This window comes from Sciurus carolinensis, chromosome 2 (genome assembly GCF_902686445.1).
Source record: "Sciurus carolinensis chromosome 2, mSciCar1.2, whole genome shotgun sequence".
In the NCBI taxonomy this organism is placed as follows: Eukaryota; Metazoa; Chordata; class Mammalia; order Rodentia; family Sciuridae; genus Sciurus; species Sciurus carolinensis.
In genome coordinates, this window is record NC_062214.1 from 10,842,417 (window position 1) to 10,985,680 (window position 143,264).

Here is a 143,264-nt window from a genome sequence, read left to right on the forward strand (position 1 = left end):
CCCAAGTAATAACAAATTAGAAAAAAATTACACTGCCCCACAGGGACCCTGTCCTCGCTGGTTAGTAGGCAACTGTAGTTGCTCTGTCACGGTAGGTGGGAAGAGGCTCACAGTAGGGTACAGGCCCAGCGCCACTTGCAATCGTGGCCACTGACCAGGAAAAAACTGCCGTATTCAACCTGGAAATGTGACACGAAAGAATGAACCAAGTCCATAAGCCTTTTGGTCAATCAGAGACTCTGCTCCTATGCATTAGGCTGGCAGCTCTTAGCCTTATAACTACTATTCATGAAGTACGTCCAACTTCAAGCTTCTTGGACTGCAATGAACCACATTCCCAGCACACAGCTTTCGTTCACTGCTCATCAGAGGATGTGACGTGCCCTGCAGACGGCAGGTCTTTTAGGAAGAGACAACAGGGTGCACCACAACCTCTCCAAGTTGAAAGGCAGGGTTTTAAAATTGCAATTTGGATGTTGAAATAAGTGTCATAAAGAAACCATTTGTGACAGTAAAATAATGCTCAATTTAATCTAAGTTAGGAAGTAAAAGATAAAAGAACTAGAAGCCACCAGAGCCCCCACACTTTCTTCCTTTAAATCATTTGAGGACTCCTGTTCATGCTTCAGGACAAGATTGTACACAAGCTCCCAAAGAGAAAGGTAAATGTGACCCAATCATCTGAAAACACTTTGTTAGCTTGAAAACTGGAACCAAAAAGCTATGGCCCTCCCACCTCTCTTAACTGACCCTCTTCCCCATTACGGAAAAATGCTGTTCAACTTCCTAACCTAGAAACACCTCCACTATAAATATATGGTCATACCTTATCCTAAAAAGGCACCATGCAGGCATTAAGACTGAACCAGTTAATTCTAAGGGTTTGCAGGAGTGTAGCAAAATATCACTAATAAAACTTCCAGCATCAAATCATGCAAAACCCAGAATGTTCACCCCAAGAGGGTTCCTGAAATGTTTCCCAGGGTGCAAACTGCAGCTTCTGGCAGGCACCGCCCAGACCCGCTGACGGGCAGCTCCACAGAGGAGTTTCAGCCCTAGTCACTGCACTGTTGACCGGGCTCCTACACCGCCCAGGCAAGGAAAGGGGAGGCTTGTTTCATTGTGCTATTTGTGACCAAAAGAGGTCCTGGCTGGCTCAGGGGATCTGAGAGATGAATGCTGGATGGGAGGAACGAGTGTGAAACAAGAACACGTGGAGGTGAAGAAGCTGGATTTTCTTCCAGAAGAGGCAGCAGAAGTTCCACGAAGTAACTGACTGAGGACCAATGAGATCAGACCAGGTGATAAAACAAGGTTAACAGTGGGGAGAGAGCTTTGGTGAGAGCCCAAAGGAAAAGAGGGCTCTGACCTGGGGACCCGTTCCCCCTGTCAGAAGTGACCCTGTCCCAGTGCCATGGCTCATTTCCAGGTCTGTTGTACGGCTAAGGTGTAGGAGTCAAAGGTTTCACACTTAACATGTCATGGAAGCTCTAGAACACAAGACAGGCAGCAAGGCCTCTGCTCACTGATCGATGATGGAGCGCTGCAACACCTGATTCATCATGTCCTCCTCGTCAACATCGTAATCCTGTGGGCGAGAAACACAAAACTCAGCTCACAGTTCACAGCTGCCAAGACTTTCAGTAAGAGAAAGCCTAGCAAGAGGGCTAGTGAGGGCTGCCAGGGACCCCAGCCCATCATCTGCACTAAATGGACAAATTACTTCATCTCTCAGTCTATGCTGCCTCATCATTAAAGGCAAATGACAACGCCTTCTCCACGGGAGACTGTGAAGCCCAGACAGCACACGCAGCCTGCCATAGACTACACTCGACACATCCGGTTGAGCTCATGGATCCAGAAGGCAGAGACGTGCATAGACACACTCAGCTGAAGAGTCATTAGTAAGCACTGACTTCAGTGCCCAGAAAGAACAGGGGTTTTTGAAGGCTATAAGGTACAGCAGAAGTGTAGTAAAAACTCTTCTTCAATGAGGTAAAATTAGCTCCTTGGGCATTTTTAGAAACTATATCCATCTTTATAGGATTAATGAAAAGGACAGTTATGCTAAAGTCTGAGTTTTAGATATTGTCAGACAGAATCTTTTTTTTTTTTTTTTTATACTAGGAATTGAACCCAGGGTCACTTTACCACTGAGCTACATTCCTAGACCTTTTTAATTTTTAGTTTTGATACAGGGTCTGACTAAGCTGCTGAGGTTGGCCTCAAACTTGAAATCTTCCTGCCTCAGACTTCCCAGCAGCTGGGATTACAGGCATGTACCACCACACCCCATGTCCATCCTGTGTCCCACACCTACCCTGCCCAATCCCACTCCACACTAGGGATTGATCCCTGCGTGCTCTACCAGTTAGCTGGCTTTTTTAAAATTTAGAGACAGGGTCTCACTAAATTGCTGGTATTGTTTACATGTGGTGTCCCCCAAAAGGTCACATGTGAGACAATGCAAGGAGAAATGATTGCATAATAGTTTTAACCTAAATAGTGAATTAATCTCTAATGGGATTAACTGAGTGGTAACTGGAGGCAGGTGGGATGTGGCTGGAAGTGGTTCATTGGGGGCAGGACTATGAGGTATGTATTTTGCATCTGGAGAGTGGAGACGCTCTCTGCTTTCTCATCACCATGTGAGCTGGTTCCCTCTGCCACACTCTCTTGCCATGATGTTCTGCCTCACCTTGAGCCCTGAGGAATGGAGCCGGCCTTCTATGGACTGAAGCAATGAGCCCTCAAATAAATTTTTCCTCTCCATACAATTGTACTGTTTGGGTCCTTTTAGTCACAGCAGCAAAAAAGCTGACTAAAACAACTGCCAAGGCTGCCCTTTAACTTGTGATCCTCCTGCCTCAGTCTCTGCATTGCTGGGATTATAGGTGTGCACTCCCACACCTGGCAAGAATACTTCTCTTTTTTGCAGTGCTGGGGACTGGATATAGGGCCTCGCACATGCTAGTTAAACACTACACTGAGCCACATCCCCAGCCCTGAGAATCAGGGTTTTTTTTGACAGCATAGAAGAGAATTTTTGTCAGATCCTGAAATACAGCTATTAAGAGTAAACACCATTTCCGCCAGGCATGATGGCACACACCTGAAATCTCAGTGACTCAGGAGTCTGAGGCAACAGGATCAGAAGTTATAGGGCAGCGTTGGCAATTTAGTGAGGCCTTTAGTAAGGGACCCCTGGGTTCAATCCCCAAAAACACAGACAAAGAGTAAATAATACTCTAAAATCCTAACTTGACACTGCAGTGTTGGAGAGCAAATCACAGGCCCAGTGCATGCTGGGCAAGTGATCCATCACTGAGCCACAGCCCCAGTCCTGTGCCTGCATTCCCACATGACAATAATCAGCTACACTTGATGGCAGCATAACATGAGTCATGCCCTGTCAGCTTACAAATACTTAAGAGGACTATTTCTATTATCTGCCTGGTCCTCATGGGCATTTGAGCCTGAGGCTCCCAAACTAAGCTGTGTAACAAGCAGAAATTTTAAAAACAAAAAGAAAGCAGGCAGGTCAAGCATGATGGTGAACGCCTGTAATCCCAGCAGTTAAGAGGCTGAGCCAGGAGGATCTCAAGTTCAAAGTCAGCCTCAGTAACCTAGCAAGGCCCTAAACAACTTAGAGAAAACATCCCTCAAAAAATAAAAAGGACTAGGGATGTGGCTCAGGGGCAGAAAGTCCTGTTCCCCAGAAAAAAGTGGGGCAAAACTGGGAGACAGGGGCAGGAGCAAGCTTCACTGGATCTCTGTTCCAGTAACTGTCAAGACCATCTTAACAGCACTCTGCTCACCTGACTGCCCATGAGAAGACATTGCATGGCTATCATGTAAGGGACTGGGAGCCCACTGCATCAGAGACAAAGCTGAATGACAAGGTCCCCCTCTTCCTCTTTTCAGAAAAATCAAGAAGTTCTGTTATTCCCCTAAGAGAAGAATAAGACTTACCACAAAAGTGTCGTAGGAAAACTGGTGCCGGCGCTGGATGTGTTCTATGAAGTTGGCGCTGCGGTAGTTGGGGTCTCCCCAGGGCATTGAGGCACATATTGGACAAACCTTTCAACAAAGAAGCAAGATCTCAGGCATCTGACTTCTGAACTGACTCCAGCCCTCTGTGGCCTGCCTGGCTGTCTTTCCTCCAAGATGGTTTTCATGACACTCTAGTGCAGAACCTAGTTCTCCTTCCTGTGCAAACCAGAATTCTAGAAAACACTTCAAGTCTTCTACTTAAGTCAAATGACATGTGGGTGTGGGTTTCATCCTTTCTGAAATGCTACTGTAGTTAAAGAGGAGGGCCAGTCCTGTGGGGGTTTCGAATATGGTCTTTCAACTCAGCACAAGCTTATCCAAAAAATCCAAGAACAACCAAGTAAATAATCAGATGAATTATCTCCCAGAGAAGTATAGCACAGCCTTCTATGCATGTTGACAAAGTAAACGATCAGATGACCGGGATTGCACCAAAGAGGTCTGTGGAGAGGCAGAGACAAAGTAGGGTGCTCAGAAGAAAGGTAGAGCAGAGAAGCTAGGGGGCAGCAGCATCACAGGATGGAGAATCAGGCAAAGAGGATGGCATTATGCTTCAGCTTAGTGATGGAACCCTAGCAACTGCAAGGAACACAGTGACAGATGGGACTGGCAAGAGACGAATCTTGGGGAACAGAAGATGAATGGAACAGGCAGCTGTAGTCATGGAGCCAGAACACAGGCCTGGAGACTGAAGAGGAGATGGCTCCCAAAGGGAAGGGCTGAGAGTTTGAGAGTAAAAGCAGCTATAGAGGGAGAGAAGCTAGGACAGAGGCCAGGAGCTGAAGGAAAAGGCCTCAACAGAGACAGAACCACCAGAGGAACTTCAGGATGCCGAAGGGGGAAGGAAGAGGCGAGAGGGGAAGAAACTTAGGCTATGGTACCAGAAAACACTGAGTTGTTCAGCAAGAGCTATCAAAATTATGAGTGAAGCTAACTATCGCCCAAATTAACTCACCTCCAAGACTATATCTTATAAGCATGCAAAAACAGGGCTGGGCATATAGCTCAGCAGTAGAGCATTTGCCTAGCATGTTCAATGACCCGGATTCTATCCCTACAAAAAACAACCAACCAACAAAAAAAACAAATACATAGGCAAGCACAAAAAACAAACACACAAAGATGTTCAAATTTATGACCGTAATTGACTTTTTTTTTTTGGTACTGGAAATTGAATCCAGAGATACTCTACCACTGAGTTATATCCCCAGCCCTTTTTATCTGGTTAAGTCTTAACCCAGTCTGGCCTTGAACTTTCGGATCCTGTTGCCTCAGCCTCCTAAATCATCGGGATTATAGGCATGTACTACTGGACCAGCTTAGAACACATTGCTTCGCTCATCTAATATAGCCAAAGAGGATATACCAGATTATCATTTTGGATTCATAAGCAAAATAACAGATGTAATGACCAATCCAGACTGACACCTGCTCACCAAAACTTTAGTAATCATCTATGTAAAAAATACAAATATTAGAAAAATGGTTATCAGTCAAATGACTATTTTTGGGTGAGAATAAATTATTTGTGATTGTCTGATGTCCTAAAAAGCTGGTTGGTCACCATGGTATGGTGTACTTACAAATCTGAATATAGAATAAAGTGCAAAACCATAAAGAAAGTGGCACACACCTAGAATCCCTAGTGGCTCGGAAGGCTGAGGCAGGAAGATCGAGATTTCAAAGCCAGCCTCAGCAACTTAGTAGGCCTTTGAGCAACTCAGTGAGATCCTGTCTCTAAATAAAATACAAAAAAAAAAGGGGGGGGGGGCAGGCTGTGGGTGTAATACAGTGGTTAAGTGCCCCTGGGTTCAATTCCTGGCACCACAAAGAAAAAAGAACAAAGACTGAGGAGCCAGGTATGGTGGTGCACGCCTGTAATTCCAGCTACTCAGGAGACTGAGGCAGGAGGATTCCAAGTTTGAGGTCAGCTTGGGCAACTGAGTGAGAGCCTATCTCAGAATAAAATAGAATACAAAGGGCTGGAGAGCAGTTCAGTGGTAGAGGGCCTCTGGGTTCAATCCCCAGTTTCACATACCTACGGACATAAAATAAAACAAATAAAAGACAGACTGAGGCCAGCGGATGCTGTGGGGGAACAGACTTTGGGGGAGGGTTGGAGAAAAGTTCTCCCTTTGTCAAGGTGGTGGGGATTTAACCCAGGGCCTCATACACGCTAGGAAGTACTCTACCACTGAGCTACACTCCCAGCTCTGGAGAGAGATTTATATTCCACTTTTCATACAATAAACTGACTACCTACAAAGAAACAAATTTTTTTTAAATTTCAGAGATGATGGAAAACAAGAACATCAACAAGTCTACCTGGGACACAAAGAATATGATGTTAGCAGGATGATGGGGGTAGAAGCCAGACTATGCAGAGGACAGAGGAGAGAGAATAGAAGAGAGAGCTGCACTGAAAAGCCACAAGTTGGAAGGCAAAGAAACTTAATGCTCTTAGAGAAAGTAAACTGCATCAAATATTCTTCTCATCAATAGGACAGGAAAGATCTGGGCATGTTTGAGGGGAAAAACACAAGAGCAGATAGAGGAGGTAAGAGAAGGGAATATGTAGTAACAGGTAATGTATCAGGCCCTCGTCTTGGTCCTTTGCCTCGACTAGGGAATGCAGGTAAACAAGAGTAGGATGGGCAGGTGCAGTAGTGCCCTCCTGTAATGCTGGTTCAGCAACTTAGGAGGCTGAGCCAGGAGGACTGCAAGTTCAAAGTTAGCCTCAGCAACTTAAGGAGGCCCTGTCTCAAAATAAAAACTAAAAAGGGTTGGGGATGTGGCTCAGTGATTAAGCACCCAGGTTCAAGGGTATAGGGGAAAAAAAGAGAAGAGTGAGATGTAGAAAGGAGCCTTTCCTCTACCCAAGATGGAGGGATATGGGCCAAGGAACAAATGCTGCAAACACATGTGCTCCTGGGGACCAGGCAAGAAAGGCAAATGAGCGAAGCAGATCCTGCATTAGCCCGACCCCTTTTAGAGGGGACACAACTCCTGAAAACTCTCAAGGCTGGGGTTGTGGCTCAGTGGTAGAGTGCGTACCTGGCACGTGTGAGGCACTGGGTTCCATCCCAGCACCACATAAAAATAAAATCCCCAAGCTATTCAAAGCCACATATGACTGTCATCAGAACTTCTCATTTTTCAAATTTAGAGTAACAAGACTGGAGAAAGCTTCTCATTTTCTTTTTCTTGAGAAACCTGATAGACTCCAAGGATCCAAGTTAACATTCCAACAAATGGACCCAAAGATATCACATGACACTTAAGGTGGCACCCAGAAAGCACAACACTTCCAAACCATCCCTGTCTCCTCTCGAGGGAGAGGAGAAATCATGATGAAGCACACAAATGTTAAAATTTAAACATGGATTTCATAGATTACATTGTATCCATGTTTAATTTTCTAAATGTGGTAACTGTACACAAAAAAATGTGATTTTTTTTTAAAGAAAATGTTCTTATTCTTGGGATATATGCTGAAGTATTGAAGGGTCACAGGGTCATGGTATCTGTAACGTAAGCCCAAATGATTCAGTAAAAAAAATGTATAAACAGAATACAAAAAAAGGTAACTTCAAATCTAGGTGAAGGGTACATAGAAGCTTACTAATCCTGTAATTCTCTTGAAAGTCTAACCCCCACCAATTTAAAAAAAAAAAAAAAAAAAAAAAAAAAAAACATGACTCTTACCACAGACTTGGTGTCCGTGCTGTGGGATAATTTGCAGTGCTCCACAAGGCCTTCCTGATCAAAGTTCTTCTCAGGACAGTAAGGACAAGGAAAGGTGTAGCGATTTGGGACATTCCTGGAAGATGAAAGGCAGGAGAAAAGAAAAACTCTCTCTGTAAATACCTTTCCACACAACTTCAGCCAAAAAGGAGCGAAGTTCGATGAACTTGTGTGACAAGGATTCCGATTATCACTTCTGAATCACATGTTTTGAAAACAGCAGTAGCACAGCTAACCCAGAAGCGGACATTGGCATGCCCCCACCAAAACAACAATGAAAAACCCTAGTGCATAAAGTACCCAACACTTTGTAGCAGAAAATGAACTCCAGCTAAGGGGGTGACTGAGTCAGTACCTTGGCTGAAGGGATGCATCCTTAGTGGTGGCCTTCACACCTTCCATGATGTAGTTCTGGTATTTCGAACAGGTAGCCACGTGGGCTCGGATCTTAGACAGGAAGAACTTGAATAGGAAGAATCAGAATCAACATTAGTGAGCACCTTGTACCAGGCAAATATGGTCCCAAAGCAAGGGCAAGATGAAAACTGGACCTACATTATCCTGGCAAACAATCTCACTACATTCCTGACGATACCAAGGGGGCAGAACAGTGACCACGGAACCATTAACATCAAGGCTGATGTTCCACTCTACGAAATCATGACATCTGCTTCTACTCTAAAAGAACTCTTCTAGAGGTTTGCTTTACACATGATACACAAAGAGCTTATAGACGGGCTCCAAATACAGTAATGTTTAAAAAAAGTTTTCTGGGACTGGGGAGATAGCTCAGTCGGTAGAGTGCTTGCCTTGCAAGCGCAAGGCCCTAGGTTCAATCCCCAGCACCCCCCCCCCCAAAAAAAAAAAAAAAAAAAAAAGAGTTTTCTACACTCAGTCTAGGCTATAAGATGGAAGAGGCAAAAAATCCAAAGAGTGCTTCATCACAGGTTTTGTGTGTGTGTGTGTGAGAGAGAGAGAGAGAGAGAGAAAGGAATTGAGAGAGAGAGAGAGAGAGAGAGAGAGAGAGAAAGGAATTGAACCCGGGGGCTCTCTGCCACTGAGTTTCAGAATTCTTTTTGAAAAATTTTCTGTTGTTGTAGATGGACAGCATGCCTTTATTTTGTCTGTTTATTTTTATGTGGTGCTAAGAATCGAACCCAGTGGCTGGCACAAGCTAGGCAAGTTCTCTGCCACTGTGCTACAGCCCCAGCCCCCAGAATTACATTCTTGTGTTTATTTTTTATGTGGTGATGGGGCCTGAACCCAGGCCCTCATGCACTAGGCAAGTGCTTCACCACTGAGCTCCAGCCTCCCAGAATTACATTCTTAATTAAAAATTAAGAGTTCTTTATTTTGAGACAAGTCTCATTAAGTTGCCCAGGCTGACCGTGAACCTACAATCCTGTCTCCACTTCCCAAGTGGCTGGGATTACTGGTGTGCACCACGGTACCTGGCTTTCCTGGGGCTGTTTTTGGCTTTCTCTTGCAATGCTGGGAATCCAGCCCAGGGCCTGTGCACGTGCATGCCAGGTTAAGTGCTCTGATACTGAGCTACATGCCCAACCCTGTTTGCCCTTTTTTTTTCTTTTGGCGGTGGGGTGGTGGTGGTGGTGGAGGTGGTGGGCACTGGGGATTAAACCCAGAGGTGCTTTACCACTGAGAACATCCCCAGTTCTTTTTGTTTGAGACAGGCCTTGCTAAATTATTGGGGCTAGAGGAACTTGTGATCCTCCTGCTTCAGTCTCCTGAGCTGCTGAGATTACAGGTGTGAGCCACTGTACCCAGCTTGTGTCTTGCTTTTTTGAAAGAAGGTCTTGCTCTGTTGCCCAGGCAGGCCTTGAACTCCTGGACTGGAGCAATCAATCCTGTCTCTGCCTCCCAAGTAGGCATGACTATAGGTACATGCTACCACGCCTGGCCAGGTATTGCCTCCTGAGCTGCTGGGAATACAGGCATGCACCACTGTGCCTGAATGGCCAGGTGTTCTTAAAGAAAGAAAAAATGTAAGGAATAAAGAAAGGGGAGGTAAGGGAACAAAATATTTTTGGAGGTATGCCCATGGTATAGTAGCTAATCTCTTGTTCTTTTTTTGGTACCAGGAATTAAACCCAGGACTGCTTAATTAATCAATGAGCCACACCCCCAGTCCTTTCTCTATTATTATTTTTTTTAAATTTTGATACAGGGTCTCACTAAGTCCTTATGGCTTCATAATTTTGCTGAGGCTGGCCTCTAACTTGTGATCCTCCTGCCTCAGCCTCCTGAGTCGCTGGGATTACAGGTGTACACCACTGCATCCAGCTCTTATTCTCTTTTTGAGACTGGGTCTCACTCCATTGGTCAGGAAGTCTCAAACTCCAGTCATCTCTATTCAACCTCCCAAGGAGAAATTATGCAATTACTGATCTTTAAAATGCAGAAAATCAAAAGCATTCAGCAGGAGAAAAAAAATACCTTGTATGCATGAAGAAAGATGAAGGTAATAAGAAATTTTATTTCAGTGTCTCTAAATTTCTAAATTCAACTGCCAAGGTTTGGTTATCTTAATTCCAGCTTACTATGATAAGTCTGTCTTACCTCCAGCTCAAGAATTTGTTGACTTTAAGCTTACCAACCAAGGAACTTCCAATTAAAAGGGATGGGAACTAGTCCTAGAGAGCAATGTAATAGCCCTGCTATGTACCTCTAATACTAACTCACTCTAAGAGGAAGGAGATACCATATGTCCATACCATGACCACCTATATACTCCAGTGTTAAAAATAATGAAACTGACAAGCAAGACCGCCCAATAAATAAGTGAAACAGAACTTTCAAAAGTGAAAAATATATAGTATGATCCCAGTTTATAAAAATCCTACACCTGTTATTTACAAACATTTTTATCTGTATTTGTCAAAGGGTAGAAATGTCAAGTAGACTTCTAATAAAACTGTAATGATTTTAAAATCAATAAAGCTATGCACATCTCTTGGAAAATAACAGTAATTCTCCTTTCCAGTAGCAGTATGACAGATGTAAAAACATATTTGACTATAATATGATTATACAAGGAGCAGGGATGCATTTCAAGTGTTAGATACTGCTATTATAATCATGATTTCACACTGACCTCTATATCATGACCTTTGCATCATGATTCTTCCCTGTCAAGTGCTAAAAAGTTGAACCATTAAATTCCTATCTCTAATGATATAGATTATGAAGTCTCCCTTCAAACTCATTACAGTAGATAACTTCTTTGAGTCATCTGACTTCATGGGGCTGGTGCCGGGGATTGAACTGAGGGGCAATTGACCACTGAGCCTCTTCCCCAGCCCTATTTTGTATTTTATTTAGAGACAGGGTCTCACTGAGCTGCTTAGCACCTTGGTTTTGCTAAGGCTGGTTTTCAACTCACGATCCTCCTGCCTCAGCCTCCAGAACTGCTGGGATTATAGACTGGAGCCACCGCACCGGGCCCCAGATATTTTATAGTTTATTTTTTTTGGTACTGGGGATTAAAGCTAGGGTGCTTTACCACTGAGCTATATAGCTCAGTATTTTTTTTTTTTTTGAAACAGGGTCTTGCTAAATTGCTGAGGCTGGTCTTGAACTTCCCAGCCTCCTGCCTCAGCCTCCCAAGTCACTGGGAGTCACTCCCAAGTCGTCTGTGCAACCTTACCCAGCTTCATTTTATATTTTAAACAATCATGAAATATGCTATTATATTCTAACTTAAAATATGTATATTTGGAAAACAGATCTCATAGGAAAAAATGGTTTAGTTATTTCTGACTTTCAAAGCTAAAATATATACTATATCCAACCAACTCATGAAAAAAGAAACAAAAACCAGTAAGGTTACAAAAATGAAAACAGCACAGCCGTCACCACAGATAACTGGCATGCACACGTGCTGTTAGTCACCTAGTCATGCTCTAACTCAGAAAAGCCGAGGCAACAGCTCTACGCTTTACCCCATCTCGTCACAGGATAATGACTCTTCCACGTTACTTCCACATACATTCTTACGGCAGCCATGGCAAGAAGTCTCTGTGCTCTCAATCTGCCGCTCGAGCTCCACAGCTCGGACGCCAGGTGCCAGAGCGCTGCGACACACCCCACAGACAGGTTTCTTCGGCTTCAGACATTCCTGCAGGCATGCAGAGCAAAAGCTAGAACAAGACACACAGAGAAGCTCCGTCATGCATCGTGGAGACAAGACAACAAACGTGGATAAACTTTTAAAAGGACATCAATGAATCATGGATTAAAAACAACTTGTCCCCTATTCCCAATTAAAATACTAAGACCTTCTAGGACAGAAAAACTGTGTTTGAGGGTAGCAGGAGACTATGAAGAACACACAGGTCCAGTAACAGAAATAAACACAAAGTACCGTGACACAGGTAGAAGGTTTAAGGTTGAGGCTTCAAACCTTAGCCCCTGCCACTGAGGGACCTTGGGAGGGATTTCCAGAAATGTTAATTTTCTCCTCTGTGAAATGAACATGGTAGTGCCTGCCTCTAGGATTGTTTGGGAGGATGGAATATGTACAGCAGACCCTCAGTATAGTGTCAAGCACAAAAGAAATGTATAGTAAATGGTAACTGCTATCATCAGACGTAAAAGTAAAGCACTCTGGGAACACAAAGCCAAGAACAACTAGTTGTGACCTAAGAACAGGGCTGAGAAGATTTCAGAGGTAGCCTCCATGATCAGCTTTAAGAGTTCTGCTGGCAGAGGGGGAGAAGACTATTCCAGGCCCTTAGGTTTAAAATTTATGATGCACTTGAGAAGAAAAGTTTAACAGACTTCCTCAGGAGCAGTAGAGAGCCAGAGGTTTAAAGCAAAAAGACCAAATGCAAGTTACAGAAAAATAACTTTGGTGCATCACAGACTACAGGGCTTTGTTTGGCTTTTTAAGATGACAAGAAACAAAGTACAAAGCTAATAAATGACTACAGGCAATGGACTGTGGAGTCCTGACAAAATAGAATGAATTCAGGATATGATTTAGAGGACTTAAACTGAATTTGAAAAAGTCAAAAATATCAGTTTCTATCCTAAAACTTAGGTAAGTGGTGATGCTGAAATATGATATACAGAAAGAATGGATAAGGCATGAAAATACCCTGGGCTCCTTAACCAATCTAACAGATTTTCAACTTTTTCTTTGAGATGGGGGGGTGGGTCTATGTTGCCGAGGTTGGTCTCAACTTTGTGGGCTTAAGTGATCCTCCTACCTCAACCTCCTAAACAGCTGGGACTATAGGCACGTACCACCAAGCTAGGCTCCAGTTTGATTTTAAGGCAGGATTAACAAATTCTGTCAGAACTCAGGATATATAATCTAAGGCAACCTTCTGCACACCTGATGTGTTTTTACTGTCTCTAAGAATTTCCTCATCCATTCTGGGTGTGGTAGTGGACACCTATAATCCCAGCAGCTTGGGAGGCTAAGGCTGAAGGATCTTGAGTTCAAGGCCAGCCTCAGCAACTTAGTGAGATCCTAAGCAAATTAGCAAGACTCTGTCTCAAAGTAAAATACTAAAAAAGGGCTGGTGATGTGGTTAAGTGTCCCTGGGTTCAATACCCGGTACCAAAAAATAAAAAAAATTTCCTCACCTTCAACATTAAGGTAGACTGTCAATGCTGCCAGGCTAGTATAAAGTAATCTGGTAAAAGTGAGGGGGCCTACTCAATCGCTTGAGGGCAGAATGAAAATGAGACAAAGTCTTTGTCTTCATGATGCTATATTCTACAGCAGAGGAAAAACACCTGTCAATTTCACATAGTGATTAAGTATATGAAATAAATAAAACAAGGCAAAGAGATCAGCTGGGGCAACCACAGGAAGTTCCTTTGAGGAGGTGACATTTGAACTAAAACCTGATTATGAAGAAAGACACACAGATCTGAGATGATACCAAACACAAAGGCTGTCTAAAGGGCAAAAAGAGAGGTCTTTCAGGCTGTGATGCAGCAGACTATAGAGAGAAGACAATGACGAGGTAGAAGAGGAAGCATGGCTCCAGGGTCATCACTGCACTGCCACTTCAAGGAATATCACAAGAATGACCAGGAAAGCCCAGGGGGTCAGAGCATAGTGAGATCAACCCAGCACACTGATGAAAGCAAGTTTACCCTTAGCAATGTGGTACAGCTTATCTATCAAATGCTCACAAGTCCCTTTATGCCTCAGTTATACCCAAACAAGCCTGGGTTTTTTCTTTTGTGTGTGTGTGTGTATAGGGGGTGGTATCAGGGCTTGAACCCAAGGATGCCTGTTTAACCACTGAGCCACATCCCCAGCCCTTTTTGAGACAGGGTCTTACTAAGTTCTTTAGTGCCTTGCTAAGTTGCTGAGACTGGTCTGGAACTTGCAATCAGCCTTCTGAGTCACTGTGTTACAGTCATGCATCACCATGCTTGGCCAAGCCTGCTTTTAAACTATCTTGGGTTGGCTTTCAGTTTCTATTTCCTACTAATGAGACTTGATCTATTTCAGCCTTCCAGATGCTCTGCTCTATCACAGTAGAAATCCCTTTTCTTGGGAACCTAGGTTCTAGCCCTTCTTCAGTTGAATTCCATTTGACTGAGGTGTACGTAATCATTTAGGTCTTTCTTTTTTCCCTCTCAGTACTGGGATTGAACCCAGGGGTGCTCTGCCACTGAGCTATATCCCCAGTCCTTAATGTCTCACTAAGTTGCTGAGGCTGATATTGAACTTGCAATCCTACCTCAGCCTCCTGAGTTGCTGGGATTACTGGTGTGCATCACTGCAACTGGTAGTCCTTCAAGTCTTAAAGTTTTCAAAAAATCCAATGTCCCAGCCACAGCTGCCATGATGCCCAAGTTTCCAAGCACAAAAGTTAAAAATCAACTAAGCAGAGCAGAGAGCAGTTGGCTGGAGTTAAGGGACACCTTTGCTACCCTCACCAAAGTACATCTATCTCTTCAATCAGCACTGAACTGCTGAACACAGGAAGCTGGTACAAAGAGCTAAGAAAAAGAGACAAGGTTTGGATCCCAGTATTGTTTCTTGCCCTCTTACCTAGGAAAGGTTCAGGTGACCCAAGGAAACCTCAAAACGTGTTGTTTTCAGTTCATAGTTGGTTACTATGCTGGGTCATCTTTTTACAAATGTTAGTACCCATCCACGTGGGCTTAACCCTGCAATACACTTGCACTGTACAGCGAAATCTGCACAATGGTTTGAACATTAGTACTTATGATCAATGCACTTGGCTGTAAACTGAGGGCAGGATCACATTCCTACTCTACCTCTCGGATTCTGGCACAGAGAGGGCACACAGATATTTCAGTCAGTTGACTGCATGATTCGAATATAGATGATCAGAACGTTGCTGGGCACGGGGATACTGTTTGGGGCAAAAAAGAAAGGGAGCTCCAGGAGAGAGCTGAAGGAGGTAATTTAAGCTTGGGAAGGACCTGGGGCCGTGGTGGGAAGGTGTCAATGAGGCGGGTTAACAGAACAGCAGACAGCAATCGCCCCGCCTGGAAAGAGCCTGGCGTGCCTGAAGCAACAAAAAGCCTGGGTGACGAGGACGCTCTTGCCAGGTGCCAACAGCGATCTCCTGGCTGGCAAAACAGGAGCCCTGCGATGCAAGTCTGAGTTTATCCACCCGGAGGACGGTTCCCAGGCTCCCGCTGCCGGCCCCGCGGCAGCGCTGTAGGAAGCCCCCCAACCAGCGCCTGGTGTCCGCTCGGAGTGACGGGTCCCCAAGGCAATGCCAAGGCGGGCCCGTGACCGGCGCCGGTGGCGGCCACGGAACGTGCCAACTCTGAGGAGCGAGAGGCAGGTTTCTGCCACTTCTCGCTCAGGCGTGCGAGTGCTGGGCAAGGGCTCGGCCGCGCGGCACACCGTCCCAAGCTCCGCGCCCCGCACCGCTCGGCTGCACCGCACGCTGCAGGCGGGAGCCGGCCTGCTCCCGAGGACGCGGGCCCACAGCCCGCCGCGGGGAGGACTCTCTCTGCCCCCGGCCGGCTCAGCGCTCCTCGCGTCCGCCCCGGGCTCCCGGCGCGCCCCGGACCGCCCGGACCCCAGCGCGGCGCCGCCGAGGACGCCGCGGCCGAGGGCCCCCGGGCAGCCGCTCGGCCGCGCGCTGGGCCGTCGGGCCGCGCCTCCCCCCGGCCGGGCGCTCCCCAGCCAGGCCCGGCTCGCCGCTTACACGTGTCCGCAGGGCACCTTCACCGGCTTCTCGTACACCTCCAGGCACACGGGACACGTGAAGCGGCCCAGGGGGTCGGCCTCGGCCGCGGGCCCCGCCAGCTGCGTAACGCCCTCACGGGCTGCTGTTGCGCCGCCATCTTGCCGCCGCCGAGCGAGCGCCGCGCCGCGCCGGCCGCGAGGGAGGAGCCGGGGGGCGGGGCCGAGCGGCGTCGGCGCGTGCGCGGGGCGGGGCGGCGCGGGGCGGGGCCTCCCGGCCGCCGCCGCCGCGAGCGATCGGGTTCCGCCCACATCCTTCAGCTAGAGGGGGCGTGAGTTCCTGCCCATCAGAGATCCAGGCGAAAATGCCGCCCAACCCACAGGTGCGTCAGACCCTGGTGAGAGCCTTAGAAGAGGAGCCAGCTACACCATGCCCACACTCCTCGCCCTCAGCAACAGGGAGACAATCAATATGTATTGTTTAAACTGCTAAGTTTGGGAGTGGTTTGTTATGCAGCCATGGATTACTAGTACAACCTTATTCTTGAGCAGTTTGCCCTGATTCCTGAGAATCTTGTGCCAGTAGTTCCCATTAGGAAGGGAGACTGGTGACCTGGAGTCAGAACTCTGGCCCGCAGAGATTTGCTTGTCATCCTTTCTCTTCTTGTGTTGTCTAAACTCTTCTACCAGTGTGATGCATTACTTTTATTTTATTTTATTGAACCATGGATTGCCCCAAGGGGCGCTTAACCACTGAGCTACATCCCCAGCCCTTTTTATATTTTATTTGAGACAGGGTCTCACTAAGTTACCTAGGGTGTCCCAAAGTTGCTGAAGCTGACTTTGAACTTGTGATCCTAAATCATGTAACCCTCAGCTCTCAGAGTCCTAGCTCAGCCTCAGGCAGCATGTAAAGTTTATCACTATACTTATCTAAATTAGATAGACTTTATCGCATTATGTCTTACTACATTTCTAAACCTGTGGGCAGATAATATCATCATGATTTCAGCAGATGTTTTAAGACTGCCAAACTGGTAGGAGAGAACCAGTAGAAATTCCTACCTTCGCCAGGAGGGGGCAATCGAGTGTTTCACACGCGCCTGGCCTCCCTTATTAACAATTCTTCAAATGTTTTCTGCTCCTGCCCTTTATGACTTACAGTACTTACCCTGGGTGTAAATGAAAAAAGACAAGAGTCTCGGCTTGCAAAGAGCTTTAAACAGGGATACACTGGCGTATAACCATACATTCAACCAATAACTTCTAGGTGCCAAGCATCCTGCTAGGTGTTGAAGGTTGGGCAGCAAATGATTTGACACAAACCAGAGAGACACTGAGGGGTGAGAGAAAATCGTATTTCATAAGTTATTCCACCAGCTCATTCACATAATTTTAGTTCTATTACACCAAAGATAGCCCCATAATAGGTAAAGACAATCTAGTAATTGTTGATCTAGTAAGATGACAAGGACCCTGACCAAATAATGAATATTAGCAAAAAAAAAAAAAAAAAAAAAAAAGCAAAACAACCCTGATTGAAATAGAAACTTAAATCAACCATCAGCAAGAATAAATGGCAGCTGGAGGTGGTGGCACACACCTGCAACCCCCGCGACTCAGTGGCTGAGACACAATTTCAAAGCCAGCCTCAGGGGCTGGGGTTGTGGCTCAGTGGTCAAGCACTTGCCTAGCATGTGTGGGGCACTGGGTTCGATTCTCAGTATCACATAAAAATGAATAAAATAAAGGTATTGTGTCCATCTACAACTTAAGAAAAAAGCCAGCCTCAGCAACGGCCAAGTCCTAAGCAACTCAGTGAGACACTGTCTCTAAATAAAATACTAAATAGGGCTGGGGATGTGACTCAGTGGTTAAGTGCCCCTAGGTTCAATCCCCGGTACCAAAAAAAGAATGGCATCCCCCCAAAAAAGAATAAACAGCATAAACAGCACCCCATCTGTATATGGTGACTTGAGACATTGGCTAATGATAGAATGATGTCATAAGAATTAGCAAGACATTTAAAAACTAAACATTCAGTGGTTGTGGTGGTGCAACCTGTAATCCCAGCGGCTTGGGAAGCTGAGGCAGGAGGATAGCAAGTTCAAAGCCAGCCTCCAGCCTCCACTACTTAGGGAGACTCTGTCTCAAAATAAAAAATAAAGGACTGGGGATGTGGCTTAGTGGTTAAGTGCCCCTGGTTTCAAACCCTGGTACAAAAACCAACAAACAAAAAGCCCCCAAAGTAAACATCCATATGAATGGATTTCTAGGTCATTTGGTGTGTGTTGAATCTTATTAGAAAATGCCAGTCACACCGTTTACGCTTACATCCCACCACCACTAATGAGGAGTCAGTCACTCTGCATCCTCACTTCTGGCCATCCCATTTTTACTTCAACTGTCCCAGTGAGTGGCGGCACCCACAGGTGTCACCCTTCATAGTGAGCAAAGGCATGAGCTGTCCTTCGTCCCCACACTGCGAGAAGGAAAAAAGTCATCGTGACTGGTTTGTGTTAAATACTCCCCTCTTCATGTGTTAGCTCATTTAATCTCTCAATCATCCTTGAAGTTACCACTAATCCCTTTTTGTTTATTACTTTGGTGCTGGGGATTGAACCCAACGCCTCTAACATGCTAAACAAGTGATTTACCACTGAACTACACCTCCAGCCCCTTTTCAGTTTTGCTTTGAGACAGGATCTTACTAAACTGCCCAGGCTGGCCTAGAATTTGTGATCCTCCTGCCTCGGTCTCCCAAGTAGCTGGAATTACAAGCATGCATTGCTGCACCACTAATCTCATTTTTCTGATAGGGAAATTGAGGCTCAGAGAGGTTGGATAGCTTGTGCAAGGTCATACAAATGGAGAGTGACAGAGCTAGGGTCTGAACTCAAACCTTTGGCTCTTCTGTGCCTTCCTGCTTGCCCAGAGATAATGCTGCTATGCAATAAAGACAACCTGGGTGTGGCTTTCCCTTGCTCCTTTCCAGGGAGTGGGAGGACAAAGATGTTTGATTCCTGCAAACAGTCCTTGGAGAGACTGTGCAGGACACACCAAGAACTTATAACCTCTGGGTTACTGCTTTCAGTGCAATTAAGAATCATCCAGGGCTGGAGTTATGGCTCAGTGGTAGAGCACTCGCCTAGCATGCATGAGGCCCTGGGTTCTGTCCTCAGCACCATATAAAAACAAAATAAAGGTATTGTGTCCACCTACAAATAAAAAATCATCCAAGCAAGCTGGACGTGGTGTGCATGCCTGAAATCCTAGCTACTCAAAGCTGAGGCAAAAGATGGCAAGTTCAAGTCCAGCTTCAGTAATTTAGCAAGCACCCCTGGGTGGGTCCCGATAATAACAGCCCTCAAGTCTGCAGCATTACCTTTGGACTTCTGGGTGGTGCAAACACTTTAAAGTGATTGACAGTTGGTTTACATTTATGGAGAAAGCAAGCCGTTCTTACTACCTGATAGCACTGGCTTTCAGTTCAACACATACCTTCTTGGAGGTTACAAACCTCCACCAGGCCCTCTACCTATGAACCCCTAGCTTTAGGAGCCAGAGGATCCTCAGCCTCCAGCCAATTCATTTGCACGACAGCAGGCAGGCCACTCTGGGGTCACATTTGGGCAGACTTACTCCCTTCCTGGTACCAGTGAAGTTCTTCCCAGGCATTATCCCGTTCAATGTGCAAAATAACCTGAGGAGCCCTGCTTACAGGTGGAGAAACAGGTAGTCTGACTTGCGTGCATGCTCCATAATCATGAAGATGAGCTAACAATGCAAGGAAGCTCACAGAACTCAGTGAGAATCCCAGAGAGAAGTCAGTGTCAGGAACATTTCATCTGCTCAAGAGAATCAATAAGCAATGACTGAGTGAAGTGTCCCTGGGCTCTTTGCAGGGGTAGAAGGATAGGAGACTGACAGCGGTACCTAATGCCAACTGAGCATTTACCCAAGTGCTTGCATGGACATCGCCTGTGACCTGTGTTGTGATAGGTACTACTGTTATCTTCCCATCTCTTGGATGGACAAACTGGGGCACAGAGGGGCTTCTTCATTTTCTCAGTGAAGGATTAACTGACTGCTTACCCTGAGTCAGGGAGTATGTGAGACCTCAGCCTACTAATTTCCTGGACTAGAACTTACTACATACCCATCTTCTATGTTCACAAGTGGCTGATTTCAGTTTCCAGTTTGTTTTTGTTTTGATATTGGTTTTTTTTTTTTTTTTTTTTTTTTTTGTGCTGGGGCTTAAGCCTGGGAGCACTTAACCATTGAGCTCCATCTGTGACCCCACGTCCCCCCTTTTTTAAAAAAAATTTTGAGATAGGATCTTGCTAAGTTGCTGGGGCTTGGCGTGGATGTGGGGGAAAAGGCACACTTTTACATTGCTGGTGGAGTTGCAAATTGGTGTAGCCACTCTGGAAAGCAGTGTGGAGAACCCTCAGAAAACTTGGAATGGACCCACTTTTTTTTTTTTTTTTTTTTTCGTACTGGGGATCGAACTCAGGGCCTTGTGCTTGCAAGGTGAGCACTCTACCAGCCAAGCTATCTCCCCAGCCCTGGACCCACCTTTTGACCCAGCTATCCCACTCCTCGGTTTATACCCAAAGGACTTAAAGTCAGCATACTCCAGTGATGCAGCCACATCAATGTTCATAGCTGCTCAATTCACAATAGCTAGATTGTGGAACCAACCTAGATGCCCTTCAGTAGATGAATGGATAAAGAAACAGTGGTATATATACACAATGAAATATTATTCAGCCATAAAGAAGAATAATATTATGGCATTTGCAGATAAATGGATAGAACTGGAGAATATCATGCTAAGTGAAATAAGCCAATCCCAAAAAACCAAAGGCCGAATGTTTTCCCTGATCAGTGGATGATGATACATAATGGGGATGGGGTTGGGGCAGGAAAGGTGAGAGAAGAATAGAGGAACTTTAGATTATGTCGCAGGAAATGAGAGGGGTGAGGGGTCAGAGGTATGAAAGATGGTGGAATGAGACAGACATCATTACCTATGCACATGTATGATTACACGAATGGTATGAATTTACATCGTGCACAACCACAGAAACAAAAAGATGTGCCCCATTTGTGTACGATGAATCAAAATGCAGTCTGTAAAATTTTAAAAAAAAATTAAAGTTGCTGAGGCTGGCCTGGGACTTGCCATCCTCCTGCCTCAGCCTCCTGAGTTGCTGGGATGACAGGCGTGGGCCACTGCACCCAACGATGTTCAACTTCCGGTCCTTGCCTCTGATTGCTTGCTTCCTTCGGCCGGGAGGAAGCAGACCTGCTCACATGTTCAGGTCGCTGGGGGGGGCAGTGCACTTGCTGCCTCTCCTTGAGGCTGTTCTCACTTTGCCCTGTGAGAGTGGCCTCCCATGCTCGTCACGTTGAGCACCTCTAGTCTGAGTTACAGGTTTTTAATCCCCCCAAGTCCTATTTTACTAAAATCTCTTTCTGATGGGATTGTACACTCCTTGAGGACAGGGGCTGGTCTGTCCTGCTCACTGTTGTACCCTTTTAATCCAACATCTGATCTGGCACATTGTAGGCAGTCAGGGAAATTTTGATCAGAAAAATAGAGTTGAACCCTCCGCTAGTTGCTGGTAGTGTAGCTGTTGGGTAGTAGTGTCCAAACTGCACAAAGTTGATGTAGTCATGCAGTCCACTGACTTCTGGGGAAGAAGATACTAGTAAAAATCAAGTAAAAATGTATTTGTGCAGTGATTGGCCAACCCTCTGTGCCCGCATTGCCTTCCCCAGTTGACCTGAACCCTTGGGAACCATCTAGCGTTGGTCTTGTCCTTCCACGCATGGTAGGTTCCTCCTCATTCCACACATGTACTGGAGAGCTGTCTGCACCTTCCTTGCAGGGTCTCTGGGTCAGTATGGCAGCACTGTTCTGCTCTGCTATCGAGAAGCAGTTGGCCTGTTCTGTTTCCTCATCATAGACAGTGATGCCGCAGGTGGCTTTGTGCACTTGTGCTTTTCTCAGGCAGATGCCAAGAAATCTGCCAGGTTGTGGGGTAGCTCTTCTCCTTCACTCTTTGTTCCATACGCTTCTGTATTGTTGGGAGTCATGTGCTACTTTTGTGATTAAAAAGAAAACTAAAAAATAGAAAGAAGTAGGTAGGTTGTTCGCGTTGTTGGCTCTTAGGAAGTAGAGGTGCCTGATCATGGTCACATGACCGTTATGTAATCTGCTAATCATTATGTAATAAAATATGAAAAAGATGCTCCCATGATTTCCACACCTAGAGGCAGAGAAATCACAAACCCTGAGCAGCATTTAAAGGATGCAAAGTGTCACTCTGTTATTCTGTTTAGTTTTACATACTAGGCAAGTGCTTAACCACTGACATACAGTCCCACCCCTTTATTTTGAGACAGGATCTCCATAAGTTACCCTGGCTGGTCTTGAACTTGCAAACTTCCTGCTTCCACCTCTCGTGAAGCTAGCATTACAAGCCCGTGCCATTGCACACAGCAGAGACTTTGGGTCTTTTCTGATAGAAAATGTCACTGAGTCTCCATGACTGGGGTTTCCTATGGCTAAAGTCCTTCTTAGAAATCTGTTTCTCTCTTGGCTGTCATAGAACCACAGATCTGGAAGAGACTTATTTTTTAGTGGTCTCAGGTGAAAATGCAATCTTGTAACACTTGCCAAAAGGAGAGTTTTGAGCTGTCAAGGCAGACATAGCTCAGGTGGGATGGGTTTTCTCAGCTGTGTGATCACTTTGCCGCTGATTAAGAGAGGCACTTAAATCTGAGCTCATACGTACACAAAGACCTTCAGGGGTGCCTAGGCAGCAACAGGTACATAGAGTAATTGCCACTGTTTGAAGAACTGATTGCTGGTTCTCTAAAGGTTTCCTTCCCCAGTATCATGTTATGGACTCCTGAAGCCCCACTGGCTTTAGCTGGGGTCACTAAGGCTCAGAGGAAGAATTCCACAATCAAAAAACATCCGTTGGCACCAGCTGATCAGACGTGCGTGGAGCTCAAGGGAACTGGAGATGAATAGGGAACTTGGGGTCTGGTGGGGTGTCATATTAAATATATGTATATTCCACTGTGCTGGAAACTGAGATAAGAACATGAAAGACAGTATGGCGGGGACAGGAGAAAAAGGATCTTGGGAGAAATCAGAAAAGACTTCAGAAAGGAAGTGAGGACTGAGCCAGGACTGGAAGCCAAGAAGGCTGGGAAGGGAAGAGGTGAGGAAAGACAGCCACACCAAGGCAACAGCATATGGATGCACAGAAGCCAGCAAGAATGTGCTAGGTGCTGGGAGCTAAAAGTGTGTTGGAGGAAGAGAACCTGGCTTGGAATGGGCTGTGAGCCTCCAATAAATGTCCTGGGTAAGTCAGACAGAATGAACAGTTCAATCGCAAATAACTTTCAACAGGTCTTGAGCATGCCCTGGGCACTTTGCAAGCACTAGGGATTCAGCCGTGAAGCGACAGGCTGTACGGACTGATGGCAGCGTATACCATGCAAGTTCTGCAGGTGCCTGGTGCAAAGCCACAAAGCAAGGAGGCTTGCTCTTCCCCACGCCCGGCTTCCATGTTTGGGAAATCGAGGGCAAAGAGAACTCATTTCCTTTGATTTTACCAGATTAAAAATGCAAAAGATATTTAGATCTTTGCTATATGTCAATTACTGTCCTGAGTGGTTTCCATGTATTAACTCGATGACAATCTCATGAGGCAGGTACCATTTTTCCACTTTACAGGTGAGAACGACGGGGCTCAGAGAGTTTAAGCAACTCGCCCGAGACCACACGCTGGTACGCAGCAGAGCCAGAGCGGGACCGCGCTCCGACCCCCACCCAGCCGGTAAGGTCCGCAGCCCTCGAGGCTGCCTTCCGCTCTCGCGCGATTTTGGCATCCCACTCGCTCTCTTTGAGCCTCGGTATTTCCGTCTGTAAAATGTGGTCAAGGGATCCAGCCATCAGGCCCGAGCGCAGCCTCAGGATGGTTTTGACAAGGGGCGAGTCCAGAGGTGGAGGCCGACCGCGGCTCCCACCGGTCTCCATGACAACCCAGCCAGCCACCGTCTCGCGGCCGAGTGGCGAGCGTCACTTCCGGGTCATCTACTTCCGGGTCCTGGGACAAGCCGCGGCAACGGCCCCTTGGGTTCCCAGGCAGAGTTCCGCGGGCTCTGCGCTCGCTCCCGGACCTGCTGCCGCCGCCGCCGCCGCCCGTAGTCTCTGCCCGCCGCGGGCGGCGACCTCGTCCCGGCCCAGTGCGCAGCCGCGTTCTGGCCTCGCCGCGGGCCCGCCTCCGAGGGGCGTCCCTTCCGGGCCGAGTGTTTCCGGGTCGCCGCTGGCCCCGGGGTACTGGTGTAGGTTCCCGCAGCCGGCCGGAGCGGCGAGAGCCCAGCCGGCTCGGCCCCGGTGGCGGCCGCGCCCCGCTGCTTCCCTCGGCGGCGCTCAGGGGTGAGTGAGTGCGGCCGCAGGCCGAAACTGCCTCCGGGCTTCCCCGCGCCGAGGGACCGGCGGCCCGGGAGCGGGGTCCCCGCGCGGCCCGCCCGGCGCGCCCGCCCTCGCGGTCGCGGTTCCCCAGGGCTGCCGCGCAGGCTCCCGGGACCGGCCCAGGGTGCTCGGGCAGCTCAGGAGAAACACCCACTCCTCGGCGGCCGGGCAGGCGGGAGGACGCCCGACCCCACCGTGGGCAGGGGCCGCGCGGCGGTCGCCTGCTCAGGCTCTGGCGCGGACGTGGGTCTGCCCTGCGTGACCTTGCAAGTCGCTCTCAGCAGCCTCAGTTGTCCCGGGTTAAGTGGAAGGCGCCCGCTGGCCACAGAGAACTGAATGCCGGCGGAGCACGGCCTCGGGTACACGGCAGGCGTCGACAGGCGGTAGCCCCCGGTGCTCCGAGAATGAACCAGTGGGGGCTTGCACGGCACACGCAGAACCCTGGTTCCGTTCCCAGCACCAAAACAGCAGACCCGTGGGGAGGGCCTGGTTGTGAGACTGGGGTGTCGTTCAAACCGATGCGGCCTCAGAGGCGGTAGCAATTAACGAACCCCGTATAGCTGTCGCCAGCTTCCGTTCCCTGCAGGGAGGGCACATGGTTTGCTTCAGAGCCCCTTTGAGAGAGGTGGCCGTCAGGAGCTCTACTCAGTTTATTTCCAAAGGTCTGGAAGTGTCCATCCTCTGCGAATGTCTCTGGAGGCTACTAGGGGTGTGGGAACCTTCTGGCGTTTCGCAGCCAGGGGAGGATGCCTCGGATGTGTCTCAGGAGCCTCCTGCTTGGAATGAGTGCATGGAGGTGGGGTGGGCAGGGGAGGGGTGGCACCGCTTTCCCCTGCTCCTGTTGGAGGCCTAACCTGGACCAGGGGTGTGTGAACCTGTGAACTGGGGCAGTGCTGGGACCGAAAAAGCTCTGCCTGTGCAGGGGGGGCCCAGATGCTGCTCCGGGAGTGTTTCTGCTTGAATGGCCAGTTGATGTAAAGCCAAGCTAATTCTTTGCTACCTAGGACCATTTCGGTTCCACTCAATGGAACTTGGAACAGAGAGAGCTTTTCCTTTATGTTTAAAAGATTATCATTAGAAAACCCACCACCTCCCTGACTCTGCAGTGTCTGTCTCTTCGTTGACTTGCTTTACAAGGGTCCCCGATCCCGGTTGCAGGAGGTGTGTCCAGGGCTGTTGGCTCTGGGCACCCGCCTGCCTCTTGTGTTGGGATATCCACAGAGCCATTTTCCCCCGCCAGCCTGGCACAGCTTAGTGTTCAAATCCTTGGGTTGCTTAGAGAAATTAACAGCGCCTGTCACTGGGCTGTCTTGGTCTCCTGTAACCAGGCTGTTTTTGCAGGGAGCATGTTTTTTGTTGTTTTTGCAGAGTGCGGGGAATAAATTGCTGGCTCTGTGCTCAGAAAAGACACCAGCTATGACCATCCACAAGGCAGCCTGTATTCTCAGAAAATGTATTCAGCAAGGATGACGTAACTGCCTCACTGGCCGATCTCCGGCCAGCCTCTTTCCCTAGCCCTGGAGCTTACCTCATAGAGAGATTTGCGGCTCTCCCAGCCCCATTCTGTGTGGGAAGATGGAATTTTGCTACTATAGGAATTTTTAGAACCCGACTCTGCTCAGCCTGCTGCGGGGCGTTCTGCCTGAGCCAAGCCTTGCAGGGAGAGCTGTCCAGCAGTTGCAGCAGGGCCACTTGGCTAAGAGGCAGGCTTGTTTGACTTAGGATCAGTTCCCAGATCCACTTTTTCTGAACCTTATCACTTAGGCAAATGAGTTGGCCCTCTGTGCCTGTTTCTTCTTTAACGTCAGGATTGGCATGTGAATTCCATATATTATTCATGTACTTATTTATTTATTTTTGCAATGCTGGGGATTGAACCTAGGGCCTTACATGTGTTAGGCAAGTGCTCTCCCACTGAGCTACATTTCCAGCCCAATTTCACTGATTTTTGAGGAACAGTTAACGGGACCCTCACATTAATCCCTTGGAAGTGAGATGAGTGGGAGAGAGCCAGGCTTTTCAGGGTCTCCCAGCTGGAGTTCAGGTTGGGCGCTGACCCTTCTGTGCTCTGTTGGTTAGGGGGCTTGGTGGCTGAGCCTTGGTTTCCTCAGTCATCATGAGGATTAAATGGGAGAAGCAGTTAAAGTAGAAAGCCTGGTTAGTGCTTGGCACATAGTAGAACCTTGCTAATTGTTTCTTTCTCTCTTTCCTTTCCTTAATTATTATTATTATTACTTTTTTTTTTTTTTTTTTGTACCAGGGATTGAACCCAGGGGCATTTAACCACTGAGCCCCAGCCCCAACCCTTTTTTTGTGTTTTATTTAGGGGCAGGGTCTCGCTGAGTTGCTGGGGCTGGCTTTGAGCTGAGATCCTCCTGCCTCAGCCTCCTGAGCTGCTGGGATTACAGGCATGTGCCAGTGCGCCCAGCTTCTTAATTATCTTTCAGTATTCGCTTTTTTTCCCCTTTTCCCTCCCTAGCTAGGCTGGTTCAAGATCCTTTTAGATGGGTTTCCCGTCTGTGTTTTTAGAATTTTGAGCAACTTTTCCTTGTTTATTGTGTGGGTCCCTTTTCCTTGTTTATTGTTCATCAGCAACAAAGGAGGGTGGGATTACAGAGCAGCAGACACTGAACTGAAGCACTGAGCTCGAGGGTGGCTGACTTGGTGAAAAATCAGCTTCTGTGAGCTCAGGGCTGACTTGTTTGCAGCAAAGTCATAGCAACATTCAGGAGCGGGGCTTGATGTCCACTTTTTTTTTTTTTTTTTTTTTTTTAAACAGTGCTGGGGTGGAACCCAGAACCTCGTGCAAGGTAGGGAGGTGCCGTATCCCTGATCCATACCGCCAGCCCCTTGATGCCCTGTGTGTCACATCCTGCCATCTTTTGGAGCCCACTCTTTTGTATTGCTCTCAGGATTCTTGGGAGGTACCAAGGAGAAAGTGAAGGGGCGATGTCACACCTGAAGGGGTGTGTTAGTGCACACCCTTTCCTCGTTCATTTCTCCTGCTTTTATCAACACCCATTGTGCACAGGGTCTGTCAGGCATTGTGGCCAGTAGAGCAGACTCGGACCTTGGGGAGCTTACCGGGTGGTGGGGGAGGGAGGCGGAGAGACAAAGTAGTAAAGGAAGGAGCAGAGTTGATCACTTCAGACTGTCACGTGGCAGGGACTGGGAAGGTGGGAGTTCCTTGAGATGAGGCAGGGAGGCCTCAGGGTGACATTTGAACGGAGGCCTGATGGCGAGGTGAGCCTGCTGTGGAAACACAAGAACACACAACAAGAGCAGATGGGAGAGATCCTGAGATAGAAGTGAGCTTGCTCCTTTAGAGATCAGAGATCTGTGCGGCTGGAGCTGGAGAGAAGCAGAGGGTGGAGGGCGCAGCAGCGTGACCACGTGGCGCCTCCACAGTGGCCAGGAGCCGGAAGTTCACCTGCCTCCTGTGGGCCTCCCGTCCTTGTGGCACTGGGTTCCCTGGGCAGGGCAGTGGGTGGGAGAAGATGGCCTCTCCGAGTCCCACAGATTGCACCTCACCCTGCTATTAATACCCCCGGAGTCTCCCCAAAACTGAAGTCAGACAGTGGCTCGTTGGGATGAGGAGGACTTTACTGCCCCTTGGTAGCGGCCTGGCTCCTACACCTTCAGACTCGCTGAGGGCTCCACTGTGGGTCCAGTCCTGTCACTTGCAGCTCTCCCAGACTCTGCCTCTGCGTCCAGCCAGTGCTATTTACAAAGCACGTGCTCTTCCCCGGGGGCTGTGCAGTGGTTACCTTACTGAGCAAGATGGTCCCGATCCTGCACTCTTGGAACCTCCGGTCAAAAAGAAGAGTGTGCCCATGCACAGTCCCCACCCAGTTGGAGATGGTGCCCCCTCTGATCTTGCCTTCTGGGGAGAGCTGGCCTCCTGAGGGTGAAGGCCCTTCATAGGGCAGGCATAGCTGTGGAGCGCATGCGTGGAGCTGGCGCTCTGGGAAGAGCTTTCTGTGTTGGTCACGTAGATTCCTCGCACTAACTCGGGACTCGGGTGAGAAGGTGATCCAGAGGTTGGGTGATTCGTGGAAGTGACCTGGGAGCCCCAGGCTCCCGCCCAGGCAGCCTGGCTCTGACTCCATGTTTGTGACAAGACCAGTTTTGAACTCTGCTGGTCTGTATGTGTTTGTTAACCAGTGACTGCGCAGATACACGGCCGTGAGCGCTGCGTCCTGGCTCAGAGACCTAGTCACTCCCAGTAGGGAGCTGTAAACACTGGGTTTTTTGATGGTGTGGGGTAGCAGGCATCGAGCCAGGGGGCTTAACCACTGAGCCACATCCCCAGCCCTTTTTATTTTTTATTTTGAGACAGGATCTCCCGAAGTTCCTTAGGGCTTTGCTAAGTTGCCGAGGCTGGCCTGGAACTCGCAGTCCTCCTGCCTCAGCCTCCTGAGCAGCCAGGATCAGAGGCATGCAGCGCACAGGCTAAACGGGGCCTTACTGTGCTCTTTGAGGCCAGGGTCTGCCTGGGGCATCTGCAGCTCCGCCTCCTTCACTCCCTCTGGCCGCCTGCCTCCTGCCTTCTTCCTGCCTCAGGAAAGCAGGGTGTGGTGGGGAAGGGCCTGACCTCTGGAGCTACACTGCCTGGTTCTGATCCAAGCCCTGCCTTGGCGCCCTGGGTAAGCGTCTTGCTGTCTCACCTGGGACGCGGCAGCTCCTCGCCCTGAGTCTGTTGAGCAAGCAGTGCCTGCACCACCACTGCCGCCTGTCGCCCACCTCAGAGGCAGCCTCCTTGTCCTCCAGGTGGGCTGTCACTGCCTTGGGGGCTTTCCTGAACCCTGCACACCCCACAGGTCCAGGGGAGTGCCACCTCCACTTGCCCTGCGCTGCTGTTTCAGCAGTGTGCCTCACGTTGTCGCTTGAGCTCAGCAGAGTCACGGCCGTGTCTGGCCTCTTGTCACTGTCACCTTGCATCCTGTGTGGCACATGGTTGCAGATGTGCTGAATGAGCCAGCAGACAGGGGCCCAGAACTCGTGGTGCCCAGGGTGGCCCAGACCACTTGTCGTGGTTTTTCTTTTTGTTTTGGCACCAGGAATTGAACCCAGGGTTCAATTGAGTCACCTCCCCCACGCTTTTTATGGTTTCTTTTGAAACAGGCCTCGCTAAGTTGCCGAGGCTGACTTGGAACTGTGATCCTCCTGCCTCAGCCTCCTGAGCCGCTGGGATTAAAGGTGTGCGTCACTGTACCCGGCCACTCGTGGTGTTTTGCCTCGGTGGTCGGAAGGTGGCGCGTGAACACTTCAGGGAGTGACCTGCTCTTGTTCCGCCCCCTCCAGAGAACTCCCTGGTCCGGCCAGCAGCATGGCAGTGCTTTCAGTGACGCCCCTGCTTCCAGCCCAGCAGCCATGGCGGAGGTAAGGTAGCCCCCGGAGCAGATGGGGAAGCCCAGCTCGATGGATACGAAGTACAAGGATGACTTGTTTCGGAAGTACGTGCAGTTCCACGAGAGCAAAGTGGACGCCACCCCCAGCAAGCTGCGGCCTGGCGGCGACGAGCACCTGCGGGCGGCGGCCTCGACCCTGCTCAGCCTGCACAAGGTGGATCCCTTCTATCGATTCCGGCTGATCCAGTTCTATGAGGTGGTGGAGAGCTCCCTGCGCTCGCTCGGCGGCTCCAGCCTGCGGGCCTTGCACTGCGCCTTCAGCCTGCTGGAGACCGTGGCCGTCAACCTCTTCCTCTACCCGTGGAAGAAGGAGTTCCGAAGCATCAAGGTGAGGCAGGGCGGCTGGCTGCACGTCCCCCTCCTTGCCCTTTCCAGAGGGCCAGTGTCCCTTGGTCGCTGCCCCCACCCCTGCTCTCAGAGTCCCCTGGTTTCAAGCAGGCCGAGTGGCCCCGGTGGGTGGGCAGGAGGCCGGGAGCGCGCTCAGGCTGGCAGGCCTCGCCTGTGATCCCACCCCTTTCTTCACCCGTGGTTGTCCTGGCTTCCTCAGGGAACCCGAGCCCGTGTGCCCTGTCCCTCAGCTTCAGAGGCACCGAGGCGTTAATCAAGTCCTCGCGCAGCCGAGTGCCTCTGCCTCCGCAGCGGGACGCCACCCAGGCCCGCCTTCCCCCGTCCCTCGGCCCCGCTTCAGGCCTGACGGCCCTCGGCTTTGCTGCAGTCTGTCCTGTGCCTCGGAGCGGTGGTCCCACCCCGCTCCCCTTCCTCCTCCCCAGACCTACACAGGCCCTTTCGTTTACTACGTCAAGTCGACGCTGCTGGAAGAGGACATCCAAGCCATCCTGAGCTACCTGGGCTACGTGCCTGAGCTGGGCTCTGCATACAAGCTCAAGGAGCTCGTGGAGACCCTCCAGGTGAAGATGGTCTCCTTCGAGCTCTTTCTGGCCAAGGTCGAGTGTGAGCAGATGCTGGAGATCCACTCGCAGGTGAAGGATAAGGGCTACTCTGAGCTGGACGTGGTGAGTGAGCGCAAGAGCAGCACGGAGGACGTGCGCGGCTGTTCGGATGCGTTGCGGCGGCGGGCTGAGGGTAGGGAGCACCTGACCACGTCCATGGCCCGTGTGGCACTCCAGAAGTCCGCCAGTGAGCGGGCAGCCAAGGACTACTGCAAGCCTCGTGTGACCAAGCCGTCCAGGTCAGTGGACGCCTACGACAGCTACCGGGAGAGCAGGAAGCCACCCTCAAAGGCCTCGCTGAGCTTGCGGAGGGAGCCCGTGGTGGCAGACCTGGGCGACGGCTTGGAGGACGAGATCATCCGCCCGTCCCCCTCACTCCTGACCATGTCCAGCTCCCCCCATGGCAGCCCAGACGACCTTCCACCCACCTCCCCCAACAATGGCCTTGGCCTGCTGCGCAGCACGTACTTCTCCGCGCAGGATGACGTGGATCTGTACACGGACTCAGAACCCAGGGCCACGTACCGCAGGCAGGATGCTCTGCGCCCGGATGTGTGGCTGGTCAGGAACGATGCCCACCCCATCTACCACAAGCGCCCACCCCCCGCCAAAGAGTCTGCCCTCTCCAAGTGCCAAAACTGCGGCCTGTCCTGCAGCTCCTCCCTCTGCCAGCGCTGTGACAGCCTGCTTGTCTGTCCTTCGGCCCCCAAGTCCAGCGCCTTCCCCAGCAAGGCCTCTGCCCACGACAGCCTGGCCCACGGGGCACCTCTGCGGGAGAAGTACGCAGGCCAGACTCAGGGCCTTGACCGGCTGCCACCCCTCCACTCGAAGCCCAAGCCCTCCATCACGGCCACCTCCCGCTGTGGCTTCTGCAACCGCCCGGGTGCCACCAACACCTGCACCCAGTGTTCAAAAGTCTCCTGTGAGGCCTGCCTCAGCGCCTACCATTACGACCCCTGCTGCAAAAAGAACGAGCTGCACAAGTTCATGCCCAACAGCCAGCTGAGCTACAGGTCCTCGCAGCTCTCCCACCTCGTGCACAGGTAGGCTGTGCTGCTCCCCGCTACAAGGGCTACACCACTCACCTTCGGCTGCCTGGCGAGGAAGAATGGCCGCCGATCAGGAGCAGAGCTGCGCTTGGCCCCGTGGGTCGTGGGATCGGCCAGCCGCCCCCACCCGAGAGCTTACTTGGGACTCGTTCCAGCCGATGGCTGCTTGCATCTGCGAGGGAGAGGGTGGCGCTCCGTTCAGATTCACTGCTGCTGATCACTCCCTGTTTGGTTGGGTTCTGTTTTCATTTTTCCTTTCAAGAGGGTCCTGTTCTGGGACTGCCCCTCCCACTGCGAAGCCAACTGGGACTGGGAAAGGCCCTTTGGGTCGCCTCCAAGCGTCCACTGCAGCAGCGAGCTAGAGGCCTGTTGGCTTGTGAAATGAGCCCTCCTGCCACACTGGGCCTCTCCTGACGGCTCACCCCTTCGGCCATCCTGTGCCCCAGTACAAGGATCCCCAGCCAGACCCCTGCTGCCTGGCTTCCCTGCCTCTGCAGGGGTCCAGGGTGGACCAGGTCCAGTATTAGCAGATCGCCCTTTTGTTGCCACCGCAGCTCAGTCCGCCCGTGGTGTTTGTGAACTTCACCCCACACGTTGAAGTGCGTGCTTCCCACGGCGGGACTGGCTTCGCCCCTTTCTGTTGTTTGCACACATCCCTCTTACTGTACTGTAAATAGATATTTTTGAGATTTATTTTTAAATAAATATTCAACTTGCTATGTGTTTCAAAGTGGTTAAAAATTGATTATGTAGCTATTTATAAAAATGCCCTGGGTTATTTAGTCTTCCAAGGAGGCCTCGGCCCTTTCCTCTGTGTCCCCCACTCCCTGGGGTAGAGTGGAGAGTTGGGGCAAGGGAGGGACAGAGACAACATCGCTTTTTCTGGAGTTGGTGGAGGGCCCCTCTCTTCCCTGCAGTAAACGCTGTACACCTACCTCCAGCTGCACTTAGGGGGTGAGCACCGCCGAGGCCTGGCTGCAGACCGAGGGAGCGAGGATGATTCTGGACTCAGCCTTTGCAACCATGTCCCCGGTCCTTGGCCCTGCTGAGTGTGACCTCACACTCCAAAGTTCTCAAGTCGCATTTAGAAGGAGAATTGTTCGGGTTTCCCGCCACCCATCCACCTCGGTCCTCTTCACCAGTTTCCAGGACTCACCTGCAACGTTTGCGACCTTTTTGCACTAAAAGTGGGCAGGAGTTGGTGTGTGCCCACCAGACAGATGGCCCGCCAGCGCTCGGCTGAGCCTGCACACAGCCACACCCCAAGGCCCCTCAGCTCCGCCTGGGAATCACCGACCTCTGGATTTTCCATTTGAGGGTGCAGAGCAGGAGTGGAGCAAGAATTTGGAAATAGATCACTTCTTGTGAACTAATAATATGTTTCAGCCATAAGTGTCCGTGATGTACACACTTAAGGGATTTATGTGCAGTGGGATTTTCTGGGAGAAAGAGGTATTCAGCTCTTAGCAGGTTCAAATCTGGCTGAATCCTGAGGCCACTGTGAATTTGCCGACATTCTTCCAACTCTGTTGAGTGATTTTAAGGTTTTCCAAATCTTCTATGGCTCTTTTTTACATACACCTGGTAGATCACATGTAGATATACGATGTGTATATAAAGCTGAATTTCAACCACCTTTATTACCAAGACCAGCCTGTCTGGGGCATTCATCCTTGACGTTCTTCCTTTCCACATTCAGAACTGGCAATGCCTGGCCCACTCCTGAGAGCTCTAGTTTTCTAGTTTTCCGTTTCCAGATTGTTCCAGCATTATAGTAACCTTTAGCCAACTGTGATGCCACGTAATTTACAGTGGACAGAAGCAGGTGTGACCAAGTTGTCTTAGGAAGACAAAGTTCAGTGTCCCTAGCATCATGGACACTGTGCCTCAGACTGCAATAGGAATACCACAGCTGTGCTCCTTCGTGGTGTGTAACTTGCTGTATGAGGTTGCTGTGATTGAGACAGTTCAATATATGCTAATTTAAAAACGCAGATGTTTTACATTTGATTTCTACCAAGAGTTGAAATGTTGAGAGATGATTTTAAAAAATAATAATAAAGTGTCTTCCATTGTTAAATGAAGTGTTTGGAAATGGCTTTTTTGTCCTATGTGCACCCCTCTTGGAAGCGTGGGTTGCTTTGGTTTGGAAGCCATGTTTAGTTCTTATGACAGGACTCAAAATTTTGTGCTCCCTGAAGCTGACAAGTCATAGCCAGCACTGGAGCGAGGCACCTGTCTGCTGCGCGTCTCCATGCGTGATCTCGAGAAAGCCCAAGCCAGGCTGAGGGTGGATCTCAGTGTGTGAGGCCCTGAGTCACATCTCCAGACCTGGGGGGAAAAAACGAAGGAAAGCGACATAATCCCAATTAGGTACTGTGGGATCCCCCTCTTAGTGATGGGAAGGAGGAGCTCCAGTGCGCCCCGTTCCCAGGGCACACCTGCGGACTCCAAGACAAAGGGGTGTGGGAGGTGGCTGAGGCGCACGTCACACCGAAGGACATTGTTTAAAAATTCCATTTTTGATTTCCGCAAGGAGGAAGTCAGTGTAATGCTGCCTTTTTTTGTTTGTTTTTGCAGTAGTGGGGATTGAATTCGGGTTGTCCCCCCACTGAGCTGTGTCGTGTCCCCAGCCCCACTGCCTAGTCTTTAACAGAAGAAGACAGGTGTCAGGCACAGAGCCAGGCGTGGGGCTGAGGCAGGAGAATTGCACGTTTGAAGTCAGCCTCAGCAATTCAGGGAGGCCCTGAGCAACTCTGCGAGACCCTGTCTGATAGTAAAATACCAAGGGGCTGAGGATGGGGCTCGGTGGTTGAGCGCCCCTGGGTTCAGTCCCCGGTAGCAAAAAAAGAAAAAGAACGTATCATGCTCGCAGCGCTGTCAGGATCGTAGCCGGGTTTTCAGTTTCCCTCTTAGGGCACGCCATACCACTTTTCCATTTACAGCAATGATAAAATTTCTCTTAAAAATCAATTTGTGATAAAAGCAAAATATAAGGCAGCAGTCTATAAGGCAGGGCGAGCAGAGAGCAGCTGCATTGGCAATACTGGCTGTAAGTCCGGCAGGGCCTCTGCCCACTCTACCCACAGGACTGGATTGCCCAGGCAGTGGCTCGGCCTTCGGGAAGAGACAGGCTTCTCTGCTTCACGCGCTGGCTGACCGAGTGTCCAGGCCCAGGAGCTGGCATTGCCGTGAGCTGCAGCCCAGGAAATAGCCTTCCTGGGAGCAGCAGCTTCCTGGAGGCGAACACAGTTTGGGAGAGGAAAGGATGCAGACGCAGGCTGGGCTTCAGAGGGGTGGTGACTTCAGAGCAGGCTGCTTAATTTGTATATGTAAATGAAAATCATTTTAAACATCACCAGGCCCACCAGCTGCGTAGCACTGACTCTGCTGCCAGTTCTGAGCACCAGTCGGGGACCCCACACACCTGATTACCGGTCTTGGGATGAGAGCTGTGGCAGACGCTGCAGATGGCCCTGATCTCCCATCGCCCTCCTCCCCTGGCAATGGAAGCTCTGATTTTTAGACCTGTGGCCACCAGAATAAAGACTGTTTCCCAGCTTCTCCTGCAGCCAGGTGGTCATGTATCACGTCTGTCGCTTGAATGGAAAGTTGCCTTATATGTCTTCTAGGACATGCTCTTCAAAAAGGCAGCTTCAGGCAGGCATGGTGGCGCACGCCTGTAATCCAGCGATTGGGGAGGCTGAAGCAGGTGCAAGTTCAAGGCCAGCCTTAGCAACTAAGCAAGACCCTGTTTCAAATGAAAAATAAAAAGGGCTGGGGGTGTGGCTCAGTGGTCAAGTGCCCCTGGATCCCTCAGTACAAAGGGAGCTTGAACAGTGGCATGCGCATGTGGTCCCAGCTACTCGGAAGGCTGAGACTCGAGGATCGTTTGAAGGCAGAAGACCAAGACCAACCCGGGCAGCTGGACAACACATAAAAATAAAAAGAGAATGGGAGCCTGCTGCTCCTGCACTGGTCCCTCTTCAAGACTGCGTGGCCTGGTGGCTGGGTCTGGAGCAGCCCTGTGAGACTCAGGGAGAAGCCAGGGGAAGGAGGCCGCAGGGCAACAGCTGGAAGGGGCCAGTCGGTCCCTGATGCTTAGGGGTGGTCACGATGCCTGCCTGCACTGACTGCCTCCAGGTTCCCGATGAAAACCCCCGTCTTGCTTAAGCCACATTTTTTTCCATTTGCTTTTTTTCAGGGGTGGGGGGCGCGCTTAACCTCCGAGTCCATCCCCAGCCCTTTTAATTTTTTTTTATTTAGAGACAGGGTGTCACTACCTAGGGTCTCACTAAGTTGCCGAGGCTGGCTTTGAACTCGGAATCCTTCTGCCGTGGTCTCCAAGCTATGGGATTACAGGTGTCCACTGCACTCAGCTATTTGCCTTTATAAAAAAACAAAGCATATCACAAATTTATACTTAACACTTCAAATTAAAATTTAGGGTCACAGACTTTTTATCTAAGCTTATCTTTTTCCCACACTGAGAATCCTGGTTGTCAAGGGCACCAGGGAAGTCACTACTAATTTTGATTTTTGTCGCCATGACTAAAAGTAATCATTACTGCTAGGAGGGGCTCTGAGCCTCTTGCCTGTGACCCTGGGAGAGGGTCTTGGTCACCCACCCTGGAGAGCATGAGGAGCCCTGTAGATTCACACAGGGGCAGGTGCGGGGCAGACTCGCAGGACCAACTCCTGGCTGCCTGCCGCTCTTCGCGAAATGAATCTTCAGGGACCACTGAAGACAGTCGAAGCCACCATGGGTGTACCTGGGGCCAGCTGCCATTCATCTCCTCCTCTCACCAGAGCCTCTGTCCCAAGTGCAGCCACTCCCCTCTCTTCACACCCTCACTACACTGGCCACATCCTTGGGGACCTTGTTTTGCTTGTTGCTTTCCTTGGGTGTCTTGAGAATGAGGGAACAGTCTGAGATCCCCCCAGATACCTTTGTATTCTCTTGCCAGGTTGGGTCACAGGCCCACTCCTCACAAACCTCAGGCAAAAGGTGGGAATGACCAGGAACGGCTAGATCTGGGAGTGTGCCATTTCCGGGAAGGTCACGGCCTTCCACTACATGAATCAACGGTTCTCTTAGCCCAGGCGACGACGGGGCAGGGGAGGAAGGAGGCTGGGGGCCACGGGGGTGCACGTTAGGGATTGACGGTGTGCTGGCAGTACGTGTATTTGGTTTTCTTTTGAGATGTACATGTCAGCGCAGTGTCCTGACATCTCAGACACACACAGGGCACAACTTCCCACCAGTGGCTGTACACGGTGTGGTTTCCCTGGTCGGTGTTCATGTGTGAACACAGGAGCCGTGTCCCCTTCACGCCACTGTCTTTCCCGCTCCCCTCCCCCTCCCTCACTCCCCTTTGTCTCTTCCCTCCCCCTATCGTGTGTTAGCATCTGCATGTCAGAGAAAACTTTCCTCCTTACAAAGTCATGTTTTACTACCTCCACATCTAACATACACTGGGCACTTCTAGACGTCTAGACAGACTAGATGTTTCAAGCGAGGACTCAGTCTGTCCACTGTATAGACGACAATCTTGAAGAAGCTGTGCACACGTAACAATAGTTCTAATTTGAAAATGTCTTCAAGATATGAGCATCTGGCCTGCCCGACCCCGTGCGCTGTAATGCTCACGCTTTCAGGAGACGATTCTTCCTAGGAATTTGTTAATTAGGTTAACAAAACATTCAAAATTTGTTAACTAATTCTACTTTTTTGTCATACACTGGCAATCTCTTTAACATTTAGAAAACTCGATGGAGATTAGGCCTCATTTGTCCCTTATATACCCTACGTTCACAGCAAAGTAAAGCCAAGCCCATAGACATAGGAGCAAGGGTCAGCCTGGCCTCATGGTAAGCACCAGCCCACCGAGTGTCCTACTCAACGGGGCTTGGCTCTGCCCCCAAAACACCCCGTAAGAATCTTAACAAAAGAAATCTACAAAATGTGTTCTATTTTACCACTTCTACTTTTGACATATCAGGCACTTTAGGACATCTACAAAGTCTAGACATTTCCAAAAGGGTATTTAGCATTAACAAGGAGTAAAAGCCACACACGGCACACTGGTCATGAGGGGAAAGCGTCTGTTACGTAGCACCACCGGGCTCAGGGCCCCTTCTCCATGTCCTCTAACCCATGGGTATTTTTCAAAGCATGTATGCAAATTTCTACTCCAGAAATCCACATTTAGCTCCCCTGCGGAAGAGTAGGGATCCTCAGCTTCGTGCCAGCCCTCTCCTGGGCCCTGAGCGCTGAGGAACCGCTGCTCGCTTTCCCTGGGTGCCCCTGGGCCTGCTCGGGACCCCTCTCCTGCCCTCCACCCCCCACCCACTGCTCACAGAACTCCACTGCTGTAATCAGAACAGCCTGAGCAAACCGCCTTCCGCTCAGTCCCCAACACTGAGGCCCTGTCAGCTGCCACGTGTCACCACACTTGCAGATTTTACTGTAACAGAGGGCACTTCTCCGGACCCAGGTCTCTCCGGAAGTGGGCAGAGGGGAGTGGGCTGGGCCACCTGCATGAAGGCTAGTTCAGAAGGGATGATGGGGATGGAGCAGACAGACGCAGGTGGAGGGGAGCTGGACGGGCGGCTCTCCACCCAGAGCCCGGTCTGCATGTGTGTTATATAGGTTTCAACCTCAAAGGGTTTTTTGTGGGCAAGTTTCTTCAAAACAAGCAGGACAAGGTCGGAGTTGTGGGCGGCCCACTTTAATGATCAGCTCTGCGCTCATAATTCTTTACCCACCGCCCGCGGGCGTCTGCACTGGGTCAGGACCAACCGCCCCATGGTGGGCGCAGAGGCTCTTCTGAATGGGGCGTCACCATAGTGACTGGGTGGTCTCCACTGTGCCTCTGCACCAGGCATCCCAGCTCAGACGTGTGCTCCTGTGGCTAGACAGTTTGAGGATCACGATTCAAATCACGGCTCACGACACCCTCCCTGTGGCTGGCAGCACTCGGGTAGCCCCAGCCCAGGTGGTGACTGGGTGACTCTCCTCCCCTTGGTGGCTGTGGTGGGATGGGACCAGGTGTAGGCCTGGAAGACTGGAGGCCGTGCTTCTGCCCCCGGAGTGGGGATCCGGCTGGTCTCATATCCAGTGCTCAGGGAGCTTCAGCTGAGCTTCGTAGGCCCAGCCACAGCACTGGCCACAGCCTCCCAGGAGGGGGACAGGCAGCTCCTTGGCTCTGTGGGCTCAGCGGAAATGGTTCCTGTTTTACTGTCAGGCAATGGCCGCCAGAGCTGCCATCGCCGGTGGCTTGCCACCAGCTTGGGAGATGAGCTCCTGTACTGTGAGAAGCCTTGGGCTGCCCATCGGACTTGGGTTCCTCCCTGGGGTGGCGGCAGGAACCAGATCCAGGACCCTGTCTCGCTAGGCCCTGCTGCCAGCCACTGCTGTGCTCACCGCTAGCCCAGAGAAGCTGGGCAGGCGTGGGCCCCGGGCGAGCCCAGGAGTGCAGGCCAAGCATCTGCAAAGGCATGCGAACAGGACACAGAAGCCACCTCTGATTCAGCAGCACTTTTATTTCTAAATAAATATCCAGTGACATGACTTTCCCACCCGTTCCTGACTCCCTACAGCCTGGAGAGACGAGCAGGGGCCCATCGCAGCCAGCACCACCACCACCCCTGGAGCCAGGGCCCTCAGTCCCCGCCCCAAGCACAGCCTGGTCCCCCAATGCTCCCTTTTTGTTTTGTTCCTTCTATTTATTGTTTTTTTTTGTTTTTGTTTTTGTTTTTTTCTTTTTTCCCCTCCCTGGGGTCCTTAAAAAAAAAAAAAAAAAAAAAAAAAAAACTTTAAACAAACCTTAATTTTTAGAGAAAATGACAAAAAAAACAAAAAAACCCAACCAGGACTCCTATTGGCTGTGAGACTAGAGCTGGCCTTGTGGGAACTGCAGCTGGAGGGTACTGTAGCCTCTGGTGGAAGCTGGGACCTCCCAACTGTCCCTCCCTTGTCATGTGCAAGTGGCTTCTTTCCTTTGGCCCACAGGCCTGCGGGGCTCACAGCAGGCTCCTGCCTGCAGAGCGGGAGCCCATGCCCTGGGTGAGGGCCAAGGTGCCTTCTGCCTCTGGGACTGCGGGGAAACGGGACGGGGCAGGCGATATTGGAAAGTCCTTCCTTCCGAGGCCCATGAACATGCATTTGAGAAACGGCAGGGACAGGAAGGAGCTGGCTCCTTTTTCTCTGGGAGCCTGTACCTCTCTGCCTGGGCCCTGGAGGTGGGTCCTGGGAGGACAACTAACAACTGCCCGCAGTGTCGGGAACATCTCAGATTTGGCTTCTATGCTCCAGCCAGCAGGGGAAACTGTGGTCGCATTTTGGAGGGAATGGGAGGGGACCTATTCTGCATTTAAAAATCCTGATCTACAGCAGAGCTGTGAGACCCTCCAGCTGGAGTCGGGCAACTCCACCCTGGGCCGTGCCGCCCCCTGGCCTGCAAAGCCAAGGGGACCCTGGCGGCAGACCCCCGGCAGAGGGCTCTGCCAAACGTGTGGGTCCATGAGAATGGGGACCCAGGACTCAGGGGGCCAGGTCTTGCCGAGGGCCCCCCACTTGTTCACCTTGCCATACCACCACACAAAGGCATCTGTGGCACATCGGGACCTCTGGGCTGACCTGGGCTGCCACAATCTGGGCCAGCAGGGCCCCACCAACAGCCCCACAGTGAAAGGGGTGGTGGCTTGGGGTGGGGACAGGAGGGCTTCAGGTCCTGGGCTGAGTGGCTGGGCACCACCCATGACTGAGCCATCCCAGCCTGGCCCAGCCCACAGCTGATTCCACCTTGGGAACTCAGGAAATGCTAGTTAGGAAAGAAGCCTCTCCTTATAAAAAGACTTCACACCCCAAGTCGCAGGGTGTGGTTATTCCAAGGGGTCCCACAACCACAAGAGAGGTGGCAATGGAGGGGCTGCCAGGGTGCAGCTCTGATGCAGCACGTCTTGGTTCACTGGCTACAGGGCCAGTGTTCCCGGGGGCCCTCACCTCACTCTAAAATAATACCTTCCAAGTGCCACAGCTGCTCTGTCCCTGGGCTAGGCCTGAAGCAGGCAGGATGGTAGAGCAAAGCTGGATACTTCAACATCTTCTACAGGTACAGCCCCAAATGATACCCCACCTGAAGAACATACCCCAGCACCTTCTGCTTACTACAAAGGTGAAGCAAGTCACCTTCATCTCTTGGGGTTGCTCTCCCAGGTTGCTAAACCCTCACTCACCAAAAGGGGGCAGAGAAGGCTCACAGGAGACCCAGGCCCCGCTGGTGGCGCCCAGAAAAGGCCCCACCCCTCACCCCAGCGAAGTCTGGTGGCCCTTCCACCAACCACAGATGCTCCCCACAGTGACATTCTCAGGTCTCAGCAAAAAGTGGGAGGCATAATGTGGCTGGGGCACTGGAGCTGGTGACAACAGTCTGAATTGAGAAGACTCCATCTCGTCTCATTCCTTAATCTATGAATTTAAGATTAAAAAAAGAAAATCTTGGCAAATTATTGAGCCTGCAAAACAACCTACATCTCTGATATCAGCCCCTGAATTTCAGGGGAGAAAGGAATTAGTTCTGGGCTGGGCTAAAGGGACAACTGGTCTCAGATCCCTGCCCACTCTCAGGTAAGGAAAAAGGTCCCCTCCCTCTGTATCCTCTTCTTCAACAGAAAAGAAATGGTGGAGACCAGAATCATGCAAGGCAGTGGCATGGCCTGAACAGTGGGGTCACGGTGTGGGACCCTAGGAAGGAAAAGCCGGCTTTAGCTCTGTGGAGTACAAACTTCCTTTCCACGCGGAAGAGCAAAGCACCTGCTTCTTGCCCCACCACCCTGACTGTGGCAAGTTCTGGGGCAAGGTGAGAAGTGGGGCTGGGGCCTGGCAAGAGTCCTAGCGGGCCTGAGGTCAGTTCTTCTGACATCCAGTCACACTGCCTGAGGCACGAGATGTGGGAATGTACCTGCTACCAGCCCAAGACCTGGGCCCAGAGTGTCCCACTGAGAGCCAATGACATGCACGTGATGAACTGAATCGCCTGAGGGTTCTGCTCTCCAGACCACCTGTGGATGGGCGCAGTCCAGCAGTTACGAAAAGGGCAGGTGGGAAGCGGGTGTGGGTCAGGAACTCCATTTCACGTGGACGCAGCTGGCAGCTCCTTATCCCGAGGTGGCAGGGGAGCCAGGGCCATGGGACGGTGCCTACTGGGTGAACTGTGCATGGGTACCTCTGGGTGGGGCGCCCACCCAGCAAGGGAGACGGACAGAAACCAAGATGGTAGAGACTGGAAGGAAGAGAACAGAACCCCGAACTGGATGAATAAGAACCGTGGAGCAGCGGGACCCAGTGAGGGAGACGGGACAGCTGGGGCAGCAGCTACCAGGCTCCTGGACTTGGTAAAAGTGCAAGAACTGAAACAGAATTCAGACAGCCATGGCTGGCCACAGACACTTTTCCAGCTTCTCTCTCCAGGGGGCGCTCTGACCCCGCAGAAGAGGCCCAAGGCCCCACCCTGAGACCCCAGGGCTGCAGCTTTCAACCAGGCTGTAAGAAGGGCCCAGCGTCGAGGTGGGCACCAGTGTAAACATTCACAGTATGCCCAAGAGGGCAGCAGCTGCCTGCCCGGGGAGACAGGCTGTGAGGTGCCAATCAGAGGTAAAGAAAAAGGGTCACTCAATTGTTCTTTCTCAGGGAGCACAGCAAACACCAGAGGGAGCGAGGAGTTCGAGCCTTCTGGGCGCTACTCCCCGCCAGCCCCCTGGGTTGTGATGAGGCCCTGACACCCAGTCTCCAGGCACAGTGTTCCCCGCAGGCCACGCTCCGACTCCTTGTCCAGGCAGGCAGCTCTCTGCAGGAGGCAGGGGGTGGCAGAGGCAGAAGGGAGCAGTACCTGTGGGGAGACCATTCCACTCTGTGGGTGAGAAGCCACGCTGGGTCGAGGCCCTGCTCGGTGAGGAGTGGGGAGAGGAGTGTTTCTGAAGCCTGGAGGATTCTGGCTGCACCTCACTCCATGTCTCATGTCCTGCAGAGCTGCCAGGTGCAAGTACTTCCAGGGCCACACGGGGTGTCTGTGGGCAGCGAGGCCCATCCTGGGCGCCGTGCGGGTCAGAACAGCTCCTGCTCGTCGTCCTCGGAGCCCGACGGGCCCTGGCGCACCTCCTCATACCACTTGTTGGTGAGGCTCTTCATCTGGATGCGCCCGTGGTGAAGGTCCTGGGCAGCAGATGAGAGAGCCTGGTGAGGGGAGGAAGGGGGCACCCGAGGGCCCCAGGGGCCTGAGAATAGGATGCAGGGAGTAGATGTAAGGACAGAAAGGAGGCACCTCTGTCCCTCAGCAACTCAGTGAGACCTTGCCTCAAAATGAAAAACTAAAAAGGGCCAAAGATGGAGCGCAGTGGTACGCGCCGACTCCATTCCTACACCCACAGAACAAAACAAAACCCCCGAGTCTCTAGATGCATCCACGTGTTGGCTGTGCCACCTCGTGGGGCTGCTTTTCCTGCTTGGGCCTCAGTTTCCCTAGATGTCAAGTGAGATCAGGGCTGCCCACTGCAGGACGCTGGAGATGGAAGGCAGTGACCATGAGCTTGTGCTGCATGGGTGGTTCCACACATGGACGGCTGTCACGTCGGCCTGGGGAGCGAAAGGTGCTGGGTGGCTGGAAGAGCCACAGCCCCAGCCCAGGGCAGCAGCCACACCCAGGAGCCTCGCACTGCGGGCACAGCCTGAGGCCCTGGGGGCCGAAACCATCAGGCAGGAGTGATGAGTGGCGTGAACAGGACTTTGTCAAGTGAGCACCACACATGCAGCAGCTGCCGCTCCTCGCACACCCCGCCGCAGGAGCGGCTCCCACGACACCCTCCCCACGACTCTCGGCCATCCATCATGGTCCTGAGGGGAGGCAAGGGACCCCAGCACACGTGGCTGATCCACTTCCCACCTCTTGTGTCAGCCTCCGCGTGAAGAAGGGGTTCAGGTACTTGGCGTCCAGCCACATGAAGCCCTTAAGGTCCTGCCGCCGGATGTAGTGGGCTTCATACTCCTCCTCCGTGAGCTCCGACAAGTGCTCAGACTCGATGGTGTTGCCCTGGGCGACAAGGCAGCCAGATGCCTCAGCTGGCACCAAGTGAATGCCCCACACCACTACCTAGAGCCTCCGCCCCCGGTCACCAGTGTCCCCAACCCTAAGTACACCTTACAACCAGGCAGGGTGAATGTGGGTAGTGTCAGCCTCCTGGGAGTCCACGGGAGGCAGGGCAGTCTGTAAGAACACCCTGGATGCCAGGGACCCTCCTGGTACAGCTAAGTCAGAGGCTTTGGTTCCAGCGAGGGCAGGCCACTGCCAGGCAAGTCAGAGCGGGAGGGTGGGAGGAAGAGCCCCAGGGAGTGGTGGGGAGGGGCAGTCTGGGAGCGAGGACTCAGGTCTCAGGGCACTGTGCATCTGCCTGCGCCCCAGGCCCCCAGCAGCACTGGAATGCAGGAGTTTCGGCTCTGCCAGAGGAACCTGGACGCAGCCACGGGAAGGCGCCTGCCGGTCAGCCGCCTCTCCCCCAGCAGGCACGCAGGTATGTGCTCGGAGTGGGGAGGAGGAGGAAGCGCCCTTTGACAAATGTGCAGCAGGCTTCCCACGCCCCGGCCCTCGTCAGAATCACCTGGAGGGCTTGTTAAACCTAGAAACACTGGGCAGGAACTGCAGTTTCTGTCTCAGAAAGTCTGGGGTGAGGCCTGAGAATATGCGTATCTAACACATTCCCAGTGATGCTGCTGGGCTGGGGACCCCAATGTGAGGACCACCAGAGTAGAAAGTGGTGGTTAGGAGTGCAGACCGTGGAAGCTGTGGGACCTCAGCTGTGTGAGTGCGGCTCTCCTGTGCCTCAGCATTCTCATCTGCAAAATGGGAGCCAGGAGAGTGTCTGCTTCCTGCAGGTACTCAGGACAGCCCGAGACAGTCACGTGCCTGCACCTGAGAGGGCCCGGCAACAGAGTCCCCACTGAGGATCCCTCCTGGCCCTCCTACAGTCAGCTCTCAGGTGGCAGCAGCAGCATTCTTTCAGGCTCCCCCAGACCTCCAAGACCCTAGTGTGAGGCCCAGTAGCCTTGTGACAAGCCTGCCATCCATTCTGATACCCACACACACGTTTGGCGATCCATGAGAGAATGTGTAAAGAATGAACAAGAACTAGCTGGGGGATGGGGTGGGGCAGAAAGGCCTGGGAGCGTGAGAAAGGTCCTGCAGAGCCCTGTCCGGGTCCCGGAGCTTTCTTCCAGCAGCATGTCCCTGGCTGAGGCTCAGTGTGGAGGCCTGAGGCCCAGGGTCATCAGGCCTCACCTCCACCGTTGGACCGGCAGGTAAAGTTTTCTGAGTCTTTGATGACTGACTAAAGTTACCAATGGCCTCAAATAAGGGAACTAGAAAGAGATGCATTTCCTGAAATGCGAGGGTGGGTTGCAAGAGCCAGCACGGGAGGCCAGGACGGTGACCCACTGTCAGCAGGCCTGGCTCGGCACAAGGGCCTGAGTCTGAAGACTGGGCAGGGAGGCCTGTGCTGTGAACCCAGAGGGCAGCCTGGTGGCAGGAGGTGGCTTGAAGGAAGCGGAGGTGGGCAGGGAAACAAGCCTCCGCCAGACTGCAGCTGGGCCCTGGACCCCTCCAGCCCCAAGCCGGGCCCTCCCTGGCCTCAGGTCCCCAACAAGTCTTCAGCAGATGCCAGGAATAGCATGATTTTGAAACTTTCCAGCCCTGGGTCCTGAGCGGTGGCTCGGCTATGGTCTCAGAGGGAAGCAGCGAGCTGGCCCACGGCCTCTGTAGCCCCAGGCAACCTTGAGTCTGGATAGCCCGTCCCCGACAGAGTGCCCTGCTGCAGAACCCTAGTCCCTTCTCAGTGCGGCACTACAGCACATGCGCACTGTGGGATGCAGGCAGCTCAGCCGCCCGTCTAGCCGCCCTGCCTCTGGCAGTGGGTGGGGATCCCCGTCCCATCAGACCCGCCCCGCCCCGCCCCACCCTGCCTGGCGGCACTGACCATCTTCTCTGTCTTGCTGAGGTTGACGTCCTTCTTGCTCCTGCGGCGCGCCTTGGCGTCCTCGATGTCCATGAGGCGGATGAGGGGCATGGTGCTGCCGCCCAGCAGCAGGATGGTGAAAAGCACGATGACGATGGTGGTGGTGCCGATCAGCTGCCGCTTCTCCATGGGCTCCAGGTCCAGGTGCAGGCTCAGGGCGTAGGGGATGGCCCCCCGCAGGCCTAGGGGCGGCAGGGTGGTCAGGGGAGAGCGGCAGCAGCTTCCCGCCAGGGTGTGCAACCACAGCCAGTGGGAAATGGTTAGAGCTGCAGCGGGGGCAGGGAGGGCAGGCGGCAGAGGAGCAGGGCCTGGGTGTGCCCCTCCTCCCCTCCACAGCTGCACAGACACCTGGTGCGGGGACGGGCCAGGCCACCAGGCACAGGTGTATGTGCAGGGAAGCCGCCAGGCCTGCCTCATGACAGCCGCTGCAGGCCAAGCCCGCGCCCTGCGCCCCAGGCCTAGTGCCAGGTGCTTTGCACACATCATCATCCAGCCTTCACAGAAAACCCTGCATGGCCATCGCCACTGTGCTGCAGGACACTGAGGAGCCAGGCCGCAGCACAGGTGTCCCACCGGGGCCCACAGTGCCCAGGCACCCTCATATCTGAGGAGTTGTCTTGCAGTGCTGATGGGGCTCTGGCTGCCAGGGGTGGCGACAGGCTCCTGGGGCATGACAGAGCTGTGGACTGAGCTGAGACAGCCCTTTACTCTGTCAGAAGCTTCCCGACTGCCCTGGCGCCAGAGCCAGACACCAGGAGCCGGGCCCAGCCCTTGGGAGCTCCCAGAATGGCTGGGAGGAGACTAAACGGGGACTTGTGAGGTGCCGAGTGCCAGAGACAGGGAGGGCAGGGACAGCGACAGCCACAGGGCCGCTGCAGCGCTTGCATCTGGATGGCCAAGCTGCTGAGGCAGCCCGGGTCCAGCATGAGCACCACACCTGCACTGGGTGGTGCGGGGGGCATGTGCAGGGTGAATCGAGGACGAAGAGACCTGGTGTGTGTGACGTGCAGCACGTGCGCAGCCGGCCAGGGCTGCAAGCCTCGCCTGTGACTGAACCCACGGACAGAGAGGTGGGCGGGCAGGAAGCTGTCTCCGGGGGACCCCACGACAGCCAGGGAGGCGGTCAGCAAGAGGGCTGTTTAGAGGGTGCTGGATGAACGCGGAGGCCGAGGCCAGGACGGGTGAGCTCCCCGTCAGTGCGGGCCTCACTGCACGCCATCGGGCTGGGCTGTGTCCTGAGGTCTGTGCGGGAGAGCTGGGGTCGGGTGGGAGCCTGAGGAGACCCCACAGGGGAGGAGGGCAAGGAGTCTGCAGGCCTCAGGCAGGTGGGGAGGAAGAGGGAGCCCAAAGCCCATGAGTGGGCTAGGATGGGACGACTGGGCCTAGCAGGTCTGGCTGCAGGCGGTCTCCGGTGAGCAGGCCAAGACCAGTCCCAGTGGGCTGGACAGGAGATGGAGGAGTGGAGGAGTGAGTGAGGGTGGCTCACCCCAGGTGGCATGATGGAAGGAGGGTGGGACGGGGCTGAGTTGAAGGCGATGGTTTTCTGCCGGGAAAGAGAAGAGGTCTGGACACCGAAATGCCTACGGAGGAGCCAGCAGACAAGGGCAAACTCCTCAAAGACTTGGAGGAAGAGCCTGTGAGGAGCCAGCTGGCCTCACCCCAAAGACCCCCACTCCCCCAGGGGCTCTCTTCCTGCCCCTCTCCCAAGACTTTACAAAATATCTGATGCAGTTCTTGGGTTTTCTTGGAGATTTTCAAGACCTTGGATCAATTACTCCAGGGTTTTTCTTCATGGGCAAAAAGGAATAAAAAACCGAGTTTCTCTCGCTTTATGAGTACATGCATATATACACACACATCAAACATACACGTATTTTTGAAAAAAGAAATCTAAGACAAATTTACATTTGTGCTGTTGGAGAGAACACCATAAAGCATGTTGATATATTCAACCCTCATGGAAATGTTTCGATTATACTATTTAAACAAGAAAGCACAGAGAACTCTATGTATTACTCAAAAATATATTTAAAGATGCCTAAGGATCCGGTTCTTTAGGAGCCAAAGGTTTACGGAATCATTTCCATCCTTGAGAAAGTAGAGAAATATGATGGAACGGCAGTTGGAACATTGAAATGAAAGTGACAGAATTTTGTGACTGAAGGAAAAAACACCCAGTGTTAGCATGCAGGGCTGGGTGTGGCTGGTGGCAGATGGGCCTGGGCTCCAACCCCAGCCCTGGAAAGACAAGAATCGCAGGTGGTTCGTGAGAATTTTAACTTCCACCTCTTTTATTTTGAGCCATTATTACTTCAGCCTAGTCCTGGTTATCCCTGGGCTCCCTGGCCTGTCCGGGAGGCGGGTAGACAAAGGAAGGGCACATCCTGGCTTTGCCTCCTGTGGTCCCTGGATCCCAAGCATGTCCTCTGTCCTCCAGGACCCTGGGCTTCCTTATCTGCACTGCACAGCACTGTGGCTAGGGTGCCATCTGATAGGGGCCTGGCTTACAGTAGGTGCCCGTTAAAGGGCAGCTTGTATGAACTTTGGCTCACGAGGTTTTCCAGGTTCTAGTAGGTGACTTGAGGTTCTCCCCGCCTGTATGCACCATGATTACAAATGTCTGTCATTCACTTACTCAAGATTTGACTTACCACTAAACCACATGATGAACATCATCTTTGGGGTGATTTTATGATCACGGAAGAAGTTCAGGAGGTAGGAGAGAGGGAAGATGTTGACGGCTCTGCCGAACAGTACGAGCACCTGTTAGAGCAGAAAGCGAGTCTCAGACGAAAACGTCGGCTTCTTCAAGTGGACGCTTGCCCACGTCAGCGCAGACCCCATACACAGCGTCACCACCCAGCCAGCCCGTAGGCCAGGAAAGGTACAAATGGCGCAAGGCCAGGCCAGAGACGGTTTCTACACCTGGATGGGGCTGTGTGTGGTACCTTTCCCCTGGGATTACAGGCATGCGCCACTACACCTGATTTCAAAGTCGGAAGAGAGGGCCAATGGTGTCAACAGGGCTTTGGTAATGACAGCAGAGCAAATGTCAAGAGGCCTTGCAGAAACATCCAGAGAGTGACGTCAAGGCAACCTGACTCCGAAGGTGCCAGCCCGGGACAGGTCTGTGCTAATCTCCCCACTGGACAGGCTCTGGAGGGACAGTGCTCCTACTTCTCTCACAGGGACAAGGAGGGAAGGATGAGTGTTTCTGGGCAAGGAAACACTGCTCTTTGAGCAAAAGGAAAATGGAGTACATTCTACAAGGAGGCCATGTACACACGGCCTAGCCAGTTGCTACGGCTTTTGGTTCCTACCATCTCCAAAAGCATTTCAGTCTTATAAAATAGAGCTGAGTAGGCTGGGCTGGGTGTAGCCCAGTGGCCGCGTGCTTACTTAGCATGAACAAGGCCCAGATCCTTAGTACTGCAAAAATGACAAGATGAAAAACCAAACAAACAAAATATGGCTTTATGTAAAGCTTAAATCTTATCCAAGTGAATCTGTAGAACTATTAATTTATTTTCATTTTCATCTTGGTCCTCACCAAAACTAACTTGAAAGAATGATACACACATGCACATATTGTTTATGTTAACAAACATGAACTGAATGTGCCTTGGGTGGTGTGCCTTGGAGGGTCAAGGGAATTGACTGTTCCCAATTATCGAACGTTCCAGTGCCAGGAGGTGCTAAACATTTCACATGCATCATATCTGGCTATATTTACATCTTGTAGCAATCTTATGAAGTAGGTGATATTGTCTCCATTTTATAGACAAGGAAACCAGGGCATAGAGAGTTTAGGAACTGGTTGAAGCTGACCGGGTAGGAAGAGGTTTAAGTTGTAAACCTGGTGCAGACCCCAAAGTCCACAGTCTAGACCACTGAGCTGAGTCTGAATAAAACAGGGGCTCTGCTGGCCATGGGGCCAGTCTGTGTCCAGTGCCCGGGGAAACTGAGCCACTACCTGGGGCGTCCTCCTATTTTCCTCCCTACCCATGGCTGATACAGTCACCTCCCAGGTTCACCATGAAACCCAATCTCAGCTCCTACACTTGTGTTTCAGGTTTGACCAAAGGTGGCCCCCTTTATCCAGGGACAACAGTGACGACTATTGTACTTTCTATCAAAGGCTTTTGCTGCTTTTCTCTTGTCCTGAAACCTGAGTTTAGAGGACAGACAATGGAGAGACTGCAACGAGTTCTTGCCAATTGAAAAGTAGAAAAAAGAACCCAGATGGCAAGGAGGACATCTTTTCCCTTAGGGTTCCTTATCTTCTCAATGGCTGTCTCCCGTGTGCCAAACAGGTAGTCCTTACCAGTTTGCACATGACAGGTGACAGTGCTTTAAAAAGTCTGCTTCCTAACAAGCTGGGTTGTAAGTGGAATTGGCAATAAAAGTTAACAGAAAACAAATTATGATGTATCCAGCAGGAAGGTGTGGAATTAGTTGTGGGGCCTTGGGCTGAGGGATGAGCTCAATCTGAAGGAACAGAGACCAAAGGAGGAACACAGGCAAGGGATCTGGAGATGTCTGGCCAAATGCCCAAATGCCAGAGGTCACTGATGTCACTTGAATCAGATGCTTGAGGGAGCTGGACCTTTCTTTTAAATACTAAACATTTCCCCATCCCATTCCCTAAAAGGATTTGATTCTGCTGCAGATGATTACATTTCTCTTTTCCTTATTTATTAATTGTACTGGGGACTGAACCCAGGGATGCTTTACCACTGAGCTATACACCCAGCCCCTTTTATTTTCTATTTTGAGACAGGGTCTCACCAAGTTGCTGAGGCTGGCCCTGAACTTGTGCTCCTCCTGCTTCAGTCTCCTGAGTCACTAGGATCACAGGAATGTGCCACTGTGCCCAGCTTCTCTTTTCTTTTTTAAAGGTGTATTCTAGTTGTTTTACTGTCACCCCCCCAGCTCAATTATAACCCTGTTTCCACATCATAAGCAGCACCGGGTGATTCCTAGGAAATCACCCAGGGTCTGGTGAACTTTATTTTAACCAGTGCTAACGTCCTACTTTAAACAGGCATATTTGAAAAAACCAAATGGCAGTAAGAAGGTAGTACCTTCATTATAAATTATTTAGAAAAAGAATAAAGGAAAAAAAATTGTCCCCATGTTAATAACTTCTGTGAACATTTGTCAGTATTTTCTATTTTCTACACATAAAATTTATACATGTCATGACTGGTGACAGAATCAATTTTGAAATTTGCTTTTATCATCTAACATGAAATCATATAAATTTGTACTTCTTAGAGGAGACCATAAATTCAAGTGCACTGCAAATTAAAAACTATGTGAAAGTCCTTTTCCAGGGTTATTCAGTCACTTAATTTCCCCCCTTTCCCTCTTGCATGTGATTTTCAACAAAAGAGACTTTAAACAGAAGTGTGTCTATGTAGCTGTTGACTCTGAACAGTTAACAGTTACATAAATGAATCCAGAACATGTTACTGATCTACAAATAAGTATTTAAATAAAAAAACAAGGAAAATACTTACTATGCACCAGATGACAAAGGAAATTTCAAACTTGTGAGGGAAACTAAAAATGGACAGGCCAAGAAATGCAAACACACATGTTTCTGAAACAAACCAAAGAATGGATTATTCAGCCCCAACTATTTTCTTCCAATTTATCGCTACACTGTTAAGCAAACATGCACAAGTCATGAGCTAATAAGACACAGTCTTCGTTTTCTGGAAAACATTGCAACCAATATTTTGGTCAAACTGTATTTGGATTTTTTCTTTCCCATCACACTAGCAACACCACACGCTATATTCCAGAATCTCCCATGGTAATGAGCCAACTGTCAAATTCTTATTTAAATAAACACCATCCCACCCGGAAGATGATAAACCGAATCTGCCCCTTTGCCCAGCACTGTCATTAGCAAGAATCCTGACAGCGGCAAAGTGGCAAAAATTCAGAGCAAATGGCTGCAGGCAGCAGATGACAAGCGTGAAAGGGCCTTTGGTTAGCTACCCGCCAGTGCGACAAAGTCAAGGGAGAACTAGACATATTTAACGCTGCCGCCAGGGTTAGAATGCAGCCTGAGCCCAGCGGGACTTGCAGGAAGAGATCCGTTTCCAGCTCTTGGCTTTGCTCCACAAAGCAAACGAGCACCGACTTCCTGTGTAAGGCAGTCACTTGTGTATTTTAAGGAAAAGCACCTTATAAATTTCTGGGCGCCCTGCTTAAACTATGATGTTCTCCAGAACAGCCTAATAATTAGGGAGACATGGACCATATTTTAAAATAGCTGAACATCATAAAGCATTAAAACTGTTTAAAAACATTTCAGCAATGTTTCTTCTTCAAATGTGAATCTTTTTTTTTTCTTTCTGTGCACACTGAGGATTAAACCCAGGTCCTCACACAAGACAAGCCAAGTTCTCTACCACTGAGCTACACCCCAGCCAAATGTATCTCTCTCTCTTTTTTTTTTTTAATATACATATACTTTATTGATATATATAAAATTAGAAGTGCAGTCTTTAAAAAAGAAAACAAAGGATTTAGAATGTTGTCTAAAAGAAAAATATATTCGATATGTAATATATATGCCAATTACCGTCATTGTTTTACATTGTGTGTATATATGCATATATATGTATTGAAATAGCACACTGTACACCATAAATATGTACAATTATATATCAATTAAAATGTTTTAAATCAAATAAATAATAAAAATGCTGTTCCTCAAAAATAAGGAGAAGAAAAAAGAAAGTGAACTATGTAGTCACCAGGTTGCATAAGAAATCTTCTAACATCAAAAAAGAAATTATGGGTCTCTTCACATACCTGTATTGCATTTACTTGTTTACAATGCTAGAAAGAAATATCCTTACTTTTTGTAAACCTCAAGTGTACCCCTTGTGGTTGTAAACAGCTTTTACTTGAAAAGGAGTTTGGAGCCAGCTGTTGAGAAGGACTAACATGACCATACCTTTCTTCATGGACCAGGTGTACTGTCCATGCTCACCAAGAGTTCTCTGGTTTCTTTTTTCTTCTCACACTCATCCCACACAGACCACCTTTCTCTCCAGTGTTGACCTACACACTCACTGACCCTACCAGATGCTGCTGCCAGAGTCAATAGCTACTGTATGCTCCCCCAAGTTTCAGGAGTGAGTACACAAGACTTGGATCTGGGTATAATAGGGAGGCAGGACCAAAGAAAGTCTCAGAGCAAAAGGTCTTTACACTTGAGACTTGGTCTTTAGAAAACATATAGATTTTAGCATTAACTGGCTGCTTTCTAAAATGCTTCTTGAAAGTCCCATATTCTGATAAACCTATGATGCCTTTAAAAGATACATAAGCAATAGTTTTATTGCTTTTCTAAGAGAAGCCAGGTACAGTGGCCCATGTCTGTAATCCCAGCAACTTGGGAGGCTACGACAGGAGGCCTGATCCTCAGCAATGTAGTTAGAACCTGTCTAAAAAACAAAAACAAAAGCAAACAAACAAACAAAAAGAGCTAGGGATATAGCTCAGTGGTAAAGCACCCCTGGGTTCAATTCTTAGTATTGAAAAATTTTAAAAAAATTTTTTAAGTTCACCAGAAATTTAGAGTATTTGACTTGAAGTAAAGGGAGTTCCAAGAGTTCAAAGCTATATTAAAGAATTTCAAATTTATGCTAAGTGGGTGGAGCTCAGTGGTAAAGCACGTGCGTGCATGCATGAGGCCCTGGGTACCATCCCTGGCACCACACATAGAGACAGACAGAAGTTCAAAGTCAAACTCATTATGTCAGTGTTAGCTCTTTTTCATTCCAAATACTGTTATTTACTATGAGTTCTCCCAACAAAACCAATATGCTTGCACTGATGAATCATTCTGTAACTATGCTTCCTTCACCAGGAAAGAGACTTATAAGCCAGCATACTACAGAAGCTGTCTCAAAATGACCTCCATTCTACTATGTGTTAGAGTGCATGGCTGGTCCTGTGTGTGTGTGAGAGACAGAGAGAGAGAGAGAGAGAGGCTGAGGAACACCTTTGCTTGTCTCTGAATCTGCCTTTTAATTTGAGAACTGGATTCTTTAAATTAACAGACCATAGACTATAGGAGATTTCTTCATGTTGTCAGAAAGGATTTCATCCACACAGCAAGAATCCACCTGTTTTGTATATGTGTTAAGTGTAGAAAAAATTGGAGCTGTACTTCAGGCAAGGAGGACAGTCAGAGCTGATGAGGTGCATTGTTCTGTCTGACCCACAGGGAAGATTTGCCTTGTCACTTGTCTTTCCAGATCTCTGACTCATAATAGTGCTGAGTATTCATTAAATCAATAATCAATCCAAGCTCTTCATTTTGTTCTCAAAGTTGCTTAAAAAGATTCAGAGGAAAAAGGGTTCTTCTGGAGCAAGTTTTGCTTCAAAACTCTTTTGCAAAGGAACTTTGAAAGCAATGAATCAAGTCACAGTCATGCTGTCCAACTGGGAAATAGTCTTTCCCCCTTTCCGGGATGCGGTTTTCGGCCCTTCCTCTTTGCTGAGGGACATCCAGAAAAGTCGCATCCTGGGCCTGCCACTGCGGACGTAATGCTGCCCACCCAATGCCAAGCGGGTCAAGGCCGTCAGTCTAGCATCCTCGGTGCTGGAACAAGATGCTGGGTCGGGAGTGCGCCAGGCATCTACCCAAAGCCCCAAATGTATATCTTTTAAACTTTTTAAATTTTTTGGGGGGGCTACCGGGGATCGAACTCAGGGGCACTCGGTCACTGAGCCACATCCCCAGCTCTATGTTTTGTGTTTTATTTAGAGACAGGTTTTCACTGAGTTACTTAGTGCCTTGCTCTTGCTGAGGCTGGCTTTGAACTTGTGATCCTCCTGCCTCAGTCTCCTGAGCCACTGGGATTATAGGTGTGTGCCACTGCACCTGGCCCTTTTTAAGTTTTTTAAATTTGAGAAAGGGTCTCGCTAAGTTGCTGGGGCTGACCTCGAACTTGCAATCCGCCAAATTGGGCAATAATACTCATCATTATCATACTTGAAGTTTTTTCTTATCTATTAAATATTTTTGTGATCTTTTCAAATATGCACATTTAGAACACATTCATATTTACTTTGTTTTCCCCTGGCAGCCTTAATTATAGTACATGGACATATCATGGTTAACCCACCCTCTGCAGATGAATATTTAGACTATTTCTACTTGATATGACAAGCTACAACTAACATCCCTGCGCACAGGTTAAATTCCTGATATTGGAAATTGCCTGGCCCAAGGAGCCTGTGCCTTTTACATTTAGGCAGATACTGCAGATGACGCTCCAAGAGATGGCCCCTCCCACACTGACTTCCATTCACCCCGCAGAACTGAGTATCACCAATTTGCCAATTTGCTTAAAAGTTGCCAATCTGATAGGTACCAAATAGAATTTCCTGGATGTTTTGCTCTAGGTTCCTGTAACTTTGAAGATGAGGTCAGAATCTTTAGCCTTGGCTTTTAAAGAGGAACATTGTGGAATAAATACCCACTGGCCTTGGGATAAAGAGGCCTGGCTGCCAGCACCGATTCTTGACAGAAGGCCATCTGGCCTCTCCTCACCTGAGCCTCCTTGTCTCCACATGGCCAGCCCCCCTCCTGGAGCATGATGGGGAACTAGTGCTTCAGAATGAGCCAGGGGATACTGGTGATGACAGCTGGGCACAGTAATTCGGGGCTGGCTTAAAGGGACAGTGTGACTGGCTCTTTCATTCCAGGTATGAACCAGGGAGGAGATAAGGGAGAGGTCCGAGTGTGGGGGAACCAGAGCCCAAGCTGAAACTGCCCTTCAGGGTCTAGCCCAGCCCAGCATGGGATCCCCAACTGCGTCCCTCAGGATGGCCCTGTGGAGGAAGGGCTCCATGGACGAGCCTGGGAATGCTGGAACTATACCCCCTCAGAAACCCGAGATGCCCTTGTGCTCACAGCCTGCTACCCTCACCCCAGGATCTCTGGAACTTGTCTTTCGCCATGGAACTCTTGGCATCTAACCCTCTCCAATATCATTTCCGGGGAGTTTTTGGAAATGTCCCTTCCATACACTAGAAACACACATCACAAATATTCAGTGAGTGGGCCCCGCTGTGTGCTCAGGAGTGAGGCTTGCTTTATGGTGGTGCAGTCAGGGCAAGAGCACAGACGAGGGGCCCAGCACCTGGTGTGGAGGAGCCTGCTGTCCTGCTGCCAGGGGAACTGCCACTGACCCCCACCACAGGGCAGGAAGTCCACCACTGAGGGATGGGCCCATGCGCCCGCCACCAGGGAGGACTCACCGCACAAGAAGGCCACGGTCCGCAGGGTTTGCTGCATGAGGATCTGGGTGACCGGGGAGAGGTTATGGTGCGTGTAGTGTGACATCACGATGCCCGAGAACAGGATGGCCATGATGCCTGGAGAGGGTCAGAGAGGCAGAGACATGAGCAGCGGCACAGCTCTGCGATGGGGTGCCCGAGTCAGGCGGCACACTCCTACCAGCCCCAGAGCCTGGGGCATTAGGGCTTTCAGGAAAAAGGACAAGAAAATAATACGTGAGGCCTCGCCTCACGGGGCTGCCAGGAAACAAGGGCCCCTCGCTCTCCAGTACCAGCTTGGGCAGTGGCCTCCCTTCTCGAAGCCTCAGCTTGCTCAGCAGGTACTGGCACCAGCAGTGCCCACTCACGAGCTGCCAGCAGGGCAAGTGAACACGAACCACACACAGTGCCCCCAGTACCAGGCCTCACCAGGTGTGTGCCACCAATGCCATCCAGGGACGTGAGGGGGCAGGTGAAGCTCGGGGAGCAGAGAGCCTAAGGATAAGGAGAAGGGGCAGCTTGGGGTGGGCTTTCTAAATACTTCTCCTTAACTTTGAATTCTCCCGTAACCATCAAACATGGAGACGTGCTACTGAAAAAGGTAACACATCTCTTCTTCAAAGCCCTCCATGATCCATGGCCTGCCGTGCCTGCTCAGGTTCTGCGTGTCCATGTCTGTCCCCTGCCCTGCACCCTCCTCAGGCACTTGGCTCTGGCTATTCTCAGCTCATCCCCGTCCAGGTAGCAGGAAAGGGCTCTCCATGTCAAGTAAGGACGCCGGTGTTTCAAAAAAGCCATCAAACAAGATGCCAACATATACAAATTGCAAGTCAAATTTTGTAACAGAAGTTTTAACTCCTGCCATTTTGGAGAAGCAGGGTTTAACCAGCTAACTTTCCATTTATAAAAGGGTGAAGATACAGAATCACCTGGCAGACATTCCAGTTGCTAGGCTGACTGTATACACAATGCCCTAAAAAACCAGGCCAATGCTGTTCTTTGCATTGCGCAGGTGCTCGCTGGCTGGGAGCTTTGTCTCCTGACTCTCTAAGGAGACAGCAAATTTCTTTGCTCTTTCACTTCCCTCCAGGAAGAGCCTGGCGACACTTCCCACAAGGCCTGAGCAGCCGGGGAGGAAGCCCAAGGGGGCAGACTTCCTTGCCTGCCCTGTCAGAGCGGGAGTTCCCTGAGTCACTGCTCTCCTGGACAAAGAGCGAGCACGAGAGACACTCCCAGCTCTGCTCAGGTTCACCTGTTCCTCTCTGTAGGCTCCTGTTCCACCCTAGGAGAGCTGAGCCCTCCTGATCCTGCAGCAAGATGCAGGCGGTGAGGCCATCAGAAGATGTGCTGGGGGGTGCTCAGGACGAAGGCCAACCCCACACAAGCGCGAAGCCAGAAGGCAAGGTCATGCGGAGCAGTGGTGGAGGGGCATGGGGCCGGCCTCCACCCCCGCTGGAAGGCGGGGCGTGCAGCAGAGCGGCCCTCAGCCTGCCAGCCCAGTGCTCGCGGAGCTGGCTTCCAGCTCTCAAGGGCTCCTGGCACCAGCCTGCCTCCAGAGGGACCGTCACTTCACTGGCAAGGTCAGGCCTCTGTGGCTCTTACTTTGATGGAAAAAGTCAACCCAAGAGGAGCCCAAGCCGTGCTCAAGTCCCCACACGTTACCTCACACCCAGAGAGAAGCTGTCACGGCCACAAGAGTGGACATCAGATACCCATCCTAGAAAGCCAAGGCTGCAGGCAGCTGGAGTGACAACAGGATGTGGACCTTCTCTCTGGAACAAACACTGGGAGAATGTGCGAGTCCAACAGGATTCCTACCCCCAGGACCATCCTGCCCTAGTGTCCTTCTGGGGGACGGGCTGACCAAAGAAGCGTTTGGCTGGCCTGTTTCCTCAACACTCCTGGGGGTCAGACCAAAAATACAAAGAACAAGCTGGGCGGGGTGGCAAATGCCTCTAATTCCACCAACTCAGGAGGCCGAGGCCAAGAGGTTTGCAAGTTTGAGGCCAGTTTCAGCAATTTACTGAGACCCTAGGCAACTCAGCGAAACCCTATCTCAAAAAGTAAGAAGAGCTGGATTGAGCTGGGTTCAGTCCCCGGTGACGACAAAGAATAAGAATCAAGAATCAGCAGGGTGGGGGTGGACAGTGGGAGAGTGGCCACAGGTGAAAACAGTCTTTTTTTGGTACTGGGGATTGAATGCAGGGTTACTTAATTACTGAACACCACATCCCCAGCCCCCTTTTTTTTTTTAAAAAAAAATGTTTTACATTGAGACAGGATCTCGCTGAGTCCTTCGGGCCTCCCTAAGTTGCTGAGATTGGTTTCAAACTTGCAATCCTGCCTCAGCCCTCGAGGTGCTGAGATCACAGGCATGTGCCACCATGCCCAGCAGACGTGGCCTCTTCATCAAGGTCTCGCAGCGTGGAGCGTTGGTGGCCTGGTATGGGCCAGTCTTCTGCTGGTGTTTTGAGATGCCAGGAATCTGTTTCTCGTGGATATTTCCCAACTTTTAAAGCCAGCAACTGATTCCCAGGCTTAAGACTTTTCTGAATGGGCCAACAAATCCATGTGGGAAGGAGTCTGGAGGACGCTGCACCTGTGTGCCCGACCTACTGATGCTGGAACAGGCCGTCTGGACGGTCCATGGGTGAGAGCTTTTCACCCAGGGGTGGGGAACGTGCCACGTTCTGGGGCTACAGGAAGGAGTTCAGACCAGCAGTGCGCTCAAGAGTCCAAGGGACAGCTCAGTGTCTGCCCATGAGCCCTCCCTACGCCAAGAGGTCCCGCTACCACCCAGACCACTCCGTCTGCTGCAGCTGCCACCTGTACAGGCTGGAAAACCACCAGGGGAAGGATGACCGAGGCTCACGTCCATAAGTGAGGAAAAAGGCACGACCATTCAAAAAATGCCGTAAGGAAGGAACCCGGACATATTTACCTCTTTAAGAAGACAAATCAGCCAGGTGTAGCAGTGCACACCTGTAATCCCAGTGGCTTGGGAGGCTGAGGCAGGGGGGTCACAGGCTCAAAGCCAGCCTCAGCAACTCAGCCAGACCCTAAGCAACTTAGTGAGAGCCTGTCTCAAAGTGAAAAATAAAAAGGGCTGGAGATGCTGGACGTGTGGTACACACCTGTAATCCCAGCAGCTCAGGAGGCTAAGGCAGGAGGATCACGAGTTCAAAGCCAGCCTCAGCAAAAGCGAGGTGCTGAGCAACTCAGCGAGACCCTGTCTCTAAATAAAACACAAAATAGGGCTGGGGATGTGGCTCAGTGGTGGAGTGACCCTGCAAAAAAAAAAAAGGGGGTGGGGTATTGGGGATGTGGCTCAGCGTCATCCCTGAGTTCAAATCCCAGTACAAAAATAAATAAATAAATAAATAAATAAAAGGGCAAAATCATTTAAGAAAGTAAGTAGCAGGCAGGTTGGGTACAGCAGCTCACACCTGTAATCCCAGCGACTCAGGGGGATGAGGAAGACTGCAAGTTCAAAGGCAGCCTCAGCCAGGGCGCATGGGTTAAATCTCTAGTACCAAAACCAAAAACACATCGTGTCTTGGAGTTCTTTCCATGGTAGCACAAACAAATTAACACTTTTTAAGTGTCTGCATGGTATTCCATAGTGGGAATGTTCCCTCTCACGGAGGAGCTGGAGGCTCCATGCAGCCCCTCTCCCAAGACCCTGATGATCAACAGCCCAAAGGCAAAGAGCAGGCAGAGCCAGTGCCCTCACCCGAAGCTGACAGGCAGGTTCCTGGCCTGCGTCACTCTCTAGTAGCACATGCAGCCAGGTCCCTAAGGAACCAAGTCCCTATGAACAGAAAACACCACCACTAGAACAGAAGAAGATTAAAAAAAAAAAAAAAAAAAAAAATACAAACACTCCCATGTTTTAATCACAAATTCTAAATGGATGAATAAAATGTACCTTTCCCAACAGGGACTCAGTGCTAATGTCTGTGAGTGGGGGGTACAATTTAGAGAACCAGAGGTAAAAACAGGTAGGCTGGGGCCCAATGACTCACAGATAATATTTACCTAAGCACCAAAATTCAGTAAAGACGAGAAATGGAACCAGCTGGCAGACACCAGAATGCAACTATCCTAGTGGACTGGCTCAGATTGACAATGAACCCTGAGGCTCAGGGCGACTAGTGTGGCTCCAGGCAGCAGCTGAGGAGGGAAAAGGCAGTTTATCTATGTCATGAAAAACCTCAACCACCTGTACTCTCTGTGCCGGGTATTTAAAAGCCAGGATGGAGCCAGGCATGGTGGTGCCAGCAACTTGGAAGGCTAAGGCAGGAGGATGGCAAGTTCGAGGCCAGCCTCAGCACCTGAGCAAGGGGTCCTGAGCAACTTAGTGAGACACTGTCTCAAAATAAAAAAAATAAATAAAAATGGCTGGGAATGCAGAACATGGCTTGATCCCCAGTACCCACATACCCAAAAGCAGCCCACAAAAACCCGCCAAGAACTTCCACTCCCCAAGAGATCAATGCTATGTAAACTACAAAACCTGAAGCAAGGGACCAATACTGTTTTCTGGCAGTGGACGCAAGGCAGGGCAGGACTGACTCCTGGCAGAAGGGGAATAGGGCCGCTCTTCCCGAGGCCCCCTGCCGAGTGCTGCAGAGCCGGGAGGCCAGGAGGGCAACACCACGGAGTCCCGCAGGTTCTGGGAGCTGGAGCTGGGCTGGGGCAGCTGCACAGCACGGCTCTGAGATCTGCCCTCAGATCCCTAAGTCTTTGCCAGGTCCGGGTCTGTACGTGTAAATGAAATCCCACGAGGCTGGGGAAAGGACACTAAGAAGCCAGCCCAGCAATCCCAGGGCCTGGGAACTGTCTGTCCTCCCCTCTGGAGCACAGGAACTTCACAGCACGTGGGACAAGAGGCCGGGGACTGAGCAGGGCACTGATTTAGTCAGCACTGCTACTAGACTGGAACTGACCCAACAAAGGTTAAGTCAACCTCAGGCCAGGTGAGGTGTGGTGGCACACATGGGTAATTCCAGAGACGGGGAGGTTAAGGCAGAAGGATTCCAAGTTCAAAGTCAGCCTGGGCAACCCTATCTCAAAATAAAGCCAAAAGGATACTGGGGGTGAGCTCAGTACCAGACACAAAGAGAGAAAGAAAGTCCAGAACTGAATAAAGGAAGACAATAAAATCTGACACCTGACAATACAAGAGTTCATAATGACTGGTCTCCAATAAAAGATTAATAGCAGGCTGGGGTTATGGCTGGGTTGGTAGAGTGAGGCCCTAGGTTCCATCCCCAGCACTGCAAAACAAAACAAAACAAAAAACAAACAAACAAAAATTAATAGCAAGCAAAGAATAGGAAAACATGACCTAAAAACACAAATTAATTGACAGGATCTAGAACTGACAGATATTGAAGGAATTGGTAAACAAGCACATTAAAATAGCTATTATAATATATGCTTCATGTGTTCAAGAATACAGAGAAAAACAAGAGCAAGAAAAGAGAAACATGGAAAATTAAAAAATGACACAAAGAAGCCAGGTGTGGGGGTGCATGCCTGTAATCCTAGAGGCTCAGGAGGCTGAGGCAGGAGGATCGAGAGCTCAAAGGTAGCCTCAGCAAAAGCAAGGTGCTAAGCAACTCAGTGAGATCCTATCTCTAAATAAAATGCAGAATAGGGCTCTGGGGATGTGGCTCAGTGGTGAGTACCCCTGAGTTCAATCCCCAGTACCAAAAAAATAACAACAAAAAAAAAACCCACAAGAGAACTTCTGTAGATGAAACAACACAATAGTTAAAATGAGAAATACACTAATAGGATTAACAGATATCCACAGGGCAGAAAAAAGGATCAGTGAACTTGAAGACACACAGGTAGAAACTAACCAAAATAAAGCATATATCTATATCTATCTATCTATATATAAATATGTGTTTATACATGTATACATGTGTGTATATGTGTATATATATATATATATATATATATATATAAATATATATAAATACACATATCTGACTTAAAAAAAATGGAGAGCACACAGTGGGCCAGCAGCACACATGCTATCCTAACTGGAGTCCCAATAGGGGAGCAGAGAGGAAGAAGAAAAATATTTTGAAGAATGGGTAAGAAAATTACCAAACTCAATGAAGGCTATATACTCACATAAACCATAAACCTAAAAAGCTCCGTTGGGCTCCCAAACAGAATATTCAAGAACCACACCTAGGCACATCCAAATCCAATTGCTATGCCCCTACGGGGATGGACAAGCATTCTATAAATTAAAATAAGAGTTATAAAGTAACTGGACTCTCTCACATCCTGATGGGAATGCAACACGACACAGCACTTTGAAAAACACCTGGCATTCCTAATAAAGTAAAATACATATTTACCAGGTGACCCAGCAACCTCACTCCTGGGTATTTACCCAAGACAAATAAAAACATGTACACACGTTCACAGTCCAAAAGGTGGAAAACCCAAAGGTCCTTCAGTGGTGGGCAACTGGCGGGCTGCAGGCGACAGGAAGGCCTGAACTACCTGCCACTGTGCGCAAGCAGCCCCGCTAATGAACACATCTCCACGGGAGGAAACCAGATGCAGAAGGCAAACCCTGCCCCACCCTGTTCGTGGCGATTTGGAGAAGGTGATAGCTACAGAGGCTCGGTGGTCAGCGAGTGCCGGGGCATGGCCAGGAAGAGAGCACCGGCGAGCCTCGTCTTGACCACGGTGGCTCCGTGACTGCACACAGTTGTCAAAGTTCACGGAACAGTAACTTACAGTAGGTACATTTACTGCAGGTAAGTGACACCAGGACAAGGGTCAAGATAAAAGGAGAGGAGGGAAGCCTTCCTGGGAGGAGGTCACGCTAGCCTGCGGCAGGGCTCCTTCAGAACAGACCTCTCGGGGGCCTTTGGGTGGATCAAGGCAGAGGGCCCCTCAAGCTGCGCAGTTGCCCCCATGCAGGGGAGCAGGAGCCAGGCCCCCAGAACCAGCACAGCCTCCGTTTCCAGGCCAGCACCTTAAAACTCACAGACCGTGGACAGAGATGCGACCGCCGCCTGGGAGGAAGGCCTGCCTGGGTCAGGAGCTGGGGCTCAGGAGCAGGCCCCGGGACGAGCTCTCCTGCAGCCGGGAGTGGCCTCGAGAATCACCTCAGAGCCATCTCTGCGGCGGGGAACCTGGGTGCAGGGAGAGGGCCCCTGGACCTCAGGGCCACCCCTTACCCGTGCAGCTCTGCGCCTACCCCTGGGCCTGCGGGAGCATCTAGAAGGAACACAGCTGGGGCATGGCGCACACCTGCAGTCCCAGCTACCTGGGAGGCTGAGGCAGGTGGTGAATTCAAAGCCAGTCTGGGAAACACAGCGAGTCATCTCAGAAGACAAAACGGACACCGAGTACAGGTTCACCGTGTCCAGTAAACCCCACGTGGTATCACTGGAGCGCTCTGCTCGTGCCTCTGAGGAGCCCTTGGTACGTGGCTTCGTGATATAGCCTGTCCCGGGGGATTAGTTAGAGAAGCACCTGCTCCTGAATCAAGCCAACTACTAAGAATCACTCTTCTGCCAATTTCAGCTACGACCTTGGGCAGCATATTTTATTTCTCTCAACTTTGGGTTTCTCATCAGTAAATAGGGGTCCTCTTAGTGCCTCCTTCTCATGAGCCACCTGCCCCGGAGGGAGCCTCCTAAGGCTGGTGGTTAAGTGAGAGAAGGCGGGTAAGACTCGACATGGGGCTGGGGCCACGGCTCAGCGGTGGAGCACTTGCTGAGCATGTGTGGGCCAGTGGGTTCAATCCTCAGGACCACATAAAAATAAATAAACAAAATAAAGTTACTGTGTTCATGTACAATTTAAAATATTATTTAAATAATGACCCAACGTGGCTGTGCCCTGGAGATGGTCAGGCCTGAATCCCAGGCGCCAATCTTCAGGGCTTAAGCTCTTCTGAGTTCACTCTACCTCTTATGACGGAAAGTGACCCAAGTGAAAAACTTCCCACCAGAAGGACAATGAGCTGTTGCCAAATTTCTGGGCTCTCTGTCACTTACCTGAGAGTGAGATTCCTTCTGCGAGCCCATAAGGCAGATAGGCAAAAATGATCATCATGCCGAACTCCAAGGAAGGTGTCTTCCTCAAGTCAATATGCTTGAGCACGTGAATGGCAACTGTCAAGGAAAACCACCGTGGGGCTCTTGCTAGACGCAGAGAATATATGAAGTAAACAAGGGATACAAAAGATATTGAGCATCCCAGGGTTACAACTGAAAACCAATTGTCATGGAATTTTTTCTTTGCAAAGAGACTACTGTTATACAAAGGAAAACAAATAAAATACTAAGAAATATAAATTCCTACAATAAATGGGGGAAAATTCAGATCAACTTAAGTCAACTACTTAAAAAAAATGCTGACTTAAAAGGACTGGGGATGTGGTAACAGGACAAAATCCAGGCTGTAGACACAGAGAGGACAGGCCACAAAGCTAGGTCATCTACCACCTCCTGGGAGGACTTCAGATGAGACCATCAATGGGTACCTGCCACCCTGCTTTCCAGGGACTCAGGGCCCAGTTGAAGGACCATGTTTCCTGTCTCTGCACACCTCCATATCGCACCCATGAAAGGAGAGTCGGCATGTGCTCAAATGCTGCCCTCCAGGCCCAGAGCAAGCTCAGGGGACCCATCGCCACCTCAGTACAACACACATGCTCTCCTAGAGAAAAGCTCAGCATGGAGGTCTCTCTCCTTCCCCCGTCTGTTTATTGGGACAATATGAAAAGCTGTCAGCCGACTCAATAGAGCTTGAGGCTTCTGGACAGAGAAGCTGATGGGAAATTCAACAGAGTGGCAGGAAAACACTCCAGGCCAGAGTCTTGCGGCCATCTGTGGAACACTGCTCCTGGAAGAGGGCCAGGGGGCCACATCCGGCAGGCGGTTCAGTGCGTGCAGAGTGGCCTGGTGCCGCTCCTGTTGTAAACACGATAGGTTCCCACAGCAGTCAAGGTGGGCTGCCTTGATGGGCCGCTTTTCTTCTTGGGCTGGAAAAGCTCATGGGTTGGGAAGCAACAAAATCAGTGCAAATAACTTAGACGAAGCTCACTTCCAAAGGCCCTTTCCAATCACTTTAAGTTGGGTCAAGATTTTTTCAATTCCATATTTTCAAAGAAAACCAATTTCCAATACTCTGGATGTGCAAACTGAGACAGTTGAAAAGGAAGGTCATCTGAATGCAGTTATCCTGACAACTGAGAAAGCCCTCAGTCACACCTGATATCCAACTCTAATAGTGCACAAGTGTTTTTAAGCTTTGAAAGTGATATCCTACGTTTCATATGTTAAATTTTAAATCCTTGAGTTTAGAGTATTTCTCAAACCATAACTAAGCATGTCTTTCTTTAAGCCCCTTAGATTAAAACTGGCCCCTAAGGAGCAGGAGGAGCCAGTTACAGATGGAGGCCATTAGAGTAACCTCACGCTGGATCATATCAAAAGGATATTAATGCAGAAATTAAGCCAGTGAGAGTGCCGAGTGCTGCAGAGCCAAAGAACATTTTGAGGAAGTAGCCAAGGGCTTGTAAAAATGTTTGCCACCCACTGACATCTGACATATTTTTTCTTGTTAAACCTTCAGCTGTGCTAGGAAATGAAAGAAAACAGAAAGAAGTTAAAATGTTACATCAGGCACAATGGCACATACCTATAATCCCTATGATTCAGGAGGCTGAGACAGGAGGATCACACACTCTGAGGCCAGCCCCAGCAACTTAGCAAGATCTCATCTCAAAAAAGAAAAAAAAAAAAAAGGGCTAAAAGGCTGAGGATGTAGCTCAGAGGCACAGTGCCCCTAAGTTCAATCCCCAGTACTAAAAAAAAAAAAAGTTAAAGTATTACAGACAAAGTTCATAGAAATTTCAAAGTTGAAACTTATTTCCTGCTTATTTCCTTATTCCTTCATTACACTGTTCAGTCAGTCATCAGACATGTATCTGTTCCCTACTTTGCCTCAGGTCTCATTGGTTTCTGGGGACTGGGAGGAAAGAGCAGAGTCCCAGCCCCCTGGACTAGTCTAAGAAGGCAGAAACACAAGATGGAAAGCAATGACAACCGTGGGGACAGGGAAGGACTGCAGAAACAGCCTGGGATGTAACTCAGGCTGGAGGGGGAGTCAGGAAGCTCCTTGAGTGAACGTGAGCTGCGTTTAGATGCACAGAGAAGAGACCAGGAAGGACCCCCAGAGGTGGGGGTTGGGAGCCCCAGCCATGGAAGCACCCAGTGCTTGGATCGGTGTGGAGCGGGACGTGGCACAGGGTGGGGAGCAGTGGCAGGTGACAGGAGAGCAGCAGGCAGTGGTGTTTCACCCCGGAGGCTGGGAGCGTCCATGGGAAGGGTTTTCATACAAGACACCTGCAGTAACCTTGAAACTGAGGCCACGGATAGAATGCAGCCGCCCAGAGAAGCAATGTCGGAGGTGCAGGGCAGCAGGGAGGATGTAGGAGGCATTAAGGAAGAATTGAAAGAACTTTCCTTTTACTGTAACAGAACTAAAAAGACGTCAGAAGCCTAAAACTCAATTGTGGGTTTCCTCAAAGGGAGGACACCACGCGCACAAAGCCACCCATTGAACATCCTCCTCCGCCCTGTCCTGGACCACCTACCCCCCCCCCCGCCCCCCGCCAGGCACACCTCCTGAATTCCTAGCATCCTGGCCTTCCTGCAGACCAGCTGGGGCTGCTTCAGCGGCCTGAGCCATGCCTGGAAAAGGCACATCAGCTGCTCGAAATGCTTCCAGGAGGAAGCTCCGTCTTCCTGGCATGACCCAGCTCCCTCATCTACCTGCCCTCGTCTCCTCCCATTCAGGGTGGGCACCGTCCCTGGAACCCCCTGAAGGTCAACCTTCCATCTTCCCTGGCCCCAGCTAACTACCCCAGTGGACCTCCGCACCCAGGGTCAGTGCCACTCCCTCAGGACAGCCGCACTGACCCCTTTACACAGGCCAGCCCACGTGCTGGCCCTCGGGGTGCCTGCCTGCCTCACACCACGTGAAAACTGCAGTGTGTCATTTCCATGAAGACCAAGCTTCTGTCCACCTTGGTCACTGCCACCTGTTCCAGGCCTAAGGCACAGTCCAGCACATGAAAGACACTCAGTACACTTTTGCTGAATCAGTAAATAAAACCAAGAATCACTAGCAGTACCACACAGCTTCATCAGTCAGCATTATCTCCGCTAAAAGGGCACCTTGGTCAAGTAGCCCAGGAAGCCTTTTGTAGAGACTTGTGGCAAAGAATAACACAATAAAGGCTCTGAGGAGCCTCGTGAAAAAGAAATCTAGCTTTCTTTATTCCAGTTCTCAACTTTCCTTAATGTCCCATCTCCCCCACCTCCTGTCTTTCCCAAGAGATTAATAGCTCCTAAATGGGAGGCCAACAAGGGCTCTCACTGGAGAAGTGCTTTGGAAGGTCAAGATCATTTGCAGTTCCCCACATGGACCTGCGGATCACACACTTGCACCCCAGGACCGAAGCCCCACCCTGCTCCACTGCCTGCTGTGACACAGGTGTCTCTGGCTGTTTTCTTTTTATATAAAGGAGTTAAGACCCAAAGACTAACTAGGATTGAGAGCAGACCCAGAGCTGGCCAGTGGGTTCCAAACGCCAGAAAAATGAAAGCAGAATCTGGGCTCTTCCTGGCCCAGCAATTTTCTTTTCTTCTTTCTTTTTTCGGTATTAAGGACTGAATCCAGGGCTCGAGCATGCTAAGACAGTGCTCTACCACTTAATCACATCCCTGGCCCTTTTTAAAAATTTTATTATGAAACAGGGTCTTGCGAAATGCTGAGGCTACCTTCTGACTTTCAATCCTCCTGCCTCAGACTCCCATGGTGCTGGGATGGTAGGTGTGTGCCACTGTGCCCAGCTGGGTTTTAATTTTTATATATAAGGTGGAAGTCACCATGTCTGACCCCCTGTTCACTTCTCTATGAGAAGCTTCACTACTGTGCACCAAGTTCATCAAATTTAACTGGTCTCTGAGAGCAGCAGAGGGCCCTGGCCAGAGGCAGATGGCAGTCAGTCAGTCATTAGCACATCTGCAGTCAGTGCGGCTGATGCCTGAGCAGTGGCACCCCAGTGTTAGTGAGGAGAAGGTTGGGAACTAGATGCACGCAGGCCACAGATCCCACTGTGGAAACAGTCATCGCAGGCGATCTTGGCCTTGAAGGCCCTTCCACTAAGAAAGAATCTTTGTCTGTACACAATGACGTCATCATTTCTTATTTTTCAAAATATCTCCTAGTCTTTGGCCTTTCTGCAGCAAAGAGACCTGGAAAAGCTCATAAAGGTCTTGACAGATCTTTTCTCCTTAAATAAATAAGAGATGAGGCAATTCAGTTTAGCTTCTATTGTGTAAAAATAACTCATGATGTTAACTCCAAATCAGGCAAAATTCCTTATCACAAAATTTCAATGTTACCAGGATATGAGATAAAAGTAAAAACCAGAGAGCGAAGCAGCTTTCAGAATAGATCTTAGATAAGACACACACCGAACCAGGCACAGAGGCACATGCCTGTAACCCTAGAAGCCTGAGAGGATGAGGCCCTAGGCAGCTTAACAAGACCCTGTCTCAATAATAATAAAAAAAGGGCTGGGGATGTGGCTCAGTGGTTTAGCAACCCTGGGTTTAATCCCTGGTACCCTTGCACCACCAACGCAAAGAAGAAAAAACTACATGGCACCAGATCTGGTTTTTGTTTTTGTTTTGATACTGGGGATGGAACCCAGAACCTCACATATGCTAGGCAAGTGCTCTACCACTGAGCTATATCCCCCCTTTTCATTTTATTTTGAGACAGGGTCTCACTAAATGGCCCAGGCTCACCTTGACTTATGATCCTCCTGCCTTGACTTCCCAAGTAGCCAGAATTACAGGCATGTTCAGGGTACCCAGCTGCCATCAGATCTTTTTAAAGGTCTTATAGCATGCTATACAGTAATTTCCTAACAAAATTATCTAAATTTCTACCAAAAGAAATGGGGAAAAAAAAAAAAAAAAAAGTGTAGGAGCTGTCCAGATTCTTACAGCTGAGTGGCGTCAACAGGACTGAAGCTGGAGGTACAGCTCAGTGTAGAGCACTTAGCATGCGGGACAACCACCAGTTCCATCTCCAGCACCAAAGGGGGGAAATGGGCTCTTTCCACGACAGAACGACGTATTATTCCAACATATGAATTCTGACATTTTATGATTCATCTTTAACTTCTCAGATCCTGTCAACTAGGGCAGTAATACCAGGGAATGTTTGAAAACAATCGACAGTTCTCAAAGTAACTCTGCACAGCCACATCTGCAGTGTGGCACCCACAGGTATGAAAGCGAAGGCCCGTGTGAGAGCCGGGAAGCAGGAGCAGGGCTTCTAGCTGCTTCTGTTTCTTCGTCCCTCGGATGGAAGCCAGGGCCTCGGCAGGCAAGGTAAGCACTCTGCCTCTGAGCCTGCACCCAGCCCCATATCTGTTGCTTCCGTCTCCAACGATGCTTCCCTTAACTGATTGCTGCACCACTGCCTGGAGGACACACAAAACCAACAGGGGCCAGAACAGTGACACATACCTATGATCCCAGTTAGTCAGGTCAAGGCAGGAGGATAGGAAATTCAGCCTGGGCAATTTAGCAAGATCCTGTCTCAAAAAAAAAAAGTTTTTAAAAAGGGCTGGGGCTTTGGCTGACTGGTAGAGTGCTTGCCTAGTACATGTGAGGCCTTGGGTTCATTCCCCAGATCCACAGATATGGATCAATCAATCAGTCAATATATATATATATAAAATAAAAAATAAAAATAACTTTAGGAACTGTGGTATATATATACAATAGAATATTACTCAGCTATAAAGAATAATAAAATTATGGCATTTGCAGGCAAATGGATGAAATTAGAGAATATCATGTTAAGTGAGATAAGCCAATCTCAAAAATCCAAAAGGCGAATGATCTCACTGGTAAGCGGATGATGACACATAATGCGGGGTGGGAGGGGGGCAAGAATGGAGAAAGGAGGGACTGTATAGAGGGAAAAGAGGGGTGGGAGAGGTGGGAGGGAAGGAAAAAATAACAGAATGAATCAAACATCATTATCCTATGTAAATGTATGAATATGCAAATGTATGCTGTTACTCCATGTACAAACAGAAACAACATGTATCCCATTTGTTTACAATAAAAAAAATTAATTAAAAAAAATAAATAACTTTAGGGCTTTGGGACTCACTGCAAACCAAATGAATCAGAGACTCTGAGGATGGGACCTGAGAACATCACATTGAATAAGCACCTCAGTTACACTGAGAAGCTGAGCCCAGAAACTACCCACTAACAGCTGAGAAGAGGTGAACTCTCCTCTCCCAGTTGCTCTTGGCCCTGATATATTCCTGTGGCACAGCATGGTTTGTCAGCACACAAAGATGAAGAACCACAGCAGGTGAGCAACCACCCAGAGAACAAGCCACTGTAGAAGTAGCTGCACGGAAATGTCTGAAACTTTTTAATTTGGTAGTAGAGATTTGACTCTGAGGCACTTAACCACTGAGCCACATGCCCAGCCCTTTTTGTTTTTTATTTTGAGACAGGGTCTCGCTAAGTTGCTTAGGGCCTCACTAAATTGCTGAGGCTGGCCTTGAACTTTCAATCCTCCTGTCTCAGCCTCCCAAGCTGCTAGGATCACAGGCGTGCGCCATCATGCCCAGTGCATACTTTTTTTGATGCTTTTTTTTTTTTGTTGGACCCTGGGACTTTGGTCCTGTGACACCCCACACTTACTTGGTCAAGACAATGGAGACTGCATCGTTGAGAATACTTTCTCCGAACACCAGCATGTTGAGCACAGGGTCCACATGCAGCGCATTGAAAATAGCAATAGTGGCCACGGGGTCAACAGCAGATATTAGGGAGCCAAAGGCAAAACTGGAAGAAGAGAAAAGGAAGAGCAGTTCTGTAACACAATTCGCCTGGCCTGCAGAGCACAGCTTCACACAACGTAAGTACACGCTAGCTGAAGCACTGGCAGAAGGTGGTGTTTCCCCACTTATCTGCTGCCTGACCACAGGTGAGAGGAAAGACCCACTCCAGGAGTTGCTGGGAACGCCTGGTTTCCACGGCAGCACCGCAGCTTTCTTTGCCCAGTGCTGGCTGAAGATGTTGACGCTCATCGCGCACCAACCAGCGCTCAGTCCGCATGGCTGGAGCTCAGTGGTTCATGAGCTGCTAGGCCTGCTCTGCTCTGCTCCCTGCTACTAGGTGGTCACAGTGCCACCTGTGACCAACCCCAGTCTCCATTCAGACTGCAACATCTAAGAAAGGGCCAAGCTGGGCATGATGGCACCTGCCTGTAATCCCAGAGGCTCAGGAAGCTGAGGCAGGACTGCGCGTTCAAGGCCAGCCTCAGTAACTCCAGCAGGGCCTAAGCAACTTAGTGAGCTCCTGTCGCAACACAAAATATAAGGGCTGGGTCGTGGCTCAGCACGTGTGAGGCACGTGTGGGTTCAATCTGCAGCACCACATAAAAATAAATAAGTGAAATAAAGGTATTGTGTCCACCTACAACTAAAAATATTAAAAAAAAAAAAATATATATATATATATATATAAAAGGGCTGGGGATGTGGCTCAGTGGTTAAGTGCACCTGGGTTCAATCCCCAGGATCAAAGCGAAGTGTCAAAAGCCAGGGCAAGCCCGGGACGGGGCAGCTTTGGCAGCAGGCACCCAACCAGGCCCTTGGGGCTCACAGACAGTGCTGAAGATGCTGGAATTGCCTCCAGCGAAGCCACCAGGCGTCTCATGCTCCAGTCACTGAGGATCGTCACAACGGCAAGTTGCCTGTGGCACACAACATGGCCCAGGCACTGTCCCAGGCAACCTGCACACAGTACCTCAGCAATCCACCCAGCAGGCACCGAACGGTTACAGAGGCCTGAGGGCCGGCGGGCTGAAGGACCTCGTCCAGTCCGTCAGCTAACAAGGGGCAGGATCAGGATCTGAATGCAGACTCTGGCTCAGTCGGTGCTCTGCCCACCTGAGTGGATATGGCGACAGCCAGAGACTAAGCCAAATTTAGAAAATGGCAAATGTGACAGAGGAAGTAACTGGGGCGATATGAGAACGAGTGGCCTGGCAGAGAGGTGGGGAGCCGTCTGACTGAGGGGTCAGGAACGGCCCTCTGAAGAAGCTGGCCCGACGTGAGCAAGGACCTACAAGACAAGCAGCAGCGGCCAGGCCAAGATCTATGGGGACAGAAGTGACATCGAGTGCCCCAAGCCTGGCAGGCAAGAAGTAAAGGAAGGTGCATGCGTGGCAGGGGTGGGTGGCCAGGGCAGGAGACCTAGAAGCCTGTGAGGGAGGCAGGCCAGGTCCCCACGGGGTCTGGTGAGGGGTCACGATGACTTCTTGTGCCTCTTGTCTCCTCCTGGGTATACATGCTGGCTTTCTGTCCCTCCCCTGCTTCCTTGGTCACTTTCTTTCAGGCTTAGCAGGACAAAACAGGAAGCCTGAGGACTGGCCCTGCAGCACAGTCACAAGGCAGACTGTCACCAAGCTTGCAGCCTGGGGGAGGAAGGAGCGACACTCAGCCTGGGGCAGACAGTGCCTTCCATGGACTCTGCCACCACCAAGCAGCCCTGAGGAGGAATGCCCGAGGAGGACGCCTGGCTGCCCTGCTGGTCACACTCCCGAGTAGTTCACGAGCTGGCCTTGGGGTTTCCATGGCAGCCTGGATCCCAGGCTCAGCCCTGACTCCGCCCCAGCTCCCAGAGGTGCCACCCGCACGTGAGCTGCCTGTCGCCTCTGCTGGGGGCTGCAGGGGCCGAGTGCTGGCTGGCTGGCCTCCTCCACTCTGAGCAGAGCGCTCGTCTTGGTAACGCACTTGGATTTCCTCCTCTCCCACTCCTGTCATCATGCGGGCTCCCGGGGTGTCATGGGGCCCAAGCCTGGACAATGAGGACACCACCAGAGGCCTACAGGGCAGCCCTTTGGCAGGGATGCTGACGTGAGGTGACCTGAGCCTGGAGCCCTCGGTGCTGCCACCTGGGGCGAGCTCCTGAGAGGCAGGCCACCCTGGGGGGCTGGGCTGAGAGGCAGTGACAGGCCAGACTCTTAGCACGGTGCTCCCTGCAGGGTGTCGTGCTCGATGCAATCACCTGGGGGACATTTCTGTCCTACAAACTTCACCTTTCTCTCCTTTCACTTGAACTAGTTTGTGCTGTTTGAGTGGCAGGAAGGGGCTGGCTGACATGCTGTCACCGTCGCTGTGGCATCCTGAGGTGGGACTCAGGGGCCACAGAAGAAGTGGTGAGGGGCAGCAGGGGTTCCCCTGAGCAAGTCCTAGTACCCATCTTCCAAAGGCAAGGAGCTACAAGCTCAACTGTAGAAAATGTGCTTCCTTTATTTTAATCATCTCGAAAATTAGCAGCATCCACAAAATGAAAAGAAAACAGACTGGGGCAGTGGAGGGAACCAGGGTTTTACTTCGGGCGCTCTCCCCAGGGGAAACAGTGCTGAACACCACCTGCGCCGTGAGGCCGTCGGAGTGTTCCCACAGTGCACGGGCCGTGCCGGGTGGCCTGTGGGTCTCATGTTTGGTCTCCATGGGGCTTTTGGGAAAATGGCATTACGCTGTCAACAAAAAAACCTGGACAATTCCAGTCAGGTGTGGTGGCACACACCTGAAATCCTAGCGACTTGGGAAGCTGAAGGAGGAGGACTGCAAATTCAAGACCAGCCTCAGCAACTTAGGGAGGCCCTGAATCACTCAGTGAGACCCTGTCTCAAAATAAAAAATAAGAAGGGCTGGGGGTGTGGCTCAGAGGTAAAGAGTCCTCAGGTTCAACTCCCAGTAACAAAACCAAACACTGGACAATTCCCTATGAATGCCTAGAAACCAGAAACCTAGCCACTTTTAAAAATAATTTTAAACAGCACTGGGGATTGGAGACCATTTGCGTCGTGTGCATGAGGCCGGGTTCAGTCCCCAGCACCAAAACAAAATGAAAGGAGAAAATTCAAACATCTGGTCCTGGTGGGTCACACATCCCATGGCTACTATGAGCAGAAGCTGCAGAGAGCTGTGGCCTTCAGACATGTGTTTCCCTGTGGCCACTGTCCCACTTCCCTCTGCCTCTGCGGCTGGGTGGATCTGCTCCTAGCCCACTTGGCGACACACGACTGCCTCTCTTCCACCAGAATGTTCCAACCATGGCTTCAATCAATTTCACAAAAGCGAATCCAGTAGCGCCATCTCTAGCCAGTTGCTCGCAAAACAGTTGAAGGTCAGAACCCTGTGCACTTCCCTTCGCGTAAGCGGGGGTTAGCGCATTTCTTTTCACCTGTAAAAACCTAGACAACACTGGGGACTAGTTCTGCTTTCCTGCAGCTCCTATGGAACAGGTGCAACTCTGGCTACTTTTTCATATATCAAAACTTTCCTGCAACAAGAGTTCCAAAATTCATTCCTGGGAGAGCATGGGAGGTGAGAGGGAACGGGGGAGTGGAAAGGGGATGGGACCTGTCACCAGAGGCACATTTCCCATGAAAAGGGTTCCCAAGGCACTAGGTTGCTGCTTCGGTCTGAAAGCTCTAGCTGCTTCAAGGTAAGGACCTGGGACTGAGCCCTTGAGCCATCCCCAAGTCCCTGCCAGGCAACAAGGCCAGACTGGGAGCGAAGGAGGATGTGGGCCCAGAGCCAGGCTGCACACCTGCAGCTGCACTGGGCGCAGGTGCTGTACTAGTCTGACACCGTCTGAGACACTTGCTGAGGCTGCTGCTTTTCTTTGAGATGGGGTCTGTGTGGCGCGGGTGGCCCTCACCCTCTCACTCCTGGCTCGGCCTCCTGAGTGACTGGTGTTACAGGCATGTGCCGCCACGCCTGGGCTGCTTTTTTGCTAAGTGATTGAGAATTTCTGGATGGGCTCCCAGGTAGCAGCTCACTGCGTAGTGCTGCTGAGGGCAGCTGCAGAGTGAGAGGGACCCACGACAGGGCCTGGCCTTGTCTGCTTCTGTCACCCCAGGCTTGGTGGCAATTTCAGTGTAAAATTCCCACCTCACTCTCCCCTCCATACTTAATCTATCAAGAAGGCAAACTTTCATTATGGCTACAGAAAAGACGTAGCAATTCACTGAAAATGATTCTTAATAATGATAAAAGGACAGTGTACAACATATGTGTGGGTGGGGTCAGTTGGATGACCAGAGCTGGACCCCCAGAGCTGAAGACAAATGAATCATTTCAATCAGCAATGCTCTGACTAGCGACCTTCGGAAGGGATCTTTGATATAATTTTGATTCATCTCAGAGACACAAATTAATGCAGAACAGATTCTAAAGAGACCATCAGCAAGTGTGGAGGAAAGAGGAAATACGGAAGTACCACACCCAAGAAGCGTGTGGAGAAAACTTCCCCTGGCCTGAGCAGCAGTCACATGGTACTACAGCGAGGAGGATTTACCTGTCTGTCATGTTGAGTTTAGAGATGACATCAGCCTGTAAAATAAAACACACAAACACACAGACACAAAAAACCCCTGGAGAACAGCCAAGAAGATTAAAATGTCCATTAGTGCTTCATTACCAACTAATAAGGACATTCATCTTCAGTCCCCAAACCAATTGAAAGATAAAGAAAATGTCTAAGTTTCAGATTCGGTCTGCATCCACTCATACCGCAAGTGTGGACAGCATAGTCCATTTTCCAAGCCCAATTAACTCATGCAGTTTTCTTCTCTATAGTTTATTCCTCTCTGATATCAGAAACAGAGCAATGAAGAAAGTGGCATGGCAGACAGATTTATTCCAATGCCCTTGAGGCAGCAAAAAAGGTGAGAATCAGGTGGAACAGGATTTGGCTATCAAGAGAAGAAAACCCCCATCACACCAAGTGCAACCTGCCAGTAACCCAGTGCCCGAACCTCAGCTTAAGTTCTTGGCATCAGGACAGGCACTTTCTGCAATGGAAAATGAAGAAAAAGAAGTGGGCATGCATGGACACCATGGTGCCAGTCTACCAGAGCACGGTCTCAATTAATGCAAATTAACCAGAGCACAGAACACCCAATCGGTGCCACGGTGAGGTGGCTCGAACGGTGGAAAACCCAGAGCACAAAATTCTACGTGTGGACTGTTTAGAATTGAGTGAACAGATTCAGAATTATCTTTGACTTAAAATGTAAATTTATTAAAAAACAACATTCAACCCCAATTCAGTCCACTAGACAACATAACTGATAACCGCATTTGAAAATCATGAGGGTATATCTGCTTCATTTTTAGATATTCCAATTTAAGACAGTATTAGTTTGTAAATAAGACCAATATTTGGGGGATAATAGGAAAGAGTCACTCAATTCCAGATACCACAGTTACGTCCCCACGCTTCTGCCACATCTCCTATGAGTTGGGATCTCCCTGGAAGTGCAAGCCCTGCCCAGGAGGTGCCCACCCCGCCCTCTGCACTAGCTCCTGAATCTTCAAAGGCTTTCAAAGATGTTTTCCTTACCTGACCCAGAAAATAAATTCCTCCACCTACTACAAAAGCAGAGATCGCTGTACCGAAAACAGCAAATAGAGTGATGGAACCAATATTCTGAAAGAAGTTACCCTGTGTGAAAGAGCAAATACCAGAAAAAGGGTCAGAGAGGCTGGCCTGGCCAGGGAAGGGGTGGCCCTCCTGCGCTTCACTCTGAGCACAGGCAGGTAGCCAGAGTCCCCTCCCCGCCGCCCACCCCCAGGGCAGCAACCCCATGGGGATCCACCTCCCTGTTCCCCTCCTTGAATCCTCTCACCAGACCCTGCGGCAGCTCCTTCAGGCCTCCTCAGCTGCTCCTGGCCCCTTCGTGGCCCTCTCTAGCACCTCAGAATGACCTTTGCAAGAGACGAATCTGATGGTGCTGCCTTCACCCTGACCCCTACTTCTGCTCAAAATGCGAATCCCAACCCTGATGGCTCGACCCCTGGCAAGGCCTCTGACCTCATCTGGCGCCATGCTGTCCTTTGTTCTCTGGGTTCTGGTCACAGAGATATCCTGCTACCTCTCTGCCTGGAGAACTTCTGGCATCCTAAGACCTCAGCACACTTCCACTCTCCCTTTGGGAAGCCTTCCCTGGTCCCCCAGCCAGCTCCCAGCACCTGACCTGGGTGCAGTTTTATATTTACTTATGTAAGTATTGATGTCTGAATTCCTCACAAGGCTGTGGGCTCAATAGGGGCAATGGCATTAAGGTGACTGACATGATGCCCGTCAGATGTCAGTTGGTACTGAAGGAACCAACTGTATTTCATGTTTGATCAAGCAAGGTCCAAAATGCATGTAATTTTAATTGTGTGTATGTGATTGAACTCAGGGGTACTTAAACAGTGAGCCACATCCCCAGCCCTTTTTATATTTTATTTAGAGTCAAGGTCTTTCTGAGTTGCTTAAGGCCTCATTAAGTTGCTGAGGATGGCTTTGAACCCATGATCCTCCTGCCTCAGCCTCCCAAGTCATTGGGATTACAGGCATAAGCCACTATGCCTGGCTAATTTTTAACGTAATTAAGAAAAGGTGGGGCTGGGGAGATAGCTCAGTCGGTAGAGTGCTTGCCTTATAAGCACAAGGCCCTGGGTTCTATCCCCAGCACCCAAAAAAAAGAAAAAAAAGAAAAAAAAAAAAAGGTGAACTACTATAAAGAATATCAAGATAGCAGGTTATCTTATTATCCAGTTCTTTTAAATAATTTTGTGTCATCTATTAGTATCATCAAGTATGACAGATAAAATATATTTCCATCTATCTTTCACAACATTCAAGAGAAAATATTCCACTCCAAGTAGCACAGTAACATATTTCAAATCTCTGCAGGATTAAGGAGTGAGGCTGTGAGCACAATCCTATGGACCCAACCTAGGGACTACTGCCCCAGGGTCTTGATGATCCTTGACTCCTGGTGTGGACAAGATTCACTCTTTTGCTTAGAAACTGTCACCAGGAGCTTCTATGCCAAAGCTCACTTCAAGAGTGTCCTCAGCTTGATGCCAATAGTACCACTGAGCCCTTCTCTTTCAGGAAGTTGTTTTGCAACTTTGATCTTGCTAAACCTCTCATTTGATTCCTGTGTTTTGCAAATTAATCTCTGGTACACAAAGAGATTTAAACTAACTCAACGTGAACACAATGTTTAATTTTGTTTCTAAACAAAGAACTTTTATCCTTGAGTCTTTCTTTATAAAAAGCTGCTTTTTTTTTTAATTTAAAAAGATATGAATCACTCCTGCTCTGTTTACAGGATCTAATTCTGATATGATTTATATAGTTGGTTAATATTAATATAGATATTAAAATCATCCAAATTCAAGCTATTCTGCTAAAAAGAACTTCCCTGTGCTACAAACAGCAAATCTCTTTCTAAAATTTGACATAATTAACATTATGTGACATTTACAATTTAAAGAACCAGCAGGAGCTGGGCTGTGGCTCAGGGGTGGAGTGCTTGCCTAGCACACGTGAGGCACTGGTTCATCCTCAGCACCACATAAAGATAAATAAATAAATAAAATAGAGGCATTGGGTTCATCTATAACTAAAAAAACAACCAGAGAACCAGTAGCTGCTTACTTCGTGCAACTGATGACAGTCTTACTGAAATACATATATTCTAAATTAAAATTTAAATTAGCAAATGCAGCAATATTAAAACTTTCAACGTCAACTTTCTATCCTTTTAGGGGGGAGGTAGAAAGTGGACAAAGTCTTTTAATTGACATTTCCTGTTCATATCAGTTCCTTTCTTTTTTCTTCACTTTGTTTTGTTTTGTTTTGTTTTGTTTTTGTGCCAGGGATTAAACCCAGGGGTACTTAACCACTAAGGCACATCCCAGACCTTTTTATTTTACATTTTGAGACAGGGTCTTGTTAAGTTGCTTTGGGCTTCACTAAGTTGCTGAAACAGGCTTTGAACTTTTGATCCTTCTGCCTCAGTCTCCCAAGCTGCTGGGATTACAGGCATGCACCACAGCACCTGGCACATCGGTCCTTTGACTTCAGTTGTCACATTTTCTGCTAAAAAAATCATCATCAAAGGAATATTTTTCTAAAAAACTATTATTTTCCTCAAATTTTAAACAAGTTTATCTCCTCTCCCTTGAAAAAAATTAGAAAATAAAATTGTACATACTCTAATATTCAAATGTCATGTTTGAAATTCAAAATGAAATCAGTTTCTTCACTGTTTTGAAATATTTTCATAATCTGCTTACAATTCTTTTAAGATTTGTTTACAAAGTGAAAAAGTGAAGATGTTGACTTTTGATTTCTTTTTGCCTTTTTTTTAACAATTCTCTGATGTCAAATAATGGTCTGTAAGACTTGGGAATATTTTAACATTAAACTTCCTTTTAACTTTTTCTTTGGTTGGATGCAACTTTTTAAAATATCTTAACAGAATGTCTTAAGATATATTAGGTGGAAAATTAAAGATCTGATACATATATATATATATATATATTTTTTTTTTTTTTTAACCAAAACTCTTGATAAATTTAACTCTTAAGTTTAATAAGCTATTATTATTCCTGGTAATGATATAAGTATCATTAATATGAGGAAATAACATTATCAATAACAATAAACAGCAGCACTCCACTTAATGTGGGGCAGTAATTTGCCTACATTCTCATAAATCTCAAAGCAACATGGGAAGAAGGGTTTCGGTAGGGGATGGGTGTTTTTAATTTCTACCTCAACAACCTGTAGGGGGCAGCACAAGATCAGACCTGCATCTCTCTAGCTCTTCCCTCTCTCCCAGGGTTGGTCTAGCTAGTCTTGGTCCATCCAGCCTTCACATTTGTTATCACATTCACCAAATACCTATTGCATTATTAATACTTCAAGTTGAATCAATTTATTTTAAAACTTAAATGACTTTATATTTAAGGAAAACTCTCAAAGGAGGAAAAAGACAGGCCTACACAAACAGATTTTAAAAAGACAACGCTCTGTTGAGCTGGGGATGTAGCTCAGTTGGTAGAGAGTTTGCCTTGCACAAGGCCCTGGGTTCAATCCCCGACACCCCCCAAAAAAGAAGACACTCCCATTTAGGCAGAAAATGACACTGGGCCCCAGAGGGCAGGAAGCAGCAATGCCAAGACAAAACAGAGCTTGGGCAGGGCCATGGTGCTGCTGGCTCTCTAGACAGGAGTGAGAATGGACAGCCGAAGGCGAGGGTAAGGATGGGCTCCAGATAGTCAGGAGCAGCTGGGCCGGGAGAGGGTAGGAGAGGTGGAGGCGAGGGACAGGGGACTTGTCAACTGAGGGGTGAGGGGAGACAAGGAAGGATGGCTAAGAAGGGAAAAGGGTCCCACAGGCAAGAAGTCACAGGCCTGGACACATGTTCCTGTCATCCCAGTCTGTCCTCTTAACATCTGTTAGTCTGTGTCCAACAAGAGGAATCAAAAGTAATTGTCAGGCTGGGGCTGCGTGTGGCTCAGTGGTAGAGCACTTGCCTAGCACGTGTGGCCTAGCACATGTGAGGCACTGGGTTCGATCCTCAGCACCATGTAAAGACAAATAAAATACAGGTATTGTGTCTGTCTACAACTAAAAAAATTATTCATATATTTAAAAAATAAAGAATTGTCCACACGCTACTTAAAACCACTTCGGCACATGCCTATAATCTCAGCAGCTTGGAAAGCTGAGGCAGAAGGATCAAGTTCAAAGCCAGACTCAGCAACTTAGGGAGACCCTGTCTGGCCATCTTCTCGGGCAAAGTACCTGCTGTGGAAACACTAGCTAAATAGGCCAGTCTACCTGAAACCACCAGAGCAGCCAATTAATTGATCACGTCTGTTCTTCTCCAGCTTCCTGGGGGTACCCTCAGGGGCAGGGAGCCACCACTGCTAAATTACCCCAAGCTCTCTTTTATTTTTTATTATTTTTCTCCCAACCATTGTTTCTGACAATGAAGACACACCTGAGAATACTGTTACGTCAGCTGAACGTGCACAACAGAGCATGATTTGGTTCTTTTGCTACTCGCCATAGAACAGCCTCTTCCAGTAACAGAGAAGGCTGAGCCTCCAGTCACTGAGGGCTGGATTTCAATATTTACCCAACTAGCAGCTGTTTTTTTGAAGAATGTTTGGAAGAACAGGGGGTAATTTTAGAGCTATAATTTTCCTTGAGTTTTGTTATAATTCTAAGAACAAAGCAAGAGTCTGTCTTTCTACCTGAGAGAAGAGGAATCTGAAAGAGAGGCCATGTAACTTGCCTATGATCGCTCAGTTACTGAGTGTCAGGGCTGGGATTCAAGTTCAGGCAGAAGAAATCTCAATGCACTACAGATCTGGGGAGCCTGCATGGGTGCTAATGTAGTGGTAATAGTACTAAAATAGCTATAGGTATATTATTTTTTTAATAAATAATAGTAAAATACACTTTATTTTAAATTTTATGTGGCTAATTGATTCTTATAGAATGCTTTTATTGCTTTCTGCCAAATTTTTGTATCCATAGTCAACCTGTGGCTGCACTTGACAAATGGATGTAGTTCTGATATGAGTGCTGATTGATTATTTTTTTATTTTTACAGACTGCATTTTGATTCATTGTACACAAATGGGGTACAATTTTTCGTTTCTATGGTTGTGCACAATGTAGATTCATACCATTCGTGTAATCATACATGTACATAGGGTAATGATGTCTGCCTCATTCCACCATCTTTCATACCCCCGCCCCCTCCTACCTCTCATTTCCCTCTACATATTCTAAAGTTCCTCCATTCTTCTCTCGCCTCCCCCCATCCCCGTTATGTATTATCATCCACTTATCAGGGAAAACATTCGGCCTTTGGTTTTTTGGGATTGGCTTATTTCACTTAGCATGATATTCTCCAATTCCACCCATTTATCTGCAAATGCCATAATATTATTCTTCTCTATGGCTGAATAATATTCCATTGTGTATATATACCAGTTTCTTTATCCATTCATCTATTGAAGGGCATCTAGGTTGGTTTCACAATCTAGCTATTGTGAATTGAGTTGCTATAAACATTAATGTGGTTGCATTACTGTAGTATGCTGATTTTAAGTCCTTTGGGGCTACTGGCATAAGCACCCAATAAGGGTTAGGTATATGACAACACTGTGATAAATGTATCACATCTAACTTACTTAAATCTCACCATAAATCTATATTATAGGAATTAATACTCTTTATATCTGAAAATACCAAGAGTCGGGAAGTTTAATGGCTTTGTTAAGGGAGCAGTCAGTAAGTGGCAGAGCTGTCCTATGAACTCACACCTCTCACCCTTTCCCTTTTCCATTAACCCCAAGCTCTTCAGGAACTGGCCCCAGAGAGATGAGTCGCGTCCAGACACCAACAGCTAACGCGAGACTCGGTCTTACCTTGTGCAATGAGTATCCAGACTCGAAGATGATAGGTGGAAGCAAGAGGAGGAAAAACATATTGGGTCGAAACATTTCTTCTTCCTGAAAATATAAAAAGGGTGTTTTGAGAAACATGGGATTTGTATAACCAAGGAATCAATTTTTCTCCCAGGGCCTAGAAGAGGGGAAATGTCTGATGACTCCCTGATTTTAAAACCAAGCTGAAGGAGAGACAAAAAATAAATTAGTCACTGGCATTGTGTAGGACAGCAATTTTAAAGGGTGACTAGCAAAAGAAACGGCACAAAGAACTGCTTCCAAACATGTAGTGCTGTGCTAAGCTTATTCCTTGGAAGAAAGGAAAATTAATTTTAATATACACAATTTCAACTTAGATAGAAAGCTTGCAAAAACCAGTGCACAAACTGGGATCCTCGGGAACAAGGTGGCAGTCAGCCTGAGTGAAGCCCAGAGGAGGGCAGCCCACGATGTTCATGGCTGCTCCACCTGCTCTGCGCACCACTGTACCTGCTGCTTTCCTACGTCACCCTGGGCTGGAATCGGCTGGCTAGGTGTGGCTGCAACGCAAGCCCCACGCCAGGCTTCCAGACTTGAACAAGAAGCGCCATCATTCTAGGGTACACATCTCTGGGGAGATGAAATCATAAGAATTTCATTTCCACATTAATATCTCTTTTTAACAGTTGGTGGGATTGGGGGAAAATAATGAGCCCCAAGTGGCTACAGGCGGGACACAGGTTGTTTAATACTGCGAAATCAGGCCCCCCTCCCGCTGAACATTCCATGTCACAATCTCGACAGTCTGCTTTCCTGTCAAAGTCCCAATTCAAAAGAATGACTAAATGTAGTCTTACAAATGTAGCTGTTACCATAAAGACTAAAATAACATTTAAAAAAGGCTCAAAATAGAAGCAAATGATGACTTCTGAAAATGCCCTATTAAGTCTGGAAATAACAGCACTGCAGCGGGCTCGTGACTCATCCTGGGCCTGCACGGAAGGAAAGGCTGAGCCTGTCTTCTGCGGGTGGCCCACGCGGGACCTGCGCAGTCAGACTGCTGACGGCTCCTTCTGGAGGTGCAAAACCTAAATCCCACCTGGGGGGGCACCTGCGGTGAGCTCGCACAGCGCCCCCGCCCCCCGCTAGCATCCGCCGGGACCCCCAGCCTGCTCTCACATGGAAACAGCGTCTTGGCTGGTTTAAGGGCGCCACAGGTAAGGAGAGAAGGGTTCACACTGAGTGGGAGGGCCCAAGCCCAGCCAAAGTGTTCTCCAGGAGACAGAAGAGGACAGGGCCACGGGAAGGCCACGGGAAGGCCACAGGAAGACAGGCAGAGCAGCAGCTGCGCAGCCACAAGCCCAGGCGCGCCCAGGGCCCCAGACGGATTCTCTCCTACAACCTTTCCAGCAGCTTCTGGCCGCAGGCTGTGAGGGGCAGACCTGTGGTGTAAGCCGCCTCTGTGGTAGGAGCCGGAACAACACCCTCCTGAGGGCCAGCGCTGAAGGCTCCAGGCTCTTCTGCAGCTGCCCCGCAAATGTCGGAGGCTCTCGGGTGGTCCCTGCACAGTAGGTGTCCAGCACTACTTCCCAGACAGAATGGCAACCCCTCATTCTTCTAAAACTCCATTTGGCACAGCCACGGTTAAGCTCTGCTCCACAGGCCGCCTCTGCACAGAGGGAGCGAGCCCAGCCCAGGCTCCAGCAGGCACCTGCCCTACTTCGTTTTTATCCCATTTATTAAGGCAACACTGGGGGCTCCGGCGCACACGCTCCGTCTGAGTGAGGCCCTGGGTTTCTTCCGAGCACCAACCGAAAACCCCACCCCAACCCAAGAAACCAAAACGAAAACCCCACCCCACCTAGTGTTAATTTGTTTCCTTTCAAATAAATGCGTAAAAGAGGCAGGCGTGGCTCTTCCCAGCCCCAGCAAGTGGGAGGCCCTGGGTTCCATCCCTAGCGTTGCAAAAATGACAACAATAAAGCCAAATGTATACAGGGCCTCAAGGGCAGAGCAACCTCAGTCAAGTAGCCAAAAGGTAGAAACACCAAGGGCTCCACCAACACAGGAGGGGAACAAAGCGAGGCTCACCTTCACACAGGGAGCGATGTCCAGTCATAAAAATAAACACAGTTGACAGATGCTATGGCATGCGTGAACCTTGAGCAGCTCATGCCAACTAAAAGACGCCAGGCAGAGGGTGTGACTGCACGAACATGGCCCCCACAGCAGGACAGCGCAGAGAAAAGGTCAGAGGTCACTGGGCTGTTGGGGGCAGACAGAGGTGTGGCTTCACAGAAAAAGGTTTTGTTTGGGATGATGAAAAAGTTCTGGAAATAGAGGGATGGGTATATGACACGGAATGCATTTAATGTCACAGAATGTCACACTAAAAAATGGCTAAGATGTAAATTTTATGTATGTTGTACCATGAAATGTTTTTTTAAACTGCCAAAAATACATATAAATTAAAAACTACACTGATATAAACAAAAGTATCAGCCAGCTCAGTGACAAGAGTATTTGCCCAACATATGAAAATATCAAGCATGTAACAATATAGATAGAGAATAGACGCAGGACAGCTTACACACAGAGATCTCTGGAAGGAAAACATCCGGCTTCCCACACATCCACCTTCTAGGAGGGCGTCCTGCCTCCTACTCCAGCTTTCCACAGATGCGGGCTCCTCCAGGACGCCCCCCACCCATCCAGCCTAGGAACCTTCCCTGTTCCAGGTCAGCTGCTAGCTGCCACAATGGCTCCTGAGGCACTTATCATATCTAACACCCAACTTTAGCCCAGTCACCTGTATTGCTAAGCATGTTACTATTGTTTTGTCTTGAAAGTAACACGCATTGGGAAATAAATTCACTAACCCTAAGCATATAAAATTAAAAGTAAAGCTGATCATGGTGGCGTACCCCTATAATCCCAGCAACCTGGAGGCTGAGGCAAGAGGATCACAAGTTTGAGGCCAGTCTGGGCAACTTTGTGAAACCCTGTCTCAAATTTAAAAACAGAAAGGGCTAGGGATGTAGCTTAGTGATAAAGCAGCGAAGTGACCCTGGATTCAACCCCCAGTACCAAAAACAAAAAAGCAAAGATAACCTCCCCTACCCCTACCCCACTACCTAGAGCAGAGATGCAAAGATAAAGGTCTACCAGGGCCACATAGATGTCCTCAGAGAGCAGCCAGTATGCTTGCAGCTGACTGTTTTTTAAAGAGAAGACAGAAATTCATATTACATGTGAAATTTCCAGGATTTCATATTGATTAATATTTTATAATAGAACTAACAATTTTTGTTTTAAAATCAATTCAAATTTTGATCAATTTTAAATTAAATCAAACAAAATGGATTAGTGGGTAATGTCTACATATCAGCCTGGGACTATGGAGAGGGTTTCTAGTCTGTGACCCCTGCCCTAGAAGGAGCACCCAGGGATGGCTAACTGTACCCAAGGCACAGCAGCCGAGCCCACCTGCTCTGGGGAGCCCTGGCCCCCTCCTCTGCCCACTCCAGTAAGAGGAATCCTACAAACATAAGGAGAATTCATTTAATGCACAGAATGGTTCCTGAGTGCTATTATTTTGTCCTGAATATTACTTTCCATACTTTGAAACTGTGTCTTAGGTCAGATTATAGAGTTTGTTTTGCAAATTTTACACTCCACAGTTCCACAGGCAAATTAATCCAAGCACCCAAGAGCTTCACCAAAGCAGGAGGGGCTCCAATGTGGTAAGCTCTAAAACTACACCATTATTACTTCAAAATGCACCTTATTTTTGTCCACTACATCAATTTTGTAACACACTCATTAATCTCCCTCTACTCAATACGAAAGCTCAAGTCTCAGCTGGGCCTTGTCCTTCAAGTTGATGCTCACGCCCGTGTAAAGGCAAGGGGCTGTACACCAGGGAGCTGAGGATACGGCGGGGTGGAGAGAATAATGGATATACAGGGCCAAGGGTCGGAACCAAGGCTCCATTCGGCCACTTCCTCTCCAACGCTGCCAACGCGCCGTGACCACACTCCCTGGCTACAACTGTCTTCATGTGTGAGGAGGCAGCAACGACAATGGCTGGACAATTGAGCTCAAGCGGCCGTAAGGAGGACCACATGAGCTAAAGTGCATCAAGTGCTCTGAGCTCGACAGTGTTGGACAAATACATTTTATTGCCCTCCGCTGAGAGTGGAATTGGAGGCACAGGGTTCAGGGTTTAATGCTAATCAGCCTTTCCCACCATAAAGTAGGCTAGTGTAGGGTTATCAAAAGGCAAGTAGCAACAAAATATGACCATCGAACAGTATGAGATCTATCCTTTTTCCAAAAATTCAGGTGTAAAGGTATCCACCTGAAGAACACAAAGGGAGCAGGGACGAAACTCACTGGTAGAGCACTTACCCAGCACCCACAAGACCTGGATTCGGTCCCCATGCCCCACCCCAAAAAGTTAATGGAACAATATAAATCACTTCAGTGATAGTTCAGGAATAATAAGACAACTGGAACAAAGCATCAATGCTACTAAAATTAACAACCAGAAAATGTGATCATGTTACAAAATGAAGACTTAGGCAAACTTACCTTCCAATTTGCCAGTTGTTTAGACTCTATGATCTTTATGACTGCCCCCATGAGGATACCTAGAAGAGAGAGTCTGAAGTTTAGTGTGAACCTAGATGGGAGAAGGCTACTTAGGGTTATTACTCTAGAGAAACTGAATATTGTGTCTCTAATGGTTCTCATAGAGCTCAGCAAGTTTATGTCTGAAAACATAAGAATAAGAAAATCAGCTGGCCATGGAGACACACACCCGTAATCCCAGTGACTCAGGAGGCTGGGATAGGAGGATCACAAGTTCACAGCCAGTCTGGGCAACTTGGTGATACCTTGCCACAAAATAAAAACTAAAAAGGGCTGGGGATATACAGCTCAGTGGTAAAACACCCCTGAGTTAATTCCCAGACGCACCCCGCAACATACGTGCACACGAGAGAAAACGAGGATACACCGAGTCACGTGAGTTCCCACCTGCATCTCAGATAAATATATCACAGACCCAAGTCACGCTGCCTGGCAGGGGAGATGAACACCTGTCATTTTTCCTACACACACCCACGTACTTTTTTCTTTCCTTTGTTTTTAGAGGCACAGAGGTTTCTTTAGGGAAGCTGGGACACATTCAGGAAGACTGAGGGCCATCTCGAGAGTGAGACGCCGTCCACACGCCCATTTTCAATTTCAAAAGTAAAATGGCAGAAACTTCTAAGGCAAGTTTGTCCTATATGGTTTATTTCCACCATTAAAACATAAACAAAACCCAAGACCACTTTCCCACAGCCTCAGGTGACAGCTCTATGTTGATTATTTAGAGATGAAACCCACACGCTGAAAATAACCCAAAGTAAAAGTTCTGTGAAATTCCTAGAAGAAAAGAGATCATCTAAGTTCAGTGTGTTTCTATAAAGCCGACAGGCTCATTGCTCTCTCCTAAAACACCTACCAAAAATAATTCTCAAAGACGTGTCCTGGGTTCATTTTTTGATTGCTGGATTACTCACTAGATAAACAATTCTTAACCTCACTGCTCCGTCTGAATCACCTAGGAGCCTTTTTAAAAATAAAGATGTTCAAGCTGAGTAGAGAGCGCTTGCCTAGCATGCGAGAGGCCCTGGGTTCCATCCCCAGTAGAGGATGGGGTCGGGGGAGGACATGGACCATTTAGGCAGAACTCCAGGCCTATCAGCCACACTCTGGGGAGGGCGACACCAGGCAAGTCTGCAGAGCATGGCCACGGCACTCTGAGGAAGAGGCCGTCTTCTGCAGAGAAGAAGCTGTCCCCAGCACCAACAGAAGGCCAAGGAGGGACACCCCACTGGGTGGGTGGGGGAAACAATACCAGAACTAGGCAAGTGCCCTACTACTGAGCTACATCTCCACTTCTTTAAACACACACACACACACACACACACACACACACACAGAATACAAAAGTGTGGTAGTATATTCCCCAAACTTATCAAGATGACTTGCGCCAGGCTCGGTGACACACACCTGTATCCAGTGGCTTGGGAGGCTGAGGCAGGAGGATCACGAGTTCAAAGCCAGCCTCAGCAAAAGCTAGGCGCTAAGCAACTCAGTGAGACCCTGTCTCTAAATAATACAAAATAGGGCTGGGGATGAGGCTCAGGGGTCGAGTGCCCTGAGTTCAATCCCCAGTATCCCTCCCCCCAAAAAAGATGGTGTCACCTTGCAGTAGAAAAGAGAATGAAGATGGGGGTAGGACCCGATCAGAGGGGACTTTCATCTTATAACATTTTATCTAGTATTCATAACTACTTGGCTAATACAAAGTTTTAAGACACCTTAAAATGTGGTATACAGTTTGAAGAAATAAGAACGAAAGCGCTACTGGGCTGGCTAGCAGGAAAAGGCTTCAGCCAGCGCTGCACCCCACTGGCAGGCGAGTGAAAAACTACTCTTCTGAATGTTTTTTCCCCAAAACACTTTTGTTGTTGCTTTCTGGGGCTGAGGTGGAACCCAGGGCCTCACACCTAGGTAAGCGCTCTGCCACTGGCTACATAAGTTTGTACAATTAAAGTGAACTCACCTCCTGTCTTCAGCACACCACGTGTGCACTACTGGCAATGCAGGTCTTTTCCTTGTCTAGTCTGTTTTCTTTTGTTTTGTTTTTTGGTGCTGGGGCTTAAACCCCAGGGTGCTTTAACACTGAGCCTCACCCCCAACATTACCTATGTATTATTTTGAAACAAGGTCTCACTCAGTTGCTAAGGGTCTGGCTAAGCTGCTGAGGCTGGCCTCAAACTTGGGATTCTCCTGTCTCAATCTCCCAAATAACACTATGAGCCACTGTGCCCAATTTTATCCTTTTCTTTTCTTGTTTTGGGTAGTGGAGATTTAACCCAGAGTGCTCTGCCACTAGGCTTACATTCCCAGCCTTTTTATTTTTATTTTGAGACAGAGTCTTGCTAAGATGTCCAGGCTGGCCTCAAACTTGCCATCCTCATGCCTCAGCCTCCTGAGGAGTTAGGATTATAGGCGTGTGCTACTGCACCCGACAAAGATTCTTTTTTCTGATAAATGTCTGGGCACTTGCCTAACGTGCATTAAGTTCTGAGTTCAATCCCCAATACCACAAACACACAGAAAAAAGAGAGAGAGAGAGAGAGAGAGAGAGAGAGAGAGAGAGAGAGAGAGAGAGGGAGGGAGGGAGAGAGAGAGAGAGCAAGCTACAGAGCTCCGGGAGACCAGAAACGTGCACGCAGAATGTGGAAAGTTACGCTGTATATATTTAAGCACACAGAACCCATATGTACTGTGTGCCTGTACAGAAACAGCACACCTGAGTACACCAATATAAAATTTACGGTACTGCATCATTCTGCCACCTGGTATTTGGTCAGTGCTGAGTCTTAACGATGGAGCCAGGGATCGCTACGTACAGAGCTGCCCTTGAACAGCTCTGTGGCACAGCATAAAAATGCCACAGTGCAAACAGATATTTCTATATCTGGCCACACATAAATGGCCAAAAAACACATGACAAGATGCTCAACATCATAAGTCACACCCACTAGGATGGCTATACTAAAGCAGTAAAAAATAGCAAGCAGTGGCAAGGATCAGAGGCACTGAAACCCTCACAGATGACTGATGGGAACAGAAAACTGCTAAGGAAAAAGAGGTTGGCAATTCCTCAAAAAATTAAGTGGAGCTACCAAATGACCCAGCCGTTCCCCACAGGAGAACTGAAAACCTATGTTCATACCAAAGCTCATACACAGATGTTCACGACAGCATTACTCTTAACAGCCAGAGGTGGGAAAACCCCCAAATCCATCAACTACAAAAGGACAAAAGAAAAGTGTATCCACACAAGGGAATATTACTCAGCAACAAAAAGGAGTACTGACAGATTCTGCAACAGGGATGGATCCTGAAAATGTAAGAGAAAGAAATCGGAAGCAAAAGACCACAAACTTTACCATTCCATTGATATGAAATGTCCAGAACAGGCAAATCTACAGAGACAGAAGTGCTTGCCTGGCCTGGGGAGCAGGGTTTGGGGGATAATAGCTGAAGGGCACGTTTGGGGTGATGAAGAAAATCTAACCATGGGGATGGTCGCACAACTCTATGAATATACTAAAAACTACTGAATTGTACATTTAAAACAGGCCAATCGTGTGTTGTATAAATTGTCTCAATCAAGCTGCTACAGGGGCTGGGGCAGTGACTCACAGGTAGAGGGCTTGCCTAGCATGAGCAAGGCCCTGAGTTTGACAGTTTGATGACAAGTATTGAAAAAAAATTAAAACTGTTGCCAAAAAAAAAAAAAAAATTACAGATTGTATAATTGCACCGATATGAATTGTCCAAGCAGGGCACGGTGGTGCATGCCCATAACCCCAGCAACACAGGAGGCTCAAGCAAGAAGATCCCAAGTTCAAGGCCAGCCTGTAACTTCTGAGATCCTCAGTAACTTGAAAGTAGCTTGGTGGTCAAGTGCCCTGGATTCAATACCCGGTAACAAAGGTGGTAAAAAAAAACAAACAAACAAGGGAAATGTCCAGAATGGGCCAATTCATGGAGCCAGAGACAGATTAGGGGTTCCTAGGGGATGTGAGAAGGGGATGTGGGAGTAATTCTTAATGGGAATGGGGTTTCTTTGTGGGTGATGAAAATGTTCTAGAATTAGAGGGGATAGCTGCACAACCCCATGAATATGCCAAAAACCACTGAATTGTACACTCTGGAGTGACAAGGTTTATGTATGATATGAGAAGTGCATTTCATCTGTCTCCAGCTACTGCTGTTAACAAGGGTGCTGCAACGAACACACTCATACAGGACACTTTGTCCAAGAGTACTTCCCTAAGGCAGATGGAGTAAGAATGGCTGGATTGTAAAACACAAGTGCTTTTATCTCTGAAACTGTTGCCAAATTATCCTCCAGAGTGGTTGTGCCAACTTACACCTCTGCATGAGAGCACTCCATGTCTTCCACAAGGGTGGACGTGAATAACCAGCAGATGTTGACATTTCGGCCAACAAAATGGGCAAGAATTAAACTTCAATGTTTTAATTTGCATTTGCACTCAGTAATGATTCCTGATTTCCAGGGAAGATGAACCTCTTTCCATGGTTTCAGATTTCATTTTTAAAACTAGTATTTTTCTGCTCTGCTAAAATTTCCACTTTCTGTTCCCCTCGCAGGTGCCTGCCCTAACAGTTAATGCTTTCCTGAGTACACACAAAGTAGTCACGCCTGAGTAGTAGTAAATCATCCCACTGCCCGTGCCTGTGTGTATATTCTTCCTTGAGGTGCTGGGAAACTGCAAAATATAACGTGAGGCTATTATTCTTACTCGAGAAATTCTTTTGAGATTGATCCCAGGACCAAATGACAGTGCAGTATTAGATTGGCAAACTTGTACTTTACCTCTTGAGACTAAGGTTCAAAGTTAAATCAACCTAGTCTACAGTGGAAATTAATTCATATCAGACTACTGGCAACCAGAGAGAAATATGCTCCAGATATAGTTTTATATGTTCCTATCAGTAAAAAGAATTGAAGTATGCACGGTTACAAATTTTTATTTATGTTTATGAAAGTGCTACTGTACTAACTTTTTTTTTTTTATGTTTGCTGTTGTTTTTGAGCAGGGTCTCTCGATGTTGCCCAGGCTGACCTCAGATTCCTGGACTCAAGGGAGCGTCTGGAGTACTGGCAGCCCAGGTGCAGGCCGTCAAGCCCCGGCTTCTGCTGGTTTCGTGTCGGCGGTACTAGGACCACACCCAGGGGCATTCTACCTCTGAGTTACATTCCCAGTACTTTTTTCCCTTACATCTCATTTTGAGGCACAGTCTCACTAAGTTGCTGACGCTGCCTGAACTTGGGATCCTCCTGCCTCAGCCTCCCAAGTTGCAAGGATTACAGGTTGGTTGTTTTGGTTCTGAGATGGGATCTTGCTATGTTGTCCAGGCTGGGCTCAGGGATCCTCCTGCCTGAACCTCCTGAGTGGCTGGGACTATAGCAACATAGCAAGTAAGCCCAGCTCTCTAATATATCTGAAGACATACACACACAAAACCCGAAATTATAAAAGAGTGAGATTAAAAATAAACAGAAAACCAAGTTGCCACGTGATCCTTTTGGCTCTTCTTGCACACATCTCATCAGGACACCACTAGACTCGTTCAGAGTGCAGGAGCAGCTAATGGTCACTTGTTGAGCTCCTCTCCCAGGATTTGTCACTTTAAATTAGTTTTAATCCTCAAGAGATGCTGTAGGGAGGAAGGCTCAGAGTTAAGCAGCTTGCCACAGGGCTCGGGGCCAGCAAGCCATGCTGGTCTGCTGGCTTTGAGTATATTCTACCACCATGAGATGCTGAGACAGGCAGACTGGCCACCGCCCATTTACAGGCTGCTATGAACTGAGAGGGCTCTTCTCTCCCAGAATGCACTGCTGGACTACGACTGTCACTGTAAAGCATGAGTGTCCCTGCTCATGAAGGTCATGGAAAAAATGCTGACAGTGTATTAGTAAATGGGTTACAAAACAGTATGCAAGGTATGGTCCCAGTTCTTAAAATACATATATACACACATCTACTTATTTGCACTGTGCTAAAAATACACAAGCACACCCACATCCACACTGAGCAGGCGCCATGCTTATATGTAAAGCACGTTATTTTAGCTCATTCTCATAACTAGTGTACAAGGTAATAAAGCCATGCAATATAATAAGTGATAATAGTTGTTATGGTTTGATGTGGGGTGTCCCCCAAAAGCTCAAGTGTGAGACAATGCAAGACTGTTCAGAGGGGAAATGACTGGGTTGTAAGAGCCTTAACCCAATCAAAGAATTAATCCTCTGCTGGGATTAACTCAGTGGTAACTGGAGGCAGGTGGGGTATGGCTGGAGGAGGCAGGTCACTGGGGGTGTGGCTTTGGGGTATGTATTTGTATTTGGCAAGTAGAGCTCTCTCTCTCTCCCTCCCTCCCTCCCTCTCCCCCTCTCTCCCTCTCTCCCTCTCTTTCTCTCTCCTTCCCTCTCCCTCTCTCTCTCTTTCTCCCTCTCCCTCTCTCTTTCTCCTTCTCCCTGTCCTTCTCTCCCTCTCCCCCCTCTCCCTCTCTCTCTCCCTCCCCCTCCCTCTCTCTCTCCTTCCCTCTCCCTCTCTCTTTCTCCTTCTCCCTCTTTCTCCTTCTCCCTCTCCTTCTCTCCCTCTCCCCCTCTCTCCTTCTCTCTCTCCCTCTCCCTCCCTCTCTCTTTCTCCCTCTCCCTCTCTCTCCCTCTCCTCTCTCCCTCCCTCTCCCTCTTTCTCCCTTTCCTTCTCTCCCTCTCCCTCCCTCTCTTTCTCCCTCTCCCCCTCTCTCCTTCTCTCTCTCTCCCTCTCCCTCCCTCTCTTTCTCCCTCTCCCTCTCCTTCTCTCCCTCCTTCTCTCCCTTTCTCGCTCTTTCTCCCTCTCCCTCTCACCTTCTCACCTTCTCCCTCTCCCTCTCCCTCCCTCTTTCTCCCTCTCCCTCTCTCTCTCTCCCCCTCCCTCTTCTCTCTCTCTTTCTCTCTCCCTCTCCTTCTCTCCCTCTCTCCCCCCCTGTCTCTCTCTCCCTCTCCTTCTCTCTCCCTCTCTCCCTCTCCCTCTCTCTCTCCCTCTCCCCTTCTCCCTCACTCTCCCTTTCTCCCTCTCCTTCTCTCTCTCCCCCTCCCTGTCTCTCTCCCTCTCCCTCTCCCTCTCTCCCTCTCTCTCCCTTTCCTTCTCTCCCTCTCCCTGTCTCACTCTCCCTCTGTCTCTCTCCCTCTCTCTCTCTCCCTCTCCTTCACTCCCTCTCCCTCTCTCTGTCTCTCTCCCTCCCTCTCCCTCTCTCCCTCCCCCTCTCCCCCACCTCTCCTTCCTGGTCATCACGCAAGCTGCTGCCCTCTGCTACGCTCTTCCGCCATGATGTTCTGCCTCACCTCGAGCCCTGGGGAATGGAGTCAGCTGCCCATGGACTGAGACCTCTGAAACTATGAGCCCCCAAATAAACTTTTCCTTCCCTACAATTGTTCTGATCTTTTAGTCACAGCAACAAAAAATCTGACTAAAACAATAACATTAATAACTAGATAAGTTATTAATCATTGTTTGATTATGTAACAGATGCACATGGTACAAAATTAAAAAGGTAGAAAAGAGTATAGAAAGGTACACAGTGAAGACTTGAGTCCCCTTCTTTCCCCGTTTCCTCTTCTCCTTTCCAGTGTTAAAGTTTCTTGGTAATTCTACATTTTTTTTTTCTTAGTGTCTGCATGTTTATACTCTCATATGCACACATGCATGCACATGTCAAATCATTTTTTTTAAGACAAATGATAGTATGGTATTCATGTCCTGTTTTTTGTTTTTTTTTTTTTTTTTTCTTTTTTGGCTGTATTAGGGACTGAGCCTGGAGGTGCCTCACCACTGAGCTACATTCCAGCCCCAGCCCCCTTTTTATGAGACAGGCTCTCGATAAGCTGCCCAGGGTGTCCTCAAACTTACGATCCTCCTGCCTCAGCCTCCCAAGTCGATGAGATTACAAGCACCACAACCATGCCTGGCTTATTCTGACTTTCTAACCTTAACATGTATCTTGGAAGACATTCCACAGCAGTACCTAAAGGGCCCTTCCCTGGGTCGCTGCACCATCCCAGCTGTCAGAGTGGCAGCTGATAAGTGCTCCCACCTGAACCTTGCACCGCCCCAGCTCTGGTAAGGCCCCACTTGGAAGTTGCATGTGCCTCACACCAGTAAGTAGCCAGAGGGAAGCCTGGCCCCCTTGCTTTAAAGAGGGACACCCTGGTTGTGCTCTTGCCTCTGCCCACCCCCAACTCAGGCTGGCTACCTGAAGCCACATCTGTTTGCCTCTCCTCCTCACAGACTTATTGCTGAGGGGCACCCTCTCAGAAATCACATGTCCCCAGCACATCTCAGACTTTGCTTCTAAGACAGCTGGCACCATGAATGGAATGGTCACAGGAAGCCCACTCGAAGGATGTGCATCCTGGAGTTGGGTCACTTGGCAGTTGAGCACAATGAGGACACTGTCACTGGTGGTAGATGGACTGACACCCGCCACTCAGGGTGGCAGTGCAGTTGCTAGTTGCTAAAACTTGCACTTGTGCTGCTGGGTCAGGGACTGTGGAGGAAGACACACTGAATCCTGCAGTCTGGGAGAGACACCAGGGGATTTCATGGTTGGTGCTGAATGTCTCCGATGTTTTGAAAAGAGGAAATGACAGGGTCAGGGAGCAAGGGCTTCCTGGTAGCCTCAGAGACCCTCATCTCTTGCACCTGAAGGCTTAGAGGGCCGGACAGGGGGAGGACTTAACCAAGAGTACAGGTCTTCCAAGGAAATTCACTCAACCAGGCAAGTCTGCACTTCCTCCACCAGGGTGAAAGGTGGAGCTCTGAGACATGGGGCAAAGGCATCTAGGGAGGGGTACACAAGCACCTGTAACCTTCCGGCTCCCATGGACCCTCTTGGCCTTCCCAAACAGACCCATCTCCTTGATGGAGCAAAAGCACCGAGGCTGTCCCAAGACTACAAAGAAGCCCCAGATGAGGCCAGTTCCGTGAAAGACAAGGATAAGCCCTCCCTCGACCCCCACACTAGCCAGGGTCTGACCTTTAGTAGTGCTGGGCCTGCCACAGGGGAGGGGAATTGTATGCCTAGGGACCTACGAGACCAAGCAACATGCAGCAGCCTGAGAAATGATGCCGAGGGCCTGGGTGGGTCAAAGATGGGGGAGCAAATGTAAACCAGGAACAAGAGAGTCTGTTAGTCTAGGGCCCCTGACATCACAGCACCACGGTAAGGGCTCCAGAAGGTGGCTCTGGTGCAGGGTGGGGGGGCCCCATGACATGGAGTGATGGTCCAGATGAAAGGAGGCAGAGGGGCCAGAAATGCACTGAAAGGTTCAGAGAGGCAGACGTGCAAGAAGGGACTCTCCTCTGCAGACTGGCAAACCCACGAGGTGACCATGCTCCTCGGGAGGACAAGCAGCCAGGATTGCACTGGTAAAGGGGGCACCTGTGTCACTGAAAAGTCCCCCAGGCCCAGTTAACAAAAGGAGGTCCTGGGCTGGGGCTGTGGCTCAGTGGTAGAGTGCCTGCCTCGCATGCACAAGGCCCTGGCTTCAACCCCAGCACCACACACACAAAAAAAGGAGGTCCCGGCTGGGCACAGTGGCACACGCCTATAACCCCAGTGACTAAGGAGGCTCAGTCAGGAGGTTCACAAGTTTAAGGTCAGCTTCAGCAATTAGCAAGGCCCTAAGCACCTTGGTGAGACTCTGTCTCAAAATAAAAAACAAAATGGGTTGGATGTGGCTTGGTGCTAAGGGACCCCTGGGTTCAATCCCCAGCTGCCCCTGACCCACCCAAAAAAAGGTGCTGTTGTGGCACAAGGCTTCCCAGCAGCACTGGGGACGATGGAATTCTGGAACTGCAGAAGTAAAATGGCAATACTTAGCCAGCAAAGGCAAACCCCCAGCAAGGCCAACCCACGGGGACTTGTGGAAGCTTTGGCTTAATGTGTGTCATTGAATGGATCAAGAAAAGAGGAAAGGAGAGAGTCAGTGGTCCCAACGGAAAAGCACAGTCCATTTCCCAGTTCCCAGACCTGAGCCAGTTCCTAGACCTAGAACCCACAGACTGAAGGAAAGGCAGACCCTAGACACCACAGCAGGTGCAAACAGTGACGAGGGCCCACTCTGCACTGAGGGGCCCGACAGCTGCACAGACCCAAAGCTAGAAACTGGGAGGAGCAGCACTCAGGTCTCTCATGACTGCCAGGAACTGACGGCACCGCACCACCTCAGCCCCCTCTAGGGCAGGAGCAGGTGACGAGGTGAGAAGCACAGCACTGCCAGGTCTGTGAAGGGCGGGCTGCTTGCCACCTTTCTCCCTGCAGCTGTGTCCCCAGTTCCGGGGATGTGCTGGCAGCTGGCAGGCTCACATTAGTACACTGGGGACTGAACCAGAGGTGCTTTACTGAGCTACCTTCTCGGTTCTTTTTATTTTGAGATAGGGGCTTACCAAGTCGCTGAGGCTGACCTTGACCTTGCAATCCTGACCAACCAAGCAAAGGTACTGTGGCAGGAAAGGTGGAGTAGAAGTGCCTAGCCCTGTTCCCTAACAACTCCACCCAAACAGCACCGCACCCCAGAGGGAAGGGCAGAGCACTGCCACCCTTAAATACTTAACACAAAAGTAGGACCCTTTAGTAAACCAGTATGACCTCTGCAAAAACCGGCAGATGCAGCAGACCCATGCAAACTTAAGCAAGTAGTTGCCCCAAACTGCAGCAGCTGTGTCGTGGGGACAGAGGACAGGATGCACTCATGGTCTTGCTCCAGGACTACACTAGTGCCTGCTTTCTGTCTTTGGCACACTCCAAAAGGAGCTGGACTACATGGACGTTGCCCACAGTGACGTGCTGGCTTGCTACACCAAGGACATCCTGCTAATCTATAGGATGCGAAAGAAGTAGATGCCTTTGTGAGGCATGTTTCAGGGGACAAAAGGTCCCGGGCCTGCACATCAGAGGTTTTAGGGCTCAGGGGTCTGGGGCATGTAGTGACATTCCTTCCAAGTAAAGGACAAGAGACCGTACCTTAGCCAGGCGCCGTGGTGCACGCCTATAATCCCAGTGGTTTGGGAGGCTGAACCAGGAGGAGGATCACAAGTTCAAAGCCAGTCTCAACAATGGCGAGGGGATAAGCAACTCAGTGAGACCCTGTCTCTAAATAAAATACAAAATAGGGTTGGGGATGTGACTCAGTGGCTGAGTGCCCCTGAGTTCAATCCCTGGTACCAAAAAAAAAAAAAAAAGAGAGAGAGAGAGAGAGATTGGACCTTCCTTCGCCCGACACTAAGAAAAGCATGGGGGTCTGGGGGCCCCTCTGGATTTGAAGCAACTTCCCACAGTTGAGGAAACCACATCCCACGTCCCGGACATGGGGGGAGCTGACAGTGTTGATGAGGCACAGAAGGAGGGGCAGTCCTGCCATGTGATTTGGCAGAGCCTGGGTCCTGACGGCATTAGTGGGAGGAAGGGGTGCCACGTGGCATCGTGGGCAAGCCCCAAGAGGAGGTGGCTCAACACAGGTCTCTAGGGTTCTGGAGCAAGGTCAGGTCAAGCTGTTTACAGCAGAGAACTATTTGCCGTTCAAAAAGTTGTACCTGGCAAGAGGCACAAATGACTAAGGTCAGAAACGTCCTTCGTAAGCCGGGCTGTCACACCTACCTAGTTACAAGCCAGGTGGGCCCAGCAGTAACCCAGCTGTAAGACGAGGTGTTATATTAGAGGTCAGCCCAACGCGGTCTAGAGGACACGAGCTGCTGGGTGGACAGGTGGCCCACTGCACCACGTCACTCCCTAGTGCCACGTCAACTCTCTCGTGCCTCCTACGTGCGGTGTCACTGGCAGGTTCTTACGACCAGCTGATGGGGAGAAGCACCCCAAGTTTGGTTCATGACGATCAGTCAACCCAACCAGCTGAGCGTGTACAGAGGTCACGTGACAGCAGCCCGGTGGCAGAGCTGGACGATGGACAAGGGTCCAGGAGCAGGAGCTCCCTCCCATCGAGGCCGATCCCACCACTGTCACAGTGAATGGAAGCCTGGAAGGCGCGGAGACTAATGCTGATCACCGGGTACAGCACCTCCGTGAGAAGGCCAGCTGGTGGCCTGGGCGACCTGATTGCATCAGGCCCTCTCGCCCAGGAAGGGGCAGCAACTCGTCCTGACCAGCACTGACACAGCTGTCTTTCAACTAGCCCACAAGTGCTGGCCCACAGTGTGGGGCCTACAAGACACCGTGCCAAACCAGGAGACTGACTTTATGGCAAAGGAGGTCAGTGGTGGACCCCACACAATCCTCCACCACGTCCTCCGGAAGTGGCCAACCAGCCAGTGGCAAAATTACCCCTTAAGGATAGAACCCAGACAGCAGGGTGGACATACCATTCCGTGAGGGCTGGAGCCAGGATGCAGCATATCCCTTAAACCAAAGGCTATCATGGGGTGATTCCCAGTGACCCCCTTGGGAGTGGGATTCCTACTGAGGCCATTTACCCTGGAAGGCTAGGCTTAGAGGACCAAGAGGTCCTGGCTCCCAGAGAGGGACACTCCTAGGGTTTGCCCCCTGGGAGTCACAATGGCTGCCTTCCTCGTCACTCTGGACTCCCTGTGCCAACAGACCAGGAGGCTGAGAAGTGGAGGACCATACTGGCAAGAACAGGGAACCCTGATCCTGAGGGGCAGACCTTCTTCTACATAGTGGGGCAAAAGGAACAGGATTACCTACGTGACACTTTAAACCCAAACAAAGGGTTTTCTGAAAATAGCTTACATACTGAGGCCCTTATAAAACGCTTTTTAAGCCGGACATGGTAGTGCACACCTGTAATCCCAGTGACTCAGAGGGCTCAGCCAGGAGTGTGAGTTGGAGCCAGCCTGGGCAACGTTACGAGACCCTGTTTCAAAGGCTGGGGTGTAGGTCAGTGGCAGAGTGCCCCCAGGTACAATCCCCAGTACTGGAAAAATAAAATGCTTGAAGCATGTTTTGTTGGCTATAATTACAGAATCAAGTTATAATGGACTAATTTTGAAAACCCATCTATGGGCTGGGGATACAGCTCAGTTGGTAGAGTGCTTGCCTCGCATGCACAAGGCCCTGCCTTCCTAGATCCATGAGGCCCTGGGTACAATTCCCAGTGTTAAAAATTTATCTAACACATATTATATATGTGTGTATGGTGTGCATGTGTATAAAACACACCACAAACGTGTGGGAGCACTTTTATGTATCTTTTTATGTATCTTATCTACTCAATGATCAAAACATATAGAATTCATAAAATTGGTTCATCAAAATGGTTTTCTGAACCATCAGCAGTGTTCAGGCTAAACCCTGGCATTTGAAAGTCAAATTTCCAGCCCTCTAACCCCATTCTGGCCTTTTTTCACTCTAAAATAAATCAAGATTGTTGTGTCATACACAACAGAGCGCAATACAATTATCTCACTCTAATCCTTAGCCCAAAATATATAAACAGTAAATCAGCACTACAAGGCCAACAAAAATAAGCACGTGAACTCAACTAATACGTGGAAATTTTAAAATACAAAATGACTCTCAACTGACAGAAAATCATCTAATGCACATATAAGTCCACACATGGCTTAGAAAAGAATGAACCATGATAAAAACACGCAAAGCTTTCAATAAATGGGATTTTTTTTAAGTATGGTTGTTTATGAAAAGGAAAAAACTTTAAAGGCCCAAACTACAGAACTTCATAAAGGATAGAAAGTACCCTAAAAACTCTGAACAAAGGTCAAGGAAATCTTTTCAGAACTTCAAACTGATACCATTTTTATAAAGAATGAAAAAAACGGGCAACATAATAAATTTGAAAACATAATAAAGTAGCTGGGCACAGTGGCCACACCTAAAATTCCACTTACTCAGGAGGCTGGGGCAGGAGGATTGCAAGTTCAAGGCCATTCAGGGACACTTAGCAAGACTGTCTCAAAATTTAAAAAAAAAACTTTTTAAAAAGGACTGGGAATACAGCTCAGTTATAGGGTGCCCTGTGTTCAAACCCCAGTACTTCAAACAAAACAACAAAACAGGAGAAAAAGCTTTGAAGTGTGTCTGGTCCTTTTCTAAACCATTTCTTAGGAACTCAGAATCCTTAACCACAACACAAAAGGAGTCACTAGTGGCTCCAAGTAACTGTGGACGATTTGTAACTACTGGCTGGAAGAAGCAGGCAAGGAAACTTATCCCTGAAAGAACGACCCAGCTTTCTCCAGCAGCTTCATCTGGATGTTTTTCTGGCACAAAGGACATTCTGAAATGCTGGCTTCCTCAATATTTTATTACAATTCACTCCAGGTGAAGAAACATTTTCCTTTAATTTCCATGGCTTTATAAAACACAGAACTATTTTTATAGCTTTGCCGGCATTTCCAAATTCTAACAAAATATCATCTAAAATAATAAAATTATTTTTTTCTTTTCTTTCTTTTTTTTTCCATACTGGGATCAAACCAAGGGCCTCGTGCATCTTGTGCATGTTAGGCAAATGTTCTACCACTGAGGGACGTCCCCAGGCAACTGTCCTTTCAAATACTACTCCTTTTGGGACCCCAGCACTCTCTTCCTGGACACACCTTAGCCTTCCCATCACCTGAGTTGGCAAAGACGTGTCAAAAGCAACCCTCGCTTCCCGCCAGTCATCTCTGCAGCATCAATGGAGAGATGAGCCTTGCGGATGGAGAGCTGCAGCTGACCCCAGCACCACGGCAGCCCAGTTCTGAGGCAGTCATGTGGTGTCCGTCCCACTACCTCTGCGGCCAGAGAAGAGAGGAGGCCATCTTTTCTCTTCGATTGCTGCTGTAAGGCTTACCACAGAGCCTGCCTGAGGGACGCCAAACAAAACAGAAGGTGGGAGAAAGGAGGACCGCAGACTCAATCCAGGTCAGCAGGGAGAAAATGCCAGCACCACTCGTAGCATCTCAGTTTCATAAGCCAAAGGGCCACAGCCCCACTCCCTCCAATTTGTCTTCTCTAAATCAATTAAGTTTGTTCCTCGGTTGGAAAGAGTTTTACATTAAGAACTCTTAATATGGCTCGTGCCTGTAATCCCAGAGACTTAGGAGGTTGAGGCAGGAGGATTGCAAATTTGAGGCCAGCCTGGGCAATTTAGGGAGACCATGTCTCAAAAAATAAAAAGGGTTGGGTGCGTAGCTCAGTGGTAGAGCACCTCTGGTTCAATGCCCAGCACCAAAAAAAATAAATAAATAAATAAAATAAAGATGCTTTTAGCTACAAGTTAAAAAAAAAAAAATACTAAAAAGAGCTTGAGGGCTGGGGATATAGCTCAGCTGGTAGAGTGTTTGCCTCGCAAGCACAAGGCCCTGGGTTCAATCCCCAGCACCGCAAAAAAAAAAAAAAGGGAGAGCTTGAACAACAGTTTATTCTCTCATGTAACAGAGATAAGCAGCCTCAGGGCTATCAATTAAAAAAAACAACAACCCAATGTGATCAAGCGTCACTGGTTATAGTGTACACACTTATAATCCCAGAGACTCAGAAGACTCAGGCGGGAGGACTGCAGGTGCCAGTCCAGCTTCAGCAGCGTAGAAGGCCCATCTCAAAATAAAATAATAAAAAGGGCTGGGGGGCTGGAGTTGTGGCTCAGTGGTAGAGCGCTTGCCTAGCACGTATGAGGCACTGGGTTTGATTCTCAGCACCGCGTATAAACAAATGAATAAAACAAAGGTCCATCAACAACTAAAAAAACTTAAAAAAAAAAAAAAGGGGGGGCTGGGGAGGTGCAGGGTGCAGTGGCGCACTCCTGTAATCCCAGCAACTTGGGAGCTAAGGCAGTAGGATTGCAAGTTCAAAGCCAGCCTCACAAAAGCAAGGCAATAAGCAACTAACTCAGTGAGGCCCTGTCTCTAAATAAAATACAAAACAGGGCTGGGGATGTGGCTCAGTGGTTGAGTGCCCCTGAGTTCAATCCCTGGTACCCCCCACACCCCCCAAAAAAAAGGTCTGGGAATGTAGCTCAATGGTAGTACAAAATAAACAAATCCAATCCCTAGTACAAAATAAATAAATAAATAAGAATCTGGGCTTCCCCTCTCTCTCCCATCTCAAGCTTTTGTCTTTGAGGCACAGGATTTCAAGTGGCTACCAGTGCTCCAGCATCAATCCTCAATCCACAGCATCAGAGGAAAGGGGGAAGTCTCTCTCGTTTCTGTCGGGGAAGGACATTGTCTAAGACCCACCACCCCGACACAATTCCTTTTGGTGTCACTGGTCAGAAGGGGCTTTCACACTCCCCACTGCCTCCTCCACCCAGAGGCAAGGAAGAATGGAATTACCATGATGGCAAAGACCAAGCTAGATAAGGATGGGCCCTTCTTCCTTGAGCATGCACGATGGCAGGACACCTGAGCACGTTTAGGGTTCTATTTCCAAGGAAGAAGAGGGAAATGACTCCTGGCAGGCAAGCGACAATGTCTGCCATAGGTCCCAATATAAGCATGGGTGTTTAGTGAGTCAGTTATGTACACATTCAAGAGACAGGAAAGAACATGACTTCTCAAGCCAAATTATGAGAAGTATCATTTTAATTTTCATGTATGCCAAACCTAAATAAACACCCATAATTTTTATTTTTAAAAAACTATGAAGTTGACCACAAAGTCATAAATTCCTTGACACGGTTTTTTAATCCTTTGCTGAATGTAGCAGAATAATAGGTATTATCTATGGAGGTTATTTTCGATGTGCCTAATCGCAGGAAAGGACTGTTAATGAGTCAGTCGCTCATTAACATTAAGTCGCTCATTAAGACTATCTTGTTAGCCAAGGTTGTTAGAATCTGCCAAGATGTACAGTCAAAGAACCTGTAGTTGGGCTAAGGATATAGCTCAGTGGTAGAGCTTTTACCTAGTCTGTGCAATGCCCTGGGTTCCACTGTTGGCACCAAGGAGTGGGGACCAGAAGGCTGGGGCTGTAGCTTACTGCTAGCTTACCTGCCTAGCAAACACAAGGTTCAGGGTTCGACCTCAGCACTGCAAAAACAAACAAAACAAAAAAACAATCCTGCTAAATAGAGAGCAGGAACTCTCTGAGTAAAACTAGTTTCCAATTCTGTACTTAAGATTAGTACTCAGCCAGGCGCAATGCTGCACACCTGTAATCCCAGCAGCTCGGGAAGCTGAGGCAGGAGGATCAAGAGTTCAAAGCCAGCCTCAGCAACTTAGCAAGACCCTAAGCAACTAACTGAGACCTTGTCTCAAAGAATAAAAGGGGATGTGGCTCAGTGGTTAAACATCCCTAGGTTCCTGAGTTCAATCCCTGGTACCAAAAAAAAAAAAGAATCCAGTGCTGCCTGAAAAAGGTGTAAATGAAATGGCAACAGGAAAGCTCATGGGCTAGAATGTGGTACTCAGTAGTACTGTGAGGTTCATGGAAAAACAGGAGGGTATGCACCAGGGTAACAGGAACACAGGTAGAGATGGGGGAAGGAGAGGCTGGTGAGCAGTCTGTTCGTTTCCAAAGCTAACCTAAACCATAGTTTGTCAGGGGCAGGCTCTGAGGGCCCCAGAGCCGCACCGTGGCCTGATCTCTTGCCAGACATAGCTGCACTCATAAACAAGTTTTAGGAAGTAACTCTGGTTGGCTGTTGTACATCAGGCGATCCTGGTATCTGCCTGGAGACTGTTCCTTGATAGGCTGACTTTCCTGGTAGTCTACTCTCTGATAGGCTGATGTTCTCAATATAAGTTGGAGACTTGTGGAATAAAGCCCTTTTTGGTTCCTGTGATCAAGAAAAGCGTACGCGTCGCCCACCACCTGCGGGCGGTGGGCGGTCATAAGTGGTGCCGAAACCCGGGACCCTCGAGTTATAAAGAAGAAACTGATCAGGTAAATACAGGGAAAGTAAAGTACAGTCTGGCCAGGTTAAAGTTCGCTGGATAAGCGACGAGTTAAAGTTCGCAGGGTAAGCAACAAGTTAAAGTTTGCTCAATAAGCCACAAGTTAAAGTTTGCTGGATAAGTGACGAGTTAAAGTTCGCTGGATAAGCGACAGAGTTAAAGTTCACGGGAAGCGACAAGTTAAAGTTCGCGGGGAGCGACGGAGTTAAAGTTGGCAGGAAGCAACGGAGTTAAAGTTCGCAGGAAAAGCGACAAATTAAAGTTCACAGGTAAAGTTCACGGGAAAAGTGAGGAGTTAAAGTTCGTGGGAAGTGACGAGTTAAAGTTCGCAGGATAAGCGACGGAGATTGAATGTTTGTAAGTGCTTTCGCTTTTGTTTTGCTAGTTAAAGTGCTTTGCATTGTTAGTTTAATAGAGAAATATGGGCACTGAAATGTCACGAATGCGCATGGAAGGTCCCTTAAAGGATTTGCTCCGGGCCAATGGAATTCCTCTTGAAACTAAAATAGCCCGAACCAAATGCAGAGAGGCCATAAAACAAGGGGAAGAGGTTTTGGAAAAAATAAAAGAGGAAAGGTCTAAAGCATCAGAAAGGGCGTCAATAAGATCGGAGACAGACAAGGAAAATGAAACTGGGTGTGAGGAACAACTTGTTAGGAAGAGGGAAATCAGTTTAGGGGAGGGTCCCCCATTAGGAGTCTGCCCTACGTTATCCGCCCTTAAGGCCTGCTTCTCTCCAGGACCTCCCAAAGGGGGCTCCAAGTTTCTCCCCAAAGAGCCGTCGCCTAAAGAACCGCCGGCTCCTCCCCGTTGCATCTCCTTCCGGAAACTCACAAACTCTAACCTCCCCCCTCCCTGTAGGGCCTTCCCGGTAAATGTTAAAATGTTAGTTTGGGAAGGAATGACTACCAATAACAAATTGGCCTGTGCAGGGATGAAAGATGGCTCTATGGGAAGGTGGATTGTGGCTACCAAAGATGTTGGCACACAGCTTCCGCAAGCGAGCGGGCAGATGGAAAGGGATTCCTTATCTTCAAGTCTCTTTCTTGCGCTTCTATGCTAATTCCTTCTCCTCCTCCAACTTCGCCCCACCCAGCCCACCTAGTCCTCTTGCCATGAGGTCCCACATATGCCGGTGTGGAGGGAGTAACCAGCCCAACCATCAGTGGCATGTCCTAGTAAGGAGTATGATATAGTAGCCCCAGTCCCCACAAATATTGGGAGATAATTGTTTCACAATTTTCTGTGTCCAAACCTGAATTGATTACTAACCAGGATTAAGGGTTAAAATGCCCTAGGCATCAAGTTTCTGCTGGAACATTTCATCCCCTTTCAGATCCAAATCTCAGTCAAGGCTTACATTGAAATGTAAATAGAGAAAGCTTGAAGGCTCAGTAGGAGACCTGTCTCAAACCCAAGAAAAAAAAAAAAAAAAAAGAGCAAAAAGTCTTACCTGAACTCCAGCAAAAGTAAATTTTATGGTGCTTTACTAAAGTACTTAACGGCCGCTTCATTTTTCCAGGACTCTTGTTTTTTTTTGAATTCTACATTTTTTTTGAGCTCACGATTTTTTTTTTTTTGATCAGTTCTATTTTTTTTTATTATTCAACTAGAGTTTTGAACATGTGTTACATTGCAATGGAGATTCACCTATAAAGTTTCAAGGCCTTTGATTTTGTGTTATGTGTATGTCGAGCTGTCTAATATCATGTTTTGTCTGTATCAAAATTGAGTGCTCCTAAAATTAAAATTTAAAAATGGATCCAAATATTTTTAATTCACGTGATTTAAAGAGGTTCATTTTAAATTGGGTAAACTAATAGAAGTAAAATATCTTAAAAATAACTCGTGAGTCTCTAGGTGGTCAAACTAATAAAATGTTAATGTAGAGCTATAAATAACAAAATATTTAATCTTATTAAAATAGAGTAATTTTTTTTAAATTTAGAAATTTCATAAGAGTTGTTCAGAATGTGAACAAAAAGGGGTCAATAGGAAAGAGAAAATAAAGGTTCTGGGTATGGAAATATATTTAGTAAAAGGGAAAAGGAAATATTTCTGGGTAAGAAAGTGCTTGTGTGATGAAATAAATGAGGGTCTAAGTAAGTGCTAAGAAAGTCTACGTAAGTAAAGGACAAGTTTCAACAAGTTTGCATGTAACTAAGTTGGTTGTATGTATGTGAAACATTTAAAGCTATTTAAGGTTTTTCCTAAGGTGAAATACTAATGTTCTAATATAAACCAAAGTTTAATCTATATGGTAAAATGACATGGTAAAATAACAAGGATTTCTTAGAAACACTAATTTACTCTTAACTTTGTGTCTATTAAGTTTTATTCTTTAGAACAATTAGTCTTAAAAATAGGGGTTTATACAATTACGGTTAAGCAACTGTTAGAGTATTGTACTACATTATAGAGTCTAAATATTTCTTTAAAAACTAAATTTGGTAAGAACCAATTTCTCACTAAATTTGAAATAACTCTAACCACAGGTATACCTTATAACCCACAAGGACAAGGTATTGTTGAACGTGCACATCTCACCCTCAAAAATACTCTTTATAAACAAAAAGGGGGAATAGGGGAGACCTTCAGGTCCCCTAAAGATAAACTTTCTCTTTGCCTCTTTATTTTAAATTTTTTAACTCTGGATAATGAGGGTCGCTGTGCCGCTGAGAGACATGGCAATCATAAACAACACGATAGAGCGACGGTAAAATGGAAGGATGTTCTTACAGGACAATGGAACGGCCCAGACCCGGTGCTTTACTGGAGCCGCGGCTCAGTTTGTGTGTTTCCACAGGATAAAACATCGCCTATCTGGGTTCCTGAGCAACTAAATCGACCAGTGCCAATGCTACCAACAAGTAACTCAGACCAACATACTTCTGATGACCATGATGCTCGTAGCCCCCCTTGAACTAACTTACAACCTCTTTTTAGTCTCTTAGGATGCTATCTCTCTCAATGTTGGAATGCTTCTAGGTTCCTGCTGGCAGTCTTAATGTGTGTTCCTACCTTCCTACCAGTCCCAGTCTCTGTTACAGATGCGGAATTGCCAGTGTTACTATCAAGAAACAGGAGAGAATTTGGCATGACAGAGGCTATGGTCACTGCAATAGTGGTTTCTGCAACAGCAGCACTAGCAACTGCCATACCTACAGCAACAGCAGTCAATCACTTGGCCGAAAATACAGCTACAGCCTTACAGACTAAAGAGACCCTAAACCAACATCTAAGAGCAGGCATACTCCTTGTAAATCAAAGAGTGGACTTACTACAAGAACAAGTGGATATCTTGCAAGAACTTTTGGGACTGGGATGTGTTTATCCTTTAAGAGCAGTGTGTGTCACCCCTATTGCTTATAATAACCTTAGCTCTGTGGTTATGTTATCTAAAAATCTCTGTCTACCTTACTGGTAATTGGTCATCTACGTTTGATAATTTAACCAGTTAGCTATGAGTTGAAATACTCAGTCAATGCCACCAGGGTTCAGTTACATCGGTATCTGAGATGTTCTCTTTGTTATCTAAAGCCCTGGGATTGACAAAACAGTGGGCTGGAACAGTAGCTGTTCTGATTATTATCTGCTTAGGGATAGCCTATGTTATACGCAGCCAAATCAGAGCTCGCCAAGATGCCCGATGTCATCGATGGGCTATAGTACAGGCTTTGACAGCCATTGAGACAGGCACATCCCCCCAAGTATGGCTAAGCATGCTGGACCAGTAGTCAAAGACGGGTAAGATCCGTGGAAATGCATACCAACCTAAGACAGGGTTCTGACACCTGGAGGTCAGAATTCCAATGACGGGTAAGGATGTAATTTGCCATGGACAACCTAAGACAGGCATGGTCCCAAGTCATCTTTTCTTTATTTAAAGAATAAGGGGGAGATGTCAGGGGCAGGCTCTGAGGGCCCTAGAGCCGCACCGTGGCCTGATCTCTAAGATGGCGCCTGGCAGCTTGCCAGACATAGCTGCACTCATAAACAAGTTTTAGGAAGTAACTCTGGTTGGCTGTTGTACATCAGGCGATCCTGGTATCTGCCTGGAGACTGTTCCTTGATAGGCTGACTTTCCTGGTAGTCTACTCTCTGATAGGCCGATGTTCTCAATATAAGTTGGAGACTTGTGGAATAAAGCCCTTTTTGGTTCCTGTGATCAAGAAAAGCGTACGCGTTGTGATCGCCCACCGCCTGCAGGCGGTGGGCGGTCATAATAGTTATGTTGCAAAAGAATCACTAGCCCTGTAATCAAGATCCACAAAGCAATGAAAATTAACTTATAAAGCCTCAGTGGTGATAAGGAAAAATTAAAAAGTATAAGTAGGTAAGTGAAAACTAGTAAAAGTAGCTATAAGAAACAGATATAAGTCTCAGGCAACCTTAGTAAACTATGTACTGTGCCTTAAGCATCCCTACTGACATTTCAGCCTAGAACTGAAAGCCACTCGAAGTTCCTGCTTCTTTTTTCACTAACCACTTCAATGAACCTGGTTCACACCTATTATTACCCGGATTCATTCACTTCAATTGGAAGCTAATTATCTTAACAATTATTTGCCCCAGGAAACAAGAGAAAGTTAAGTAGGGTAGACTGGAAGCCAGGCCATGATGGTGCACACCCACGGTCCCAACAATTTGAAAGTCTAAGGCAAGAGGATCACAAGTTCAAGGCCAGCCTGGACAGTTTAGTGACACTCTCAGCAGTTGACCAAAACCCTGTCTCAAAATAAAAAAAGGATTGGAGAACCAGGCACATTGGCACACACTTACAATCCCAGCAACTAGAGAGGCTGAAGCCAAGAGGATCACAAGTTTGTGGCCAGCCTCGGCAATATTTTGGGCAATATTTTGAAGCCAGACCGTGCTTCAAAAAAATAAATAAAACAGAGCTAGGGATGTAGCTTAATGGTAGAGCATTTGTCTAGCATATGAGAAGTCCTGGATTAAATCCCTAGTACCATGGGGGAAAATTTTAGTGATTTTGTTAAGTTCAGTATCAATCACCTGCTTTAACCAGGACATCAGCCTCGCTAAGCAGCAGAGGTTAACGTGCACCAAGGGCAGTGAGAGGCAGCAGAGCACAGAGGCCGTTAAGTACACAGGTGGACCTGGGCACGACCTGTGGGAGCCCCCGGGTCCTCACCCTAACCATGAGGTCACAACACCCTATGCAGGCTGCAGTGAGGAAGACACGGAACCAGGTATGCAAGGCAACTTCTGTAGTTCCCAGCACTTGAAAGACAGTGGTTACTGTTACTGCTGTTATTATGAGGTCACCAATAAGCACTTACCTAGAGAAACAACACCAATAAGCACTTACCTAGAGAAACAACAGCAACGCTCTCTGGTAAGAAATGCAATCTGTATCGGATGAGTAAATGCACCAATATGATGCAGATAGCTGTGGGAAAAAAATAGGAGGTTGTTAAAAAAACAAAAACCCAAGTTCAAAGCAGTGCTTATTTTGGGGGGACTATCAGGATAAACACTTGGTAATGACACAGTGAACTTCAACTGTACTTTTTAAAAATATTTTTTTAGTTGCAGGTGTTATTTTTATTTATTTATTTTTACACGGTGCTGAGGATCGAACCCAGTTTCTCACACATGCCAGGCAAGTGCTCTACCACTGAGCCACAACCCCAGTCCCTCAATAGTACTAAATTTTTTAAAGGAAATGTTTAAACAATCTGCATAACTATTAACTGGACACCCTCAGAGCCCACATTGACAAACAAGGTTTCTTCAATCTCACCAGGTGGCCTGAGAAAGGAAATAGTTATATCCCCTTTTCATTCTGTGCTTTAAACTATCAATCTCTGATGTTATTTTAGTATAAATATTTAACCTAGTTAGAAAGTCCTACATTAAATGGCAAGAGCATGAAAAAGTCCCTAAGCGCGAGCACAGCCTGTGGCTGACTCGGGGAAGGGGTGCGCCCATGACGTGAGCAGACAGGGGATCAGGTTGCACCAGTTTGTACGCTTTCTTTGCACCAAGCTGGATTTTCAAAAACTAACTTAGTTTATTCTCATATAAAATGCAAATAACTATACACAGTTTTAAGAGAAAAACGGAAATCCGTCTATTGGTAGAAAGAGCTAACCATGGAGTTCATCAATGCCAAGTAATGATCTTCAGCCACTAAAAAGAAAAGCTCTGAAAAGAACCCACAGAATGGGGGGAAATACTTGCAATACTGTATATGACAATGGACTAGTATGCAGAATATATAAAGAACTCTCACAACGCAACAGCAAAGAGACAATACAATTTAAAAATGGGCAAAGACTTGGGGCTGGAGTTGTGGCTCATGGGTAGAGCACTTGCCTAGCATGTGTGAGGCACTGGGTTCGATTCTCAGCACCACATATAAATAAATGAATAAAATAAACATGCATCATGCTTAAAAAAATATTTAAAAAAAATGGGCAAAGACCTTAAAAGACATTTTCCCACAAGCTGCATGAATGACAAGTAAGCACGTGAAAAAATGTTCACCATCAAGAGTCATTAGAGAAATGAAAACCAAAACCACAACGAGATGCAACTTCATATCCACTAGAATCCATCTATTTTATTATCTATTTATTTATACATACTGGACTTGAATCCTGGGGCATTCTATCACTGAGCTACATCCTCAACCCATTTTATTTTTTAAGACAGGGTCTCCTTAAGTTTCCCAGGCTAGTCTTGAACTTGCCATCCTCCTGTCTCAGTCTCCTGAGTGGCTGGGATTACAGTGTGTGCCACATGCCCTGTTAGAATGGCTATAATTAAAACAACGGCCGGTGGTGCATACCTGTAATCCCAGCAGTTCAGGAAGCTAAGGCAGAAGGATTGCATGTTTGAAGCCAACCAGCAATTTATCAAGGCTGGAGCAAGCTAGTGAAACTGTTTCAAAATAAAAAATAAAAAGGGCTGGGAATGTGGCTCAGTGGTTAAGCACCCTTGGGTTCAATCCCTGCACCAAAAAAAAAAAAAAAAAGAAAAAGAAAAAACAAACATAACAAGTATTAATAAAACATGGAGAAACTCTTTTCATAAAATGGTAGACTGTGAAAAAGAGTTTGGCAGTTCCTGAAAGTTAAACAAAGTAACCATTTGATCCAACAAGTTCACTCATAGGTAAATATCCAAGAGAAATAAAAACAGAGTCAAGTGCATTGGCGCATGTCCATAATCCTAGCTATTCAGGAGGCTGAGGCAAGAGTACTGCAAGTTTAAGGCCGGTCTGAGCAAATTAGCAAGATCCTGTCTCAAAATAAACATGTACTCCATGTATGTATAATATGTCAAAATATATCCTACTGTCATGTATATCTAAAAAGAACAAATTAAAAAATTAAAAATCAAAATCAAAAAGGGCTGGGGATGTAGTTCAGTGATACAGCACCCTGGATTCAACCCCCAGTAGCCTCCCACATACACATAGAAATAAAACATATACACAAACCTGTACACAAATGTTCTCAGAAGCACTATTCAGAATAGTCAAAAGGCGCAAACGACCAAAGTATCCATCACCTAATTAACGAATAAACAAAATGCAATATAGCCATGCAATGGACTATTAATCAGGAAAACATTCTAACACATGCTATGACATGGACAAATCCTGGGGACATTATGTTAGGTGAAAAAGTCAATCACAAAAGGTCACGCATTTTATGATTCCATGTATATGAAAGAGTTTTAATAGGCAAGTTCCTCGAAACTGAGAGCAGCATGGAGGTTGCCATGGCAACAAAGACTGGGGCGTATCTGCATTCAAGGCTTGGTTTTAATGCTTTCCTTCTGGAGTGATGAGAATATTCTCAGCCAGGCGTGGTGGCACATGCCTATGATCCCAGAACCTAGGGACACTGAGCCAGAAAGTCACAAGTTCAAACCCAGCCTGGGCAACTGAGCAAGGTCCTATCTCAACATAAAAAATAAAAAGGCCTGGGATGGAGCTCAGAACTTCTGAGCTAGAGCGTCCCTGGGTTCAATCCCCAATACCATAAAAAAAGAAAATACTCTGGAACTAGATGGGGTGAGGCTGCACAACATTGTGAACATAATAAATGCAGCTGAATTATACACTTTAAAATGGCTTAAATGAGACACTGTTTATTTTACAATTAAAAAATGAGGTGGATATAAAATCTACTACAATGGAAAAATCACAAAGGCATTCTGTGAGATGAAAAAGCAAATTATAGAACTCCACTTATGTTAAAATAAACTCCGAACTATATGTACCAGTATACGTGTATGTGCTTATAAATGTACATATGTGCATACATATACAAACATGCTTCCAAGAACAGTAAGAAAAAAAAACAGCAAGAAGGGATGAAAACTTCAATGTGGTATGAAAGAAACTGTATACCATAGCTAATGTGTTTCTCATTTTTTTGTGCCTGAGTGGTAATTATAGAAAATATATTAAAATACAAACATGTCAATTTTAAAAACTCCATTAAGTTTAATGGCCCATAAAATGCACCGAATGATGTTAATTGTTAACTCTAGTTTAAGTCAATAATAATGACTCACTGTTGTTTCTAGTGAAGTCAAAGATCAGTCAGGTTACATGCAAGTCAACTGAATTCAAGGTTCTAAAAATCAAGTTACTAGAGTTTTGGCATTCCCTTAATAAAGAGGAAACACTATAATCCTGTGACATGCTTATAGGACACAAAGTTACAATTTCATTTGATTTAACTAAAATAGTAAAAAAAAAAAAAGTGGCAAATGGCTGGGGCAACCTGTTCCACTTGTAGAATCTCAGCTACTTGGAAGGCTGAGGCAGGAGGATCACAAGTGTGAGGACAGTTGGTGAGACCCTGTCTCAAAATAAAATATTAAAGGGACTGGAGATATGGCTCAAATGGTAGAGCTCCCCTGGGTATGATCCCCAATTCTGCAAATATAAAACAAAACAAAAAAGCAAGCATCATTCCATTCTATCAATGCCTGCTGATCCGCAGGTAATTAGAGATACTAACTCATCAACTGCCAAGAATCTGATTAGGTGAAAACAAAACTCATCTAACAATAGTGTGACTCTTCAGTCTAGATTTATGATCAGTTTGAAGAGAAAACAATCCAAGAAAAATACACAGCACAAATATTAAGTATAGTTCAGCCCTTTCAACCCCCCAGATGTGCTGACACTAGGCAGGATTTTGCTGAGATTAGAAGGCACATTATTGAAACCTGTTTTGTGATCTCCAGCACAAGCTAATCTTGAGTGCTCCACACTCTGAAAGTTTTACTTTGACATTTCAACCTCCCTTAAAAAAAAGTGATTACAAAAGTTTTTTTCCAGGCCTGCCTTTTATATTCTCTAACAGAGCAAGCTGCCAGTAGTGTAAATAGGCTAATAACACTCCATCCTGAAAGAAGACTTCAGGTCCTAAAGATTTCTTAACAAAGAAAAGAACTGCTTTTCTTCTTTGTATTCAATTATATAACCAAAGAAAAAGAAAACAAAATCAAAAAGAGTCCTTGATTATTGGAAGTAATCCACTAGAAACAATTCAATTACACTGACTGGGTAAAGGAAGTAATCCACCAGAAACAATTCAATTACACTGACTGGGTAAAAAACGACCAGGGTGCATTACCACACATGGGACATCGTACACTTCGTGTTGTGTGCTTTCTCATTATTCAGTTTAAAAGTTTTAAAAATTCTATGACAGACAAGGATGGCCATTTACCAGTCTGAATATAAATGTGAACAAAATAATACTTTTCCTCCCAAACCAGTCCTACTAAACATCAAAGCAATACTCAATAAAAACCCAGTTCTACCTCTTTGACTCCTCTGAAAAGGTCTAATCTAATTAAATGACTCTGGTATCATTAAGGAAAAGGAAACAAATGTAAACATGCAAACTCAAACAAGAGTATGGACTTGGGTCACTCTCCAAGTTCTTTGCTCCTTACTCAGCTAATCTAAGGTGGTCATGCAGCTTCTCCAAAACAGTTGTCCTCTGTCTGCTGTCTCTGGGAGGCACTGAAGTTGTGGCCTCTTATCTGCACCTCTTTGACTAGTATCTGGCAACCTGGATAACAGCCACAAGTCTCCACCAGCCACATGTGCCAACTGCTCTACCTCTCTGGCCTACACTTCCTCACCCACTAGAGAAGGAAGGCAAACAAAATGAGATTTTAACTTGGATAGAATTAGCAAAAACTTTAAACAAAAATATTACCTAAGAAAGGAAAGAGCTCATGTGGTATGCAGAGATGGCAAAGGTCACACCATGGCTAATGGGAATGACAGTTAAATGGTGTGCTGGGCCAAGGGTTTTGGTCTTTCACTCAACAGAAAAACCTTAAACTAAATTAAAAATCTACACAGAAGCCTAATAAATGCTGCTCTGTTTGAAGTAAGTTAGGGACAGGAGGTCAGATGTGTTCTCATTGGTTCCCCCTAACTCCTGCCACCACCACCTTTACATGTGTGTGCATGTACACACACACAGATTACTAAGAGCAGATTTTGAAATCCACTAACAGATGTTCAAAATTCTTTATGGGTCAGAAATTCTTTAATTTCAGGCTGGGATTGTGGGCATGTGTGAGGCCCTGGGTTCGATCTTTTGCACTGTATATAAATAAATAAAATAAAGGTCCATTGACAACTAAAAAAATATTTTAAAAAAATTCTTTAATTCCTTCTTTCAAAGGTTAGGATACTATATTAAGAGCTCTTCAGAATTCCTAGGCTCTATGATTCCATAAAGCCAAGGGTGGACCTTTACGATATTATGACCACTGGCCCCTCGGTATTGAAAGTGAAAACCATGTGAGAGGAAGACCTGGCAGAGACAGAGATGACAGGGAAACCCCATGGACACTCCTGAAGGCAGATGACGGGTCTCCATACTCACCTAAGACAAGGAGGCTGAAGAAAATGGTCATGCCGCTCGACTGCTCCTCCTGCTGGGCCTGCTCTCCCGTCTGCACGGGGAGGATGGGCTTGGCAGGGGTCGGGAGCACCAGTTTGGTCGTGACACCCAGGGTGGTATGGAGGGTGACATTGAAACCCTCATGTGTTGTATTGGAGAACCTGTTGGAGAACAAAAAGCAGAATTAGATGACGGAAAGGGGGCCTCAAAGGATCTATATACACACACACCTCAAATGAAGAGAGAACCTGGCAAAGAACTTCATGGGATTCAAGTCCCCCAGAGAGACTCGAAGAAAGAGATGAAGGAAACCCCTGCCTGCACGAGGGTATGGAGCCCTCAGGTGCTTCTGATTATAGCCTACCAGAGGACAGGAGCTGGAGCAAACCTGGGCTGGCATAGAAAGGAAGCATGGCCTGCTTTTCCACACTTGATGAGGGGCAACTAGTGTCTCAGCACATCCCAAGATCCATTACTTCATGCTTTTATTTATCCAGTTCATGTTCTTTTACTTTTATTATTTCTGCAAGTGGAAGAAACCACCTGAATTTGCCCAGTTGTCGATCTGGTCAGAACAGCCTACCCTACCTTACAAAATCCTCCTCAGATTTCAAAAGGCTCAGGTTACCTGCTTTGTAATATGTCACCCCACCCAGTGAACCCACCCATCCCTTATGTGCCAAGGCTCTCTTTTCATTGTGTGGGACAGTGAACTAGGGCAATACTGCCATGGTAATAATGGTTAGTTGTGATTTTAACAGTTGGTATTTACTGGGCCCTGCTTCATTCCAGGAACAAGGTAACATTACCTCTCCAGGTTCCATAACATGACCAACATCCTTATTAGTCAATGGCAGAATCAAGCTTCAATCCAAATTTGAAAGCACTGGGCTAATCCATCTCTTTTTTGCTTCGTGCTGCTGGGACCTAGTTTAGTGTCTGGGGAAGGGCAGATGCCCAATAAGGCGACTAAAGGGGACTTGGCCCCCACTTGGCCAAAGGGCACTGAAAGGTTATCAGGTGAATGAGTCCATACCAAAGGTTTCCTTGTTAACCTTCACATACTCATTCCTCAAACACTGACAGGGTGACTGTAACATGCAACAGATGGTGCCCTGCAAGGCTGGAGATGGACTATCAGGGGTCCTTGCCCACGAAGGCCTGGAGGACACAGACCCCTCCCGGCCTCATCACAGTCCGTTAATTCGCCTGTTGTCTACACTCCACGCTACCTTTCTTTCAGTCACTCCAAAGCACTAAGCCTTCTCTTGAGAAAGGTCTTTGAACTTGTCACCCCGGCTCCTCCACTGCTCGAATGTCACTTCTTCCGGGTGCCCCCTGCCCTCACGCTACTTCATTCCTTCACGCGTTTATCGGGCTCTGAAACCACCGCGTGCATCTGTCTCTGATTTTCTGATCCCAACAGAATGAAAATAGTCTGAAGGCAGCTCCTGGCCCGCCCCTTTCCTACTATGTGCCTCGGGCCTGCACCTGCGGCAACAGTCAACGAATGAGGGAAACCGAGTGAGAGAGGCGAAAACCGAGCGTTACGGAGAAGGACGCGACGGCCACGCCGGGAGTGGGCGTGGGGGCCGCCAAGACTTCCTGCCGCAGGGGGAGGAGCGCTCGGTGACCTTCGGACGGTCGGAGACTGAGGCAGTGAAGGTGGGTCACGGTTTCCGCAGGGTTGCTCTCGGGGCCGCCCCCGCCGAGGGTCCGAGCTCGGGGCGCTGCCGGGCCCCGCCGGGTCCCCACCCCGCCCTCCGCGTGGGCGCTGGCATGGTCAGTCCTGGCCAACCGGCACAAGGAGCCCCGCCTTCCGGGGCCAGAGGCTCGCTGTCACCCGCCGGGGCCCAGCCCTGCCGCCTCCACCGCCCCGGAAAAGCCCACTCACTCCTCTTCCGCCATCTTCTCCCCCATCCTGCCGAGCCGCCAAGACCACCGAGTCTGGAGCCGCGGGGCTAGCGGGGCCCACCGTTGCTTCCGGCTTCCGCTGGAGGCGCGGGCGGGCCGGCGAGCGAGGGGCGGGGCCTCGGCCTCGCGAGGCCGACCCTCTGTCCCTACGTCTCAGTGGCCTGCGGGTGGGAGGAGGCGCGTGGGAGGACCCTCTGGGGACTGTCCCGGCGCACGTCCGGCCGGGGCCACGTGGCAGAGCGGCCTCTAGAGAGTCTGGCGTTTCCCGATTACTGGGCGGGGACGGTGTGAGGGAAACTCCTGTGAGGTCACTGTGACTCACCCTGAGGGCAAGCACAGCACCCAGAAATTCTTTCGACTAAGACCAGGGACAGTTTTTTCCCCCAGAGCTGGGATCCCCCAGACCCTGATTCAACAAATTAGTAGTAGACGCCTCCTGTGTACCCAGCAGTGCCTTATGGGGCTGAGACGATAGCAAGGAGCGAGAAGCGGTAGAGGCGGGGAGGTGGGAGCCCGTGGGGAGGGCTGGTACTCAAGTGTAAGGCTTGGGGTTTGGTTGACCGCCTCTGCTGCTCTGGTCCGAGCCCCAGAATCTCATCTGGTTAATCACACAACTCCCTGGATGTCTGAGACACGGCTCCTGAAGGTCTTCCACGGAGGTCAGAGTGATCCTTAACACTGGTCACTCCACCGCTCAGAACCTGTAGTGGCCTCCCATCTCAAGGAAGAACGCCTCGGGCAGTCTACAGGACTCAGCCCTGTCCCCTTAGCCCCAGTGGGCTAGATCTCAGTTCACCTCTCTCTGCACTTTCTGCTATTATCACAGCAGCTTCCTCCCTGTGCTTGGAACTCCAAGAACAGGCTCGTCCTTGCACTTGCCCAGCCCTTGGTCTTGAATGCTCTGCTGCTAGACAACCACTTGGCCTCTATCCTTCCCACCTTCAGGCCTTCCTTTGACCCTAACCATCCTATTTAAAAAACCCAAGGACTCCCACCTGCCCTCAACTATTTTTCCACAGATCTGAAATACCATGTGTTTTGCTGTGCATGGTGGTACTTGCCTATAATCCAGCGATTTAGGGAGGCTGAGGCAGGAGGATTCCAAGTTCGAAGCCAGAAAAATAAAAAAATATAAAGGGCTGAGGATGTGACTCTGGTAAAGCGCCCCTGGCTTCATATGTTTGTGTGTATATACATGCACACATACAGCATGTGATTTGCTTAGATAGTTCTTGTCCATCTCTCACAGTGAGAGTGAAACTGAGATAGGGAAACACCCTCCAGCCACTGAAATGCAGAATCTATCTACTGAGATGCAGAAAACAAACCTTCAAACCTTGGCCCTCGCCCGGGCCAGTGTCCTTGTAAAATGAGGGAAATACACAAGCACAGGAAAACTGGCACGTGCACCCTTAATCCACCTCCAGTCCAGCCCTGATACATCCTGCTGTAGATATTGGAGCCCCCAGCCCAACTCAGGGCTGCGTCTCGCTCTCCCGACAGCCTGTTGTCTCTTGAATATCTATCTACCTTCCTCAGTAAACCTGTCTGTGCCTTTGTCTGGCTCTTGCTGGAATTCTTTTCCTTTCCCTCACCTATGGCAAGAACCCTGCTGGTCCTGAGGTGAGTTCCCCCTCTCTTCTGGGAACTCCTCGGGCCCTTCTCCAGAGACATCTCTTCTCCCGTGACAGCAGCTTTATAATACAGAGATTCTTGTCTGTTTCGTTCTCCATTTTATCTCTAGCACCTAGAACAGTACCAGGCACACAGGGGTCTCTCAATAACAATCAATCATCAAATAAATAAGTTCAGGTGTTTCAGGGAGTCACAGAAGGGATTCCTTCGAACAAATGACACAACCTTGGCTGCTTGTGGAGTGTGGACTGGGTGTGGAGGATCTAGAGAAGCCCCAGGCCAGCCAGGAGGCCTGGGGAATCATCTGGTGAGAGCTGGTGGCCTTTGGGTGGAGGCAGTACCACGGAGGGGCAGGAGGGGTGGGACTGGTGCAGATGGAGTCGGGGTGGCTGATGGACAGCCGCACGTGGGAGGGGAGTCAGGGATGAAGTCAGAGCCCTGGTCTAAGGAGCTGGACTGAGAAACCTGACTGAACCCGGCCTTCTCCACCCTGAGACCTCTTAGGACTGCTGTCAAAACTGAGAGACAGGTCAGAATCTGCTCGCCTTTGAGTCCTTCCTGTGGGTGTGGTGTGAGGCTCCTGCTTCCTTAATTCCTTACATAGCTGTCCGGCAGAAACTGTCATTATCCAGGAACCGAATCAGCACAGAGAAGTCAAGCCACTTGCCTGCAGTCACACAAATAGCAAAGATTGAAGTGGGGACTGAGACGCAGATCTCTCTTTCACTCTCTCTCACTCACTCTTTCACTCTCTCTCTCTTGTATGTTTGTGTGTCTTGCTGGAGATGGAACCCCAGGGTCTTGTGCATGCTAGAAAAGCTTTCTACCACTGAGCTACCCAGCTCTTTTAAAATTTTTATTTTGAGCCTGGATGTAGAGGTGCACACCTGTAATCCCAGCAATTTGGGAGACTGAGGCAGGAGGATCCCCAAATGGAGGCCAATCTGGGCAAGTTAGGGAGACCCTGTCTCAAAATAAAAAATAAAGAGGGCTGAGGTTGCAACTCAGGGGTCTGATCCTGAGTTCAGTCCCCAGCACTATTGTAGCAGTGGTCCATTTTATGCTTTGAATATAGCCCTTGCTGCTCTGCCACTGTGACTTATTTTTAAAAGGACATGTTTCTCTTTCTCTCTCTCTTCTCCCTAATCTCTCCCCCTCCCTAATCTAAGGGGAAACAGGATCACCTTTCTCCCCATCCTGGACAGAGTCATCTGTCCCTGAGCACACACCCACCACAGGAACGAAGTCATCCAGACTTTGGGGAGGGCACCAGAAGAGCTCAGAAATGACTATTTCCTGAATTAACAAGTAAGCCTCTGAATCACCTCTCTAAGCCCTCTGTTCCCCCTGTTGGGCAGAATCACAACCTGGGGACAGGAGTCCCCAGCGTTTCTCCTTTGCTAGCAAAACAATAAACCTTCTTTTTCCTTTTTCTCGAAACCATGTCCTTGTTATTGATATTAGAACAAAAGGGCCGGGCCAGACACAAACTTCACAGATCATGTCAGCCTTATATTCAGAAATAGTTTCGTGCAGGAAGGGGGAGCTGCCGTTGGACCCACTTTCCTGGTGGAAAATGAGCTGCCAAACAAAGGAGGGGCCTAAGCTCACCTAGGTCACTTAATTAATGAACGTGTCAGTTGGGCACTTAGGAATTTGGGGTCTGTTTTACTGGGTGAAATGGGAGGGAATCTGGGGCAGTCTCTGGGATTTATCTGACTGGACCGGGTGGAAGGGCTGGGTCAGTGGTTGGTGTCTGGAAAGGAATTGTTTGGGGAAGGATCAGCGCTCGGCGTCTCCCCACGACTGCCTTCCTAGGTTCGATGGACACCTTCTCCCGGGTCTGTCTTTTCACCGGGAAGGAATGTCTGGGAAAGGATCAACGCTCTCAGAGTTTGGCTTTCTTTCTCCTCGCTCCCCTTTTCCCAGGTCTCGCTGCATTGGGAGTTGTCATTTTCCATATCTAAGAATTGGATTGCTATTGGGGACAAGGACTGAGCTTTGGGTAACACTACCAAAAAAAAATTGGGGGTGGGGAGCTGGGGATGTAGCTCAATAGTAGAGCACCTCTGGGTTCAGTCCCCAATACTGCAAAAAAGAAAAAATTACTTTGAAACAGCAACTTCCTGGGCCCCAAATTGCTCAGGTGGCCTTGAGTTTAAGATTCTCCTCAGCTTCTCAAGTAGTCGGGACTACAGGTGTATGCCACCATGACCAGCTCAGAGCAATTTTTTTTTTTTTTTAACCAGTTTCTCTGTAACTGCCTTAGTTTCTCTGGCTCGAAAATAAAAGTAGGCTCAGGGCCTCATGGGAGCTGAAGTGGGCGACAGAGTTTGGAGTGCTGGCTGCTCTCAGGCCACGCTTGTTGAAGGAAATGGACACGAACAAAACCCTGACCTGTCCCAATCTCCCTTTATCCCAAGATCCCCCTGCCCACCGAAAGCAACTGAGCAACTCTGCCCCTGGCCTGGCCCTGCTGAACCCTATCAATCTCAGACCCTGTTGTAGCCGGTCGCCATTTTCCCTCTTGAAAATGTGCCCCTCCACTGCCCCGTGGCGGTCCCTCTCGGTTTCTTTTTCTTTTTCTACTCTCTTTCATTTGCTTTCACTTGTTACCCGAGGGCTGGAGGCCGTTCCTCTTTTTTTAGCCCCAGAAAACCCCACACAGCTGGAAATCACCAAGGGCTGCCCCTCTCTGCCCACTCCCTGCCCTCACCAAGAGCCTGCAATCAAGGCCAGGTCTGGACTTGGCACCTGTCATTGGACTGCCAGCCTTGGCCTCATCTGGGCCTGTCGCCAGCCCCGAGGCTGCAGGTCACCTGCTCTCAGGCCTGTGGACGAGTCCCAGGCTCTTCTCACCTATTCCTGGGAATTTATCTGAACTCTCTAGGTCATTGCCCCAGGAAGACAAATAAAAAGCCCTTGGACATGCAGTTCCTGGGCTCCTGGGCTGTCCAGGCCCAGAAGTGCGAGCAAGCAAGTGGCAGTTCTGCCCCCAGCCTGGGCGGCCTCAGGGACCCATGGAGACTTTGACAGCAGAGAGAAAGCGCCTGCCTTTGTTCTCGCTGCCTGGTCTGCTCTACCTCCAACCTTCCTCCTTGTTATTCAGCCTCTTGTCATCTCAAATGTCACCTCCTGGGTGAGGGAGCCCTCTCTGACAGCTCAGTCTAAAGCAGGGTGACTCTGCAAGCTTTTCCTCTAAAGATAGTGAACGCAGGCTCTGCGGCCCTTCTGCCCCTGAGTGGCACTAACTGGACTCCACAGTGAGAAACTGGGTAGAAGACATAAATAGGCAGGGCCGGGTTCCAATAAAACTTTATGAATGATGACATTCAAATGTCACATTATTTTCACATGATATTATTTTTGCTCTTCTCTTTTGGATTGTTTTTAATCATTTAAAAAAGGAAAACCATTCTGAGCCATTGGACCATATGAAAATACGTGACAGGCTAGATTTGGCCCTCAGGCTGCTGACCTCTGGCCTAAAGTTTTAAACACAAGCAAGTGTCTGAGTCATTTGTCACTACCAGAATTGTTTCCCTTCTCCCCCTCCCCCTTGCCTCTCTCCTTCCTTCCTGAGTTTATCACCCCTTTCCTCCCTAGGACACAGCTTGGGGGAAAGCAAGGACCAAGGCTCTGTCCTGCTTCTTCCTCCTGTGTCTCTTATAACGTTTCTGGAACGCCTCCTCTGTTCCAGGCATTGTTCCAAGTGTATTGTGCTCAGCCATTTGTTTAATCCCTGTAATAACCGTGGAGAGCAGGCTGTGCCCTACCACGCATTGCTCCATGATGTACGCAAAGTAGTCTCCAGCCTGCGCCTGACCGGAGCTATGCCATTTATAAAGCGGTGGTTTGCTGTGAGTTACTCCCTTTTGCCTTGAAGGGCTGAGGTGGAATGACTTCACACCTTGTTTGGACAAGTATACAACCCTCCGCCTCCAGCACCACCGTAAGGAAGAAACTGATAAATAAATTAATAATGTCAATAAAAATGACCACTGGGAAACTTGACAGATTAATCAGAAGCACACGGATGCGTGGTCATATCACATTCATATGGCAAAAAACAGGCCCATGAGTCGATTGAGCACACCAGACGGCTAAATGAAGCCATCACGAGAGACACCTTGGACTGGATGTGGTGGCACCCTGACCCCATCACCTGCTCACTGGTCACAAGCCTTGCCCAGGAAAATCTCTGCAGTGTCAAATTTGCAAATCTCTGTCCTTGGGCTTCAGCAGAGCGTGGATTCTCCTGCCAGTGAAGACCAGGCATGACCCACCGCAGCATCTCAAGCTGACAGTCCCAGCTGACACTCCAAATGAACCTTCCATTCAGACCCTGGCTTAGAATAAATTCCTGCACTTTGACAGCTCTGTGCCCTGAACAACTCCTTCCGCTGGCTCGCTGCTGAGAAATCTCATCTGACCACCTACAGAGACTCTGCGTTCCTATGTATCATCCGCCTTGCTCCCACTTCTGGCTCCTGAACCCTGTGGCCACCTTAACCCTTTCTTAGCCATTCTATAACCTGTGTACATACATATATAGGTATAGTTTTATACATAAAGTTTTATACCATGTGATGTGTGACTTGAGTGTCACAGATTTTAGTAGTTAAGATCGGAATTAAGGAACTTGTCATTGCCTGGCTTGTGACTTCCAGGTGAACTGCCGTGCCTGAAGTGGTGGGGCCTGTGAGTTTATTGTTGTTCAGTGAATCCTGACATTGTGACAAGACAAATGCGTTTGCTCTGCGGTCTATGTGGATGGCATGGCTCGCTCACGACAATAACCCCTTGAGAGGAATACTCTTTTTAGCCTAGTTTTACAGATGTGGAAACTTCTTTTCCCAGAGCTTAGAAAATGCCGAAGCTGCCAGGCGAGGTGTTGCACACCTGTAATACCAGTGACTCAGGAGGCTGAGGCAGGAGGATCGCAAGTTTGAGGTCAGACTGTGCAACTTCATAAAAAGAAGCAGGGGAGGATCTCAGGAGTACGCCACTCCTGGGTTGGAGTCCTAGTGCTGGGAAAGAAAAGAGAAGAAAAAATGCTGAAGCTGTCAACAAAATAAGGGACCAACAAGAACTTTTTAAGGAATTTGATCTTTCATATTATTTTAAAGAACTTAGGGCTAGGGTTGTGGCTCAGTGGGCTAGCACTTCTGCAGCGTGCACACAGCCCTGAGTTCAGTCCCCAGCACTGTGAGAAATAAATGAATAGATAAAAACAAAAAATAAAAAGGGAATCAAAGTAGCTACCACATGGACAGTCAGGGTTCAGAGAAGCAGGACCAGTGGAGATATATATTAAAAGATGCAGCGGGGCTGGGTTGTAGCTCAGGGTGGGGTGTTTGTCTCGCACTAGGTTTGATCCTCAGCACCACATAAAAATAAATAAATAAATGTATTATGTCATTTACAACTAAAAAATGTTTTTTAAAAAAATGTTTGGACTGGGGATGTAGCTCATAGTAGAGTTCTTGCCTAGCGACAGAGGCCCTGGGGTTCACCCCAGCTCTGCAGGGAAAAAAAAAAAAAAAAAAAAAGACTTACGGCCAGGAATCGTTATAAAACAGGCCGACCTTATTATCGCCTCGCTCTATTGTTTATAAGCGACAAGGGCTAAAATCCTGGTGTCAGCAAGACTGCCTTCCTGCTGGAGGCCCTCGGAGAGAACTCGTGTCCCTGTGATCCTGCTTCTGGAGGCTGGCCAGATTCCTCGGCTCTCGGCCCACTGTGTGTCCTCAAGGCCAGCAACTGCATCACCCTTCCTCCCTTCCTTCACATTTGGGGGACAGTGAACTCGGACGGGCCTCTCTCCCATACATGGACTCATCCAGAAAATCAGAACAATGTCCCCATCTCAAGTAACCTGTCTGCAACCTCCGCCCCTCCGCCGTGTAACGGGTGTCAACTGGGGTCAGGGGTAGCACACGCACACCTTTAGAACGGCCATTTTTCTGCCCACTGCACCATAGGAAAAATAAGATCTAGGTTGGACTAACCTTCATTCATTTATATCATTTAGAATTGGTGTTTATTCATTTTTATTGAGAGAGAAAATGGAAGAGAACTGTGCATAGTTCCTCGCTCTTTTTTTAGTACTGGGGATTGCACCCAGGGCTTCCCACACGCTAGGCAAGTGGTCTGCCAATGAGCTCCATCCCATCCCTGAGTACCATGGTTGGAACGTGTCTCCCTAAAGGCACGTGTTCGCGCCTCAATTCCAAATGCAATAGTATGAAGAGGTGGGACCCTTCATTAATGTGATCAGGCCTTGAGGACTCTGCCCTCCTCAAAGGGTTAACCATTATAGCAAGGGTAGCTTTGTGAATACAGGAGTGGGCTCTCTGTAGAAGGACAAATCTGGCTCTCTTTTACCTCTCTCGCCTTCTCTTGGTCCTTCTCCCGTGGAATGACACAGCAAGAAGGCCCTTGCCAGATGCCACCCCTCAATCTTAGACTTCCCAGCCTCCAGAATTGTAAGAAATTAATTTTCTTTCTCTATAAGTTCCCCAGTCTCGGGTATTCTGACACAGCAACAGAAACAGACTAAGGACTCCCTCTCAGCCCAGAACAAACCAGCTGTCCTGAGGAGTTAATGCTTCTTAACCAATAACTAGTGGCAGTTGGAGAATCAGTACCCCCACTCCCTCACCCTTCAGGTGGGACCAGTCTGTGCTGCATGTTCTGAACTGTTTCCTGAACTCCCCGGTGGGATTAAGCTCAGGCTAACCATGATGATGACTGGCTTGGCAACAAGCTGGATTGACTTCTTGCTCTTTCCTGTCTTAATTCTCCGTTGCTGCATCTGAGCAAATCAAACTAAGACACTCCTCTCAAGGATTTCTTAGGGTAATCACACTTGGTAATCACAACTGAGGAGGATCCTGTTCAATGTCCCCCGTTCACCATGTGGTCAGCCTCAGTGGTAGCATGAGGAACGGAGAGGTGAGTCGGGTGAGGCCACAGAGAAGATAAAGGATTTCAGCAATGTAGAAATGCCATCTTAAGAATAGCCAGTGAGACTTTGGGGAAAATATGACAGAACAAACATATGCTTTTACTTTTGCTGTACCACTAAGCACTACATTGACAAGGCAGGGATTATTATGATTTTTTAAAGAGTATAAGCTCTGATGTACCAAAGAACAGGAGAGGAGATAATAGAACATTTTGGATAATAGCAAGTGGCTAGATTAGTAGGTAAACAACTCAGAAGAACTGGGAAAACAGAACTCTGAGTCAGTATGGGAACGCCAAGGTCAACCTGATTTACTCCCCCAAACTCCAAAAGACTGAGGAATTGTTGCACCAGGTACTTCTGAAAATGAAATTGAAATGAGTGGGCACCTGTGGAGAGGAGGGTTTTAAATAAGGAAATCAACTAAAAGTCTATTTGAGAACCAGACTTTCAGATCCTGCCTAGGAACATTATTATGAGACTTCAAAATACTGAGAAAAGACCCTGTAAACTTCCAGAAGAGAAGGGGAAATACACTCCATATAAAGTATCAGAATAACTTTAGACTTAATCAAAATTTAGAAGCAAGAAGGTGAGAGTAGTGCCTTCCAAATTCCAAAGGAAAATGATTTCCAACCTAGAATTCTATACCCAGCTAAACCGTCATCAAAGAAACAACCAGAATACAAACACTTTTGGAAATGGAAAGTCTCAAAATTTCTACTTCCCACACACCCTTTCTCAAGGTGCTACATCAAAAATATAGGGTCAGGGTCTGGGCTTATGGCTCAGTGATAGAGTGCTTGTGAGGCCCTGGGTTTGATTCCCAGCACCACATATAAATAAATGAAGAAAATAAAGGTCTACCAACAACAACAACAAAAAAAAGAGGGGTCAGCCCGGGGCAAGGACACACATTTGTAATGCCAGCAGCTCAGGAGGCTGAGGAAGGAGGATCACGAATTCAAAGCTAACCTCAGCAACTTATCGAGGCCCTAAGAAACTCAGTGAGACACTGTCTCCAAATAAAATGCAAAAAAGGGCTGGGGATGTGGTTCAGTGATTGAGTGCCCCTGAGTTCAATTCCTAGTACACCCCAAAATAAAAATAAAACCTAAAACCAGTCTGTTTTTTTTGTTGTTGTTGTTATTTGTTGTTTTTGTATTGGGGATTGAACCCAGGGGTGCTCTAGCACTGAGCTACATCCCCAGTCCTTTTCATTTTCTATTTTGAGACAGGGTCTTTCTAAGTTGCTTAGGGCCTCACTCAATTACTGAGGCTGGCCTCAGGTTTGCGATCCTCTCACCTCAGCCTCCTGAGTTGCTGGCATTACAGGCATACGTCACCACACCCAGTAAAATATTATCCTTTTAAGAGAGAGAAAGAAAAAAGATAAGCCCAGGGCAGCCTGAAGGGTAGTGTTTCCATCTGTCACCAGCGCTTAGGGTGGGGACGGTGGCAAAGACACAAAGATGATCTGTGGGGAGGAGAGAGGAAGAACTGATAGGGCGTGGTGACTCAGAATACAGAGGTGAGTCAGTGGAAATATCAAAATACATGTGGCCTTGACTTCCTGTGTTTAAGTAGACCTGACGAGCTGGCATCTTTCTAGTTTATGAAAGATGACTGGCAGTTCCTGGGTGCTCCCAGTCACAGAGCAGCACCAATCTGCTTTACCTGTATCTCCTGCCTTTGTCCCTACCACCTCCTATTAGGTCACTTGTTGGTCCGTCTCAGATCACGTTACTCCTGCTCAGAGTCAGCTGAGGCTCCCCGTTTGATGGTGAGCAAAACTCAAACATCCATTAGTGGTCTGCAAGGCCCTCTTTGGTCTGCTTCTGTCTCCATAGGGCTCCCTGACCTCCCCCGTACGCGTCCGCTGCCCCCCCCAGCCCACCCCGCTTAAACTCAAGCCGTGCTGACTTTTCTGCTCCTCCAACACACAGAGCTCTCCCTCCCTCAGGACCTTTGCACTTGCTGTTTGTGTGTCTACCTAGCTGCCTCCTAAGCCACAGCAGGTCCCATGACAATACCTCTTCCTCAGGGGAACCACCCTGACTGAGGTCCCTCTACCTGCCATTACCGCCTTTCAACGTTTTGCTTTCTTGACTTCATGGCACATAGCACCTTGTGAAATTCTCCTTTTTTGTTCTTTCAATAAGCATTTTAAAATTACCATTGAAGTATCCCCATAACCTAACTTTCATCATTTTGAAGTGCGCACATCAGTGGCTTTTGGTGTAGTCACCGGGTAGTGCCACCATCTCCACTGCTGGATTCCCGAACGTTCCATCACCCTGACAAGAATCTCTGCTCTGTGCAGCTCACCGCGGCCTGGCACTCCTTAGCTATTTTCTATCTCTGTGAACGCGCCTATGCTGAGCACCTCATGTGAATGGAATAAAAGTGTAGCGTTTCATATCTGCCTTCTTTCACTTCGCATAATATTCTATTTCTTTGAAAAAATTACCTCTTCATTATCTGTCATCCCCATTAGACTGTCAGGGGCGCTAATACCCAGAATAGTGTGTGGTAGAAGTCACGAAACATGGATTAAGCACCTGCTGTGTGCACACAGCAGCATGAAAAGCTCGCTTTGGGTAACCGTCTCTCTAGCCTCATTTCCGGCTAGGGATCTTCTGGTCTCCTCTGGCTTCACCTCAGGGCCGGTGCTGGGTGGAGGGATGGCGGGTGGTGTGGGGAAGGCTCCCGCTTCCTACCCAGCAGACTCTAGGAAGGACACCTCACAGAAGCACAGGGCCTCTCCCAGGATGGAAGCAGAAGACAGGCCCCACCCACCACCTGTTCCCGAGAGGTTTCCCTGTCGCTCTGGTTCTCGTTCAAGACACGTCCATGGGACAGTCAAGGAGTTTGCCTGTCTTTCTGTCTTTCTTTACCACTGAGCCACATCCCCAGCCCTTCTTATTCTTTATTTTGAAATGGTCTTGCTGAGTTACTTAGGGCCTAAGTTGCTGAGGCTCCCTTGAATCCCGGCCTGCTGGGCGTCCTGGCGTGCACCCCCACACTCGGCAAGGTATTTGTCTTAAATACAACGATGGAAAGGGCCGCCGGACCCGCAGTGCAGAGGGTCTCTGGTCACTGGAAGAGGAGTGTCCAGTCCGCGAGTCAGGAGTGCGCACCTCAGTTCTGTGGTAGCAGGGAACCGAATTCTGCCAGCCTCGTGAGTGCGCTCAGAGCTGACTTCCCAGAGGAGGACTCTGGTCACCTCTCCCCTTCAGCCTGTGGCGCCCTGAGACTAGCACCCAACAGAGCCTGGGAGAACTTAGGCCCACGGAACCCGGGGCCAGTAAGTAAATGGGTGTTGTTCAACAGGACAGGATAAATGCTGGCCTTTCTGCCTTTAGCCCTGAACTCAAGGTGGGTTTGCTTTGAGGACGCCAGGGCAGGCCAGCTCCCTTTAAACCAAGGGGTGACCAGAGGGACAGTTGGAGTGTGAGAATAGAAAGTCCGCTACTGACGGTGGCCCTGCGGAGATCTGCCTGTCCAGGTCTTTGGTGGAGGACCGTTCCTGCCTGGGCGGTTCTTGCTTGAACATGGAGTCGCCCTCGCCCGCTCAGGTCCTCTCCCCGTGGATCACAGGCCCCTGATGAGAGGCAGGGTGGGTCTCCCCACTTTCTGGGTGTTTGGGGAGGGACGTCTCAGCCTTCCCCCACCCCCTGTTTTGTTTGCATATTGATCTCACCCAGAGTCATGCAGTGAGGTCTGGGAAACAGATGCGGCCGTCAGTCAACAGAGCTCCGCGTGTTCACCTCCGAGGCCTCCAGACCAGGCCTACCGCCCTGGGGGGGGTCGGCCATGGCACTGCTCAGTTGAACCAGCCCACTCAGGATGACGGTTGTTCCAAAAACATGGTGGCTTCCTATTCTTCCAGAGGAATTTCACGATGGCTTGCTCTATTTCTGTAAAGTACGTTATTGGGATTTTAATTGGAATTGCATTGAATCTGTATAGCACTTTTGGTAGTATGGCCATTTTGACAATATTAATTCTGCCTGTCCAAGAACATGGGAGATCTTTCCATCTTCTAAGGTTTTCTTTAATTTCTTTCTTTAGTGTTCTGTAGTTCTCATTGTAGAGATCTTTCACCTCTTTTGTTAGATTGATTCCCAAGTATTTTATTTTTTTCAAGGCTGTTGTGAATGGGGTAGTTTTCCTAACTTTGTGAGGATTCATCACATGTGTAAAAATGCGTTGGATTTATGAGCATTGATCTTATATCCTGCTACTTTACTGAACTTACTTATGAATTCTAAAAGTTTTCTGCTGGAATTTCCCAGTTCCTCTAAATATATAATCATGTCATCAGCAAATAGGGATAGTTTGAGTTTCTTTTTTCCTATTCATATCTCTTTAATTTCTTTGGTCTGTCTAATTGCTCTGGCTAGAGTTTCAAGGACAATGTTGAATAGAAGTGGTGAAAGAGGGCATCCCTGCCTTGTTCCAGTTTTTAGGAGGAATGTTTTCAGTTCTTCACCATTTAGAATGATATTGATCATGGGCTTAGCATAGGTAGCCTTTACAATGTTAAGGAATGTTCCCACTCTCCCTATTTTTTCTAGTGTTTTGAGCATGAAGGGGTGCTGTATCTTATCATATGCTTTTTCTGCATCTATCGAAATCATCATGTGATTCTTGACTTTAAGTCTGTTGATATGGTGAATTAAAGCAATCCTTAGCAGGAAGAGTGAAGCAGGGGGTATCGCAATACCAGAACTTCAACTAAACTACAAAGCAATAGTAACAAAAACAGCATGGTATTGGCACCAAAATAGACAGTTAGATCAATGGTACAGAATAGAGGACACGGACACAAACCCAAATAAATACAATTTTCTCATACTAGACAAAGGTTCCAAAAACATGCAATGGAGAAAAGATAGCCTCTTCAACAAATGATTCTGGGAAAACTGGAAATCCTTATGTAGCAGAATAAAACTAAACCCCTATCTCTTACCCTGCACAAAACTCAACTCAAAATGGATCAAGGACCTCAGAATCAGACCAGAGACCCTGCATCTTATAGAAGAAAAAGTGGGTCCAAATCTTCAACTTGTTGGCTTAGGATCAGACTTCCTTAACAGGACTCCCATAGCACAAGAAATCAAAGCAAGAATCAATAACTGGTATAGATTCAAACTAAAAAGCTTTCTCTCAGCAAAGGAAGCTCAGAAATGTGAAGAGAGAGCCTACAGAGTGGGAGAAAATCTTTGCCACTCTTACTTCAGATAGAGCACTGGAAATCAGAATATATAAAGAACTCAAAAAACTCTACACCAAGAATACAAATAACCCAATCAACAAATGGGCTAAGGATATGAACAGACACTTCACAGAAGAAGGTCTGCAAGCAATCAACAAACATATGAAAAAATGTTCAACATCTCTAGTAATAAGAGAAATGCAAATCAAAACTACCCTAAGATTCCATCTCACCCCAATTAGAATGGCGATTATCAAGAATACAAGCAACAATAGGTGTTGGAGAGGTGTGGGGAAAAAGGTACTCTCATACATTGCTGGTGGGGTTGCAAATTAGTGCAGCCACTCTGGAAAGCAGTGTGGAGATTCCTTAGAAAACTTGGCATGGAACCACCATTTGACCCAGCTATCCCACTCCTTGGCCTATACCCAAAGGACTTAAAATCAGCATACTACAGAGATACAACCACCTCAATGTTCATAACTGCTTAATTCACAATAGCCAGATTGTGGAACCAACCTAGATATCCTTCAATTGATGAATGGATAAAGAAACTGTGGGATATATATACAATGGAATATTACTCAGCCATAAAGAATAATAAAATTATGGCATTTGCAGGCAAATGGATGAAATTGGAGAATAGTGTGCTAAGTGAGATAAGCCTATCTCAAAACCAAAGGATGAATGATCTCGCTGAGAAGCGGATGATGATATATAATGGGGGGTGGGAGGGAGGCAAGAATGGAGGAAGGAGGGACTGCATAGAGGGATAAGAGGGGTGGGAGGGGTGGGGGGGAAGGAAAAAAATAACAGAATGAGTCAAACACCATTACCCTATGTAAATGTGTGATTACACAAATGGTATGCCTCTACTTCATGTACAAACAGAGAAATAAGATGTACCCCATTTGTTTACAATAAAAAATAAATTAATTTTTAAAAAAATGGTGGCCCATGCCGGTAATCCCAGCCGCTCGGGGGGAGGCTAAGGTGGGAGGATTGCGAGTTCAAAGCCAGGCTCAGCAACTCAGTGAGACCCTGTCTCTAAAAAAAAAAAAAAAATACAAGAAAGGGCTGGGGATGTGGCTCAGTGGTTAAGTGCCTGTGGGTTCAATCCCTGGTACAAAAACAGAACAAAAAAAAAAAAAACCCAAACATGTATCAAATCCTTAGCCAGACTGTTCAAGGGGCTGGCAACAGCAATGACAGAGGAAAGTCCCCTTCCTCACAGAGCTGACATCCCTGTAGAAGAGAAAATGCACAGAAAGCCAAGTAAGTTAATTTAGGTAGTGAAAAATGTTATCTAATCTCATGGACTCAGTAGGGATTTTCATTATCCTCATTCCACAGATGGGGAAGCAGAGGCTCAGAGTGTTCTAGTGAGTTGCCTGAGGTCACACAGAGAGCCAGGTTTAGATCCAGGGTTGGTAATTCAGACTTGTAATTCAGCACACAACACGGTTTCCACACAGAAATAGTCTTCCTTGTACCAGACACTTTTTTCTTGGCAGTACTGGGGATTGACCCCAGGGGCACTCTACCACTAAGCTACCTCCCCAGGCCTTTTATTTTTTATTTTGGGACAGAATCTCATCAAGTGGCTCAGGCTGGCCTGGAACTTGAGATCCTCCTGCCTCAGCCTCCCTGATTAGCTAGGATTACCGGCGTGCCCCTGTGCTGACCTGCTAGATAGTATTTAGACAAGGTGACAGTGGGTCCCTGTGCCCACTGGGTGGCAGCTGATGGTCTGGAGGCCAGAGTGGACAACGTGCAGATGGAAGGGAGGTGGGCGGGGTTGCAGATGAGCAAACCCTGGGGGCTACAGAATGTCGAGGGTGCTCAGCAATGAGAGCTGATGGCCCCAGCAGAGGCCTCGTTCAAACGCTGGAGCCAAGCCTGGAGGCCACGGTAGAAGAACTAATGGCCATTGCCGGGTGCTGGGGTGCAAGTCTGCAATCCCAGCGGCTCGGGAGGCTGAGGCAGGAGGATTGCAAGTTCAGAGTTAGCCTCAGCAATTTAGTGAGGCCCTAAGCAACTCAGGAAGACCCTGTCCCTAAATAAAATACAGAAAAGGGCTGGGGACGTGGCCCAGGGGTTAAGTGCCCCTGAGTTCAATCCCCAGTACCAAACAAAATTTAAAAAAAAAAAAAAAAGGAAAAGGAAATCACATGGGGAATGGGGAACCCATCATCAGTTTGGAAAACTGGAAGTACTGTTTTAAGAAGGAAATCCCAAATCCCCAGCTACACAGTTTTGGGCACTTAAGCTCAGCCTCGTCATGCCTGGGTTTCCCCTGAACAGGATGGTCACGAAACTCCCTGAGGAAGTGGCATTTGGGCTGAGGCCTGAAGGGTGAGAGGGAGCCACCACAGGAAGAGGGCTTGGGGCAGAGGAGACATCACATGTGCAGACAGAAGGATGGCTGGTAGGACCCGTGAGAAGCAGAGGAGGGGGTGTCCCGGGAGAGGACGCCGGGGAGGCAGAGTTGAGTCGGGTCACCAAGGGCATGAGTCTGGGGCCAGCAGGGTCACAGGGGGGCCAGTGACTTCCGCATTCTCTGGTTGCAAACTGCCACCCGTCCACGCTGTGAGATGCTTCCAAGTGTTGAACTGCGCTGCCTGCTGGGGAGGGATCTTGAAGATCCTTCATGCTCGGCCGGTGGGTGTCTGCTTTGGAAAAGTGCCCTCGATGGCCTTGGCTGTGCCTGGAATTGTGGTCCTCCAAGCAAATGCTCCTGAGGCCGGGATTTGTGCCGGCACCGCGAGGCCACGTGGTGGAAACGGAGCGGAGGGCCGGGAGGCCGCGCGGCGAGCTGGGTGTTCCGGCTGGCGGGGAAGCGGGGAGACCAGGAGGCAGGCGCTCTGCTGGGAGGCGGCAGGGCCACGACCTGTGACCAACGACGTCACTTCCAGAGAAGCTGCACAGGAGCAAGGACGCGTGCGGCCACATCGCCCCGCGGAGGCCAAGGGCGGGAGGCCGAGCTGCGCGAACCGCGACTCGCGCCGTGCTGGGGTCGGGCGCGTCCGCCGCGCGGTGAATGCGGAACGTGGCGCTGCCCGCAGGGCACCGAGCCACAGAGCGACGTCGGGCCTGCGGACTGTGACCAGGCTGCAACGAGGCCGCAACGAGGCTGCAACGAGGCCGCATCGAGGCCCGCAGCCGCTGCAGGGCGCAGACCCCGCGTCGGAAGGTGGCCGCGTGGGTCCCGACGGCGGTCTTGCTCCCTGGCCTCTCGGAGGAAGATGACCGCCCCCTCACCCCCCGTCTTGTCCGTTCCACACCTCGTTCGCCACGTGACCTCAGGCAAGCCGACTGCCCGCTCCGGGCTTCGGCGTCTTCCCTGGTGGTGACGGGAATAATGGCAGCATAAGCTGACCCGCGGCGGGCTCTCCCACCCGTCAGGCACGCTCTCCGTACCGGGCATCGAACCCAGGGGCGCTAACCACTGAGCACATTTTTTTTTTTTTTTTTTAATTTAGAGACAGGGTCTTGATGAGTTGCTTAGGGCCTTGCAAAGTTGCTGAGGTTGGCTTTGACTCATAATCCTCCTGCCTCGGCCTCCTGAGCTGCTGGCTCAGGCACACAGTTTAACCCTCATAACAACCCTTTGTGGTGGGCTCTGCTACTACTGACACGTGTGTCTGAGGAAAGTCAGCCACATAGTGACCGAGGAGTGGGCTCGGGTCTGTAGAACTTTTGTATCCGACTGTTGCAAAGGCATACTATGCGATATACATTAGCGGCTTAGCGAAAGAGTTGGCTCCATAAATATCGTCAGCTATTATCCTGTTAGTGCCCTGCTCACACGCCTTTGGCGGCTGGCCATTGCCCTTAGGAGAAAGTTTGAATGCCTCAGTGTCCCTTTCCCACCCCCTACTTCCCTGTTTTCCCTTGTTCTCTGTTCTCCAGCCAACTAGCTTTCTCTCAATTGTTCCCATACCTCCCCTCACTGTCTTCCCTACCACTGGGCATTTGCACATGATACTTCCATTTGCCTTAAGTGCTCTTCCCACCTGCTCTTCTTTGCCCGGTTATCCTCTAAGCAGCTTCACAAGTTATGCGCAATGACACCTCTATCAGGAGGTCCTTTTAGAAGGGACAGAATCTTCTTGGAATGTCCTTGCTGTTTGCTCTACTTTCTCTTAAGTCATGCTTCACCCTCCTGGAATTACTTCTTTGGTGTTTTCTCCCCCTCAACTGTGGGTTCTTGGAAAATGGGGGACTTTCCTGACTTTATCATTGTTGCGAGTCTGCGGCAGGCAGGGCCAAGGGGCTCACTCAACACCTACGCCAACTCCCTTTATGGGCCTGCCTTACAAAGCCCAGGAGGGGAAAAGCTACAATTTCCAGGCCTCCCTGCAGCGGAATGCCTTCTGTCACTGGGTCCCCCTGCTGAGACTGGGAAGCAAAAGCAAGCAGAGATAGCAATTCTAGCAAGTCCACTGGCAGAGGCGTGGGTCCTTAATGGCAGGGTGTTCCAGTGGCCATTCCCAAGGAGAGGTGGCGGCGGCGGCAGTGACAGCTCAGGGCGAAGGTCAGGGCTTCTGCCCCTGCCACTCCTGGCCACTGGCTCTACCTGTCCCTGGGCGTTAACCACGGGGCCTTTCTGCTGAACCGCCTCAGTTGGCTCTTCTGTGGGCAGTTCAGAACGCCTGGCCAAGTGCTCAGCGGAGACTGGAGGGAGCGAGAGGCAGGGAGGAAGGAAGGGGGAGGCAACCGCAGCCTCGCAGGCTCCTCTCTCCTCCCGCCACTTTGATCCACAGAAAGGAACGTGTCAGCCTGAGTTGCCGTCACAGGTCCTGAGTGGACAGGGTTCCTTCAAAGGTCAGGGACAGGAAGATGACATGGAATGTTCGGATCACCGGTAGGAGTGACGCTGAGCCTTGCAGATAAGAGTGGAGGAGGGCACGGGGCCATCTCGGGGCGGGAGAGGGGTGCCCAGCGGCTGGTGTGAGCCGAATCGCCCCACGGAACATGCACCGCTTTGCAGCTGGAAAACAGGTTGGAAAAATGCAGTTATGAGGCAAATATTTTTGAAGAATGCCAAACTGCGCCTCAGGCAGAGCAGCTTGGAGCTGCGCACGACCATCCTAGGAGACACTCGGGTCGGGTTCCTGCTAAAGCAGATCCGAGTCAGGATCTGCCTCCAAGTGGCTTATTTGGGAGATGGAAGACCCCGGAAGCTTGACTGGGCGCTGGGAGATGAGGCAGGGAGGGAAGGCGTGGTGGAGCCCTCACCACCGGCACTGGGCTCAGCCCCAGGGGGACACCTCAGGACTGTCCCTTCAGGTGCAGGCCAGGAGGGTTTCCTCCACCCACTCCTGCCAGTCATTGGTCAAGGGCTGCTCCCCGGGAAGCTGAACCCCTGGCCTTCTCCCCTTCCTGTGCATGTGGGGCCAAGCCCTCTTGGGAGTGGGAAGCTATCGGGTCATTGTGGCAGAAAATGATGAGTGCCAAAGGGGTCAGGGCAGAGAACGAGGTCATCTGCTGCAGTGACTTAGGCCAAAAAAGGAACCAGATCGATTCTGGAGAACAGTGTTCAAGAGTGTGTGTCGCCTTCAGGTACAGCTGGATTCAGGGGCTTGGAAGTTTCAGGAGCTCGGCTCTGTCTTCCTCTCACTCTCCCAACAGGGGCCCCTCCTCTCACTGGCCTACCAGAGCAGAGGAATAAGACAACACTTTCCCAGTAATCGCAACAAAAACCCAAGGGCCGATTCACTGGGGCAGAGGGAAGAGGGGTGTTGATGGGCCAGCTTGGAGCATTTGGGTTTTCCTGGAGCCAAGGACCAAGTTAGCCCACATGAACAGAAAGCAAAGGGGCTCCCCAGGAGATCAGGCACTGCTATGAGGACATGGGAGAAGACCGGGAGGACAGACAGACCACGCACCGTGAGCAATGAATCCACGCCCTGCAGGGGAAGGCACTTCCTCAGCTCATTCCGTTAGCTGGTGACCCCTAGCTTCACCTGGAGTCTTCTCTCCAGGAGCTGGTGGTCTCTGGACAGGCAGGGTCTATTTAGCCAGCACACACCGGTTAATGTCCTCAGCCTAGCCTCTCTCAATTCATGTGCTAAGCAACTCTTACCACATATCTTCCTGATTTTGGTAAGTAAGTCTTTAAACCCCACTTCCTAGACAGAGACGCTGAGAAGTAAAAAGCATGGTATAAGCCAGACACAGTAGTGCACGCCTGCAGTCCCAGCAACTCAGGAGGCTAAGGCAGGAGGATCGAAAATTTGAGGCTCGCCTCAGCAATTTAGTGAGTCCCTAAACACCTTAGCAAGACTCTGTCTTAAATTAAAAAGTAAAGAGAGAAGGGCTGGGGATGCAGCTTAGTGTTTAAAGTCTGTGGGTTTAATCCCCAGTACCAAGTGAAATAAAAATGTGATCACTGGTGTTGAGATCGAGATGATGTCATCACCGAGGACGACCTGAAGACGGGAGGGAAGCACGGGGTGTGGGGTGGGGGTTTCATTCCTGATCTGAGGACTGGTTATCCGAATGCCTTGCTTTATGAATATTTATTCAGCTATCATTTACGTGCGTACTTTTCTGAATGTATGTCACACTTCAATAATCGAGTTTCCTCCCCAAAGTTTCTGTGGTCTGTCGGAAGCCAGCAGTGGCCGGGACCAAGGGGCCCTGGTGGGGCCCCTTCCTTACCAGCCACCCGGGTTCCTGTTTCAGATCCCAGCACAGGCGTCAGCGTGCCCTGCAATTGCTCCACTGGGCACCCACACTGGAGCCTCTGGCCACAAGGCTCCGGCCACCCTGTGCTGTGGGCTGGTCACCACATCCGGGTCCTGTCTGATGCCAGCCACCTGACTCCTTGCTGTCAGCTCAGGACTGTGGGAGAGACAGCTCCCGGCAGGCGGGCAGCGATCTCGGCTCAGCCTCAGCCGGAACTCAAGTGGGTCGGTCAGGGCCCTTCTTTCTGTCACTGGTTAATTCAAGTAACACTTTTGGGCTTGGGGGCACCTAATATGTACACAGCTCTGCTCCTGGCACAACGGTGCCTCTATTCTTTTTTTTTTTTTTTTTTTTTTTTCTTTTTTGTATTGGTGATTGAACGCACGGGCCACTGAGCTCCACCCCCAGACTTTTTTTATTTACTTATTTTTTTTGAGACACGTTCTCGCTAAGTTGCTGAGGTTCTCACTAACTTGCTGAGACTGCTCGTGAACTTCTGCCTGACCCTCCCACGTCTCTGGGATCATAGGCATGCACCACCAGGCCTGGCCCGTTCTCCATTCATACGTGCAATGAATGGTTATTTCTGGTGCTGGGGAGACTAGGCAAGTGCCCCACCCCTGACCTGCACTCCTGGCTGCAATGAGCACTTCCTGAGCACAGACTAGGCATGGTGCTGGGTGCTAAGGATGCTCCTGTGCAGGAAATGGACTCGACCCCGGCTCTCCTCTCTGGTGGGTCACATGGTATGGATACTACAGGGAAACATTAAGAGGCAGGGATACAGAGTATAAGACGTATCTAGAGGGGCTGCAGATTTTAATGGAGTGCTCAGGCCAAGTGTCCCGATGTTGTGATGTTTAAGGAAAGACTTGTAGAAGATGAGTGGACCACTCTAGTAAGTGAGGAAAGACTGAGAAGGAGCCACCGTCATCCAAATGACATGAGCCAACGGGGCGCAGTGGTGTACGCCTGGAATCCCAGGGACTCGGGAGGCTGAGGCAGGAGGATTGCAAGTTTGAGGCCAGCCTGGGCAATTTAGCAAAACCCTGTCTCAAAATAAGAAATAAAAAGGGCTGGGGACATCGTTCAGTGGTAGAGCACTTGTCTAGCATATGCAAGACCCTGGGTTCAATCCCCAGTATCAGAAAAAAAAAATATATCATTATTCATTCACAATAATACCATCATTCAAATAATAGCTACTCTTAAAAGAGATCACACCAGGACTGGGATGCAGTGAGGCCCCGAGTTTGATCCCCAGCACTGCCAAATAGAGAGATCGTGCCAAGGTGGAATGCGTTCCAAGATAGAACTGTTGCCAAACAAAACAACGAATGCAAGGTGCAGAGATATTTACATATACGTGGGTTTAAATGTGTGTAATGTTTTATCACCATTGTTGTAAAGATTGTTTCAGGCAAAATCGCCATTGGATACTCAATCTAAAGGGGGAAATTTGATGAGGAGCCAAATATCTAAATGGCCATGATGGCCTCCTACCCACGCCCCAGGGATCACTTTTCAGTTTTGGGGAAGCTCCACCCTCCCCAGCACATTGGAACCACATCACCTGTGACAGGCAGCTGGACCTGCCTGGAGTACAGGTGGCCCCGGGCAGCCGGGCTGGCCGGGAAGACTGGCACATGCACAGGGTGGTCCCAGAAGAGGAGATTCACACAGTGACAGAACCGCAAGGGTGAGATTCTCAGAACAGGTCCTTGCCGTGACACATGCGTGACTCTCTTGCATCAAGGTGAATTTCCTGAATTTGGTAACAGGCTGTGGCTACAGAGCATCCTGATCTTAGAAAACACGTGTTGAAATACGAGGAGCCAATGGCGGCAGGGCACCCAGCCCTGTCCACACGGTTTGAGAAAAACATTACTAACAGTCAATGTACTGGGGCCGGGGCTGGGGCTCAGCGGGGCCCTGGGTTCGAGCCTCAGCACCGCATAAAAATAAATAAATAGAATAAAGGGATTGTGTCCATCCACAGCTAAAAAATAATTTTAAAAAATAGTCAATGTATTGACATGAAGAAAAGACAAGAAAATGAACATGCAAAATATTGAAAATGGGGGGGTTCAGGGCAAAGGGTGATCTGGGATTCTCTGAATTATTCTTGTGACAGTTCTAGAAACTTGGGATGGTTTTGAAACCTGTACTCATGGTTGCATCTGGGAGGGGAAGTAGGTGGGTCAAGGAACTAGGGGAAAGGGAGTCTGTCTCTGTCTCTGTCTCTCTCTTCCTCTTGCTTCTTGCTGTACTAGGGATGGAACCCAGGGTTTGCCACATGGTAGGCAAGTGCTCTACCATCAAGCTACCCCCCTATCCCTTTTAGTTTAATTTTATTTTAAGACAGGGTCTTGTTAAGTTGTTTAGGTTGGCCTCAAACTTGTAATCCTCCTACTTCAGTCCCTCCCAAATAGCTGGGATTACAGGTGTGAGCCGCCATGCATGGAAGTATGTGTATTTTTGTATTATAATGTATTATTATAATTATTATTATTATTGGTACCGGGGATTGGATCCATGAGTACTCTACCACTGAATTTCAGATCCAGCCCTTTTTATTTTTAATTTTGAGACAGTATGTCACTAAGTTGCTGAGACTGGCCTCCAATTTGGAATCCTCCTGCCTTGGCCTCCTGAGTCCCTGGGATTATAGGGATTTGCCCCCACAACCCAGAGGGAGACTCATTTTTCACCTTTTTGTGCTGTTTGAAAGCAAGACCTCATCAAATAAATAAGTAGAAAATGGAAAATAAATTTATTAGACACAAATTCTAGGCACTTTGCTAAGCTAGTGATTAGCTTGACATGATCCTTATTTAGTCCTCTCAATTCTGCCCATTGCGCAGAGGAGAAAACTGAGGCTCAGAGAAGGGAGGTGATTCACCTAACACAGAACTCAGAGCAGGGAGTTAATCAGGTCAGTTTCACTTCAGAGTCCTCATCAGTACTGAATTAGGCAGGAGAGAAATTTTTGTAAGACTCTTCATTGCTTAAAGAAAACAAAAATAACAAAACAAAACAAAAGAATCTCAAGCATCTGCCTCTTCAACTTTGTGGGTGTCGGTTGTCTGTGGCAGGAAATAATCTGGGGTGCAGTTTATAATGAGGCATGTACCAGACACTTCTTAGAAATCTTCATTGCCGACTGCACCATCTTCATGGGGTGCACATCTGTGATCCCAGTGACTCTGGAGGCTGAGGGAGGAGGATCACAAGTTCCAGGTCAGTCTGGTCAACTTAGCAAGATGGTCTCAACATAAAAAGGGCTGGGGGTGCAGCTCAGTGGTAGAGAGCCCCTGGGATCATCCTCCGCAACACACAAACACGCTCACGTGCACACGCAGAATGTTTACTGGTCCAGAGGCAGCTCTCCATGACGTCCCAGGGCTGGGTGGTGTTGGGAGCCCTGAGTGCTCTGGAGTGAGGGAGGGGCAACCCCGTGCAGGCATTTCCGGTAAACCGCCTAAAGAGGTCTCAGAAGAAAGGATCCTGATTCTCCAAGTGTCCGATTATTTGAGATGAATGATTTGCATATTATCCTTGTCATTGGTGTCACTTCTCTGCTTCCACATCGATGGTCCTCGTTCTGTTTCTACAGTGGCCTGCACTTCTGAACCCGTGAGTCCGGATCCCTTCTTTCAGGTGCCCTGAGTTAATGAGGGAGCTGGTGGGGCCGGATGGGGAAGCAGAGGCTGTGTGGCCCTGACCCCTCACCCTGGGAGTCGCAGGGCCACCTTCTCCCCTTTCCTCGTGGGCACCTCCAAAACTCCAGTGTGACCAGCAATCGATCTCTTGATTCTCTGCTCTCCTGCCCGCCCCAAAGGGGTGTGGGTGACTGGCCTGGCCCGTGGAGTGCGGGTGAGAACGGCAGCCCCGTCATCAGCCCTGGCTGCCACTGCGCGTCCCTTCCTGAAGTCATGTGTTGAAGCCTCAGAGAGTGACCCCATCTTCTCCATCTTACAGATGAGCGGCTGGGGCAGGAGAGGCTAGGCTCTCTGCCAAGTTCACATTGCCGCACGTGGAAGAAGCAGGAGTGGAGCCGACCACCCGCCTGAGTCCGGTGTTGATGATGGCACCAGTCCTGGCCCACGGAAGCCGCAAGTGGTCCTCGCCACGGCGACTACTTCAGAGGTGATCCCAGCTGTCTCATTGTGAAGGTTCCCTCAGACCGTTATTCAAACAGTAAGGAGAAAGGTAGTTCCCCAGGGTGTCAGGATGGTGAGAGTTCCCTGGACTAGAGCTGCCAAGGTCAACCTTGTCGCCTGCTTGAAAAGGAACGCAGCACAGGGCAAATCTGAGGAGCAGCGAAGTCCGGTGAGGTCGTTTGAGCTTCTGGATCCAGCCATGCCTGAAATCCTCCTGGACTTCTCAGCCGTGTGAACTAACACATCCGGCTCCCCTCCTCACGTCTCTGGCTCAGGCTACTTGAACCCATCACAGGAGCGGGCGTTCGAGCACCAGCTGCGGTTCAGGTCATCACCACACCCAAACCCTAGTGACTTAACTCTTACTGTACGGTGTCCACTTTCTACTGCGAGTACAGCCCCTGCTGCTCTGCCACTGCCACTTATTTTTAAAGTGGACATGTTTCTTTCTCTTCCTCTCTGTTTGCCCCTCCCTAACTGCCCCCCACCTCCCTAATCCCAGGGGAACAGGATCACCTTTCCTCCCTGTCCTAGGCAGAGTCACCTGTCCCTGAGCACACTCCCACC

At 48.8% G+C, this 143,264-nt stretch overlaps 2 protein-coding genes across 3 annotated transcripts; one reads left to right on the top strand and one right to left on the bottom strand.

The window, feature by feature from the left end:
- Positions 1 to 24,269: 24,269 nt before the first annotated feature.
- Positions 24,270 to 32,579, top strand: Spata2 (spermatogenesis associated 2). Its single transcript, XM_047542029.1, has 3 exons — positions 24,270 to 24,416; positions 29,757 to 30,191; positions 30,634 to 32,579. Exons 2-3 carry the CDS (start codon positions 29,856 to 29,858, stop codon positions 31,858 to 31,860), a joined length of 1,563 nt encoding a protein of 520 aa, XP_047397985.1. The 5' UTR covers positions 24,270 to 24,416; positions 29,757 to 29,855; the 3' UTR covers positions 31,861 to 32,579.
- Positions 32,580 to 39,656: 7,077 nt separating this feature from the next.
- On the bottom strand, positions 39,657 to 118,170 carry Slc9a8 (solute carrier family 9 member A8). 2 transcript variants are annotated; one of them, XM_047539078.1, is made up of 16 exons: positions 117,996 to 118,170; positions 116,084 to 116,262; positions 110,512 to 110,592; positions 87,253 to 87,311; positions 82,660 to 82,743; positions 76,769 to 76,870; positions 75,722 to 75,756; positions 71,045 to 71,188; positions 65,731 to 65,869; positions 64,283 to 64,388; positions 56,223 to 56,339; positions 51,449 to 51,531; positions 48,578 to 48,689; positions 45,888 to 46,108; positions 43,805 to 43,951; positions 39,657 to 43,077 (listed from the first exon to the last, which is right to left on the bottom strand). In XM_047539078.1, the coding sequence occupies exons 1-16, from the start codon at positions 118,019 to 118,021 to the stop codon at positions 42,970 to 42,972; spliced, it is 1,743 nt and encodes a 580-aa protein (XP_047395034.1). In that variant the 5' UTR covers positions 118,022 to 118,170; the 3' UTR covers positions 39,657 to 42,969. The 2 variants fall into 2 exon arrangements, with proteins under 2 accessions (XP_047395034.1, XP_047395033.1); XM_047539077.1 differs by lacking the exon at positions 117,996 to 118,170 and adding an exon at positions 116,911 to 117,973.
- Positions 118,171 to 143,264: the final 25,094 nt, after the last annotated feature.

Coding starts and splice junctions, on each gene's coding strand:
- Spata2 (XM_047542029.1), top strand. CDS start 29,856: ATGGGGAAGCCCAGCTCGATGGATACGAAGTACAAGGATGACTTGTTT. Junction 30,192..30,633: donor AGGAGTTCCGAAGCATCAAG/GTGAGGCAGGGC, acceptor CCTCCTCCCCAG/ACCTACACAGGCCCTTTCGT.
- Slc9a8 (XM_047539077.1), bottom strand. CDS start 116,939: ATGTTGGTCATGTTATGGAACCTGGAGAG. Junction 71,189..75,721: donor AAACTCAACATGACAGACAG/GTAAATCCTCCT, acceptor CTCTTCTTCCAG/TTTTGCCTTTGGCTCCCTAA. Junction 64,389..65,730: donor CTGGCTTAATTTCTGCATTA/ATATCCTTTTGA, acceptor GTTGCCATTCAC/GTGCTCAAGCATATTGACTT.